At 39.9% G+C, this 144,179-nt stretch overlaps 2 protein-coding genes across 5 annotated transcripts; one reads left to right on the forward strand and one right to left on the reverse strand.

The window, feature by feature from the left end:
• The first annotated feature begins 5,043 nt into the window (after nt 1-5,043).
• On the forward strand, nt 5,044-9,387 carry LOC124787823 (yrdC domain-containing protein, mitochondrial). Its single transcript, XM_047254760.1, has one exon. It carries the CDS (start codon nt 5,321-5,323, stop codon nt 6,152-6,154), a length of 834 nt encoding a protein of 277 aa, XP_047110716.1. The 5' UTR covers nt 5,044-5,320; the 3' UTR covers nt 6,155-9,387.
• Nucleotides 9,388-24,551: 15,164 nt separating this feature from the next.
• On the reverse strand, nt 24,552-110,422 carry LOC124802336. 4 transcript variants are annotated; one of them, XM_047263144.1, is made up of 5 exons: nt 110,286-110,422; nt 109,519-109,690; nt 89,382-89,581; nt 71,021-71,064; nt 24,552-26,129 (listed from the first exon to the last, which is right to left on the reverse strand). In XM_047263144.1, the coding sequence occupies exons 2-5, from the start codon at nt 109,683-109,685 to the stop codon at nt 25,098-25,100; spliced, it is 1,443 nt and encodes a 480-aa protein (XP_047119100.1). In that variant the 5' UTR covers nt 109,686-109,690; nt 110,286-110,422; the 3' UTR covers nt 24,552-25,097. The 4 variants fall into 4 exon arrangements, with proteins under 4 accessions (XP_047119100.1, XP_047119099.1, XP_047119101.1 ...); XM_047263143.1 differs by lacking the exon at nt 110,286-110,422 and adding an exon at nt 110,075-110,204; XM_047263145.1 differs by lacking the exon at nt 110,286-110,422 and adding an exon at nt 109,831-110,066.
• Nucleotides 110,423-144,179: the final 33,757 nt, after the last annotated feature.

A 144,179-nucleotide genomic window follows, 5' to 3' on the forward strand; every position in this document is an offset into this window, starting at 1 on the left:
TTTCTGAAATGGCAGTTGATGAGATCATATCTGAAGAGACAGCTATCAACCCACACTTTCAGCATGAGGTAGGACTAGCAATTACCAGAATTCTGAAGTGTGGATCTTGTAAACCTAGAGTTGCTCTAGGAAAACAAGTAAGATGTGACACGTGTCCCAGATCAAAGATGAGAAAATAAAAGGTTGCTGTATTAGTTATAGCATACAAATATGCAGTGAATAACAAGTTTGAAATGACTGTTCGCCGGCTGGGGTGGCCGAGCGGTTCTAGGCCCTACAGTCTGGAACCATGCGACCACTACGGTCGCAGGTTCGAATCCCGCCTTGGGCATGGATGTGTGTGATGTCCTTAGGTTAGTTAGGTTTACGTAGTTCTAAGTTCTAGGGGACTGATGACCTCAGAAGTTAAATCCCATAGTGCTCAGAGCCATTTGAACCAACCATTTTTTGACTGTGTTCAAAGCTAATTCCTGGTTTAAGTAATTCACATTATTTCATTGCTGTTTGCTGCTGTCATCCATTAATACCTGAATGTCAACAACTACTTTGTTACTTTAAAACCTTCAACATATTCACTGTGGCTGACACAAAGGTCAATAAGAGCTACTAACATCGTGCTTTAAGTGTCATCCGCAGTGAATGTGCAAAACAAGAACATTTTTGCAATTTAATTGAAAGTCCTAATTCAGCTTCCTTTTTCAGGCATGTTTATTTTTAAATATTAAAACTGATGAGAGTTTCATTACTAGACCACTATTTTTGAAATCTGGATGACATCATCCCAGCACTGCAACAAAATGTGCACCATACACAACAGGTTCAATGCAGTCTCTCCTCTCCACAAATTTGCACCTCAGATGTGTTGTATGTCACATAATACTACAGTTAATTTTCCATATATCTGAGCAAAACCAGTTCTTGTGTGTCTACGTTTATCTCATCTAGACATTGCACCTTTCCCTTAAATTTAGTGTGCTTTACAATAAAATTTGTATGAAAAGTTTTCCGTGTAAATTACCTATTCTACACCTACACCTACAGCTAATGCTTGTGTAACCCAGTGTGCCATTTAGGTGGGTTTACTTGTGTGTCAATATAATTGTCAGGTTCAGTATGAAAGGGTTTCTTGAAATATATTCCCACATAAATTTTTTAGTATCTATTCTCATTTGCAAAATATATTACGCACTGTCAGTGCCATTTCAATGCAAAAATTTTAAATCATGCTGGGGAATATACCAATAACACAGTTCCAGCACACCTCAGAAATTTGATTTTAGTTGCTTCAACCAATGAGAATCACGGACCAAGTCTTGCACTGCCCTATTTTGTGTATTAACCCGTTGGCTGGCAAGAAGGTGCTGGTGGTCGCAGCAGACTGCTCTGCTGGGGCCAACAGTGACATGGTAACAACCAGGTATCAGCAATTTAACACTTTAATCTTGCTGAGGAAAAATATTTACTTATATTTGATATTCCTTGCCATTTCCAGACTATTTTTGGGTCTGCAGTATTTTTATTTAAATGTCTTACAAACCAAACGATTAAATGACTACAAAATTATTCATGAATTCATTTTTAGATACATATTTAACTGTGTAAAGGATAATTCCTGAAACAGTAATTAGCATTCTAGCTGTTCTTTTTAGCCACGACTGTACAGATTCATATACTTCACACTCAAAGTTCCTAAATGCCTGCTTAACACATTGACTATCATGCTGCTCACAGCAGAGCAGGACACTTAATGCTTTATGCCTGACCTGGTGGTGAAACATCCATTACTAATCATGTCAGGGTCAAGAAATGCATAAGTTAATCTCTCTGGGAGTACTATAATCCAAAAATGTAAAATTATAACTAAAAAGGCCATTTCCAATTATGTCTACCAAGCAAATTATGCTTTCAGTCAGTGATTTCTTTTGCCATAAATGACTAGTGAACACACATGCCTGAGGAAGGTAAATGTTCATACTTTGCCTCTGAGAAGAAGCAAAGCCATTAGAAACAGCTATGTCCTTAGTCCAATTTATGTTGAAATTATCACTTGGGTATTTTAATTAAATTTGGTCTACTATAAGCAACATGGTAAAGGAATCAAAAGAAACATACACACACACACACTGAATTAATTTCTTTATTAACAACGCTCGGATTTCCACATCACCATAGAGGTACCAAGCTTGATGCGTTACTCGTTTTTTTTACATGGCGAGTTTCCCCAGTAGGCCTATAAACCATGAAACAGACAAAAAGCTACTTCTCGCTGTCTTCTCTTCTTTGGATTTTCACTTCAGAAACTGAAACATCCATTACAAAAACAGATTACATCACTCACAAATCTGGATTCAGTCACTGCAATTCATATCTATTTTACTGTAAAAAATACTGACTATGATGAACGATGTAATTTTGAACATTCAAAAGTTTTCAAATGTGCAGGTTACTGACGTTAGAGATCACGAAAAAGTTACGATGATTGCAACTTAAATACCGAAGCCATTTGTTATGAGAATACGCCGTTACCACAAATAATCCACATAGATGCATTGAAAGAAACTTTACTGGGTTACGATCTATGGCTAAGGAATGACGTCATTGTTCAAAGCCGACGCGTTGTATCCCCTGTTGCACTAGACCCGGAAATACAGAAGCGTCCGATCTTACCCGTCGGCTTTGACCCATGACGTCACAAATACCGCGGAAACGACTATAAACAATTCCAATATGGCGGATATAAAAACATCGCATACGTATTGTAAACACTGAAATACACAAGTTTCACAAAAAGCCTAATGACTGTAACGGGACAAGCGTGGGAAATTAGGGGTTTTTGGGTGCGGAGAAACTAAATATACAGAAATGTAGCCACCGACCGCCATTCAAAACCACGCAAAACAACGAAATAAATCAACATCACAAAACTGACCAAATACCAAAAAACACATTCCTATCCATAATCGGACACTTCCCTTAACCTATATAGCTCAACAGAACCTACCGATCACATCCCCCAATAGAAAACTAAGAAACGAAAGCTTCCCTTACACCTACATACATCGGCACTTATGCAGTTTAGCAGGTACGGAAAAAATTTTTCATTTTTTTTCAAAATTTGATCATCATGTGTCGTTATGCGGTGGGGGGAGTCTGCAGTGCCCCCCCATCCCCCCACAGGCTTCATTAGTGTCAAATCAATATTTTCGAATCATAGGCGGCCGCTGCCGCGGCCGCATTCCAAAAAAAAAACTCCCAACCTAACCTCAAGTGGGCTACGCTACAGATCAATATGTTCATCAAATTGCTTCATATTACGTATACATGTTCATTAGTGTCAAATCAATATTTTCGAATCATAGGCGGCCGCTGCCGCGGCCGCATTCCAAAAAAAAACTCCCAACCTAACCTCGTATTCAGGGCTACGCTACAGATCAATGTGTAGGTCCCTTACGTCACGGGTCAAAGCCGACGCGTGAGATCGGATGTTTCCAACCTATACCCAATACACAAAACATACATAAATAACCAAAAAAAAAAAACGGAACTTACCTCAAAAAAGTTCCAGCTCCACAAACTAGATTGGCCACCACAATCACACACAAATGCACACACGCACGCACGCACACACGCACACACACACACACACACACACACACACACACACACACACATACAAAAACACACACACACACACCAACGAAAAAATACTGAACTAAAATAAAAACCCAACCCACCCAAACGTCAACCCCCTCCCCCACAACTCCAAAATACAACACACAAACACTATACAACAAAATAAACCACCCACCCACCTACCCAGCCCACCCTAACTAACCACTTTCGGTCTATACATTTTACCCACAGCCCTTAAAAAAACCCGAAGAATGCAATAGCCCTCTGGGACACTCTTCCGCCAACAGTACTCATCTAAATGAGACTGAAGGTTGGAAGAGCGCCTCTTCCCCCTCCCAAGAACTGACTTAACCGCTCCCCACATCCCCTCAATTGTGTTAGTGCAAGCCCCAGTATCATAATTCTTAAACTCTAGACTGTGGTTCACTACTAAATGATTAAATCCCCTCTCACCCAACCCCCTATATGAAGAAAACGCATCTGAAACTACTGTGGACCCCGGCTCTACATACTCCTCAGTTAACCCCACTAATTCAGGCTTCGACCTCCCCTCCACAACCCTAAAAACACATTCAGTACCCCCACCCCCCTGAACAACAGCCCCCCACACCCAAAGACCAGCCACAGACTTCCCCCTCCCATACTTCCTTTTACCAAACTGCGACTCATCCACCTCCACAAGCACCCCATGCCCACCCAACTTACCCCTGTACTTAATAAATTCGGAACACACCTCACGACAAATGGAATACCAGTCTAAAACAGTCCTCTCACTCACACCAGTCTCAAACGCGCAAAAACTCTGCCCGCAACTATAACAAAAATAATACGTAATAAGCACAATCTCACGCATGGCCAATCTAGACTTCTCGAACCAGGTACCACGCCTTACAGAACGCCATACGCCATCTTTCCGGCAACACCACATGTATCCGTCCCTGGTCCGAGAGTCCGGAACTTTAACCAATTTCATAGGTTCACGGCACACACCGCACTTCACGACCTCGGCAATTAAGCCAAATAGCTGAAGAAATTTAATCAGCTCTAAAGCTGTCTCCCCCATCATCGCCCTCAACCGAACACTGTTAAGGCGGTCTTTCATATCCATTCCTGAACAAAAAACCACAACCAAATACACTCAATAACAAACTCACCCGACGTACAGCAATGAGCATTAAATTAACCATTAACTCACTAATAGAAATTCCGCTTCAAATCCAACACCTGAGCAACAGAAAACTGACCCCACCACACGAAACAAACGAAACAAACGAAAACCATGAACACACCACCAGAGACCACGACAAACAAAAACAAGACATCTACAAACACGCCACAATCGCAAATCAAACTCCGCGCCGTAATGACGTCACACACCACAACACGCTTACGTCACGGGTCAAAGCCGACGGGTAAGATCGGACGCTTCTGTTGACCCGCGATGTTTTATAATGATGCATGTGCAAGTTTTCTTTGTCCGTCGAAGCAGCAGCTAACTACATAGCATCCAGTGATCATTGATTGCGTCATATGATCATATATATGAGCATCTTTGCCAGTGTGTACATCGCGTTTGTTTGTGGAACGAAGGGTACCATGTGATACGTTGATCGTGTGATAGTGACACTTGCACATTTGTGGATGTGTTTACGTGGAAGACACACGAATTATGTGTGTACATTGATAAATGGCCATGCCTAAAGCAATGATTAAGATAACTGTGTTTGTAACGACAATTTGTCTCCGGCACTGTAACAGCAAAATCCATTACGAAACGGTGGAGTTACTTCATAAAATGGCTCTGCAATCCATTAACCGTGATAATAAGGCTCTTGGCAGTGTTCGTAAGTCTTTTGTGGACAATGGGCTTTATAATAGAGTGACGATAAACCATAAAAAATTGGAAGCCTATGCTGAGCAAGCAGTCCGTCTATTAATGCAAGACTGTGTGATAGCGGTACCTACTGACACAGTTTACGGTCTAGCAGGTGCTGTTCAGAGTGAAGATGCTGTTGAAAAACTGTACAAAATAAAAGGTCGGGATGCAGCGAAACCAATTGCGATCTGTGTTAGTTCTATCAGCGAAATGGAAAAGTGGGCAGACACAAGCACTCTTCCTCCTGCCCTCTTACAGTGTATTCTTCCAGGACCTTTTACAATCGTCCTCAAAAGATCAAAAACTTTAAATGCTAAATTTAATCCTGGAATCCCGAACGTCGGTATACGCATTCCACAAGACAGATTTATAGTTGAAGTTGTTAAAAAGTTCGGAGAACCTATTGCTCTTACTAGTGCAAATAGCAGTGGAGAACAGAGTGCAATTGAAGTAGAAGAATTCTCTCACCTGTGGCAATATGTAGATGCAGTTTTTGATGCTGGCAAAATTCCACAAGAAATCCGCACTGGCTCTACAGTTGTAGATTTAAGTGAACATGGTAGTTTTAAAATAATCAGAGCAGGTGTATCTTGTGATGCCCTGAGGCATAAGCTATTTCAGTTTAAATTATTGGAACGTAATTAAAACTTTTAGCCGCTGAGAGAAGCAGCTTGCAAGTGCTAAGTGCATTGCAGAAGTATTTATTGTACAAGGTGCAAAAATGGAAACTATTGGATATTTCTGCCTTTGTGGTGACTTATTTAAGAAACCAAGTGGCATACTTCAATAACTGTGATTCTTCAATTTTTCTAATGTCGAAGTGTATGAATTGGCTTACCTTTTTGATGATAGTGTTATCTACAAGTTTTTGGATGTTGTATCATGAAGTACTGCAGTGATTTTTCTCCAACTGTTAAAATATCTACTGCATTTAAAATGAAATGATGTGAATAACATATCGGTTTCTGTTTATTTCCAGTTTTTTTTACACTCCATAATGATTTGGCATTTGTGAATTTAGGAGATGATGTAATTTTAAGTTTAGTTCCATAAGAAATATACGTGTGATACAGTTCATATAAATGTGTAAACCCATTTTTCTTTGATTTCATTCATAAGCATGTAATATTTGAGACTGTAATCTGAAAGCTACTGCCTGCATTTCCATTTTTGTATTTATAGTGGCTTAAATACCAGTCACCCATCAATTCTTTCAATAGGTGGGGCTGGCACATATTGCTTAACACTGATTATGGAGCGTTCCATGATGATTCAATCTAACGTAAAAGTATTTCCTCATCCCTTATCTGGTTCCCCTACAAAGAAAGGAAAACACCAAATTTTTTCTCTCAATTTTCATCTTCAGGCAATTCAGAATGTAGAAGTTCTGGACTGGCACAAAATGAGACTTACTGTCGCTCTGAAAATAAATTACATTTTTTCTTTATCATTCAGTCTGTGTAAAATTTGGTTGTTATAAGCTCTAAATGATAAGTATTGTAAACAAAATTACCTTATACCTCTAAGTAAACTTACGAAGGCCATAAAAAATATATAGGCCTACTATCTGTTCGTGTGTATCAATTTGTAAACAAACATGGCTTAGTTTGCAATTTGTGTCACCTGAATGGAAGGGATTAACCCCATAATTCTCTTTCCCAAATAATCCCCAAGGCATGGGCTACCAATGGGAAAACTGAATATTTATATGAGGTTCAGCTGTTACGTATTTACTCCAATGAAAGTCGATTTCCTTGTGGCTGTGGTTTCCCCCCCTTGCTTTGATGTACGTTTAATTGACTTCGAGACAATACAGTCTATCTTCAATTGCCTGCAGAACACAACGCACTCGTGATCACCTGATTTACATTCATTTTGCATCTGAAGATATTAATTAAAATTTATCAGCATTCAAAATAATTACAGAAAACAGTAGCTGTGGGATTTGCAAAAAATATTGTCAGTTCTATAAAATTCTATTTTCAGGATATCGAAGTGTAATGCATGTAATTATATATAGACATTCTATGATGGTTGTTAAATAAACATTGCCCCACAATTTTTCTCAGGTCATATTTGTTCTTAAGTGTTGGAATTTAGTGACAATATCAACAATGTCTTCTACATGTACTATTTTTTGACACAGTCTCCATTACATTCTGTGGCCTTATGCCAGCATTGCATAAGAGCATGTATTCCCCATTGGAGAAAGCCTTGTCCCATGCTCATTGCCATGTATTCACTGCATGAATCTAGCTCACCTCGTCTTCAAAGTTGTCCCACATTGAAAATCCGTAAGTGGAAATTCAGATGAAAACGTTTTTCCTTCAATCTTGTGATGTGTTGTCAGCATTCATGGAAACCATCTTGAGCATGCATTTGAATGCCCAAGCATCTCAAATCATTGTATACTTGTTTCCAATGCTCACAATAGCTGAAAAGTCAATTTTGATGCATCGGTCTGCATGAATAAGGGCATACGCATTATTCACTACCAGGGAGCAAAGGTTGTTCCAGAACATTCTGAATGAGGCAGATGATGGAGCTCAGTATCTGCACTTTCAGATACTTAACTCTATCCATCATCCGACAGTACTCACATCAAATGCATCATTACCATATACTGCACACAAATGTTTATGGGCATCCACCATGGTTTCTTTTTGCACAGCCAGGAACTCAATTACTGCACATTGCTTGAAATGACTGTCTTGCATAGATGCCAATTTGATGCTTCATTGTGTTTCTTCCATCTGTTGGAATTGTTTGAGGCTTTGCACACATGCAAGTGAAACATCAAATTTGAAGGTGCTAGAAGGATATTTTCCTATATACATGGGTGTAAAAATAAAAACGAACATTATTTGTTGAACGATCCTTGTAATTGAAATTTCCAATCAAAATGCCACAGTGTGTCATATACCACTGTACTTATTAGAGAGAGATGGGGGAGACTTAATTTTGGAACTGTACTGCTTAGAACCAGTGGAAATGTGTACATAGGGATCTCCTATATTGTACAAGTGTTAGATGAGTGCATGGAGGCTACCATTTACAGTAGATTCATTGTAATGGTACCATATGAGCTGATGTCATAACCCATAGAATGTTAAGTTTACCCTTCGATTCATTTAGTGCTCAAGGTGAATTTAACTCATATGTTTGAGGCACTATAGACTTCATAGAAACTGTGACCAGATATACTGCTTCAAGTTAAATACATCATTTATGACCCCCCCCTCTCTCTCTCTCTCTCTCTCTCTCTCTCTCTCTCTCTCTCTGTGTGTGTGTGTACTTCAAAAATTTTGGCTTAATTGCTTCACAAACAGCTTTAATTGTTAATTTCATTACTAGATAGCCACTTGCGCTTACATTCATCAGAATAACGTACATACATACACTTTTCCACTGGTTCTAAGCAGTAGCATTCCATACTCAGCCATTACTCCCCCTTCCTATCTTTCATAAGACTGGTGGTATATAAGAATGTACTGCACTATTTTGATTGGCTTTCATTTAGAACCCCTCTTAATAATTCTGTAAACTCTTAGATGCATTTGTTTGTTATACTTTGAGATATATATAGATATCACATAAATAAGATTTTATAGAACGGGCAGTGCTTTATGCAAAACTCAAAGCTATTTTATTTGAATAATGTGTCACATTTTGTGTATATGTATGTTCCTAGACACTCTGCTAGCCCATAAGTAGGATTTTATGCAACTGACAACTTTATACAAATCCATATCTGTACTACAAAATGGATATGATGTGGATCATCAGGTGTGTGTAATATGTGTTGCATAGGTACCCGAAAATGCAATAACTGTCTTGAAATTGAATGTAAATACAGGAAATAAAAAGTGTGTCTATAAGGAAATACTTTCATAGCATTAAATTGGAAATTACAGGTCAGTTTTTTCCCTGTAATATCAAAATTTCTTTAATGTTCAAATATTCAGAAAAATAATTATTTAGAGCCTTTTTGTATTTTAAGTGTTATCATTGTTAATGAAAGCAATTTTGTGTGGAAACCAAAGAAATAGTGTTAACATAAGGTGTATAGTTCGAGTGAAAACCTTCAAATAAGTGTATGTCAGTAGACACACACTGAGGTGACAAATGTCATGGAATAGCAATTTGCAAGTATACAGGTGGCAGTAGTATCACTTACACAAGGTATAAAAGGGCAGTGCATTGCCAGAGCTGTCCTTTGTACTCAGGTGATCCATGTGAAAAGGTTTCCAAAGTGACTATGGTCGCACAGCATGAATTAGCAGACTTGAAACTGGAATGGTAGTTGGAGGTAGACACATGGGACATTCCATTTCGGAAGTTGGTAGGGAATTCAATATTCCGAGATCCACAGCGTCACGAGTGTGCAAAGAATATCAAATTTCAGGCATTACCTCTCACCATAGACAATGCAGTGCCGGATGGCCTTCATTTACCAACCAGCAGCAGCAGTATTTGTGTAGAGTTGTCAGTCTAACAGACCAGCAACAGTGCATTAATAACTGCAGAAATCAATGTGGCATGTATGACAAACGCATCTGTTAGGACAGTGCGTCAAAATTTGGTGTTCGTGGGCTAAGGCAGCAGACAACCGGTGCAAGTGTATTTGCTAACAGCATGACATTGCTGACAGCGCATCTCCTGGGCTCGTGACCATATTGGTTCGATCCTAGATGACTGGAAAACTGTAGCCTGTTCAGATGAGTCCCGATTTCAATTGATAAGAGCTGATGGTAGGGTTCGAGTGTGGTGCAGACCACACAAAGCGATGGACCCAGGTTGTCAACAAGGCACTGTGCATGGTAGTGGTGGTCCATAATGGTGTGGGCTGTGCTTAAATGGAATGTTCTGGGTCCTCTGGTCTAGCTGAGCAGATCATTGAGTGGACATAGCCACGTTCAGCCATTCATGGCCTTCATGTCATGGACCCCAATTGCATGCGATTTGTTTCAAGAATGTTCTGGACAATTCAAGCGAACAATTTGGCCACCCAGACAACCCTAAATTAATTCTATCAGACATTTATGGGACATAATTGTGCACAAAATCCTGCACGGTGACGCTTTGGCAATTATGAACGACTGTAGAGGCAGTACGGCTCGGTACTGTGCAGGTGACTTCCAACGGCTTGTGAGTCCATGCCATACCAAGTTGCTGCACTATGCCAAGCAAAAGGTGGTGCTACAGATTAGCAGGTATCCCATGACTTGTCACCTTAGTGTATTTTCTGATCTATGGACTTTATTTCAGAAGTAAACAACTTACCTTTGAAATTACAGGCACTTAATGAGAACTGTTAAAAGGGATACAAAAAATTTAAACTCTGAAAATTAGGGGTAAATGTAAATGTGGAAGTGCCAGAAAATAATACGTTAGAAAATAATGTAGAAGAAAAGATTGTTGATATGGACATTCTACTTGATAAGATGAGGCCCCCCCGTCTGCCACCGCAATCTGCCAATCATGAAGTTATTCTAGTCAGAGTATAGTAATGGATTTTTATCAGCATATTGAACACTCGAGACTTATGCTAGGTGTAAATCATATGGTACTCACAGAGAAACAACAGAAGGAAAGAAAATAGCCTAACTGATTTTGTGGTTTGCATGAAACATACTTAAATTTTAAAATTGAGTACCCTGAAGCTAAAGTAATTTTTTCTAAATTTTGTTCACTCTGTTCCAAATTGTGTATAGTAACAGGTGCTAATGGTACCAACAAAGTACAATATGTGATCAAAAGTATCAGGACACCTGGCTGTAAATGATGTACAAGTTCATGGCGCCCACCATCGGTAATGCTGAAATTCGGTAATGCCCATCCTTAGTCTTGATGACAGCTTCCAATCTCCCAGGCATATGTTCAATCGGGTGCTGGAATGTTTCTTGGGGAATGCCAGCCCATTCTTCACGGAGTGCTGCACTGGGGAGAGGTATCGATGTCGTTTGGTGAGGCTTGATGTGAAGTCGGAGTTCCAAACATCCCAAAGATGTTCTATAGGATAAGTCAGGGCTCTGTGCAGGCCAGTTCATTACAGGGATGTTGTTGTTGTGTAACCACTCTGCAACAGGCCGTGATTATGAACAGGTGTTCCATTGTGTTGAAAAATACAATCGCCATCCCTGAATTGTTCAATAGTGGGAAGCAAGAAGGTGCTTAAAACATCAGTGTAGGCCCGTGCTGTGATAGTGCCACACAAAATAACAAGGGTTTTACTGTTGGCACTACACGCGCAGGCAAGTGACGTTCACCGGGCATTCGCCATACACATACCCTGCCATCGGAACACCACACTGCGTACCGTGATTCATCACTCCACACAACGTTTTTCCACTGTTCAATCGTCCAATGTTTACACTCCTTATACCAAGCGAGGCGTCATTCAGTATTTACCCGCGTGATGTGTGGCTTATGAGCAGCCGCTCAACCATGAAATCCAAGCTTTCTCACTTCCCCCCTAATTGTCATAGTACTTGCAGCGGATCCTGATGCAGTGTGGAATTCCTGTGTGACGGTCTGGATAGATGTCTGCCTATTACACATTACGACCCTCTTCAACTGTAGGCGGTCTTATCAGTCAACAAGTGAGGTCAGCCTGTATGCTTTTGTACAGTACTTGTCCCTTCACATTTCCACTTCACTATCACATCAGAAACAGTTGACCTAGGGATGTTTAAGAGTGTGGAAATCTTGCTTACTGAAACAGTTGACATAGGGATGCTTAGAAGTGTGGAAATCTCGCTTACAGGCGTATGACACAAGTGACACCCAACCACCTGACCACTTTCGAAGTCCGTGAGTTCTGCAGTGCACCCCATTCTGCTCTCGCAAGACGTCTGAACACTGAGGTTGCTGATAGGGAGTACCTAGCAGTAGGTGGCAGTACAATGCACCTAATATGAAAAATGTATGTTTTTGCGGGTGTCCAGATACTTTTGATCACACAGCAGTGTCTGTCTCAGAACAATTTATGAGAACAGGATTTTAGTATTAATGATTGCCATTTAAAGAAAACTATAAATTTCAGACATGTTGCTATGTGAAAGCTCAACCCATGCATTTATACTGCAACACGTTTTTGTAGGAAAGTTCTGGTAAAATGTAAATACTTTAGGAGTAAAGGAGACGTACTGAAAAGCAGAAGTGCCGAGTCATTGGCAGGTACACACAAAAAAAGGAAGAAAACTTGCTAGCTTTCAGAGTAATCCTCCTCCAAGTTTAGCTTGAAACCTAGCAAGTTTTCTTCTTTTCTGTGTGTGCCTGTGACAACTCAGCGCTTCTGCTTTTCAGTTAATGGCCTTCTAACTCCTAAAGTATATATTGCAATATTTTAATGAATATGCTCAAAAACTTATAATTTTGTTAGGGAGAAAGTATTTGAAAAGTGTGATGAAGATGAAACCACTGAATTTGCTCAGTGGCTTTCAACGGAGAGAACACAAATGTTTTGCACAATTGCTGACTTTATTGAGAGTCTTTCATCTAAATTGGAAAAATATGTTCCACACTCTTTAAGTTGCAAGGTCTCAGTCAAAATATAGTAACGCACTTAAAAGGCTTACCTGATGTAAACATTGCCACAGTATCGATGGGACTCTCCTGGATGAAATTCACATACCACTGAAAACTGCTTCTTGCACTTGCCCTCAAAAACACAGAGGGTGAAAGACTAGTTCATCTTTTTGTACCATGAGTAATGATATCTGTATGGTCTACATAATTCAAAATTTGTGACAGATTTCATGAATGAAATTCGCGTATAGCATTTGTTGCTGGGAGCCCCCTTCTGGGGAGTTTGGCCATTTGGTGCAAGTTTTATCTTATGTTGCTTTGATAACCTGCATGTCCAAAAAAAAAAAAATTGCTATTGTGATGGCTGTGCAAGCCAATACAAAAATAAATTAATATTATAAATTTGTGTCTACATCAAAAAGATTCTAAGGTTAGTGTTAGTTGTGGTTATTCTTTGCAACTAGCAGTGGAGAAACAGTGTGGTGGCATGGGAGAGACAGTTGAAAAAAAAAGGTTCAAATGGCTCTGAGCACTATGGGACTTAACTGCTGAGGTCATCAGTCCCCTAGAACTTAGAACTACTTAAACCTAACTAACCTAAGGACATCACATACATCCATGCCCACGGCAGGATTTGAACCTGCGACCATAGCAGTCGCACGGTTCCAGACTGAAGCGCCTAGAACCGCTTGGCCACACCGAAAAAAGTTTTACAAAGACCTCTACAAAGTCAAATATCATCTGCATCAGACTTGTTTCAGTTTTGTAAAGTTATCATCATCAAAGTTAATTTCTATCTTATTTTTGCAAAATCTATATGACAGACACATTCAGACCTTGCGGAAAATTTTGCAGTACTTCAAACACTGCTAGGTTCCAGTAGTTTCCCGAAGCGTAAGCCATTAATTGATTAGGAAAGTTAGTAGCAAGTAATATGAGTAGTAATGTGGAAATCAACTGTAAATACAATTTAAGAACTAAATTGAAATTCTTTGTGAGAGTTGAATCCCAACTAGATATGTAGCTTGTAAAGATTCCAAGTTGTGGAACATCATTAATATCGCTGAAGTACATACAAAAAAAAAATTGTGTTAATGTTCAGTGTATGCAGACTTCAGGATCATTACCGTCTTTCAATTGGCCCAAACAAGAGGATATTTGCCTAGTGACAGTTCTTCACATGGTTGCCATTATTCAAGCTTAGTCATAAAACACACCTGTTGCGATTCATTCCTTGATTTTTAAACACACTACTATTTGTTGAAAGGATAACAATACTGATTATTAAAAAATCTAAAAAGTTAATTTTACATTTATTTGAACACTATTAGACCTTGTAAAATGACCGAGTCAAAACTGATCAAAGATTCTCATAACTAGATAAATACCTTGAGGTACAAAAACTCGCTAATTTTATTTTCTCAAGTGATAGCCCATGGTTGAAGGATTATTTTGGAAACAAATTTGGGGGATATCTTTCCCTATAAATGACATGCAATGTAATGTTGAGTGACATTTTCTACAAAATGAAACAAGAAAAATTTAAACTCAGAATTTTTCTCTCTTGGTGAGTTTACTTATGTAATTTTTGTACAATCCTTGCATTTAAGAATATGTAACCCTCGAATTCATATAGTCATACACACAGTGTTTCAAATATCCTATCATGAAGGAAACCAGGATATAGAATGAGTCACATAATAACATGCTGAAGTAACTACCCTAGGCTGTTTCTGTGAAGTACGTTAACAACAAATCATGACTGGTACTAACCTATTCACTCATATAATTGAGGGATTACTTTGAGAGTGCTGTATTTCAGAACTGTCCTGTAAAACCTTGCATCTGCTTTGCATTTAAAGCAATGCAAAAACACATCTGCACTGAAAGAAAGGCTATAATTTTCCATGAACATTATGACAACCAAACAAATGTATGTTTTACAGCAATTGCTAAAGCTGTAGTATTTTTCCCCTGTCACCAGCCACATAATGTTGCAATTGGTTTAACAAGTGATTTTTGGGAAAAAAACCACTGCAATTATTACCCACCCACTTTACTCCCAACTTAAAATTGAAAGGACAAAGATTTGACACAACAGAGGAAATTCATGTGGAATTGCAAGTGGTGCTTAACACACCAAATTTAAGAATTTCAGAAAGCATTCGGTTCATGGCAGACATGCTTGGTTTGGTGTATGAGAGACTACTTTGAAAGTGATGAAGATGAATAAAATTCTTGTATGATTTAATTGTATTTAGTGTTAAGACGACACGAAGTTTTTAGTAGCACCTTGTACATACAAAAACACATTCCTCAAAGTATTATTGCACTTCACATTACAGCTGTTTTAAAGTACACAATAAATATTTGGATATCACATCATCAACATCAATATATTTGTGCATTCTTGGGAGAACATGTTGTGTTGCTTGTCCAAGTTCCTGTGTACGTTCCCTAATGAGGGTAACAGCGTCTATAATGTGTCCAACTAGTTCATCCCATATGTTCAACCTTTCATTTGTGCACCTTAGATCCCATCCAAACCCAGAATCAAAAATCTAATAGCATGAGGTCTGCCAATCTTGGTGGGCAGTTAATTACACTACCACAACCAAACTCCAGCAATTAGAGTAAGTGTGGTTGAGATGTATGTTTCCTGACTTGTGTGATAAAAAGTGGAGACACTACATCGTGCTGGAAGTACATTGCAGACTGTAGAGTCAAAGGAATGTCCTCAAGGTGTTCAACAAATGAATTTTTCAAAAAATGCCAGTAATTCTGTCTCGCCATTCGCTCTTATAAAATGACCTAACCTATCAATATGTTACCAATCATGCCACATCTGAATGCTGATCAAAAAATTAACTTGGAAACTGGTTTCCACTGTAACATGTAGATTTTCCTGCAACAATCGATTATTATTACATGTGTTGTTGATTCATTTCATGTAAACATAGCACCATCAGTAAAAAGTGTTAATGGAAGCAAATGATGTCTGTTATTTAGCCAATGACAAAAGTCCTGCGACACTTTTGCTACTGTTAGATTGTGGGCACATCATGTGACGTGGGTACATGTTTTCCACATGTGATGTTTATACTTGTGTTCGTGGGACAGTGATACCCACAGAAAGTTGCCATGTTTTGGTAGTAGAACAATGCTGCACCATTTCAACAATGTGTTGCTGTTCCTGCACACACTGTGAACTACATTTTCAGGAGTAAAGTGGGAACTTGGAAGCATACCTGTTCTTCTTGGGAAGGCTACTTGCCCAACAACAAGTACAATGTGCTGAAAACGCTGGTAAACTCTCTACGATCAGGAATTCAACATGTTGGAAACTGCCAACAGTGTCAAAAAGTGCCAGTGGTAGTCTTCGATACCAGCAGGAGAACTACCACCGTAGAAACCATATCTGCGTATTAATTAGTACAGTACAAGTACAAAGACCGTTAACCAATGCTTCTCTCTAATACATTCTCAATACCTCATACTAATTCACTAACAACACAGCATGGACAACTGCACACTGAACGGACTAAATTAATGACAGGAAGACATCTTGAGCAAACAGCTGAAAGCAATGAGGTATGTTGGGCTAAAATAAAATATCAGAGGCAGGGTGGGTAACACATATCTGGCACACCACTAGCCCAAAGATAAATGTAAATTACATGTGTTTCTGAAACCATTCAGAATAGGCCACATGCCCATTTGAATGTTTTTGCTGCATTTGAATGCTGAATGAAGTCCCTGAGTATTCACCATTTCTCCTGGAACATCCTGTATACAATACAAACAGCAAGGGTCTCAACAAACTTCCCTACGGCACTCCTGAAGTTATTTCTACACCTGTTGCCAACATAACCACGTCCTCTACCATGTGGAATACATAATTTATGATATAACATATGTAAAGAATCCTGTTGGTTTCTATAAAACTTGGTGAATGTGCTCTTGAACAATTTTTCCTTTTTGAAAAACTGGAAAGTTTATGGCAGTATACATTACTTCAAGTACCATGAGGGTTGTTAAAAATTTATATGATTTTTATTTATAAAATCAGTCTTTATTCAGATACAACTGTTTGCCTCTAGCCACCTTCAAAGCAGTTCCCTTCAGCTTCTATACATTTCTCTCTCACTGCAGCTCCTGCTGAAAGCATCCCTGGAAAGCCTCTTTTTAGTATGGTGCACATCTGTTCCATCAAATTTTCCATAAAGTCTTCTCTATTCTGAAATCTGGTCCTTTTCAGAGTCTTTTTCAGTACAAGGAAAAGCCGGAAATCACTCAGTGCTAGGTCAGGGGAATAGGGAGACTGGCAAACCATAACGATGTCGTGTTTGGCCAAAAATTTCTGAATTAACTGAGAATGATGAGCGGGTGTATTGTCATGAGGAAGGTACCAACTGACTGCTGGCCCCATGTCCGGCCATTTGTGACTCAATGCTTCAAGAAAGCAATGCAGAACCTCTTGATGGTACTTCTTAGTGACATTAGTATCTTCTGGGGTGTACCCATAAATCTAGAACTCATCACTGGTGATAACTGTGTTAAAAAGCTGGGATTATTGTTCACAGTATCCAGCTTGCCCTGTGCGATCTCCGAGCAAAGTTGCTTCTGCTCACCTGTCGGCAGCTGTGGCACAAATTTTGCTGAAAGCCTCTTGGGGTGCAACTGTTCCTTTAAAATGGAATGAATGGATCCACCACTAATTTTAACCTCATCTGCAAGTTCTCTGGTTATAATTTGTCCATCCTGCATCACCAGGGTCCTTACACGATCAACAACCACCTCACTTGTGGTTGATGAGAACCTACCTGAAAGTGCCTCACTCTTCACTGATGAGTGGCGATCTTTGTAGCAGTTGCACCACTCCTTTATCTGTAGTTTAACACAAAATTTGATGCAATAACGTTATTCCACTCATTTTTTTCCACAATACAACGCACACACTCCAATCCCCTTGTTCGTAAAAAAAGGCAGATACTTTTTGAACAGCTCTTGTACATACCACGTTGAATTAAAATGTCTACCATGTAAATGTGACTACTATACTACAAACTTTATAAACACTTACTATACTTTGGAACATTAGGGAGGCGGGGAAGAGAAAAGCAGCCAGGCTGCCTAGGTAACATTCCAGAACTCAAAACTGTTAAGTGTGTTTTCAAAATCAGATCCCCTCTTTGAACAGCATGTAACAACTTTTTGTAAGCGAAAAATTTTTTCTTCAGCAAAATGAGCACTTTTCAGAGTCAAATGAGTCAAAATTAGTTTCACTGCAGAGTAAATGTCACTTATTTACACTTGGTATTGTAACCACAAACATTATCATTGTTCGTTAATTCCAATAGATCAATGTGACTGTGTAGCAATAGCTAAAATCAATAGCTAAAGGTGTAAATGAGTGCCACAGTTTTGTTTAAATTTCTAACAGAGAAACTACCATAAATTATTATTTAATTAATTATTAGATAGAGGAAACAAATTAGCAAGGTAATTTTTCCCCCGTCACTAAATCGTGCATTCACACCAAGTGGAACAAGTTAGTGAACCTAGTTCTTTCAGAGTCGCCAGCACAGCTCTGCTGTCAGCGCATCTAAGAGCAATGCAGAGCACCTAGGCTTGATTCCCAATACTGCCAGGAATCTCGCATAGAGAACTGAAACATAGTGCAACCACCCTTGTCAGTCCAATTGAGGAGTTATTTGAATGAGTAGCAGTTCCCATGTCATCAGCAATGGCTTGGAAAGCAGTATATTGATCAACTACTCCTCCATGCCACATCCAATGATTACCATATGCCAGGCCTCGCCGAACAGTGATCTGTTAGCTCTCTGCCTGTGCTACTGCCTACTGCTCCAAGTGCAGCAGCTGGTGAGGCTGAAGAGCAAGGAGTGACAGGAAAAGGAAGGCTAGAGCCAAACGCCAGTCAGTTCGCCAACAGTACTACTTGCATTAAATTAGATTTATGTTCTGCTTTAGGAGTACTACAGCGCCCATGCACTTGACCAAAAAAGAAAAGGGGAATAAGCCACTCATTCAATGCCGAAAGGGAATTGCCTTACTTTTCATATTGTTTATAAAGGCCAAGCAAAGAGATTAACATGCCATCGCACTATTATGAGATAGAATGTCGTAACACCAACCCCAAAGGTGATACGATGCACTTGTTTTCTGACAAACGACAGTGAATGGAGGCGGTAGTAAGGAAAGTGACCATTAAGGAATAAAACTTAGTTAATTGTATGTAGAGTCATGAAATATCTTTTACTGTTGACATCACAAATTATTTGAATACTCTAAGTGTCTTAAAGCAAGGGAAGAATCATTTGGTAAGAAGATGTGGCGGAGAAGACTGATGCTATCAAACAAAAATTAATCCTGAGGAAAAATCATCTCAAGTTCATGACCTGAAACATTTACCATAACTCAAGGCAGTCTTTTGGGGACCAGACATGATTGAATACATTTCAGTAATTGAAACATTTCATCCAAAGTTCTCAAAGAAGCTGCATGACTGAAGATGGATTTCGATTTGCGTGTCAGATCATTTTCACTTTTTACTGTTAATGTACCTCATTACTTTCGATTTGACGTGAAAGACAAACTCAGCTCAATGACCTGTTTGTCCAATCCAGGAATTTACAAGACTTTTATAAAATGTTGCCACAAGAGCAATATCCCCAACTGCACAGCCAAGCCGCTTAAGTTAGTTCAATGTTTGGTCCAACAATGTGTTAACTTTTTTCTTTTTGTCTTTCTTCCTTGCGAAAAAGACGAAGTCCCACTAATGTTTGGGTTTAACAGATTACAATATCCCATAAGTCCAACCCCTCGTCCAAGTCGTGGGAGATGGGCAACGGCACAAAGTAGGGGACTGCCTATAGGGGTGATGTACAGCGGGAACTTCGTGTGCCCCAGGACCGCTACGGTAGCTGAGAAGGCCCTATGGGAACCCTGAAACGTGACGGCTAACGGGGCTCTGGTGAAGTTGCGATAGGCCTAGCAAGCCAGTAGTGGATAAATCAACTGCTTTTAAAAAGGGGACATGCCTCGGATCACGGAACAGATTTAAAGGAAACCGACCAAGCAATGGAAAAGGATTACGAGATGGTTTACGAATGGGCACCTTAAACGTAAGGACTCTAACTGGGAAGTTAGAAGAAATTGTAGAAATGATGGAAAGGAGGAAATTGGACATCTTGGGACTTGCTGAGACTAGGTGGAGAGGAGTTGGTGAAAAACCACTAAGTAAAGGATGTAAACTGTACTGGATAGGGAATGAGAGGGGAAGAAATGGAGTGGCAATAGTGGTCACAGAGGGTCTGCAGGAGGAGGTGGAAGGTATCAATGATCGAATGATAAAAGCCAGAGTACGGGTGAAAGGAAAAAGCATTGAAATCATCCAAGCACATGCCCCACAGGTGGGGTGTACAAAAAAGGAGAAGGAGGAATTTGAAGATGACATGCAAAAGCAGCTAAATGGAGGAAATCAGATTATAATAGGGGACCTCAATGCACATGTTGGCACAGACAGGAAAGGATTCGAGGAGATAATGGGACCAGAGGGCTGGGGGAACCGAAATAGAGAAGGAAAATTGTTGCTGGAATTCTGCAAGAGGAATGGGCTGGCGATCGCAAATTCCTGGCACAAGAAGAGAAGTAGTCACAAAATAACTTGGTACAGTGGGGACTGGTCCCAAACTTCAGTAGTAGGCTATGTACTAGTGGATAGGCAGATGATGAGCAGCCTCACAGATGTTAAGGTCATTCCATCTGAGGCCTTAGACAGTGACCATCGGCTGTTGGTAGCCACCCTGAGAGAGAAAAAAGATAGGAGGGCAACAGATATACAGGAGAAAAGGTTGAAGACATGGATGCTGAAAGAGGATGAACGGAGGACCCAGTACCAGACACTGATCAGGAAGAAGCTACCAAAGGAAGATCAGAGAACAGTGGAAGAAGAATGGGGAGATTTTAAGAGGGCTCTAGTTGAGGCAGCTGAGACTGTGTGCGGAAGAACTAGCACAAAGAGGAGAAGTAGGGAAACCCCATGGTGGAACAACATATGTAAAGAGGCAGTACTTCGAAAGAACAAAGCCTTCAGAGAATGGTTCCAGACCCAAACAGAGGAAGCTAGGGTAAAATATAAGGAAAGCAAGAAAGCGGCACAGACCATAGTAAGGGCAGAGAAGAAGTAGTGGATGGAAAAATGGACAAGAATGTTAGAAGAGGACAGTGAAGGGAACAAAAAAGTACTTTACACCATGGTAAGAAATAAGAGGAACGACAGAAGCGAGTGCCTGAGGATCATGGATAATAATGGAAGAGTTGTGGAGGAAATGCATGAGCTCAAAAAGATTTGGAAGGAGTACTTTGAAGATCTGTTGAATGCCGCCAAGCGGGTAACTAACAGCGATGGAGAGCCTAAGGCAGCAGACGATTATAATAGTGGGGAAATTGATGATCTAACTTGGAATGAAGTGGAAGAAGCCATCAAGTGGATGAAAGGGGGCAAGGCACCAGGTTGGGACGAAGTAACAGTGGATATGATACGAGCAGCAGGAGAAGTAGGAACCCAGTGGCTATATAGAGTGCTGAGGGTGGTGTGGAAGGAGAACAGAATTCCTGAGGATTGGAAGAAAGGAATTATAGTCCCGATCTTCAAGAAAGGGGATAAAAGGAGATGTGAGAACTACAGAGGAATCACCCTGCTATGCCACTGTGGAAAAATCTATGAAAAGATCCTGGAGAAGAGAATAAGAAGCAGTATTGAAAGTAGACTGCAAGAGGAGCAGTACGGTTTCAGATCGGGAAGATCAACAACGGACCTCATATTTGCGGTAAGGCAACTGCAGGAAAGGCACTATGAGTACGGGAAGGACTTAATCATGGGCTTTTTGGATATTGAGAAGGCGTATGACAGTATCTGTAGGGACAAGCTCTGGGATGTGCTGAACGCAAAAGGAATAGATGAAGAGATAACACGAAAAGTCAGAAAAATGTACGAGGGAAGTGAGAGTTGTGTGAAAGTGGGGAGGGAACGTACTGGATGGTTCAAGCTGGAAAATGGGCTGCGACAGGGAAGTGCACTTTCGCCTTTATTGTTTATTATTGTTATGGATGAAATCCTACAGCAAGTATCAGATGCAATTGGAGATCATAAAATGAAAGCAGTGCTTTTTGCCGATGACCTGATGGTATGGGGAAATTGCGAGAAGGAGGTGCAAGAGCAGTTAGATGCATGGGAGGCAACAGCAGCACAATATGGAATGCATTTCTCTGTAAAGAAAAGTGAAATAATCGTCACAACAAGGAAGAAGAATAGGCCAAATGTGGATATAACTTGTGGAGGGGAAAAACTACAAGTGGTAGGGAACTTCAAGTACCTGGGAAGCGTGATTGAAAGTAAGGGGGGAAACGCAATGGAAATAAATGAAAGGTGCAGAAAAGCAGGGCAGTTCTACAAATGCATCAGGGGGCTTATTTGGAGCAAGGAGGTGCCACAGAAATCCAAGGGAATAATATACCGAACCTACTTTGTCCCCATATTGGCATACGGAAGTGAGACATGGGTAATGCACAAAAGCGACAAAAGTAGAATACAGGCTAGTGAAATGAAGTTCCAGAGGAGCAGGTTGGGTGTAACAAGACGAGACAGATTGCAAAATGTGTATGTGTGGGAAAGACTAAAGGAGGAACCAGTACAGGACAGGATAGAAAAATCAAGGCTGCAGTGGTATGGACACATGAAGAGAATGGATGAGGGAAGAATTCCAAAGAGGATGTTTGATCTGCAACTGGTGGGGAAGAGGCCCAGAGGAAGACCAAGAGATAGATGGGTGAAGGGAGTGAAGGAATGTGTGATGAGAAGAGGAGAGAACTGGACGAAGGTGGAAGAGGGGGAATGGTGGAAAGACAGAACACGATGGAGAGGCTTGTGTTCCCGACAGACCCAGCCAGTGGCTGGAAACTGTCCAAGATGACGATGATGAATATCTGTAACTCCACGTGTCTGACTATATCACAAATCATAGTTCCAGAATTATTACAAATTCTAAAATTAAAATGTGTAGTACAAGTTCATAAACATCACACCATAATGTTAAATGCCTGTATGTAATGCTTTTTGTAATTCTGCTCACCGTATTAGCGCTATATAATGTATTTATTTATATCAAGTAATAAAAATAACTGCTTTGGCAGCTAAATTAGACACGAGATAAACACCTGCTTGTAAAAGTGCACCACAATATTCATATCAACTGCACTGTGTTGTAAAATGTCTTCCTAAGATTCCGCCTGTGTAGCCTTCGGCATGTAGCCGTCTTACTCACACTGCTCACAATAGTGCAGTGGTGGGGGAAGGCAAAGAGCTCAGCAGATTCAACTGCACTGATGGATTGCCAGTCTGCTCCATGAGTGTATATGTTGGCCAGGCCTGCCATATTCAGGAACGACACTGCAGACAACCACAGCACATGGCCTTCAGAGCCTTATCATGGGGTTACCTTTTTTAGTTATTCACAAGCTGGTGATGTTCTACGTAAGTTAAAGAGTGTAATCACCACTCACAAGTTATGCCTTAAGCCTGTTCTTACTGCTGCCCATTAGGCAGTACAAAGGGCAACCTGATGGTGGAACATATGATCAGTATGTCCCCATACCCTTCAGTCATTATTGCCCGTAAATGAATGGTAATGGTGCTTGTCTACACAACAACATTAAATAAATGTGATTCAGAATGACATATTGTGAATGGTTTTTGTAAATGGGTAATGTACCATGTTCATCCCCCCCCTCCACCCCACCCCCATTGAGTTTTTCATTTTCTTCACTCCTAAATGAAGGGCGCAGCTTATATTTGGACCAATGATGTGTTATCACCCTTCTCCCAAGAAACTAAAACCACTGTTTTTTCAGGTGGAAACACACAGATTCTTGTTCCTGGGGAAGAAATATACGACAGCCTCTGCGCAGTAATAAAAAAGTGACTGGTGGTTTCTGGCAATCAAATGTTCAACACAGGGAATTTTATCACTTGTATCATTCACAGATAAGTCAACATATGTTTTGAATTAAAAAGTGGAATTGATGTTTAAAAAAAGAATCTCAGCATGTTGGTAAATATGACAGGAGAAAATCTATAGCACAAGTCTACAGATTATATGGAACTTCTCTTCTGTTTAAACATATTAAGTGCAATTAATTACTAACATCAGATTAATGCAGAGTGGAAACCAACAATTCTGACGCAGTGCTTTCTCAAACATCAATAATAGATCAGAAGCGAAAAATAATATGATGGGTGTGCTCAACATAACTTCTTAATTATGTTTGTGGGACATACTGCTGAATGTCACGTCTCCCGAATTCTGGTGAATATATTACACAATATCGAAACATAAAAATATGCAATATATTATTTTCAAATGGTCAGTTATAAGACAAATTGAAATAGTATTTTAATATATTCATTTTTTGCAGTAACATTCACTGAATATTTACAAAATATAATCAATTTATTTATTAAAGAAAACAGTCAATATCACAATGAGAGCAAACCTGTAATGACAAGATTAAGATGAAGTCTTAACTGCACAACAGTGCCTTGGGCTCACTGCTCTTTCTGGAAACATATCAAGCAAAAATTGTGCAGTTGTCATCAAGAATCAAACACTTGTACTTGTCTTAAGTGTCCACAACAATCAATAATACAAACACAGGGAACCACAGTGGTGAACATCCACAAAAGGAATGTGAAGTTTACTTGGTAAACAATTGTATACCCGCTGTTGCTGCCAATATATAATTGTACACACACACACACACACACACACACACACAGCTTCACTCGCCTTGAACATAACTTCATTTCATTTCTTCTGTTTATAATAAATAAACAAAACATTTCAATCAATAACATTACTAAATTAAAACAAGAACTGATCAAGTAACTTTTTTTATATTGGGACACTAATGAACACAATGGCCAATAAGCTATCAACAATTGATAAAATGTGTCTGACATCAACTCAACTCATTCCACCTAGAACTGAACATCTTGTCCTGAAGAAACGTGTGAAGAAACCATTTCATTCCACATGACTTCCACCATCTCCACTGTCCCATCATCTGCAACAGTCAGAACCTGCTTTGGCATATTTGATGTGTCATGCACTTCATCACCCTTCCCCACTTCCACTACCTGCACATATACAGCATTATTATCGTCATTCATATTCTGCACTAGCAATGTCTGTTCAACGGCAGAATTTTGTTCGGACATGTTCATAACACATATGGCTGTAGGAGCTGAATTTCCACCATTTCCATTTTGCATATGTTCCCCAGGCACAGAAATTCCATGATTCTGTGTTAAACTTGCAGCGTCCATTCGTAAACTATCACCACCATTCATTGCCACAGTGTTGAGAGTTGTCTCAATTCTTTGCATCTCTGAGACATTACCAACAGAGATCTGTGATGAACCATCTGGCGCATGAGGAATATCTTGCAATGTTTGCTGTACAGAATCCAGTTTATGGGCTGACAGCTGGGGTGTACCAGAGGCAGCAGAAGTGACAACTGCTTCTGCTGCTGCTGCAGCAGCAGCACTTCTAGCAGTTATATATTCATTTATTTCAGCAGCTATCATTTGAACTGTTTCTGCATCTGAATCTGATGGACGATTCATATTGTCAGAAAATGGCTTTGTTGCCTGTCTGGAAAAGTTGCTGCTACTTGCTGATACAGGCCTAGAATTCTGTACAACAACTGATGTACCAGAAGTGCTGCTTTGTGGCATTTCCGTCCTTTTCTTGAGAGAACAATTATTTGAACACGACCCTGCTTTGATTTCACCGCCACAGAACTCACAAAGATCTGGCTGCTTCTTCTTCACATGTTGTCGAATGTGATTTATCATAAAAGAATTTAAGTTTGTGGTATATTTGCACTTGTCACACTGCATCCAAATATCTTTTTTAGGGTCATTCTTCATTCTTTTGCCTGTTAAAGCATCTATAGAATTCTCACGTTCACTTTCTAGTTCAGCTAGAGCTGCTTTTCTTTTGCGTGACTGAAAAATATAAAAAAAAACATTATTAGCACACAATCATAACATCTACAGCTTTCAAACAAATGCCTGCATTGCTTCAGACTAGGACAAGACACAAATCCTCTCCACTAATTTTGACTGGAACTGGTGACAAATGCTATAGTATTAATGTCTCGGCTACATTCTATGTACTAGATGTTCTTGGCACATTAATATTAGTTCAAAAGTAAACACAACTTACATCAAAGAAATGTCCATACGTTAACTGGACCATTAAAATAAAAGGAGGAAGAACACTAAAAAACATTGAACACTGGAAACTGTGAGAGGGATGTTTGGTGATCTTAATCAAAATGAGAAATCTGTTACTTACCACACAATAGGATGTATAACAGCTAGAGCCTTAACCATTCCTTTTATGAATATGTATAGACTTTTACAAATAATTTTGCAGGAACTCATGGCTGCAAATTCTACTCTTCAATATTTTTAAAAATTGTTACTGAATGCCACAATTTTATTAATGATATATGATTTGAGAGCAACCCAGAAATGTGCCAATTCATAGCCATGTACCGAGTGAGAAGAGGACAGTGTTAAAAGAGCTAACAGGTATTTGGTATACTGCTGGTGTTGTACAAAGAGAAGTCGCAACAGCAGAAAATTTTAGTGAAATGCAGGAAAGACTGCTGAGGATCATACGATTACAAAATGAAAGTAAAATCACTGGAAACAGGTACTTCCATAAAATACCTAAGAGCATGAGTATTAAGCAATTTGAAGTTGAGTAACCACATAAAATTAATCATGAGTATGGCAGATGCCAGACAGTTTCACTGGAAAAATCCAAAGAAATTTAATTCATCACCAAAGAAACTAGCTTACAAACACTTGTTTGGCCAATACAATAATACTGCTAGTCAGTATGAGATCCATACCAGATAGGACTGATAGAGGAAATAGAGGAGATCCACAGGTGGACAGTCCGTCCTGGAACCCTTGTGGTGAAACCCTTTGGTTTCACCACAAGCTGGGAAGAATCTGAAAATGTAAAAGTAGGAGCAGAGGGACCATTGTTCCTGTCTGACAAAACAGCTGCTGAAGAGCAGCTACCCACTCTGATCGGGGGCTCACCTCGTGGGCACTACCCAGCCGAGGCAAGGGCTGCCAGGCAAGGCGGTTTTGGCGAGAGTTCTGATGCACCAAAAAGGCGACCAGCTTAGGTACCAGAAGTGTATTGCCTCTGTTGTCAGGGTATTCAGCCAGATCAATACTGGCTTCCCTTGCTGGTGACCCAAGTTGGGAGGGAATAGAGGGTTGGGGGCAGAGAAACCCATGCCAGGGACGCTAGGAGGGGATTTCTTTCCCTAATAGTTCACACTACATAAGCAATTTAGAAAGGGAGGTCAAACCCCAAGGTGGATAAAAAAGGGAGAGTGGAAACATGAGACTCAAGACCGAAGAGGAATGTATTTCGCCTTTTTCTTGCTCTAAGGTATCATCAGTGGGATCTGCAACGATACAGTTATGTTATTTTTAGATTATCAAACAGTTCACATCACAACTTTATGCGTAAATAAGTAATTACTTATGGTTTGCTGTGATCTGCATTTCCTCTCATCTAGCCTGGAGGTCACACTACCACTTTATTACCGACACATAAGCACAATTTTGTATTCCAAACTTATTCACACTGTTCACCATGTTTCTCCTCCTTTTTTGTGGTGCCCTATTATTCTTTTGCCACTCGATATAGCTATTTCTTCGGACACTGTGCTTTTAACAACATAAATACTATAACTTCATTACACATTTCATCCTCTTTGGTTTGTTTACCTACATCTTGCCAACCTAACGAAGTATATGTTCAAAACCAACTTCTATTCATGATTTTTGTATCGCTATCGCGTGCGCACGTGTTTTTTTGTGTGTGTGTGTGTGTGTGTGTGTGTGTGTGTGTGTGTGTGTGTGTGTGTGTGTGTGAGAGAGAGAGAGAGAGAGAGAGAGAGAGAGAGAGAGAGCTGATGAGTGTGTGCGTGGGCAAGGGGTTTGAGTGCAGTGTGTCACATATGAATGCACTAGCTGTTAATGACTGACTGAAAGCTTTGGTGACGGCTGATTTGACCTTTCGTTTCAATGCTCTGTGGAGGGGTTCATGGATAAGTGAGTGTAAAGATGTTTGTGGCAAAGCAAGCTGGGACATTTTTTACTTCCCCTCTTGTTGTGCCATCTGCCTCCTTAAAATTCATTTTTTCGTGTCTGACTAATTACCATTAACATATGTGAGTATAATTCGTATTTTCATAAAAGAGAAAGGTTGGCCCTCGGGTTTAAAGAATGTAACGCCAGATCTAATTTTGTGCTTAGTTTTATGTTGTTGTTGTTGTTGTTGTCTTCAGTCCTGAGACTGGTTTGATGCAGCTTCCATGCTACTCTATCCTGTGCAAGCTTCTTCATCTCCCAGTACTTACTGCAACCTACATCCTTCTGAATCTGCTTAATGTATTCATCTCTTGGTCTCCCTCTACAATTTTTACCCTCCACACTGCCCTCCAATGCTAAATTTGTGATCCCTTGATGCCGCAGAGCATGTCCTACCAACCGGTCCCTTCTTCTAGTCAAGTTGTGCCACAAACTTCTCTTCTCACCAATCCTCTTCAACACCTCCTAATTAGTTATGTGATCTACCCATCTAATCTTCAGCATCCTTCTGTAGCACCACATTTCGAAAGCTTCTATTCTCTTCTTGTCCAAACTATTTATCGTCCATGTTTCGCTTCCATGCATGGCTACACTCCATACAAATACTTTCAGAAACGACTTACTGACACTTAAATCTATACTCGATGTTAACAAATTTCTCTTCTTCAGAAATGCTTTCCTTCCCATTGCCAGTCTACATTTTATATCCTCTATACTTTGACCATCATCAGTTATTTTGCTCCCCAAATAGCAAAACTCCCTCACTACTTTAAGTGTCTCATTTCCTAATCTAATTCCCTCAGCATCATCCGACTTAATTCAACTACATTCCATTATCCTCGTTTTGCTTTTGTTGATGTTCATCTTATATCCTCCTTTCAAGACACTATCCATTCCATTCAACTGATCTTCCAAGTCCTTTGCTGTCTCTGACAGAATTACAATGTCATTGGTGAACCTCAAAGTTTTTATTTCTTCTCCATGGATTTTAATACCTACTCCGAATTTTTGTTTTGTTTCCTTCACTGCTTGCTCAATATACAGATTGAATAACATTGGGGAGAGGCTACAACCCTGTCTCACTCCCTTCCCAACCACTGCTTCCCTTTCATGCCCCTCAACTCTTGTAACTGCCATTTGGTTTCTATACAGATGTTTATGTATGTGATTGATTTTCTAATTTATATCGACTATTCCTGGTTAGTATCTTTTGTTATAGGGTGAAATCAGTAATTGTTTCGTAACTTAAAGTCTACTGTTGACTTTTATACTAATACAAATTCTGTACTAATTATAAACATTTGGAAGTACAACTAATAGTGTTCTTAAAAGAATCTATTTGGCTCTATCCGAAAACATGTTAGCAAAGACAGCCATTAATTAACTACAAAATAATTAACAGTTTTGTCAAAAGTATTGTTTACGTAATGATATCTGTTAATTTCATCGTTTGAACAAATAATTCGGCCTAACCCTTGTAGTAGAAGAAACTGTCAAAAAGAACGAATTTTTCGATGTATTCAGTCGATTTAATGAGTTAAGTTTTAAACGTAATTTCTGTAAATTAAACATCAAACAATGTGTAATTTCAGAACCTATTATTGTAAAGATATATAAGGGCCTGGTTCTTGGTCACGAGACAGTAGTCCACGGCCAAGTTTCAGACAAGAACCTGTGTTGATTAGAACAACAACAATGCATCAAATTAACTGTGAAATAAGTGTAACACAATTAGGCCATGTGTTAAAACAATGGCATTGCGCGTTCCGTACATACCTTTCTGTTCTTCAAGAACTGTGAACTTTGTGGTTAGGTTTTTACTGCTCGTAGATGTTCAATAGTAAACTATTGTAGCAGTATGTGGAGGTTTGTCTGCAAACTATTAATGAGACTTATGGAAAGTTAAAACAATAGTGTACTGGCCATATATAACTGTGTAGTATTGCGGGGTTGTGAACAGTGAAAGTAAACTACTGTGGAACGCAACTCTGCATCTGTCGGCTACATTATTTAAAGTAGTCAGTGTTGCACTTCCACGCCCCATTTTTCAGCCAGTATCACCATCACAACACAGTATGTCAACACCGAGGACAACAAACAAAGAAATAAATTAGGGTGAACTGCCACATGTTGAGTGACATTATGATCATATTAAAACAAAACTGTATCGTTATAGATCCCACTGGTAATGCCTTAGAGCAAGGAAAAGGCAAAACGCGTCTGGGAAAAGTAAATTAGGTTGCAGCTTGAGAAGGTGGTTTTATTTACAAAACTAGTATTTCTGTGCTTGCTGCGGAGGATGACCACACAAACAAACTTGTTATTCGTGCCACGCCAGGCATTTCCATGTGGTCTATACCAGAAATTCAGAAGACTTCATCTGAACATTCATAAAACTATACAACACATAAAATTAAACATATGCAAATGTAATGATCTTGTACCTAAATAAATCAAAAACAGTTCACCCAGTATCCAAAAAGCATTGTATGTTGCTCAGAAAATGCGGTTAAAATACGAAATCAGACCCCTATACTCCAAAAAACAAGCACTAAATTATGAGTTACATAAGACACATTTAAAACTTGCATACACCATTAATAATATGACAGTTTTCTCTCATCTGGTCAACAAGGTCAAAAAGCATACAAAAACTGCTGTACAAAGAATTAAAGCAGTTCATAGAAAAAAGATCAATCAACTCAAAAAAACTCCAGTCACAACACAATACCTTTACAAGCAACCAAGAAAAACTAACACAAAAATTCTACCCAAGATTAGTGAACCTTACAGACGTGCAACTGAACAGTAAAGAAAGACAGCTGTTGGAGAAAGGATTAAAATACAATGTAAATTCAGAAATAGATGAATGTTGCATAGAAAATCTAGTTATAGAAGCAGAAAGTGTTTTGACTAGGGAAGATAGGAATAAAAACACCCATGTCAACACTGGAATAAAAAACAACCCGTAATATAATAAACAGTATAAAAACACAAAAACTACAAAAACACAGAATCTACAACACTCCGAAAACTTTGGAGGAAACTTCAAAATGGAAATGTTATCATTCCAAAAGCAGACAAAGGGAACACAGTTGTACTGACAGACAAAAAAAAAATATATTGAAAAAACACAAACATTCATCTCACAAAATAACATTACAAAAATAAAATCAGACCCAATAAACAGATTCCAGACAAAAGTAAAACACACACTGAAAAATATAACATGAGGAAAAGGAAGTCGACACGGATTAATCCCACTGCACCTGTCCTCTGAAACCAACCGAAGATCCACAAACCGAATACTGGATTTCAGGAAATCCCCACTTACAAGCTTGCGGGATACATATTAAAACTGCTGTATGAAAAATTCAACGTACAGGAAGACAGACCATTAAAAACACTACACAGCTCATACAACAAATAAAAGATATAAAAATCCCAGACACAGCAACAATCCTCTCATTTAATATAGAAAACATTTATTCCAACATAAAAGACGTACAATAGAGATCATAGATAAGAACCTGAAAACTTGCAGTCAACTCCTGAATGAACAGATTAAAGAAATACTCTCACAAATAAAGCTCATAACAAAACAAAATTACTTCCAATTCAATAATGAATTTTATTTACAAGAAGATGAATTACCAATGTGGTCCCCCGTTTCAGGAGCTTAGCAAATATTTTTGTAAACCACAGTGAACAAGTCATTTTCACAAAAATAGTAGCAAAAGAGTACAATAAATTATATTGGTTCAGGTATATGGATTACATCCTTTGCTTAATAGACAAACCACAAACAAAGACTGAAAAACTACATGCTGGCATCAACAAGGTACATAAAAATGTAAAATTTACAGTTGAAAGAGAACACAATAATCAAATTAACTCTCCGGATATAACAATCAAAAAACAAAATAATAAGCATATGTTTGAAATTTACTATATTCTCACAGCAACGGACATTATCATTTCCAAATCTTCGACCCACCCATACTCACAACAGCAAGCAGCACTTCGACACATGCTCCACAGACTCAACACAGTGCCACTCACCAAAGAAAACTATCAAAAGGAACTAGACATAATGATGCAGATAGCACAAAACAATGGTTACAATAGTAACATTCTCACAAAGCTAAAGAACAAAACTAAAAGTAAAATAAAGGCAGAAAGCAACAAACCACAGACAACACCACAACAGAACCAAACACAAACTTGCTGTCCCACAGCAACTACGCAGAACAATCAGCAAAATATGAAAGAAAACACAAAATGGTAGACAATGACATTACAAACACAAACTCACACATAAAAACCACCAACATTTCCAAAAGATAATGAATTTTATTTACAAGAAATATAGCATACACAGCAGATAATTCTATACGAAAATACACCCCAAAACTGACAAAAAACAGACATACAGCAGAAAGCAGGTATATATCAACTACAGTGTAACACTTACGAAGGCTGATACACAGGACAAACATGTATAACTTTTGAAGTCAGATACACATGAGAGCCTGGAAATATGGGACAAACCACTCCACATTTGCAGAACATATAACAGAACATTACCACAAGCCAACCATTAGAGAAAAATACATGAAAATAATTAGAATCAACACCATCTAACCCTGCAAGAAAATTACCACATACAGAAAACCAAAGCAGAAAGGAAAACCCTGTTCAATGATCAAGTACACATGCCAAACAATTCATTGTTTACACTAATAGATAAAATAATAGAACGATGCTCCTGAAGAGGATTAATATAATAATATCACCCAACACCTTTACACTCACTCCACGAACTCCTCCACAGAGCATTGAAACGAAAGGTCAAATCAGCCGTCACCAAAGCATTCAGTCAGTCATTAACAGCTAGTACATTCATATTTGACACACTGCACTCAAACCCCTTCCCCACGCACACACTCCTCAGCTCTTTCCCTCTCTCTCTCTCTCTCTCTCTCTCTCTCTCTCTCTCTCTCTCTCTCTCTCTCTCACACACACACACACACACACACACACACACACACACACACACACACACACAAAATACAAACATCAAAACATCATGAATAGAAGCTGGTCTTGAACATATACTTTGTTATGGTGGCAACATGTAGGTAAACAAACCAAAGAGAAGGAAACACATAATGAAATTACAATATTTACGTTGTTAAAATCATAGTGTTCGAATAAGTAGCTAAATCAAATGGCAAAATAATAATAGCACACCACAAAAAAAGGATGAGAAACCTGGGGAACTGTGGGAAAAAATTCGGAATACAAAATTGTGCTCATGTATTGGTAATAAAGCGGTAGTGTAACCTCAAGACCAGAGGAAAGGAAACAGATCACAGCAAACTTAAGCAATTACTTATTTACATAAAAATTCACAGTGTAAACTGTTTGATAATTAAAAATAACGAAACTGTATCATTATCGATCCACTCATGAGGCCTTACAGCTAGGAAAAGGCGAAACGCGTCTGGGAAAAATAAGTTAAGTTGCAGCGAGAAAAGGTGGTTTTATTTACAAAACGAGTATTTCTGTGCTTGCTGCAGAAGTGGTCACATAGACAAACTTGTTACTTTTTGTCTTATATAGGTGTTGCCAACCCCAGCGCCATATTCTGCCTGTTTACACATCTCTGTATTTCAATACGCATGCCTACACCAGTTTCTTTGGTGCTTCAGGGTATTAAGACATCAGAGAATAACTTCCATGGTACTATATGATGCCGAAAAGGGCGAAAACTGTAGGGAATACTGAGACTAGAATAAATCTCAAAAATAACTTGAGGCTGTAGGATGCAAGTGTTATTCTTAGATGAACAGTTTGACACAAGTGAGAAATTAATGGAGGGCCACAAACCATTCAGAAGACTGAGGACTGCCTCCCACCAACCACCCCCACCCCCCAAAGAAAGGGGGCGAGGGGGTAGTACACTTCGGAAATTGGAAAGCATGACTGGCTCCACAGTTAACACACCATGGTAGTTCCTCATATGGTGTGTTTTCATGAAGTGGGTGACCACAGTCTCCACAAACTGGATTGTCTGTACAAAGGGAAGACGTGACCAAACTGTTGGCTTTTACAACACATAGGAGGGTAGGAAATAACAACAGTAGACCAAGATTTTAACATTACCATGAAAAGAATTCCCCTCAAAACTGAAGATTTAAGTTCCATTGTCAACCCTATTGTCTGGCAATCCTTGACATACACAGTGTACAAAGTGGACCTCTCCTTTCTCCATGTTTTTTTGTAATCCCTCACCTATTTGCTGTAGTAAGTCACGATCAAAAATTGAACCTGTGAAATGTTCACAATCTTGTGGAGTGTTACAGCACCAGGTACATCACAAAGTATCTCACAAGACAGTAATGCTTGGGATTGGGTAGGGCTGATGTTTTAATTAAGACAAAACCACTTCGTAGTTTACTGAGGGGACAGATCTAACCAAATACATTTTTAATATTAAGTAAAACGAAAGCTTAGTAGATAGAGAGTACCCTCCCATCAGTTTGGGCACAAACCAGGGACTGAGAGGGACACACCTGTGCAGTTGGTTTGATTTTATTTCCTCCCATGACACAGTCAAGCAGAAAATGTTCTTGGGGTTATAATGATTTGCACTGAAGGATTCAGGTCCATTTGAAGAGTTTGCCAGAACCTCATTGTTTCTTTTTGCTGTGCAAGGTATCCACTATGATATCGCCTACTCCGGTTGGGGACTCTCCCCATGGGACTATTGAGCAAGAGCACTCATCATCTTCACCACTACATCCAACTCAGTAATGTGGAAATTTGTCATTTACAGAAGAAAAATAGCCCATGCAGATTTGTCCCTGACTACGCACAGAAAACATTAACTTTCGGCATATCTCATTCATGCACTAGAATTTCACGAAGATTTACAGTGCCTCACACTTACAATGTGGCGATTAACCTTTTCAGATATAGAAGGTTGCTTTGTAACTGAATACCAGCTTGGAGGTGAACTGTTCATCCTCAAGTGCTTCCTGCACTGTGAGGCAAAACTGAAGGCACCAGCCATAATTTTTCGGTTCTAATTGCTGTACGAGCTGTAGATAGTACCATATGATGTGTAACTGCTGTCGCAAGGTCCTTGCTGTACTATTCCAAGCTCGTAGCTTGCATGAACCCCTGATTTTCTTTTCTCTCTCACTCTCTCTTTTTGACTGCATATGAAACTTGCTCTTACACTCTTCACAGTTGCATCTAACATTCTTGGTAGACAAGTCCTTTTTGTTTACAGGTACAACTAATGTCCCTAAACTGTCGATACCAATGCATAGCGCTATGTTTACAAGACCGCTCTTTTCCATAATTCCTTCTAAATACACATTGCACTGTTGCAACAGATAAACATCTCGCATATTCAATCACACAAAAGCTGTTTTCTTGCTTTGTTGCCATTTTATCTATGCACTGCACTCTTAACGCCAACTGGTGGGAATAATGCAAACACTGGTAGTTTACAGTTCTATTCAGGCATGAATCATATTTGTACATGTAATACTTTGGAAAATTTAGAACTGCGAAAATAAATATAATTGGTAGTAGCCCTGTAGTCAGAGATGAACTTTAAATGACAGGAAAGAAAGAAGTACGGCAATGTCTTTGAGCCCCATGCTTGCCACGCATGTACTCACAAAGGAGTTAAGAGCATCTAGGGAGGAAGAGCGGGGTGTGGGTGGGGAGCGGCGTACAAAAAAATTGTGACTCGAAAAGCCTGAAAATGTGTAAGACAGTATTATGAGAAGGACCAAGAAATCATTCACGTATGACAAGGTACAATTTTAAAACACATTTCATTATTATTACTTACCATCATTACATTATTACATGTGCCATGTAAATGGGAGCAAAAAAAGTGTGAAAATGTTTCAACGCTGAAATGCCCAAGTCTACTGTTTTGGAAAGTAGACAGAAGCTAATTGCAGCCCTGAAGCCCAAATTTATTCCTATTGCCAACCCCAACAAAACAATGCAGATTTTCATCCCGAAGTTATATACTGTACTTTGTGTACATTTTAACACACTCAGATAAAATTTCTGAACCAAATTTGATTTGTAAGGGGTAGTTTACAATATTATTTCTAACATACTTGTTCATTTCTTGTTCTGATACATATATTTTGAACCAAAAAATAACCTCTAATTACAGGCAAATACACAACACACATGCCAGGATTCTATTATAGAATCAGATCCCAGAAACAAAACAAAATACAGAAAATATTCTTGAAGTGAAGTGCCAGATTTACAAAAGAAGATTGCAGTGCATCTAGCATGAATGTGATTATAATAGAGGGAAACATTCCACGTAGGAAAAATATATATCTAAAAACAAAGATGATGTGACTTACCAAATGAAAGTGCTGGCAGGTCGACAGACACACAAACAAACACAAACATACACACAAAATTCAAGCTTTCACAACAAATTGTTGCCTCATCAGGAAAGAGGGAAGGAGAGGGAAAGACGAAAGGATGTGGGTTTTAAGGGAGAGGGTAAGGAGTCATTCCAATCCCGGGAGCGGAAAGGCTTACCTTAGGGGGAAAAAAGGACGGGTATACACTCGCGCACACACACACATATCCATCCACACATATACAGACACTAGCAGACATATTTAAATGGTCTTTAAATATGTCTGCTAGTGTCTGTATATATGTGTGTGTGTGCGCGCGAGTGTATACCCGTCCTTTTTTCCCCCTAAGGTAAGTCTTTCCACTCCCGGGATTGGAATGACTCCTTACCCTCTCCCTTAAAACACACATCCTTTCGTCTTTCCCTCTCCTTCCCTCTTTCCTGATGAGGCAACAATTTGTTGCGAAAGCTTGAATTTTGTGCGTATGTTTGTGTTTGTTTGTGTGTCTGTCGACCTGCCAGCACTTTCATTTGGTAAGTCACATCATCTTTGTTTTTAGATATATAGCATGAATGTGAAATAGAAGTACACTACATGCCTGTAGAACATGAAATAAGAATGACAATGCTGAAAACGCCAACAGCCTTGCCACAGTAGTAGCACCACATTTCCCATCAGATCACTGAAGTTAAGCACTGTCAGGCTTGGCTAGCACTTGGATGGGTCACCATCCAGTCTGCTGAGCACTTTCGACAAGCGGGGTACACTCAACCCTTGTGAGGCAAATTTAGGAGCTACTTGATTGAGAAGTAACAACTCTAGCCACGAAAGCTGACAACAGCTGGGAGACCGGTGTGCTAACCACACACCCATCCAGATCAGCATCCAGTGACGCATAAAGGCTGAGGATGACACTGCTGTTGGTCAGAACGGTTAGGGTCTTCTGAGTCCTGTTCAGATGGAGTTCAGTTCAGTTTAATACTGAAAACAGGTAGAGAACTTGACCAAAAAGAAATGAAAAGAAAATCAGGCTTTCAAACTGAGACTTTTGCCAATTTATCCCAATTATGAGTGTGTTTTATGTAAATATATTCAGTAAAGACACCTTCATTACACTGTGGCTCCTGTTAACTGTATTTTCCGACTGTACTGAAATTTCTTTGTAGACTCTTCTAACAAACACAGTACCATCTGCTTTTAAATTCCTCATCCAATGCACTGATGTCTATGTCGTATTGAACTAGTCAAATGTTGCAGCTATAATAATGTTGTGTGATATAACTTAAATCCTAAACTCAAACATCTTAGCATTTTGCATATCAACAAACATTACCAGATGCAAAAAAAGGCGGAAAGTGGGAAAATTCCCAGATCTGACCTGAGACCGAATCTGATATCCTCTGGACTCTATTGCAGGATGCAACTACTGAGCCACCACCCGATACTGACAGATTTACATATGTTTTGCTACCACATTTCTTCATCAATGTGCATGCAATTACCACAGCACTTTTATTATAGTTAAAAATTTAATACACACTGTGTAGTTATTGCTACTCAAGCCTAGAGAACATTTTTGTAACTGGTGTTCAGTTGGTATTGGCTGCTGTCAAACTCAATGTTCTTAACCCTCTATTGCAGAGCTTGTTTTTAGGAAACCAATTTGATGGAAAAAATATCTAAGGTAGTGTCTGACAAACAAAATACTATATAGCATGTTAAACATAGACTTTTTAATTTAACTTGTATGTATTCAGTATTTGATGTTTGTTGCCATATGGCAACATCATGCTTATATCACAGAATACTTACAATATTTGTATTTACTTACATGAATAAACTGATTGAAGAATGGCAACATCATGCTTATATCACAGAATACTTACAATATTTGTATTTACTTACATGAATAAACTGATTGAAGAAAGATACAAAGGGTGAATCACCTAAAACATGCACCACAAATATTTCGATAACAGAAGGCACCACTGATGTGGATTTCACAGATTGGAATGGTAGGCACGGACCCGCTCATGCAGCCCATAAACAGTGTTTCAAATTTGTATTTATTTTAAGAAGGTACAAATATTTTAATGGAAAATGCCTATTAACAGTACCACAACAAAAGTAGACTAAATTAGAATGTCAGTGGTGTTTTTTATAGGAACCTAGTGCACAGTTTCCGAGATATCGTAATTTGTTCCATGTTTTCATACAAATGAACGTGAATTTCACGTAGTGTGTATATGCAGCTAATTTTAGGATTTTAGTGTCAATAGGCATCGTCCCATTTAAAAAAAATTAGCTTTTGTATAAAACTGCCCTTTTGACAATGTCTCAAAAATCTTTGTATTGGCTGCAAATACGCACACCCTTGCCTACAATTCAACTGTGTGAAAGCTGCATATATATATATAGTGCCTTTCATGTCTGAAATATTAGCAGCGTACGTGTTAGGGCGATTCATCCCGTAGAAACATGCTCCTAAACAAAATCCTGAATATTTTAATGCGAAAGAACAGTTTATTATTTTTCAAGCATTTCTGTTGTATTCTTGAACAATTTGATACCTCATGTCATCACTGAGAGTGGAATTCCAAGAAATAGTTCTTATTTACAATGAAACATAAATGCACCTTGCATTTCACATTCTTCACTCTCATTATTCCCTTTCTTAATGGAAGTTACTTCCATATCCTTAATAGGCAAGAGTCTTTTGTCATCCAGTCACATGAGTTTTTCAGGCAATACTGCAGTTGGTCCCTCCTTTTACTCTGCAGTACAGGCGCTCTCAATTGAATTACTTCTAGGTCTTCCTTGCTTTCTTGTCTCGTTTTTCCACTGGAACAACAACTTGTATTGAACTCAACTAATATAGGTGTGCTTTTCCAATGCATTCCAGTTGATAGAGCAAGTCAGCTAATACAAGTCTGCTTTTCCAAGGAATTCCACTTGATAGTGCATCTCTTGTGTAAAGAAAGCAAGCATTCACTACCATCAGATCAATCAAACATTACTTCAGACAGTTGGATCGAACAGTACCTACTTAGACTGTAGATTACTCTTTCTGTTAGTTCCATTTGCAGATCAGAATTACAGACTCAGCTGTCAAAGAATATTTTACAATTTTTGTGCTCTGGCATCACACTAGTAAGTCTTATACCAATTATTTCCAGTGGTTCCTGCTAGAAATATGTTTGTTTTGGTTACTCCTGCCAGTATACAGTTCAAAGTTGTAGACTAAGCCATTCACATCATGCAGTACAAACATTTTGTAGCCTCATCTTGGCTATTTTGGACTGTACCATTTCACTGAATGATGCCCTTTGAATAATATAATCTTTTCATCTGGAGTGATTTTTTCTGGCTCCAGAAGAACTTTAACGCTTAGTGTAACAAATAAGGTTTCTAATTTTCTACATCATTTCATATCCTGACTCACCTTTGGGCATTATTCTTGTATTACCAGCAAAATGTATGTTACATTTTATTTGTTGAATGTGATTTACACTCTTTCCATCAGCTACAATGGAAACTCTAGTTTCAGAATAGGGTATTTGACTGCTTTCTGCAAATTGTCTTAAATAATTTATGCTCTAACATGCCTTCTCTCCTCTTGAATTTCAGTATTCTTGTATTAAAAAGGAAATGCAATTCAAATATTTTGAACAACCAATAAACAGCTCTGTTCGAGTCGTGTGATGCTTGTGATGTTACTGGGCAGCTTGCAGCTTGCTGCTGCTACTGTCATAATACTAATTCTCTCAGTGATGTCTTGTTTTGGAATTTACGTTTCGGAAAATGAGTTACAAATGGTGTGTAGCACCATACTGTACAAATACATCTACAAAAACTCCTGAAAAGTTGTTTTCGAGTTTTCCAGATAATGAGAAGATACATAAAATGTTTTGCACTATACTGGCAAATTGCCACCAGGTAAATGCACAAGTGATAACTTAATTTAAAATGTGTTGTACTGTGAAGTTAATGTTAACAGATTCCTGAGATATCCGAGATATTCTTCCCCACTGTTCAACGAAAAATAGTGCCATTCAGCAAAAGTAAACTCCAAGTGAAAATTGTCTTTTTACATAACTACATCTCAATTATTTGGTAGCTCAGTTGGTAGAGCAGTAAACTGTGAAATTTTATTAAGTCAGTGTACATAGGTCACTGGTTCAAATCTAACCCAATGGAACACTGTAAATTATTTGTGAAACAACTTGACTACTCTCTCATATGAAAACCAAATGACAATTACAAAATTTCACGTCAATCGGAAACAGAACATTATTGTGTTTTCCTTGCCGTTTACATGCACTACACTTACAATTGCTGCTCACACACGTCACACTTAAAAAATATTTTCTAGTTAATATGACCAAACACTTTTTACTTCATTTGAAACAATGTTTTTATCTTCATACTGTCTAGGTAGGGTCCTTATTGTTTAAACTTTAGCAGTTTCATCAACTTTAGCAGTTTCATCATCTTACATCTGCTTCAGACACTAAATAATGTTTTTCCTACAAAGGATTTATGTCTCAGCACAGCACAAAAGCATTTTAGGCGGAAGTATCAGTAACATTATAGAAGATGGTCATTGGGTAGCAGTTGGTTTTTCTCTTGCATGTCTGGACGCCAATAAGCTGATCCAATGTGTCTACTGCTCCCTTATTTGCATTGTAGTCCAATATTATTTTTGGTTTCTTGTCTTCTCTATTGCTTATTTCCTCACTGCAGTGCATTGTGCTTATCAGGACAAAATTTTTGTTCTCCCTTGGAATGTAAGATACAACCAAGGTATCCTTAGTAAAAAAAAAAAAAGAACTTTGAAGTGTGAACATATCTTTGGTTCTTTAAAATTTCTTGGGCATTCAGCCAGGTGGCAGTATCCAACAGGTGCAATATTTCGGCAAGCCACTTACTGCCATCTTCAGCCATTCCTGAAGTCTGATTGATCTCTGATGGATTCTGACTTCATTATACCTTTCCTGCAGCATCTGAACTCACTGCACCAGAATATAAAGTTCACAATGGAGGTAGAAGAAAACAACCAGCTTCCATTTCTAGATGTGCTCGTCAAATGAAGACCAGATGGTACACTGGGACACAGTGTCTACTGTAAGCAGACACATACAGATGTGTACCTGCATGCCTACAGCTGTCATGCTCCTTCACAGCGAAAGGGTGTCCTGAGCACACGGTTGCACAGACCACATGAAATCTTAGACAACAGCCTAAAAGCTGAATTGTAGCACCTATAGGCTGTATTCTGCGTGAACAGTTACAACAACCACCAGATAAAATGCGCCTTAAGACAGAAGAAGCCAAGCCCGCAGCCTTCCAAGGACAAATCGGTTGCCATGGAGTTTATAACGTACGCTGGGAACACTTCGGCAAATACTCCTAAAATACCACGTCAAGTGCATGTTTTGGCCTCCATCCAAAATGGACACATTATTAGGGTCAGTCAAGGATGACTTAGGACTCCATAAACTGGGAGTTTAGTGCATTTCTTACCAGTGTGGGAAAGTGTATGTAGACCAGACAATCCGGACAGAACAGGAGAGATGCAATGAACATAAACGCCACACAGACAACGCAAAGCCGACCAAGTCCGCTGTGGCACAGCACTGCATCTCACATGGACATGACATGAACTACAATGGCACAAACGTGTTACAGCTATCAAACATCTTCTGGGGCTGCATCCTCAAAGAGGCAGTGGAGAACCAGCTGCATGACAAGCTAATAAATAAAGACAGTGGTTTCCCATTAAGCAAGGCCTGGTATCCAGCCTTGAGTGTGATTAAAGCGCAATGACAGTCTACAAGGTTAGGTTAGGTTAGGTTAGTGTTTAACGTCCCGTCGACAACGAGGTCATTAGAGACGGAGCGCAAGCTCGGGTTAGGGAAGGATTGGGAAGGAAATCGGCCGTGCCCTTTCAAAGGAACCATCCCGGAATTTGCCTGAAACGATTTAGGGAAATCACGGAAAACCTAAATCAGGATGGCTGGAGACGGGATTGAACCGTCGTCCTCCCGAATGCGAGTCCAGTGGGGTACCACTGCGCCACCTCGCTCGGTAGTCTACAAGGAAATCCACCCCCAACAGGACACCTGAAGAAGAAGATGCATTGTCACCAGGTGGCAGAGTTCCACACACAGCCATGGCCGAGGAAGGCCTGTGGTCCATGATCTGTCCTGAGAGCCCATGCTTCCCCCACCACCAGCCGCAAACCACACAGAAGCACCCAAGACAGAGGCTGCAGGAAGGGGGGTAAAGAATATATGTGAAGTTGTCATCCATCAGAGATCAATCAGACTCCAGGAATACCTGAAGATGGCAAGAAGTCGGCTTGTTGAAATAACGCACCTGTTGGATGACACCACCCAACTGAATACCCAAGAAATTTTCAAGATTTCCGTACACTGGGAAAACCTCAGATTACACGTATCTTTGGTTGATATATGATTAGGGAGTTGAGGCTTATTTTTCTCATCATCCCCAGCATTGTACGATATCTTCTGAGAAGTCCTTAGCCTAACGCATATGATGTGAAAAAACTGTCACATGTGACATTTTGTCTTTTTCGCTCATGTGTCTGATCCATGACAACCCTCATACCTTGATTTTTCTTAGGTGCTTGTCCAAGTAATTTTCCTGTGTAATTTTGTCTCTTCAAAACATAAGAAGCAGCACTACCACACAATGTCCATTTTTTACCCATGTTTTGAGGATCTGCTAAATATATCTTGTCAGAATGGACAATGTCCTCAGAAAGCCACCAGTTGTTCATCTGCAGATACATTTGTGCCAGGATTATAAACTTTTGAAAATATTTCCACTCATGTATCCCACAGAACTCTTACAGGTGTCAACCTGTCATTTACTCTTCGTGCTCTATGGTCAGACTTGTCATCTAAATGTGTGAGATGAACAGAACAGTTTCAGTTTCAGTGGCATTACAAGAGGAAAGATGGTTCTACCTGTTTCTGGATCCCACAGATTCTTTGTTGATTCACCATATTATTCATACACACCAGCCAGCAATAACAGGCTAATATTGGCTTCTAGTGTAATTTAATCTAATGCTTCCCAGCTATCCCCATAAACTATACCCAGAATATTAGCTACTTCCACCACAATACTTTGAATATTATCATTCATCATTACACAAAAAGACAATTTTATATCACTCACTCTGGCGACAGTGCATCTTGTCGGACCAGGAGTGAGTTTCATGATGTTTGCATTAGATGCTCTTCCAGTCTGCAAAAACGGTTCTAAGCTTCATGTCTATTTTTGTCTTTAGTCTGAATCAGTTGAACAGCTTGCACGTTGTCATTTGAGGTATCAATATCTGAAATGTCTTGAGAAACATGTGAAGAATGTGTGTTGTCCATCACTGGTGCGATTTTCTTCTTCAGAAATATTCTGCTTGTTGTCAGATACTTTTACTAATGCTTCCAATTGCTCATCGGAAAGAATTCATTTCACCATCATAGCCACACAGAAATTACTATGACAGATACACGAACTGTCTCTGTACACAACAGCTGATAAAATGTAAAGTGCTACAATGATCTGAAAGTCATCAGAGACTTGTATTGTTGCATAACTTCGGACGTTTCAACAATGAAGAATAAGATATTTACTTTGTCATAAAAAATTGTTGTGCATATACCTCAGGCATTTTGAAACAAAACTTGACTGACATTTATCCATTCTGTGAATTATTAAGCCCTTGAGTCATACTGACCCGAGGAACACCAGTGTAACACATTAAGTTTTAGCAAGGGTGATAAATACATATATTTTCTCTGACCCAAAGATATCAGCAGAGATCTGACAGAAAAGTGGGGAACTAGCTGCCTCAATCACCACTCCGTCTCCCCCATGAAAAATTCTGGCATGTGAACATAGAGGGACAGTGACTGTGGAAGAGAGAGGACATAGTGCCGGTGTTGGCGGGGGGGAGGGGGGGGGGGGTTAAGCAGTGATTGGTTGATGCTAAATATGAAGCTTAACCAAGAAGAGAGACTGGGTAAAAGGATTTAGAAAGTTTTGGGTTAAAAGAGCATAAATACATTCACAGGGCAAAACTTTTGGGGCAGAAGACAGAAGAATGAGGATTAAGGCAGCTGGTTCCCCACTTTCCTGTCAGATTCTTTTAAAGAGGAACATATTCACACATTTTGTACTCCGACACATGCATTTTGGCCCTGACTAAAATATCCTTTCGCACTACGTGCATGAGAAAGTTTGTCAATGTACCACTTCATATCACTCTTTCCAGCATTTCTTCCTACTGAACCCAAGTTTAGATTTTCCTCAGGCTTTCCTGCCATATGGCAACAAACTGAAAATAGTGATTCTTGATTTATCATTCATTTAAAAGGACGGAGAAACATGATTTTTGCTACCATTAAGCATCGTTTTACATACCTTAAAAACTTAATTTCTTCAGGTATGATCCAAGTTGCTGAAATAATTCACTCTTAAAGAGCCCCCCCCCCCCCCTTTTCCTGCACATGAACATTGTATCACACTAATCCATTGTACAAACATGCAATCACTTTGTAGGCAGCATGTGTGTGGGCAAACCACTACAATTGGTCACTGATCACATGGCAATCCACTTGATCGGATTTAGTGCGTGGCAATACAGTTGGCTTGCTGTGACTCGTGTATTTAATTATTAAGGGTGGTTGTGTAGCTTAGTTGTGTTTCATTTTATCCAGGTTGAGTAAGAACTCTGCGTTATGATGTATAGTTATTCAGGGACCATGAACCAGTCTCTTAAGTGAAAAGTTTAGGCTGGAGTTGCCATTTACAATAAGAAGTAATATGAAATGCACCCTCTGATCTTGCAGTAATTAGCACTTTGAAGCTTTTTCGGTAGAATTAGAATTGATGGGAAATTCACAGTAATCAACACAAAACATTGGCAGCATCTGACAATTTTGTACAGTTATTTATGAAACAACTATGTGCATTATTAAAGTTTTAACTTCTAAACAGAATGACGTACTGTAATATTACGTGGACATTTTAATTTTATTGTTCAGAACAAATTTGTTATACAGCTATACTCCAAGCCCCTTGTAATTTCATATTTTATTGTTCAGAACAAATTTGTTATATAGCTATACTCAAGCCCCTTGTAATTTCATATTTTACTGTTCAGAACAAATTTGTTATATAGCTATACTCAAGCCCCTTGTAATTTCATATATAACTCTTCCTCATACAATCTATCACAAGTGTTACGGCAATCAGCAGTGCTGTTATTGGCAACATTTCTATACACACACAAAGAGTACAAAACAAGCTGTGCAAATACTTGCAATCAAACTATAAGGTTAATGAATAAAAAAGGAATTCAGGGCTAATAAATGAGAAACGAATTGTATTAGTGCTCTGGGAAGCTGTATGAAAGTCACTTGGCACCAATGAAAATTTTAGTGTATTCTATAAAGTGACACAGACTTCTAAAAATAAAAAAATAAATAAAAAGGTTTAAAATATTACAATTTCTATTCTATCTATTTTTTGCAAAAGCTCATGGGGCTACACACAGTAGTTCATTTTCCATAGCAAAATTTCTCGACGTAGTGCCACTTGTAATACTAGTTGAAATTGCTTGAAAAATCAATTGTGTGTGGTGGTGTCAAAGCAAGTAACCAATTGCAGCAATTATCACTTGCAAAAGATCACTGCATCTACTGCTTACGCATGCATTTACATACAATCGAGCATCAGCAAAGATTATTGATTAACTACAGTTTCCTACAACATTCTGAAAGTAAACACAGTCTATCTTGTGCAGCCAGACTGTGTGTTGCCAAATGGCAACAACATGCAATGGAGGGTTAACGTTTCATTGCAAATGTTTTGGATTTACCTTTCATACCCTGTCATTAATGCCCTAAAATATTCACATTAATACAAGCAATCCCCAAGGATTGTAAGATCAATTATTACCTGTACACATTACTTAAATCGTCAATCATTTCCTTAATCCAGCTTTACAGACCAGGAGGGGGAGGAAGAGGAGGATTGTGCTACAGCAGTGTGAGAGAGGAATATTAACATGTTTATCCAACATTTTTTGTTTTAGTAAGAACTTCTTTATTGTTTATTTCCCTTTAACTCATATTTGCAACAACAAAAGAATTGCTTTGTAATATTACTATGTTCTGAACTGAGGAGCGTAGATTAACTTGGCTTGTTTTTAAAATTTAGTCACCAATCAAATGCCCTCCTTCATGGCAATATAACCAAGACTGACATTTATAGAACACACATCTTTAAGTTCAGCCGGATCTGAAGTAATTTTCTGTATTAGTTGAAAGTTAACTGTCTTATACAATAGGCCCCAAGTCATTTAACCTCTCAGACACACCAAGTTACCATATGCCATCTGAACTACAGTGAGTGGGACTTTGGCACTGTGTGCCAAAGAATGGCCGCAGGAAATGGATGATCCTTGCATTTAAGTGCACAGCCTTGCACATGAAAGGGGACCTACTCTCAATATTCCAAGAGTCCACATTCCAACATAATATTAGAAACATACAATATCATCCAATTTGTGTAACAAATAAAGACACCAAGGGCAAAATTAGATAAACCTGATTCCTGGTTGCATTCAGGGCAACATTGGCAATCTTTGTTCCCACATTATTCAAGACTGGAACAGGGAAGATGCGGAGGCTTGGGTAGCACAGTTGGTAGAGCACTTGCCCGCGAAAGGCACAGGTCCCGAGTTCAAGTCTTGGTCCGGCACAGAGTTTTAATCTGCCAGGAAGTTTCACATCAGTGCACACTCCACTGTAGAGTGGAAATTTCATTCAAGAATGATAATGATTTACAGTCATCTTCTGAGGAGGAATATTAAGATATAACACCACCACCCTGCACTGAAGCTGCAGCTGCAATTGCTGTTCTCAAGAGATATGCGCCACTTCTGATGTCTCCACAGCATTTCAGGCTGCTCTGGATTTGGTATTCCTCAGACAGTAATAGACCAACAGTCCGACAAACAACAAGTAATTTATCAATGAAAACAATCAATTTCTGAAGAAAAAATCTACACCAAGTGGCAAAGGAGAGAACACACACACACACACACACACACACACACACACACACACACACACACACAGTTAAGAAAATTTCCACATTTTTGGAGCCAGTGGCTCTTTCTTCTGGCGCATGATCTGAAGAGTAACAAAGAGGGATGAAGAAAAAGGACTGGCTAAGTTTAAGAAATGGAGAGTTTTGAAGGGTAGCCCAGAACACTGGGTCATGGCAGACTTGCCAGATGGGATGAGAAGGAAAGACTGATAAAGGATTAAAAAATAATCATTAAACTTAAAACACAGAGTTATCTCATTATTTTGAAAGAAACTTAAAATCCGAGTGCACTCAGGGCAACTTAAGAGCATACCTTTGAAAAAATAAAACCCTGCTTATATTCGTTTCAGTACTGATAGTTAAAAGTTGGCTGCTTGGGAGCACCCAGTATTACTTTTGTTGACTGGCTGTCATGTATTGGTTCAGCTGGTTGCCATTAGATGTCATCTTTACTGTGTGCAACTCTGGATGTGCACTTTCAGAATCTCTCCTGGATTATTGTTTACGAAACGCTTTCTAAGAAGGATGGTATAGAGATCCTAAGCTTGACTTTGAAATTAACAACTCAGAAAATGAAGAAGACTGTGAAGTTACTTCATTAGAGACTAAACGTAATGACAGTATGTAAGATGAGCAATGTGGTCATCAGTGGGACAAGATAAACACATCCACTGTGCTCCAGCCAGCTCCTCCAAGATGTTCATAGGAAACCATTGTGAAATACTTGGTTAGACTTCACAGCTAGACAGAAACTAGAAAGTCATCCAAGTTTCGGGATATTTTAGTCAAAAGTCCACTACACGAGAATACTCAAGTTTTTATTACTGGAAAGCTTCAAAATTTTGTAACTCATTATTTTGGACTTAAAAGCTATCTATATGTAATGACATTCATTATATGTTTTTCATTAATAACAAAAAAACATTATTTTTTGGAACATAATTTGGAGGGAGAAAAATCATTAACCCATTAACACCTCACATTTCCATAGGGTAACGGTACACTTTTTTTTTAACATATTATGTGCTGGTGCCAGATATGATCTTACAGTATTTAGTAATCTGAGTAAATAATGACCAGTACATCTTAGTTTGAACAATGCTGAAAAGATGAGGATTCAGCAGGTGAGAACTAGCGTGCGTAAATGTTATTTCCCATACACGTCACAATTTTGCAATTAATATTTTATACCACTTAGCAGTGTTAAATGTATCATTAGAGGCTACTTGCTAATTTATCATCTAGGCTTTTAAGGGCTAGTGTAGAAGTCGAACTTCCCAATAACGAAAGAACGGGTATTGATTATGACACAGTCACTTCATTGTCAGGATCTTCAAACTCTTGTCAGATCCAGCTTCACATTCTATTCTACCTTCAACCAATGACAGTACTATACCAATCCCTTCATTGTCAAAGATAGCAAAATGGAGCAATGAAAGAGAAGGAGGTCCTTCACAGGGGGTACACAGAGCAGATGTTGACACTGAACACTATACTTCATTTCCTGAAGCTGATTATTCTAACTACAAAAGTATGTCTGCTTTCGAGATTTTGATAGGTTTACAGCAAAGAGATAATTGAGCATTTAGTTGATGAAACACGACATTATGCATTATCTATTAACTGTCCACATCCAGATATAACAGCTGACAGCATTAAATGCTTCATTAGGATTTTGTTTGTTAATGTACACAATATTCTGCAATCTGAAAGGGATTACTGGGATAGTGATGATGATGCCATTAAGGACTGAGTTCACCCATTAGGATCAGACAGACATAACTGCATTTTTGCCACTTTTGAGTTGTTAGTACCATAAGGTACACGGAAACAAGACCTACATTACAATCAGAGAAGCATAACTATCTTATGTAGTTTCCGTTTTAGTTGCCAAAGTATCTACATTTTACGAGAAATGGTAAGGACCAGACACATGGAATAGCTGATCCGTTTTTAGACCACAGGACACAGCATTAATTTGTGAAACGGAACAGCTCTTAAGTTTCTCTGATCCTAACAGAACTGTTAGAAGTTGCTTTTTCCCCTACTTCTCTTTAGACTCATTGTTGCCGTCTCTCTGTGACAACAATGGATTGTGACTTCCTAGCAAGGAAGATAAATATTGTTTCAGTTGTGAATGTGTTTACAAGAAAGTAGGAGCACTATGGAGCCCAGACGAAGAAGGATGGTGAAAATGTGCCTGAAGACAGATGATGATCCTTCTTCCTACGAACTGGACAACACTACAGATACTGGTGAGTAGCCAACCAGTTACCAGACATTATAGCAATTCCAGTTAATTTTCTTTTCCCTTCCTCTGAAAACCTGTCATGTTACTGTTACAGACAGCAGTGTTGGGCATGGAATGTCCCTTGTAAAGAATGTCACAAAAACTGCTGAGGATGCAACTACTGCACAAGAAAATCATCACAATCAGGATGGGGAAATTGCCGATGACAATGCTGGTACTGAGAATAATAACAAAACATGAAAACGAAAAAGAGTAGCAGTTAAAGAGGAATGGAAAAGAAATCAAAGAAAAATCAATTGACAGCATGGTAGGGCATATATTTCTACGAAGAATTCTGAAGTTCCTGCAACAAAATATGAAGCCAAAAGATTGCTCTAAATGTCAACAACAGTTTACTGAGCAAGACAGACAAAATATCCATAGAGCCTACTGGGATCTTGGATCAGTTGAGCTACGACGGCAGTATCTAAATAAGCTAGTGGGAGAAGAAGACAAACAAAGTGTGAGGACAAAATCAGGTAACTCACCAAAGAAGAGGACCAACGAATTCTTTCTAATAAAGGGATATGATAATATTCAAGTGCGTAAGCAATTTTTTCTCAAGACATCTGACATTTCCAAAACCTTTGTAAGAAATACTATTGAAAAAGAGATGCGTGTCCTGTAATTAAGAAAGGGCAAAGAGGATGTCATGAGCCAGGTATAAAGAGACCAGAAGAAAGTAAAGTAAAGATGCTATAGTTTTCCTACCCTTCTTTCTCATTACAAGAGGAAAGAATGTACAGTAGATTATTTACCTGCCGATATGAGTATTAAGATGATGTGTGAGTTATATCGAGAACAATGCTATGAGGAAGGAAAGACAGTCCAGAAATTATGCCTCTACAGGAAGATATTGACAAATGATTTTAATCTGAAATTCCACAGGCCATGAATATATATGTGTGATAAGTGTTTAAAGTTTTCACACATTTCGGCTGAGGAACTGGAAGACAGAGATTTTAAAAGGGAACAGGAAGAGCATTTGAAAAGGAACAAAATTACAAGGGCATTTAAGAACATTAAGAAAGAAAGTGCTAGCTGAATTTGACTTACAAGCTGTGCTTTACTGCTTAAAGTGAATGCAGTATTCTATAAAAGAATGACCTCCGTCTACAATCTACAGTTCTTAATGTAGGAGAAAACAAAATCGATTGTCACATGTGGGTCGAGACAACAGCAAAAAGAGGATCCATACGGGTGACTTCATGTCAGTGGGATTTTTTTGAAAATTCATGCAACAGGAAAACCGATAACCTTGTTTTCTGATACATGTGGGGGCCAGAACAGGAATGCCAATACACTGGACATTCCAACTATCGAGTAATGCTTTTTTGAGCCTGGACATTCACAAATGGAAAGTAGACTCAGTGCATGCGAGCATCGAAAGAAAAGGTAAACAAGTGGATGTTTTTGATCCCATTGGCTGGTACACAATTGTAAGAATGACCAACAGGTACAGAGTAAAAGAAATGGATAACACTCAAATTTTAAGATTTCAATCAGCTTCAGAAGAAAATAATTCGGAATAGGAAAACAGCTGAGAATGGAGAAACTGTGAAATGGCTTAAGATTGTTTGGATGCAATATAGGAAAGATCAGCCTGACATGACGTTTTTCAAGTATTCGTACGATGATCGTGACTTTCAAGGCTTGCACATCAAGAAAAGACCCGGCCTACAAAATTCTTCGAATTCAGGACCTGAAGACAATATTCTGCACCTACCACGTGACAGTCCTGTCTGCGTAAGTAAAGAAAAGAAAAGATATTATAGATTTATTTAATAAGTGTATAACACATCCTAGGCATCACACATTGTATCAAGGACTCAATGCAGCTAACAATTCAGAAAATGAGGAAAACATGGAAGAATCATGGGAATATATTTCATGTTTGTCTGTTTGTTTGTCTCCTTTATTACTCTTGCTAGTTCATCACCTTAGCTATTTCATGTAAACCACTAATTTTGGCTCATTTAAATGTGTGCGTTGTATTATTTTTCAAACAATACTCCACAGACAGAAAAACAGGTGTGAGGAAGCAATGTGTTTCGTTAAAATGATTTTTCCTATGTTTGTTATGTGAAGATTTAAAAACAAGAATATTATTTCTGTTACCTGTAAATTATTTCTATGTTACTGCATACAAATAATGGAAAGTGAAAATAATAATGACTTTTATTCTCTTGCTTGTAGTACTCATTGAATAGCACTGACACACATTCCCATAGCTTATTCTGTGTAATCTGTATTTATAAAGACATTACTAACACAACTGCAGTAATCTTTAATATGATAATATTGCTTAAAGTTGCATATTATTTGTTTGACATTCATATGTTATACAGCAGAAGCCATTAAGTTAAGGATCGGACAAACATAACTACGTGTATAATTTCATAAAATATTTCATTAGTGTCCACATAGTGACTAGAATATGTAACATCTAGTAGAAAACAACAGTCAATAAAGTATACTCTTTCTTTGCCATAGAAAGGTTTGTGAAAAACTATTAGAAAATATTCAGTTTTTTTGGACAAAATCTTCAAATCGAATTATCTCAAAACAGTTTTTGGAGTTACATTTCTTTGATCCTAAATGGGCGTGTTGTGTAACTCCATGAGGCAAGATAGATTTCTACAAATCTGTCTATTTTTGCACTGTGCTGATGACACCAACACTGACCCTAATGATAAGGCTTGGAAAATCCGTCCAGTTATTGAAATGCTAAAGAACCTGTGTACAGGTAATTCTGTACCTGAAGAGCATTTGGAATATGACAAATTCATGGTTGAATATTTTGGCCACCATGGTTGCAAGCAATATATTCGGGGTAAACCAATACAATTTATGTACAAAATATGGAGCCTCAACACCAAGAATGGCTGTTTAGTACCTTGTCATCCCTCCCCTTCCCCCTCCCTGCCCCAGGCTCCTCCTCGCCCCCACAACCCAAATTGCTTCTCTCATCATGCGCTACTGCTCAAAGTCTAGCCCTGGCAGCCAGAGACTAGTCATCTGTGTGTGAGCTGCATCTGCGAGTGTGTGCATGTATATTTTTTAATTCCGATAAACGCCCCTTTGCACGGAAGCTTACTTGTCTGACAGTCTTTTTCTTGTGCCTATCTGCGACTCATAACCTCCACTTTATGGCGAGTAGCGATCTGTCCTTTTCATAATACTGTCAAGAACACATTAATATTGACAGGCTCCTGTTTCACTGCAGTATTTACTAAACGTTTTTGACATGGTTTTGCAGCCCTAATACATTGTTTAAGAAGTCATTGTCCACTTCTGGTTATAAAAGCTTTATTGCAACGTGCTATCTGCCACTTTCAGGTGTTATATCAAGTGAGTACCTTGTGATGCATTGCTCATACACATGCCAGACAGCATTGTCTAACTGCATAGTCTGCCATTAGGCTTGACACATGCTGGCTGAAGGTTTTCAGCTTGTGGCAACTGAAGTGTCCTGTGAGTACAGAAGTGTGGGAAGCACAACAAAAAGGTGAAGTGTGTGCCTTCTACACTTGCCTCTCCAGCTGCCACTTTTTGAATCATTAGTCTTCTGACTGGTTGATGTGGCCCACCATAAATTCCTCTCTACCGCAATCTCTTCTTCGCAGGGTATCATTTGCATCGTACAGCCTCAATTATTTGTTGGCTGTAGCTTTTACACTCTGCTTCCTTCTTTAGATCCTTGGAGGTTATTCCCTGGTGTCTTTAAGACAAATTTCTGATCATCCTGTCCTCCTCCTTGTCAGACTCCCTTCACCTATTCTGAATAGAATTCATTCCTTACTTTTATCAGTCCACCTAATTTTCATCATTCTTCTGCAGAAATACATCTAAAATGGTTTTAGAGTCTCTTCTGTTATGGTTTTCCTACTGACCATGATTCACTACTATACAAAGCTGTGCGCCAAACAGACATTCTCAGAAATTTCTTCCTCACGTTAAGGCCTATGTTTGATACCAGTGGACTTCACTTGGCCAGCAAAGGCATCTTTGTGTGTGCTAATGTGATTTTACGTTCTCCTTGCTTGATCTGTTGTGGGTTATTTTGCTTCCAAGGTTACAGAATTCTTTAACTTTATCTACTTTGTGATCACCAATTTTAATGTTTAAGTTTCTTCCTCATCTCATTTCTGTTAAGTTCTGATTACCTTTTTAATTTTTCTGGTTTACTCACAAACCATATTCTATACTCATTAGAATGTATATTCCATTCAACTGTCCTGCAATTCTTCTTCACTTTCCCTGAGGATAGTAATGTCATAAGCGAATCTTATCACTGATATCCTTTCACCTATTCTTGAACTTTTATTTTATTTCCTTCACTGCTTCTTCAGTGTAAAGATTGGACAGTAGGGGCAGAGGACTGCATCCCTGTCTTACACTCTTTTTAATCTGAGCACTTCATTCTTGGTCTTCCACTCTTGTTCCCTCTTGGTTCTTGCACATGTTGTATATCACCTGTCTTTCCCTGTAACTTACTTCTATTTTTCTCAGAATTCTGAACATCTTACACCATTTTAAATTAACAATCATTTTTTCCACGTTGACAAATCCTATGAATGTGTCTTGATTTTTCTTCAGTGTTGCTTCCATTATCAAGCACACTGTCAGAACTGCATCTCTGGTGTCTTTACCTTTCCTAAAGCCACAATGATCTGAACCTCTAAAAAATCCTCAATGTTCTTTTCTATTCTTATGTATATTATTATTGTCAGCAACTTGGGATGCATGAATTGTTAAGTTGATAGGGCAATAGTTCTCACACTTATCTACCCTTACTATCTTCGGAATTGTGTGGATGGTACAGTGTCAGTCTCATAGATTCTACACACCAACTTTAATAGTAATTTGGTTGCAATTTTCCCCAATGATTTTAGGATGGAATGTTATTTATTCCTGCTGCCTTATTTCATCTTAATTCTTCCAAAGCACTGACTAATAGGGGATTCCCTGTATCTTCCACATCAACTACAATTCCTTCTTCTATCACATCATCAGACAAATCCTCCCCCTCACAGAAGGCTTTGGTGTACTCTTTCCACCTGTCTTCCCCCTCTACTATGATCAACAGTGGAATTCCTATTGCACTCTTAATGTTACACCCTTGCTTTTCATTTTACCAAAGGTTGTTCTGATTTTTGTATGTGCCGAGTCAGTCCTCCCGATGACCATTTCTTTTTCAATTTCTTCACATCTTTCTTGTAGTCATTCCATCTTGGCTTAATTCCCAACAGATTTATGCTGCTGTATTCCTGTCTTTTCATGAATATTTTTGTATCTCCTTCTTTCATTGTTCAACTGAGGTATTTGTTTGGTTACTCAAGGTGTCTTCACTGTTACCTTCTTTGTGCTTATGTTTGTCTGTTCACCATCTGTAGTTTCCCTTTTTAGAAATGTCCTCTCCTCTTCAACTGCCTACTCTAGTAGGCATTCATCAATTTTCTGTGTTAGTATGTTGCTGACTGCAACAGCCACTTCCACCACCACCACCACCACCACCACCACCACCACCACCATGTAGAATAGTTCTTTAACAAATGAATACATTGATGAACAACACTTTCTCTCAGTGTATCTGTTTATTTACAACACAAATTTTGTGATGAATGTTAATAACTTTGAGATTCTTTGACAATAAAATCAAATTAAAAAATATATTTCACATTTTCTGGGACTTTCAATTGCAGTGCTCAAATTTATGACCCACTACTAAGTATTTAGGTTTAACATAATTGTTAATTTAATTCCCTTCTCTACAGATGGATATTGTAAACGGTGCTTAACTAATGAGCTTTGTCCCTTCTTGCACATTCAGCAAATCAGTTCCAATTGTCAGTTAACTTCAAACAAGTATCATCATTCCTCAGTACTTCAGTATCCCACTTTCATCCACACTGATGCGTCTGGACGATTCTCTTGAATTTCAGTCTACTCTTCATCATTGTTAAATTGTGATGTGGATCTATATTGGAGCATGGGCAAGCAATGTTAGTGTTGCTTTACTATTGAATCTGATGAGAACAACCAAATCACTGAATAGTTCACTGTAGCTCACATGCCCTACTTTTGTATTCATAATGAATGCTACTCCTCTATAGCATTTTCTGCTGCTGTTGATATTACCCTACATTCACCTGAGCAGAAATCCTTATATTCTTTCCATTTCACTTCACTGACTCCCACTACATCTAGATCGAGCCTTTGCATTTCCTTTTTCAGATTTTCTAGCTTTCCTACTACTTTCAAACTTCTGAGGTTCCATACTCAGATTCATAGAATCCTTTGTTATTCTACCTTTTTCTAATGGTCACCTCTCCCTTGGAAGTCCCCTCCTCCAGACCAAAATGAGGGACTAAGCTGATGGAAAGATCATCTTGTCACTTTTTCAATAACAGGCTCCATGCCCTATGGATACCCATTATGTGCCTCTAATGCAATGGTTTCTATTTCCTTCTGCATCCTCATGCCACAGATCATTGCTCATTCTTCCACCTTTTAATGGCTGATTCCCACTCAAAGAGCAACACACTCCCTGAACCTCTGTCCTCTCCTCTGTCCTTTTTATCAAGGCTGATGGAAGAACAAGGGTGACTTCTTATACTGTAAGTCTTTGGCTGCTGAAGAATTTTATTCAATATTTAAGCAGTTGGGGGGTTAACTCAGGACCCTGGATGTTCTGATTGCTAGTCTAAGAGCTTTCCCTAGACCATGTGTTAAATCCTAGAAGTTTCAAACAGAACGTTCTGCGTGAGTAACAATATGCAACAATATGATTTTGGCTGAAAAATAAAGTGCCAATTATACACCCAGATATTCTCGATAATACTTGTTCAGTAAAAGTGAAGAGAACTTGGAGAAAACACGAAAGTTAGTGTGTAACTTCTTTATTGGCACTGTGTGAAGAGGCTAAAGCAGTAACAGCAAATTGATAAATTGCCATACAATATAGCAAGTTTTCGGAAATTACCCAAGATACAGTGTCCACCCGCACGTTAGCCAAAAATTTATTTCTGTTTGCAAAAACATCAAAACTCGCCACATGTATTGTCTAAAATCACAAGACGCAAATGTGTGTACCTCTGAAAAAATCCTTAACAATTTTGCCATTTTCACTAAGCGGCTTCAGACGACAAATTGCTGCATGCTAATTGATGGACGGTATTATCAAAAGGCTGAAAGGTGGGCTTTTTGAAAATCCTAGATTTGCATCGTTTTACTGAAACTTTATGGTGACTAATAACACAGAGCTTGGATAATATCAGGTATCACTGTTAGCAACTCATATGCTTCAAAGGACTGTAGCTGGTGGGGTGCGGAAACTATTAGAACTGACTCGCTGAATGAGCAAGAATGGAGCTTATAGGTTAATTACTTATTAATTAAGCACTCTTAACAATATCCACATGGAAGAGAAGAGAATTAATAGTTTTGTTAAATCTAAATATTTATTATTGGGCAACAGATTTGAGCATTGCAATTGAAAGTCCCACCAAATGTGAAATATATTCTGTAATTTGATGTTACTGGCAAAAAATCTCAAAGCTGTTAACACTAATCACAAAATTTGTGCCATAAACAAGCAGATATGAAGAACAGTTGTACATCAATGCTGTCATTTGTTTAGAAATTATTCTACATGATAATGACAGACATGGATGAGCACTGGAAGTCAGCAACATACTAACACAGGAAATTGACACAAAATTCACGAAAACAGACATTTAACAATGTTTCAATTGCAAACAACGTTTCATACATCTATCAGAATGTTTCACACAAGAATGTTACTAAACACAAGAAAGGGCAACCATTCCACCAAAGCCCTCCTCCTGCACCCCTAGCTCTCAATGGCTACATAAAAGTGACCATTTGTCTTCCAACACCCCCCCCCCCCTCTCCAAATGCAAGCTATCACATGCATGCTCTTAACCACAAGCTATGTGTTCACTGCATTCCAAAATACTCTTCTGAGGACCTCAAAACTCAACAGATGATTGCTTTTCTGGGCTATCTTTCTTTTTTTTATGATGCAGAAACTTAAGTCCAAACTTAATCATGACTGTTGTCAAAGTATTGGTTCCTATGCAAAAACAGAGCCAAGACAGCAGTCACCTGTCCAATAACAAAAAGCAGTTCAAATTCTGACAACTAGGAAAGTTATGGATAAGTTAAACAGGAACCTTGATTGTGGACTGCATGGAATGCAGGATAATTATTCTGAAGTCAAACGTGGAACATAAGCAAATCTGAGAAGGGCCATTCAAAATAAGCAATGTGGTCTCTTACCTACCAGTTTCTTATTTTCGCACAACAAATGCTTAATCACAAACACAAGAATTAACGCATCAGTTCTAACAGGAAATTTTAGGACATATGTCCCACAGTCCCGACTGGGCGCCAAGTAATTTTCATTTCAAAACGCACTCAAAGAAGTGGCTTCGATTCCAACTTTTTGACTCTGACAAAGAACTTCAAGATACTGTCACAGGCTTGCTGCAATCTCAGAGGGAATTTGTACACTCATTGTGAAATAATTATAAACACTTAAATGTGAATGGTGATTATGTAGAGAAATAATATAATACAGCAGTTTCAAGATTTTTCTAATAAATCTGCTTTAACCATTTCATGATTTTATTTATAGGCTAATGGAGCTTACCGTCAGGAAAAATCATTTAACCAATTTAACCATGGTTTCTCCCCCAAATTCGTCATTCGAAAAATACAGGATCATCTTATATTTGCAGATCAAAACTATCACAGCTAAAGTTAACATTTTTATATTGCTTAATAAGTATATAGGGCATGTGTTTACATTTACAGATGAAGCTTTACCTGTTCAGATCACATGCAGATTTATTATGAAGAACTCCGAACACATGGGCTACGCAAACGATAATCGTTTTGGAAAAGGATCACGATTTCCTAATACACCAAAATGCTTGATACAATACCAATGTTGCTTGAACAGTCGCTTCACATTTGAGTTGCACAGCGCTAGTGCAAGACATGCGCAAGAAACCATGAACTAACCACTACAACAACGTATTTCTCTGGTTAAAATTGGACAATTCTGTGAAACACAGGAGGAAATAGCTATAAATTCTAACATCTTACAAATTATTGTTGTATTTGAACAGATTTGCAATGAAAGTTCTCAAACATATATGGGTCCATGTACAAACATTACAGTAATGCTGCTTTTTAAGTAAGCCAACGTTCAAAAGCGGCCTTCAAAAAATAGTACTTGATTCTGAACCCAGATCAATATTTTATTTGATTACAAGAGACCGTAATAATTTACTAAGTGGATTGCAAATGAGAAAGTTGCTGTTCACTTATTAGACTACCAAATAAAAAGACTGCCAGCTTTTAATCAGCTTTAGAACATGATAGCGACATTCAGCTGAAACAAGATGGAAAAGTAATCCAGTATGCAATACGTAATGAAATACCGTATTTACTCGAATCTAAGCCGCACTCAAATCTAAGCCGCACCTGAAAAATGAGACTTGAAGTCAAGGAAAAAAAATTTTCCCGAATCTAAGCCGCACCTGAAATTTGAGACTCGAAATTCAAGAGGAGAGAAAAGTTTTAGGCCGCACCTCCAAATCGAAACAAAGTTGGTCCATTGTAATACGAGACACAATTTAGGTCGATGAATGACGATACAACTAGCTACAGTAGTTTGGTTCGAGTTGTAAGCTTAGCAGTTTAGCTTTACCAGGTAGCCAGCCATTGCTATGCGTCAGGGGCTCCATCCGTATTTATACGGGTACCCTTCCTTTTTCAGGTGCTTCGTTTGGTTTGAATTGATTGCTTATTTTTCTTTGATCTGATAGGTGTCTTTCTCTGTTATAGGTGTTTGCGTCACTCTAAGCTAAAAATGTATTATTGTACTGTGTCATGCATTGTTTGTCTCATTCTGTTAATGAGTTTTTACCATGGTTTTTACGGCCTGTCGACGCTCGCCGCATGGCTTGCTGTTGTGCGCGCTACCGCAGCTTTTTTAAAAAAAAGAAAAAAAAAAGAGGGATCGTCTTATTAGCGAAACAATGGCCAGAGACTGCTATTTGTTGTTACTTACACTGTTGCTTTCTTTGATAAAGATCAACAAGAACCAAATAATAGACTGCGTATGATAGAAGTTGTTCTGAACAAGAGTTTAGCGAAAATTTTTCTCCGTTTGAAAATCTTTGCAGACGCCTCTTTAGTAAATTACATTCTGCACAGAAATTAGAGTCATCGTAGATTTAAAAACTAGTCAATTGCCGTGCTTCATTTCTGACTGTATCACTATTAGGCATAAGAATAATACGAATATAAACATGACATGATATGTATATTCTTCCGTGTTTGCTGTTGTCTCACTCTAGTTTCGTAGTTTATTAGGCAGACAGGATTTAAATGAGATTGCAGCAAACACGAAAGAATACATGGCAAAATGTTTATATTCGTATTATTCTAATGGTGAAGAGAATACTGCATGTGATTCACAATTTGTAAAATTACTGTTAGCGACGATCTCTTCTCACAGGTAGTCAGGTACGAAAAAATTCAGAACGTAGCGTTGGCCATATTGATAAACATCCAAAACAGTCTTTCCAGTCGGATTTTCGTAGTACATTGGTGAAATGCTGCTACATTCGAAGATGAACAATACGTAATTTGTATTTACTTCGTTGTATAATGTATGAAAAATGCAGTGGTCGACACTCGGGGCAGAGAAAACGTTCGTCTTCCACCTCTTTTTTTAAAATTTATTTACTGATGCAGAGGTTTTGGCGCCAATATTTATCTTTGTGCCTGCAAAGTATGCCTGTATAGCGCTACATATGTTCGAATTTAATTGATGAAAGGAGAAAATATAAAAATGCAGTAAGTGAAACAGGCAAAAAGGAATACAAACGTCTCAAAAATGATATCGACAGGAAGTGCAAAATGGCTAAGCAGGGATGGCTAGAGGACAAATGTAAGGATGTAGAGGCCTATCTCACTAGGGGTAAGATAGATACCGCCTACAGGAAAATTAAAGAGACCTTTGGAGATAAGAGAACGACTTGTACGAATATCAAGAGCTCAGATGGAAACCCAGTTCTAAGCAAAGAAGGGAAAGCAGAAAGGTGGAAGGAGTATATAGAGGGTCTATACAAGGACGATGTACTTGAGGACAATATTACGGAAATGGAAGAGAATGTAGATGAAGATGAAATGGGAGATACGATACTGCGTGAAGAGTTTGACAGAGCACTGAAAGACCAGAGTCGAAACAAGGCCCCCGGAGTAGACAATATTCCATTGGAACTACTGACGGCCGTGGGAGAGCCAGTCCTGACAAAACTCTACCATCTGGTGAGCAAGATGTATGAAACAGGCGAAATACCCTCAGACTTCAAGAAGAATATAATAATTCCAATCCCAAAGAAAGCAGGTGTTGAAAGATGTGAAAATTACCGAACTATCAGCTTAATAAGTCACAGCTGCAAAATACTAACACAAATTCTTTACAGACGAATGGAAAAACTAGTAGAAGCCAACCTCGGGGAAGATCAGTTTGGATTCCGTAGAAACACTGGAACACGTGAGGCAATACTGACAATACGACTTATCTTAGAAGAAAGATTAAGGAAAGGCAAACCTACATTTCTAGCATTTGTAGACTTAGAGAAAGCTTTTGACAATGTTGACTGGAATACTCTCTTTCAAATTCTAAAGGTGGCAGGGGTAAAATACAGGGAGCGAAAGGCTATTTACAATTTGTACAGAAACCAGGTGGCAGTTATAAGAGTCGAGGGACATGAAAGGGAAGCAGTGGTTGGGAAGGGAGTAAGACAGGGTTGTAACCTCTCCCCAATGTTGTTCAATCTGTATATTGAGCAAGCAGTAAAGGAAACAAAAGAAAAATTCGGGGTAGGTATTAAAATTCATGGAGAAGAAATAAAAACTTTGAGGTTCGCCGATGACATTGTAATTCTGTCAGAGACAGCAAAGGACTTGGAAGAACAGTTGAATGGAATGGACAGTGTCTTGAAAGGAGGATATAAGATGAACATCAACAAAAGCAAAACAAGGATAATGGAATGTAGTCTAATTAAGTCTGGTGATGCTGAGGGAATTAGATTAGGAAATGAGGCACTTAAAGTAGTAAAGGAGTTTTGCTATTTGGGGAGCAAAATAACTAATGATGGTCGAAGTAGAGAGGATATAAAATGTAGGCTGGCAATGGCAAGGAAAGCGTTTCTGAAGAAGAGAAATTTGTTAACATCCAGTATTGATTTAAGTGTCAGGAAGTATTTGAAAGTATTCATATGGAGTGTAGCCATGTATGGAAGTGAAACATGGACGATAAATAGTTTGGACAAGAAGAGAATAGAAGCTTTCGAAATGTGGTGCTACAGAAGAATGCTGAAGATTAGATGGGTAGATCACATAACTAATGAGGAAGTATTGAATAGGATTGGGGAGAAGAGAAGTTTGTGGCACAACTTGACCAGAAGAAGGGATCGGTTGGTAGGACATGTTCTGAGGCATCAAGGGATCACCAATTTAGTATTGGAGGGCAGCGTGGAGGGTAAAAATCGTAGAGGGAGACCAAGAGATGAATACACTAAGCAGATTCAGAAGGATGTAGGCTGCAGTAGGTACTGGGAGATGAAAAAGCTTGCACAGGATAGAGTAGCATGGAGAGCTGCATCAAACCAGTCTCAGGACTGAAGACCACAACAACAACAACAACAACACATGTTCGACGGCAGAAGTTAGTTGTGGCGGCACCTACCAACATTTTTGAGAACTTCCGCTTTCGTTGCACTCGATTCTAAGCCGCAGGCGGTTTTTTGGATCACAAAAACCATAAAAAAAGTGCGGCTTAGATTCGAGTAAATACAGTAAATCATATTAAACTGTAGTAGTTGTTGCGAGAATAAATTACAGCTGCAAGACCAGTCATGAAGATAGTACCAACAGATGTCAGTAGATGGCAGGACGAACGAAGTTCGAGAATTGGACCGAATCGTGGTTGCGATCTTTTATTCATGTGTTAGTTGCTGTTGTTACAAATGACTTGCGCACTAGAAGGTATTGCAGTTTTTATCTCATAGTTGCTCCAGCACAGCACTATGGAAATGTTGGAGGGGGAACAATGGTACTATCTTGGCTGAGAACTAGAAGAATGCAGGGATGAGAATAGTGAGAGGGCAGCAAATAATGTCATAATTTTTTTTTTTTTTTTTTTGGAATCTGCCAAGTTTTAACTGCAGTTTGCCTGAATCCATCTGTAGTTGCAATTGAAATAACTTCAAACTGGACAAATACTGAAGGAGAAGTCTGGATACAGGCCAGTGGTGTACTTATTTATTTTGTGCTGCAATGTTGTTGATGCTCACTGGCACATGATGGGGACAAAAGGGGGTATGTCAGTTGCTGGTCCTACAAAGCCAATAAGAGAGCTGCGGCCAGACAATATATTTGGAAGCAAGAGACATTGTAACATTCTCACGTCAGTATAGAAGTGGAGCCCGAAATGTATTCGGATAAAAACAGCTGTGTTCTCAGGTCCCATGGTAACTACAGTCTCAGAAATCTCAATGTTGTTGTTGTTGTTGTTGTTGTTGTCTTCAGTCCTGAGACTGGTTTGATGCAGCTCTCCATGCTGATCTATCCTGTGTAAGCTCCTTCATCTCCCAGTACCTACCGCAACCTACATCCTTCTGAATCTGCTTAATGTATCCATCTCTTGGTCTCCCTCTACGATTTTTACCTTCCACACTGCCCTCCAATGCTAAATTTGTGATCCCTTGATGCCTCAGGACATGTCCTACCAACCGATCCCTTCTTTAGTCAAGTTGTGCCACAAACTTCTCTTCTCCCCAATCCTATTCAATACCTCCTCATTAGTTATGTGATCTACCCACCTAATCTTCAACATTCTTCTGTAGCACCACATTTCAAAAGCTTCTATTCTCTTCTTGTCCAAACTATTTATTGCCCATGTTTCACTTCCATACATGTCTACACTCCATACAAATACTTTCAGAAACGACTTTCTGACACTTAAATCAATACTGGATGTTAACAAATTTCTCTTCTTCAGAAACGCTTTCCTTGCCATTGCCAGCCTACATTTTATATCCTCTCTACTTCGACCATCATCAGTTATTTTGCTCCCCAAATAGCAAAACTCCTTTACTACTTTAAGTGCCTCATATCCTAATCTAATTCCCTCAGCATCACCCAACTTAATTCGACTACATTCCATTATCCTCGTTTTGCTTTTGTTGATGTTCATCTTATATCTTCCTTTCAAGACACTGTCCATTCCGTTCAACTGCTATTCCAGGTCCTTTGCTGTCTCTGACAGAATTACAATGTCATCGGTGAACCTCAAAGTTTTTATTTCTTCTCCCTGGATTTTAATACCTACTCTAAATTTTTCTTTTCTTTCCTTTACTGCTTGCTCAATATACAGATTGAATAACATTGGGGAGAGGCTACAACCCTGTCTCACTCCCTTCCCAACCACTGCTTCCGTTTCATGCCCCCCGGCTCTTGTAACTGCCATCTGGTTTCTGTACAAATTGTAAATAGCCTTTCGCTCCCTGTATTTTACCCCTGCCACCTTTAGAATTTGAAACATTGTCAAAAGCTTTCTCTAAGTCTACAAATGCTAGAAATGTAGGTTTACCTTTCCATAATCTTCCTTCTAAGATAAGTCTTAAGGTCAGTATTGCCTCACGTGTTCCAACATTTCTACGGAATCCAAACTGATCTTTCCCGAGGTCGGCTTCTGCCAGTTTTTCCATTCGTCTGTAAATAATTCGCGTTAGTATTTTGCAGCTGTGACTTATTAAACTGATAGTTCGATAATTTTCACATCTGTCAACACCTGCTTTCTTTGGGATTGGAATTATTATATTCTTCTTGAAGTCTGAGGGTATTTCGCCTGTCTCGTACATCTTGCTCACCAGATGGTAGAGTTTTGTCAGGACTGGCTCTCCCAAGGCCGTCAGTAGTTCTAATGGAATGTTGTCTACTCCCAGGGCCTTGTTTCGACTCAGGTCTTTCATTGTTCTGTCAAACTCTTCACGCAGTATCATATCTCCCATTTTATCTTCATCTACATCCTCTTCCATTTCCATAATATTGTCCTCAGGTACATCGCCCTTGTATAGACCCTCTATATACTCCTTCCACCTTTCTGCTTTCCCCTCTTTGCTTAGAACTGGGTTTCCATCTGAGTTCTTGATATTCATACAAGTGGCTCTCTTTCCTCCAAGGGTCTCTTTAATTTTCCTGTAGGCGGTATCTATCTTACCCCTAGTGAGATAAGCCTCTACATCCTTACATTTGTCCTCTAGCCATGCCTGCTTAGCCATTTTGCACTTCTTGTCGATCTCATTTTTGAGACGTTTGCAATCCTTTTTGCCTGCTTCATTTACTGCATTTTTATATTTTCTCTTGTCATCAATTAAATTCAATATTTCTTCTGTTACCCAAGGATTTCTACTAGCCCTCGTCTTTTTACCTACTTGATCCTCTCCCGCCTTCAGAGCTACCCATTCGTCTTCTATAGGGAGTTTGGGCAGAGATGCCTCTGTACTTCCGCCTCGACTGACATCTCTGCCCAAACTCTTTGCCTTTACAAATGTCTGCTTGTGTCTGTGTATGTGCGGATGGATCTGTGTGTGTGTGCGCGCGCGAGTGTGTACCTGCCTTTTTTTCCCCTAAGGTAAGTCTTTCCACTCCTGGGATTGGAATGACTCCTTACCCTCTCCCTTAAAACCCACATCCTTTTGTCTTTCCCTCTCCTTCCCTCTTTCCTGATGAAGCAACCGTTTGTTGCGAAAGCTTGAAATTTTGTGTGTGTGTGTGTGTGTTTTTTTATTGTGCCTATCTACCAGCGCTTTCCCGTTTGGTAAGTCATGGAATCTTTGTTTTTAATATATGTTAAAAATAAATTTTTCTCAGAAAGCTTCTTGGAAACAAGGGGATAGCCTCATAATCAGTGGAGCCTTATACTTGGGTAAACATGTTAATTTCCAAAAAGAAACAAGGGGAGTTGCAATAAGGTATGTAAACGAACGACTGATGTGGATAGATTTGACAGTGTCTAGCAAGAAAATTAGGATTGTGTCAGTATATTCGCATTGTATCAAGATAAGATGGATAGTTTTTATGACGCACTCAGTGATGTAGTTGTTAGAGTAAAGGACAAGGACAGTGTTCTGCTCATGGGTGATTTTAATGCCAGGATTGGAAATCGAACAGAAGGGTATGAAAAGGTTACGGGTGAATTTGGAGAGGATATGGAGCCCAACAGGAATGGGAAACAACTCTTGGATTTCTGTGCCAGTATGGGCTTAGTAATCACAAACTCCTTTTTTAAACATAAGAACATTCACCAGTATACTTGGGAAGGCAAGGGAACCAGATCTGTCATTGACTATATAATAACAGATCAGGAATTCAGGAAGGCTGTGAGGGACACACGTGTATTCAGGGGATTCTTTGATGACACTGATCATTATTTAATCTGCAGTGAAATTGGGATTGTGAGGCCGAAAGTGCAGGAGGTCAGGTCCATATGTAGGAGGATAAGAGTGGAGAAACTTCAGGATAAGGAAATCAGGCACAAGTACATAACAGCGATCTCAGAAAGGTACCAGTTAGTTGAATGTAGTCAATTACAGTCATTGGAAAAGGAATGGACAAGGTACAGGGACACAGTACTAGAAGTGGCTAAAGAATGTCTTGGAACAGTAGTGTGTAAAAGTAGGATGAAGCAAACAGTTTGGTGGAATGACACAGTCAAGGCAGCCTGTAAAAGGAAAAAGAAGGCATATCAAAAATGGCTACATACTAGAACTCAGGTAGACAGAGAAAGTTATGTTGAAGAAAGAAACAAAGCCAAACAGATAATTGCAGCACCCAAGAAGAAATCTTGGGAAGACTTTGGAAACAGGTTGGAGACTATGGGTCAAGCTGCTGGAAAACCATTCTGGAGTGTAATTAGTAGTCTCCGAAAGGGAGGTAAGAAGGAAATGACAAGTATTTTGGACAGGTCAGGAAAACTGCTGGTGAATCCTGTGGATGCCTTGGGCAGATGGAGGGAATATTTTGAAGAGTTGCTCAATGTAGATGAAAATACGATCAGTAATGTTTCAGATTTCGAGGTAGAATGGGATAGGAATGATGATGGAAATAGGATCACATTTGAGGAAGTGGAGAAAATGGTCAATAGATTGCAGTGCAATAAAGCAGCTGGGGTGGATGACATTAAGCCGGAACTCATCAAATACAGTGGAATGTCAGGTCTTAAATGGCTACACAGGATAATTGAAATGGCCTGGGAGTCGGGACAGGTTCCATCAGACTGGACAAAAGCAGTAATCACACCAATCTTTAAACATGGAAACAGAAAAGATTGTAACAACTACAGAGGTATCTCTTTAATCAGCGTTGTGGGTAAAATCTTCTCAGGTATTGTTGAAAGGAAAGTGCGAGTATTAGTTGAGGACCAATTGGATGAAAATCAGTGTGGGTTTAGGCCTCTTAGAGGTTGTCAGGCCCAGATCTTTAAATTACGGCAAATAATGGAGAAGTGTTATGAGTGGAACAGGGAATTGTATCAATGCTTTATAGATCTAGAAAAGGCATATGACCGGGTTCCTAGGAGGAAGTTATTGTCTGTTCTACGAGATTATGGAATAGGAGGCAAACTTTTACAAGCAATTGAAGGTCTTTACATGGATAGTCAGGCAGCAGTTAGAGTTGACGGTAAATTGAGTTCATGGTTCAGAGTAGTTTCAGGGGTAAGACAAGGCTGCAACCTGTCTCCACTGTTGTTCATATTATTTATGGATCATATGTTGAAAACAATAGACTGGCTGGGTGAGATTAAGATATGTGAACACAAAATAAGCAGTCTTGAATATGCGGATGACTTAGTTGTGATGGCAGATTCGATTGAAAGTTTGCAAAGTAATATTTCAGAGCTAGGTCAGAAATGTAAGGACTATGGTATGAAGATTAGCATCTCCAAAACGAAAGTAATGTCAGTGGGAAAGAAATATAAACGGATTGAGTGCCAAATAGGAGGAACAAAGTTAGAACAGGTGGACAGTTTCAAGTACTTAGGACGCATATTCTCACAGGATGGCAACATAGTGAAAGAACTGGAAGCGAGGTGTAGCAAAGCTAACGCAGTGAGCGCTCAGCTACGACCTACTAAGTTATCTGTGCACCGTTCAATCTTTCGACCAACTTTGTTGTATGGGAGCGAAAGCTGGGTGGATTCAGGTTACCTTATCAACAAGGTTGAGGTTATGGATATGAAAGTAGCTAGGGTGATTGCAGGTACTAGTAGATGGGAACAATGGCAGGAGGGTGTCCACAATGAGGAAATCAAAGAAAAACTGGGAATGAACTCTATAGATGTAGCAGTCAGGGCGAACAGGCTTAGATGGTGGGGTCATGTTACACGCATGGGAGAAGCAAGGTTACCCAAGAGACTCATGGGTTCAGCAGTAGAGGGTAGGAGGAGTCTAGGCAGACCAAGGAGAAGGTACCTGGATTCGGTTAAGAATGATTTTGAAGTAATAGGTTTAACATCAGAAGAGGCACCAATGTTAGCACTGAATAGGGGATCGTGGAGGAATTTTATAAGGGGGCTATGCTCCAGACTGAAAGCTGAAAGGCATAATCAGTCTTAAATGATGATGATGATGATGATGATGAACAAGGGGAGATGAGAGAGTTGAAAAGGAAGAGGAACATCACAAGAGTCCTGCAAGCGATATTGAAATTAAGTAATATTGCTTAACACTTTCAACACTGGCATGTGCTGTTGGTGGCTCACACTAGATCCTCCCATAGGGCAGCGGGCAGCGTGTACCACCAGTGGCTCAAGCTTCCCATCATACGGTGTGTGCCATTGGTGGCTCGCACTCAACTACCAATTCTGCTAGAGACCATGCAGAATATGGTGGCTGCCATGCAGTGACAAACTTTCATCTGAAGCACTGGGCAAGCTCATTTATTTGTTCAGAAGGGAATATCAATATTGTTTGCCTGCTTTTGGCCGGGTGGCGTCTCACTGCGATGACAGAAACGAGGCACACATCCTGCAAACTTTCTCAAAAGATTTTACAGAAACTATCCAGTAAAAAAGAAATCTTTTTGCCTTAATTACAGCTTTATTATGTCAGTTCCATGGTGATGTGCCCATCATTTCGTTAATGGTCATAGTTATTGTGATATTTGCAAATAAGTAAGACAGAGCACAAAAATCGAAAAGGTTCGCAATGAAAAATAGGGGTCACTTTGATTTTGAATTTTGGTGCATATTACATAATATGTTGCTGCATATGAAATGTAGGTAACATACTGAATTTTTATTTAGACTGGGTGGAGATCTCTGTCTGTCACCAGTTTCAAGAAATTTGATCTCACATAGCACACTGATTTGCAATTGTGCGCACCAGCAATAAAGCCAGAATGAAATATCCATAACATTGTTCATATTCCATAAACAGTTTGAGATACTGAAACAAGATTTTGGCAAATGGCGGCCTGCAAAGAGGACAGTATTTTTTCCATATGGTTATTATGCAAAACTTCATTATCTACATCATTAACTACATACCTTTTGATGAACAAACGTAATTTTTAAGACTGAAATACGAAATAGTGTGGGTTTTGGAACAACATAAGTGAAGAAATTACATGTTTATTCTTGTACAGATGATGCACTTTTTCATAAGCTACTGACCATACTTGTCCTCAGTTCCTCACTTAACAAAATACTGTTTCAGAATTCTTTCAAAATTGTGTCTGCACACTGTGTCAATGAGGTGACATCGTGTAAACTCTGCTGTGTATTGACAAAAAGAAGCAAATTTTTATATGGCAACAAGAGCAATGTAGGTTTATGTAGGTTTTAATCAAAATTGGCCCCTCATGATGCTTATCTGAAAGTTGTAAGTTGTTAACAAGTCTCGCAAAACTGAATTGCTGCTTTCGTTGCATCTTCTGCAGAATTCTTTTTACATAGTAACCAATATAGAGGTGACAGCTAATTTTTTTTTTTAATGGTCACCATGCATGTGTGTGTATGGAGGGGCTCCACTTAATAGTTACAAAAAATGTGGAGCACAGGCTTCAGTTTAGAACTTCCCCTCCAGTGCTTGGCATTTCCCCTACAGTGTGTTGACCACCTGCCCACCACCCCCGGTCCTATCACTCTCCCTATGGTTGCTCTGCCGAATGCACATCTACCAGTCATGATATTCTGCACATACTCTACCAGCAATACAACAATGTTTGATGTATTATTTATTAGACAGGTGCAACAAACAGCTGTTAATACAATTCTGTGTGAGAGAACTTTATGAAAAAAAAAAATGAGAAAGAACAATGTGTTATCAATCTAGCATAACATTATTTTATGTAATCTATTGCCTTTAAAGAAATGGGCATACGCCACTTTCAAAACACAAAAGTCAACATATTACAAAGTAGCCTAGGGCATTTGAATGAATACAACCACCGTCCAATAGCAAGAAACTGGAAAAGCAGTGCCGGCAGATGAGGGGAACCAAGAATACAGCTAGAAATCCAATTCTCAGTGCCGGAGTGAACAATTTTCTAGAACACTACACCGTGCCAAGGACATGATTCTTAAAAACAAACCCTTCAAAACACACACACACTTGCCAATTATGCTCAAGAAAAATGAAGTACTAGCAGGACAATACTGGAAGTAAAAATCACACAAAATTTATCTGTTGATAATTCAATGACCCTAAATGTTTTGCAAATTTGATTACTGATGTACATACCATAAAATTTTCTGTAGTTGGGGCTGTTTTCCTCGAAGATGAGGCTGTATGAAAAACAAAATTAAAGATTGTTAGTAAATTTGGTTGCTTATGACACTTGATAATTAAACAACTCAAAGAAATATAACTGCATAGGCTTCCGTGGCCAGAATCAGTTGACACAAACCTTTTTTTGAGAATCGTACCATGTCATAATCAAATCAGTAGACCCAGAAGAAGGCCACTGTAACCATGGCCGAAATGTGCGTTCTCCAATATATTTTTTTATATTATGACACAGTATAATACTCAGAAAACGTTTATGTTAACTCAATGACAATTAGTAAATTCTTAACCTAACTGAAGTATTTTTAATTATACTGTCAGTCCATGTTTTCTGTTCTAGTTTCATTAACCCTGACTATACCAAGATGGCAGGGGTGGGAAGGTACCTAATACTTTTTAATTATATCTTCTACCAGATTCAATAACTGTTTTAACTTCATCCAGTTAAACTTAATCTAACTATTTCAGTAATAGTAGTAAGTATGACTTTTCACAACAAATAGAACAGTCTATATTTCCAGATACTGGATCCAACTTACTTATCTTTAAAACTTTAAAAGGTTTGTTGTTATCAAAGGGTAAAAAAAAAACCTTAATTTTATTTATTTAAATTCTTTTGTGGTGTTCATAAAATAACCACCCCTGCACTGAATAGTAAAATATAATCAGTGGGCTTAATTTAAAGTTATTTGTTCGCTGTCTTGAAATACAATGCACCAGCCAAAATGAAGCCCCACAGTGCATGCTCTTCTCAAACACCAGATGAGTTGATTAACGTTCATAAACAGCTGGAATCGCCCTGACTACTGTCAAACAATTGGCAGCTGTTGTGAGTTGGTGTGTTGGAAGAGCTCTCCAGAGGTCGTTCTTGGGTCATTCTGGCAAATGGCAGTAAAGATTCAGAAGGCCAGTCTTGCAAGTGGAGTTTCAACAAACCTCACGATTTGCAGCATTGTCCCCACAACAGATCATGGTGCTTTCATTCTGAGTCAAGTAGAAGGACTGGATCAGAGACTTCCAAAGTTCTGTGACAAGCTAGGCTGTGACTTCCTGGACTTGCGCCATTGGGGGTTGAGAACTGTATAGTTCCCCTACATAGGTCAGTTGTCCACTACACATCAGAGGCTGCTACTTAGGTAGCTGACTGTGTGAGGTTTTTTAGATTAGGTGACTCTCCATCCAATCCAAATAAAGATAGCTATAGGAAACAAAGAAGTATCAGTGTAAGATTGAAAGAGATGCCTCCCACAGTTGAAGAGTATTAAAATCCTAATGGTGAACTGCCAAAGCAAACGCAACAAAATGTCAAAGAGTTTGAAGCGCTGATGAAAAGCAGTGGAGCTCATATAATACTACATATAGAAAGCTGGTTGAAAGCTGAAATTGATAGCAGTAAGATTTTTGGGGAAAATTTAAGCGTACATCGAAAGAATAGGCAAATGGGGGGTCAACAGAAGTGTCAGATTCCACCCGTCTCCATGACGTATGGGTGTTGTGGTGTGTGACATCACATTACAGCGTGGAGTTTATGAGTTGGTTGTGTTTGCAGATGTCGTCTTGTTGTGTTTGATGGCAACCCCCCCCCCCACCCCTTCCTGTGTGTGTGTGTGTGTGTGTGTGTGTGTGTGTGTGTGTGTGTGTGTTTGGGATGGCCGACCTACTTTGCAGCGCCAAAATTTGTTGGTTGTAAGTTATTTTTTTTTTTTTGTCTATTTTTCTCAAGTTGTAATGTTTTGTGTATTTATTGTGTATTATATACGTAGCAATGTTTGACTTTTGACTTTTTGAGGTGTTGTGCTTTTGGTTTCGGTTTTCATAGTTGTAGTTGTTAGATTTTTTTCATATCAATAGTTATGGTTGACCAAGGGAAGTGTCCAATTCCTGTAAATTTTTGTAATTATTGTTTTTGGTTCATCGTTTTGTGTTTTTTGGGATTGCATGGTTTTTTTTTTTTTTTTTTTTTTTTTTTTTTTTTTTTTTTTTTTTTTTTTTTTTTTGCTTGGCCCCTCCCTAAAACCCACAATTTCCCATGGTTGGAGGGAGACGTTATTGTCTTATACATATTTTCGTGTTTGTTGCCATGTGTATGTAGTGATATCATAGGCACCATATTGGACACACTTAGAATAGTCATTTCTGCCATATTGATGAAGTCATGGATCAAAGCAGATGGGTGGAATCTGACACTTCCATAATCCCCACAAATGGGAAATGGAGGTGGTGTATTTGTTGCAGTAGACAAGAAACTCAAATCCACAAAGATAGAAATTGAAGCTGAATGTGAGATTGGGCAAGACTCAGTACCGAGTGGGGAGGGGCATAAAAATCCTCCTATCGCCTACCAGACTCATCTGACGTAACTGAAAACTGTAGAGAAAACCTCAGTTCACTTGTGGGTAAGTTCCCCAATCATACTGTAATCATGCTTGGAGACTTTAATCATCCAACAATTAATTAGGAAAATTACAATTTGTTTAGTGGTGGGCGTGATAAAGACATCCTGTGAAATTTTGCTAAATGCTTTCTCAGGAAACTACCAAGAACAGATAGTTAGGAACCCCACTCATGAAGGACCCCTGACCCATCAGAGGATGGGCACATTGAAACTAGTATCAGTGACCATGACACAGTTATGGCAACAATGATAACTAAAATACAGAAGGACAACTAAACGAAGCAGCAAGATATATATGTGTTAAGTAAATTGTATGAAAAATCAGTAGTGTCATATCTCAATGAGGAACTTGAAACTTTCAGCACAGGGCGGGGGCATGTAGAGGATATCTGGCTATAATTTAAAGTAACAGTTGACCATGCACTGGATGTATATTACCCTGTGGAATAGTTCTTAAAGGAAGGGAACCTCTGTGGTAAACAGCCACTGTAAAGGGACTTCAAAAGAAACAGAGATCACTGAATAATAGGTGTAAAACAAAGCGTTGGGCTGTAGATAGAGGGATGTTGAATGAAACATGTTTGGCTGACAAGAGAGCAATGAGTAGGGACAGGAAAAATTCTTTTAAACGATAACACGACGAATAACGCAAATCTGGTGGTTTTTAAGGAAATATCGCAAATACAGCTGTTTTTACAGAGGTAACACGAATTCTGCGGTTTTTAAGGAAGTAACGCAAAATTGGAGTTTTTCAACAAAATTTCTCTGTGTCCTCGTAAGAAGTGTCATAAATCTAGTGACGTTTCATGTTGAAATGTTCAATGTTCAACTGTCACACTACCTTTTGCAGTCGTGACGTAACTAGTGGCCTTTCAACTATCAACTTTTGCGTAAAAAAATTTGCAAATTTGTGGTAAGTTCTTATGGGACCAAACTGCTTAGGTCATTGGTTCGTAACCTTACACACTACTTAATCCAAATTAAACTAACTTTTGCTATGGACAACATACACACCCATGCCTGGAGGACTCGAACCTCAGACAGGGGGAGCCGTGCAGATTGTGGCAAGATGCCTCATACCGCGCGGCTCAACTTTTGCGAGCACGTACGAACAACCACTGTGTTTTTTGATTATTTATTTCTTTTGCAGTGCATGTGCCGCAGTGTGCCGTTTCAAAGCAATGGCGCAATGAAAATTTATCACAAACACATCTCCAATGTTTATTAAATGTGGTTAATAATGCAGCAACGATATAAAGCTTGAAGAAAAGTGATCATTGAGACGAGACAGTAGCCGAATGAGTAAGCCATGACGTAACGGATAGTTTCGTGGTTTACGATATGAATGGATGTAAGTTTGAGTTCCACTGCATGCAAATATACACTCCTGGAAATGGAAAAAAGAACATATTGACACCGGTGTGTCAGACCCACCATACTTGCTCCGGACACTGCGAGAGGGCTGTACAAGCAATGATCACACGCACGGCACAGCGGACACACCAGGAACCGCGGTGTTGGCCGTCGAATGGCGCTAGCTGCGCAGCATTTGTGCACCGCCGCCGTCAGTGTCAGCCAGTTTGCCGTGGCATACAGAGCTCCATCGCAGTCTTTAACACTGGTAGCATGCCGCGACAGCGTGGACGTGAACCGTATGTGCAGTTGACGGACTTTGAGCGAGGGCGTATAGTGGGCATGCAGGAGGCCGGGTGGACGTACCGCCGAATTGCTCAACACGTGGGGCGTGAGGTCTCCACAGTACATCGATGTTGTCGCCAGTGGGCGGCGGAAGGTACACGTGCCCGTCGACCTGGGACCGGACCGCAGCGACGCACGGATGCACGCCAAGACCGTAGGATCCTACGCAGTGCCGTAGGGGACCGCACCGCCACTTCCCAGCAAATTAGGGACACCGTTGCTCCTGGGGTATCGGCGAGGACCATTCGCAACCGTCTCCATGAAGCTGGGCTACGGTACCGCACACCGTTAGGCCGTCTTCCGCTCACGCCCCAACATCGTGAAGCCCGCCTCCAGTGGTGTCGTGACAGGCGTGAATGGAGGGACGAATGGAGACGTGTCGTCTTCAGCGATAAGAGTCGCTTCTGCCTTGGTGCCAATGATGGTCGTATGCGTGTTTGGCGCCGTGCAGGTGAGCGCCACAATCAGGACTGCATACGACCGAGGCACACAGGGCCAACACCCGGCATCATGGTGTGGGGAGCGATCTGCTACACTGGCCGTACACCACTGGTGATCATCGAGGGGACACTGAATAGTGCACGGTACATCCAAACCGTCATCGAACCCATCGTTCTACCATTCCTAGACCGGCAAGGGAACTTGCTGTTCCAACAGGACAATGCACGTCCGCATGTATCCCGTGCCACCCAACGTGCTCTAGAAGGTGTAAGTCAACTACCCTGGCCAGCAGGATCTCCGGATCTGTCCCCCATTGAGCATGTTTGGGACTGGATGAAGCGTCGTCTCACGCGGTCTGCACGTCCAGCACGAACGCTGGTCCAACTGAGGCGCCAGGTGGAAATGGCATGGCAAGCCGTTCCACAGGACCACATCCAGCATCTCTACGATCGTCTCCATGGGAGAATAGCAGCCTGCATTGCTGCGAAAGGTGGATATACACTGTACTAGTGCCGACCTTGTGCATGCTCTGTTGCCTGTGTCTATGTGCCTGTGGTTCTGTCAGTGTGATCATGTGATGTATCTGACCCCAGGAATGTGTCAATAAAGTTTCCCCTTCCTGGGACAATGAATTCACGGTGTTCTTATTTCTATTTCCAGGAGTGTATATATATTTTCCATTGTAGCATTGTTGACACAGTCTAGGTCTTTGGTTATGAATGTAATGCAAGTATATGGAAGGAGGGTGAGTGCGAACACTACCAACACCATCATAATCATTGAGGTTACAACTCTACGACTTTTCACAGTAAAAGTACAGGAAAAAATCTGAAAGTGTAATACAAGCATGTTCTGCAATAAATGATGCATTTCCATCTGATTAGAGATCGAAGAATGAAATAAATATTTGGGTGTTTATTTCCAAATATGTGATGAGTTCCGAATGGCTGGCGAGGCAGATATCTTACAGGACAGCGTTCATTTCTAGGACGGAAACGAGCAGCTATAAAATTCATCTTTTTGGATTTCCAGCACGCTGGATTAATAACAGGACAGCAACTTGAGTTAATCAGTTTGATGCAGAAAACAGCCAAAGTTGCAAAATTCAGTTACTTTTGTTGAATTGATAATCAGTTTCACATATCAGAACCCTTTCTCAAATCACCCAAACAAAGAAAAAGGTGTACTCCGTGATAGTACGCAAACCACGTTAAAATTGTGCACGATTGTGCTTAAGCCATTAGTCAAGTTTTCAGAGACCATTCATTGGCAGGACAACTGTTTTACGCATGCTCGCTGCCAACCCTTATGAATGAGTGCGTATTTTCCTGCGTGTATTAATTTACAAAAATTTTAATTAATATCCATACAATGGATTTCAAATTTCATTGAAATAAGGTTCATTTAAGCAGCTTGCTGCGCATGCGCAGAGCTGAAATCGCATATAAGCAGCGCCTACTCCTGCTTCTGGCTACTTGGGAGTGTGGGTGTTTGGTGTATAAACAGTGAGAGAAAGCAGCCAGCATCTACCCGGAAAAATTTTTCTGAAGTGCCAAGCTGGCAGATTCGTGGATGCGCATAGCTGTTTGAGTTAGAGTGGGGGTACACTTCACTTGACTCATGTTTTGCTTGTGGCACGTTTTTCAATCGTTTCGAAGCTATTGCAGTTCCCACGTTCGGATATTTCCGTTACACTTCATTGTTAATACTGAGGTAAGCATGTCAGATGTTTTGCCTGTTTTCATCCCTTTGTCCAGATCTTGGTAAAAACAGCTGAAAATGCAGTACGTAAATAAGTCTTACTACCAGTTGTATATATATGTGTGTGTGTGTGTGTGTGTGTGTGTGTGTGTAGGGGGGGGGGGGGGGGGGGAACCTACGTTAAAAGAAAGTATTTTTCTACTGAAGACTGATGGAAAATGGAATTTAAAACTCAAAACTTGTACTGAAACATATCATAAACTTTGTTTCCAAGCTACATCTGACTGAACATTAAAAAAAAAAAAAAAATTAATTTTTTCTTATTTTTAACCAAAGTTAAATACCTTTTGCAAACATTTATAAGAATTTTGTTACTTAGGAATACTTAAAAAAATAACCTTCAAGTTTTTTTGGTGATATTCGTACAGAAAAATCTCCTGGGTATGCAGCCAAGACATTTTATTTATTAAGAATAGCATTGCAAAGGCAGAGATTTTTCTTTAAATTAAAAGATTTTCTTCTAAGTTTCATTATTGCAATTCCATAAGAAATTTCAACCATTTAACATGAATATTTAAGTCGATGAGAAAAATTATCGTGTGTTGACTGCAAACCTGAAAAAAGGAAAGTTCTATATATTTTTTAATCTGCTGGATACACCATTGATAAATTATTTTTTTCCCAGTATTTAAAATACATGTATCACTCCACACCATTGCAGCCAAGCGCAGCAACAGTATATACAAATTTTAAAAATTTATATAATAGTCTCTGTTGCACATACTTTAATGGTGACACGTTTCACGCTCCTAGCAGATCTTCATATCATTCTTGAGCCGCGGAGACCAGCTTCTGTGGTCTCCACGGCTCAAGAACAATATGAAGAAGTGGGAAACATGTCATCAATAAAATATCTGCATCATACTGTTATTTTCATTCTTACTTTGGTGTTTCTTTTTAAATAATTATTTGTGTCAAAAATTTTTCTTAAAATAATTTCTCTCTACACGTCTCTTGTTTGGCCCTCCCTATCTTAGGAATAGTTCCATTTTCAACATAACATTGAAAAATGGTTAAATACGACAAAACTAGATAAGTGATAATAGAAAAAGCTTGCCAGAAAATAACACCGACAAATAACGCCGAAAAGTGCAAAAAATAACTCCGATTTTGGCCATAAAATAACACCGATTTTTTCCTGTCCCTAGCAATGAGATATGCCTTCAACAACTACTGTAGTAGAATATTGTCAAGCGATCTTTCACAGACCCCAAAGACATTCTGGCCACGTGTAAAGGCTGTTAATGACACCAAAGTTAGTATCCAATCACTACTAAATGAGACAGCAACTGAAATTGAGGGTAGCAAAGCAAAAGCTGAAATGCTTAACTCTGTTTTCAAATGTTCCTTTACAAAAGAAAACCCAGGAGACATGCCCCAACGTCATCCTCGTATCACTGAAAAGATGAATGAAATAAGTATTAGTGTCAGTGGTGCTGAGAAACAGCTGAGATCATTAAAATTGAACAAGCTCCAAGTCCCAATGGAATCACTGTCAGATTCTATAATGAATTTGCAGCTAGGTTAGTCCCTCTTCAAACTATAATCTATTGTCGAGCCCCCGAACGAAAAGCCATGTCCTGTTCTTGCAAAAAGGCACAGGTCACACACGTCTACAAGAAGGGTAACATTCAATATCCTTGCCATCGATTTGTTTTACAACCTTAGAACATAGTCTGAGCTCAAACATAATGAGCTATCTTGAACAGAATGACCCCCTCAATGCCAACCAGAGCGGATTTCGAAAATATCATTCCTGTGAAACCCAACTCGCACTTTTCTCGCATGACATAGTGAAAGCTTCGGATCATGGCAACCAGTTAGATGCAGTATTTCTTGATTTCCGAAAAGCATTTGACTCAGTACCACACCTACACTTATTGTCAGAAGTACAATCACATGGGGTATCAAGTGAAATTTGTGACTGGATTGAGTACTTGTTGGTAGGGAGGACAAAGCATGTTATCTTGGATGGAGAGACATCGTCAGATGTAGAAGTAACTTTTGGGACTCTTTCCATTCAGGTTGTATATTAATGGCCTTGCAGACAATATTAATAGTAAAATCAGGCATTTTCAATCAGATCTTGATAAGATTTGAGTGTGGTGCAGGATTGGCAACTTGCTCTAAATGTTCAGAAAAGTAAAATTGTGCACTTCACAAAATGAAAAAACATAGTACCCTGTGACTATAATATCAATGAGTCACTGTTGGAATCGGCAAACTCATGCAAACAGCTGGGTTTAACACTTTATAACCATATAGTTTCAGTCGAGGGTAAAGCAGGTGGTAGACTTCGGTTTATTGGTAGAATAGTGGGGAAGAGCAATCAGTCTACAAAAGCGATTTCTTACAAATCACTCTTGCAGCCAGTTCTAGAATATTGCTCAAGTGTGTGGGACCCATACCAGATAGGATACAGAGGATACTTAATGTATAAGGGAAGGGTAGCAAGATTTGTCAGAGGTTTGTTTAATCTGTGGGAGAGAGTAATAGAGATACTGAAGTAACTGTATAGGCAGACTCTTGAAGACAGGTGTACACTACCCTGAGAAAATCTGTAAACAAATTTTCAAGAACCAGCTTTAAATGATTATTCTACGGATATACTACAACCACCTACGTATCCTCACATAAGGATTGTGAGGATAAGATTAGAATAATTACTGCATGCACGGAGGCATTCAAACATCATCCTTCCCACAGTCCATACATGAATGAAACAGGAAGAAACCCTAATAAATGGGGCAATGGGAAATACCTTCTGCCACACACCTCACAGTGCTTTCCAGAACGTAGATGTAGACATGGATCAACACATGAATGTGGCTCCAGCACATGATCGGTGCCAAAATTGGACCACTTCTTCATAACAAAAGAAACAAAAAGACAGCAAATGTGAAAGTGGGATGAAGACAGCAACGTTTAGTCACTGTACCGCATTGACATTAGTTAATACTCTCATTATGTGGGCCAGAGGGGGGTTTTAGTACGGTGATATTACTGCTTCAAGAAAAATTCTAAATGCAGTGCAAAAGAAGTCAGCTCCTCTCAGAAGCTTATCAACATCACAGACTATTTTAAGAAATAAACAGCCTACAGTACTTCTGCACAGAATATGGATAAACTTTCAAACAAAGAATACAAGGTTGAAAATATCTCTAATTATTTGTGCCTCTTCTCTCCTACATTACCACAAAGAATCAGGAGTGCAGCATATTATTTTTCTGTGTGTCTACTGAGAATATCTATATAGCTTGATTATCTCATTGTCAATCTTGATCACATTCAGGCCAATTGCATTCAGATTAAATTATTTGACTTATTTAGCTGCACAGTTTATAGGCGTATTTGCATGTCCATGTTGTGGAATTTACATTAACAAGGCATGTGAGTTACTGAATTTGTTTGTACTATGTCAACTTCATCCTAGGTATTTATCGAATTCATAAATCATAATGCGAGCTGGAAAAATTAGATTTAAGTGGTGTTATGAAATACAACAACTGTGTCACAAGGTCCCCACCAGAACACCATAGATAAACACTTGTTTACATTCTGCCATCAAGTTAGTTTTTAAGTCAAGAATGATTGCCCACACATGAGAAGACACTTATGTCTTGCTACTTCATAGAACTGCCAATTCTGTAACGATGGGGGTAAAGAGAAGGAAGAGTAGGGTTTAATATCCCATCAAAAGCGAAGTCTTCAGAAACTGAGCAAAAGTGCAGGGGTAGGGGGCATAGTGGGTAGTACATTGTCATCGTCTTCTTCTTCTTCTTCTTCGTCTTCAGTCTGAAGACCGATTTGATGCAGCACTCAACACGAGTCTATCCTGTGCAAGCCTCTTCACCTCTGAATAAATACTCCAACCTATCTCCATTTGAATCTGCTTATTATACTGTTCTCTTGGTCTCCCTCTACAACTTTTAGCACTCACACTTCCCTCAAAAAAAAAAAAAAAAAAAAAACTGGTGATTCTTTGATGTCTCAAAATGTGTCCTGTCACCTGATCTCTTTTCTATTTAAATCATGCCATAAATTTCTTTCTTCCGCCATAATATTCAGTACTTCATCCTGAATTACGTGCCCTGCCCATCTAATCTTAAACATTCCTCTGAAGCAACAGATTTCAAAAGCTTCTATTTTCTTCTTCTCTCATTTCATTTCCACACAAGGCTACACTCCAGACTACTACTTTCATTAAAAAACTTCATAACATTTAAATTTATGTGAATGTTAACAAATTTCTCTCATTCGGATATGTTTTCCTTGCTACCAAAATGGCTCTGAGCACTATGGGACGTAACATCTGAGGTAATCAGTCCCCTAGAACTTAGAACTACTTAAACCTAACTAACCTAAGGACATCACACACATCAATGCCCGAGGCAGGATTAGAACCTGTGACCATAGCGGTTGCGCGGTTCCAGACTGAAGCCCCTAGAACTGCTCAGCCACAGCGGCCGGCTTTCCTTGCTACAGCTAGTATTCATTTTATATCCTCTCTCCTTTGACTATCATCAGTCATTTTACTCCCTGAGCAGCAAAACTCACCTACTACTTTCAGTGTTCCATTTCCGTATATAATTCCCTGTCCACTGCCTGTTTAATTCGATCCCATTTCATTACCCTTCTTTTGATTTTGTTGTTGTTCATCTTACATGCTCCTTTCAAGCCACTGTTCATTCCATTTAACTGTTCTTCCACATCATTTGCTGTCTTTAAAAATTATTATGTCATTGGTAAACCTCGAAGTTTTTATTTCTTCTTCCTGAATTTCAATTCCTTCCCCAAATTTCTCTTTGGTTTCTTCTCTCACTCACAGACACAGGTTGATTTAAGAAAATAACAATAATAAATCCTGTGAGAGGTCCTAGTTTCATACATCTTGATGGAAATTTTGGAACCATCATTAACAACAACAAAAAAATCACAGAATCTGTTCAATTCATGAGGTTACTCATCACATTATAGAAAAGTTCTGTACCAGGAAAGAAGCTGCAACCAGACATATTCTGGATTTCAAAATCTGATGAAAACTGCACTACAAAAGGTTTGCCATCTCTGAAGAGACATAAAGCAAACCCAGATTCCAAATAATTAAAATTTCAGTCTGTAATTTTTACCAGTTGGTCTACTCCCACGAAAGAAAGGATTATGTAAAAGGGTATTAGACAATGAATGGTCTCGTCTGCCACAACTCCTTCATGGGTCTTACTTCAAAGACACCCGCACACCCGCACTGCCATTATAACCATCATACCCTTCTGGAAATAAGCCCACTAAAAGAGCAAAAACTGAAGACCTGATGAAAATCTAAACATACATTCCTCAAGAGTACAAGGATTTAAGATTTCCACTTGGGCAACTGAATGTGAAAATAACACTGAATAAAAACATTGAAAACATTTAATGTAATTGTTAACATACTGATGTTGTATTATTTATTAATTATTAGAATTTGAAACAAACTATGGCTGTTAAAATTTTTTGTATGCATTACCAAAAGCCTTAAATTAAAAAAATAAATAAAATAAAATAAAAAAGCAAAGTTCAGCTAATTCTGATCTTAACTCTTTGATTTAGGTTGTACTTTTTTTAAAAGAAGTTTATAGTTCAATAAAATATAGCATTATTACTTAAGGTAAATATCTGTTTTATATCAAATTCTAACTTACCAAACACACAAAACCATCAAAATGCATATTTACCAGGTGGTTATAATTAAAGTGCAGCTACTCACGGAGGTCCAGTGTGGGCTGTAATTATTGTATAGCAGTGAAACTTGGTACATATGGTAAGTGTTAATGGGAAACCAATTTAAGCTGGAAAAAAATTAGTTCCAGTTTTGGCCACCACATACAGATTTGGCACTATGAATGCAAAAAAGACATACAGAAAACATTTTTCCATATGCAAGTGATTGAACAAGGGACGTCACAGAAAAGGTCAAACATATGAGAAAATCATAGTATTGATTTTATTATTAGCTGCCACTTGCACTATTTGTTCAATATGAGCACCAGAAACAATGACCAATGCTGCAACTCTGAAATGATGTGATCAACAGTTGATCACAGCAGTTCCAGCAGAATCTGAGCAATGTGTTGTTGTATACTGGCCTTCACATCAGTCAGAGACCGAATATGTCCCTGGTAAATATGTTCTTTTAGATATCCCCAAAGCCAAAAGGCACATGGATTCATGTTAGATGATCCTGCCAGTCAAGCATCAGCAACACGTCTGGAGACAACATGTTCGTGGAAGGTTACATCAAGCAGATCTTTCACTGAGTGAGCAACATGGGGTGTCACCCAGCACGAAAACAGTGGTTTTCACACATTTGTGCTCTTGCAAAACATGCTATACAGACATCACAATCGGCCTGACAAGCCATCTGAGTGTACTGTCTTAAAAGAAGAATGGACTAGGAATAAAGATGCTAGTTATTCTAAACCACACAGTCACACAGGGCATGTGTGTGGCACTTCTTGCACAACATGTGATTTAACAGTAGCCCAAATTCATCAGTTTTGTGTATTCACTATAACCTGCCATGTAAAATGTGCCTCGTAATTCAATAGAATATTGCCTGGCCATGTCATCAACTTTGATCCATGCCAGAGACCGAACAGCAAGTTCAGAAAGTTGCTGTAGATCATGAGGTTTCAGTTACTGCAGCATCTGGATCTTGTACTTTTTTCTAATTACCAGTCTTCTGACTGGTTTGATGCCCCCCTCCCACAAAGTCCTCTCCTGTGCCAAATGTTCATCTCAGAGTAGCGTCTGCATGCGATGTCCTTCGCAATTATTTGCAGGATGTATTGCAATATCGGTGTTGTTCTATCTTTTTAAGCTCTACAGCTCCCTCTAGTACCATGGAAGTCATTCCCTGATGCTGTAACAGAGGTCCCACCATCATGCCCCTTCTTCTTGGCAGTGTTTTCCATACATTCCTTTCCTTGCCGATTCTGCAGAGAAGCTCCTCATTCTCTACCTTATCAGTCTGCCCCAATAGCTGAGAGGTCAGCATGACGGATTGCCGTCCTACGGGCCCGGGTTCGATTCACAGCTGGGTTGGGGATTTTCTCCGCTCAGGGACTGGGTGTCGTGATGTCTTCATCATCATTTCATCCCCATCCGGAGCGCAGGTCGCCCAATGTGGCATCAAATGTAATAAAACCTGCACTAAGGCGGCCAGACCTGCCCCACAAGGGGCCTCCTGGCCAATGACTCTAAACGCTCATTTCCATTTTTCTCTACCTTATCAGTCCAGATAATTTTCAACACTCTTCTGTAGCACCACATCTCAAATGCTTCAATTCTATTCTTTCCCAGTTTTCCTACAGTTTGTTTTAACACCATACAACGCTGTGCTCCAAATGTACATCCTCAGAAGTTTCTTCCTGGAATTAAGGTCTATGTTTGATACCAGTAGACTCCTCTTGGCCAGGAATGCCTTTGTGCCATTGCTAGTTTGTCTGCTTTTTATGTCATCTTTGCTCTGTCCGTCATGGGTTATTTTGCTGCCTAGATACTGGAATTCCTTAACTTTTTCTATTTCATGATCACTAATACTGAAGTTAAGTTTCTTGCTGTTCTCATTTCTACTACTTTTTGTTACTTTCATCTTTCTTCAATTTACTCTCAATCAATATTCTATACCCATTAAACTGTTCATTCCATTCAACATAGCCTGTAATTTTTCTTCACTTGCACTGAAGATAGCAATGTCGTGAGTGAATCTTACCACTAATACCCTTCACCCTGAATTTTAATCCCTCTCTTCTCTCTCTCTCTGTTCTTTCCATCATTGCTTCTTTGTTGTATAAACTGAACAATAGGGGCGAAAGACTACATAGCTGTCTTACATCCTTTTTAATATGAGTACTTGTTCTTGGTCTTGCACTCCTATTGTCCTCTTAGTTCTTGCACATATTGTATATTACCTGTTTTTCCCTATAGCTTACCCCTACTTTTCCTCCGAATTTCAAACACATCTTGCACCATTTGACACTGTCGAACACTTTGTCCAGCTCGACAAATCCTATGAATGTGTCTTGATTTCTCTTTAGTCTTGTTTCCATCATCAAACACAACATCATCAGAATTGCCTCTCTGGTGCTTTACCTTTCCTAATGCCAAACTGATTGTCATCTACCCAATTCTCAGTTTTTTTTCCATTCTTCTGTATATTATTCTTGTCAGCAACTCGGGTGAATGAGCTGTTAAGCTGATTGTGCAAAAATTCTCACACTTGTTGGCACTGAAATCTTCAGAACTGGTGGTACATTGCCAGTCTCATACATTCTACATAAACGTGAAGAGTCGTTTCGTTGTCACTTCCTCCAGTAATTTTAAGAGTTGTAGTGAAATGTTATTTATCCCTTCTGCCTTATTTCATTTTAAGTCTTCCTATGCTCTTTTAAATTCTGATTCTAATACTGGATCCCATTTCTTCTCCTATTGTCATCAGAGAAGACCACCTCTTCATAGAGGCCTTCAATGTAGTTTTTCCACCTATCTGCTCTCTCCTCTGCATTTGACAGTGGAATTAATATTACACCCTTGCTTTTAATTTCACTGAAGGTTGTTTTGATTTTTCTACACACTGAGTCAGTCCTTTCGACAATCATTTCTTTGTCAATGCCTTTTTTATTTTAGAGACGTCCATTCCTCTTCAGCTGAACTGCCTAAAGACGTATTAATTATGACTGTATCTATAGCCTCACAGAATTTCAATTGCACCTCTTCATTCCTCAGTACTTCCATATCCCACTTCTTTGCACACTGATTATTTCTGACCAGTCTCTTACGCTTCGGGCTACTCTTCATCATTACTAAATTGTGTATCTGCTTCTGGATACACCTTCCAATCCAATAACTGATTTCAAAATCTCTTTCCCATATCACACGGTCTTTTCCAAGTATACCACCACCTCTTGTGATTTTTGAACAGAGTACTCACTATTACTAGCTGAAATTTATTACAGTACACAATTAACCTTTCTCCTCTCTCATTCCTTGTCCAAAGCCCACATTCTCCCGTAACCCTTCCTTCTACTTCTTCCTCCCAATCACCCACGACTATTAGATTTTCATCTCCCTTTACGAACTGAATTACCCGTTCGGTATCCTCATATACTTACTCTCTCTTCATCCGCTGCTTGTGACATCGGCTTGTATATCTGAACTACTGTTGTCGGAGTCCGTTTGTTATCAACTCTGATGAGAAGAACCATGTCACTGAACTTTTTTACATTAACACATTCTGTGCCCTACTTTTCAATTCATAATGAATCCTACTCCCACTATACCATTTTCTGCTGCTGTTGATATTACTCTATACACCTCATATCAGAAATCCTTGTCTTCATTTCATTTCACTTCATTGCTCCCAGCTATACTTAGATTAAACCTTAGCATTTCCCTTTTCAGATTTTCTAGCTCTCCTACCATGTTCAAGCTTCTGACATTCCATGCTCCGACCCTTTGAATGTTATCCTTTTGTTGGTTATTTAATCTTTTCCTCATGGTCACCTCCCCCTTGGCAGTCCCCTTGATCAATCCTGATTCTTCCGCCTTTTAGGGGCAGTTTCCCACCCCAAGGGCAAGAGAGGGCACTGTACCACTGTCCGCTCCTCCACCCTCTTTGACAAGGTCACTGGCAGAATGAGGGTGACTTCTTATGCTGGAAGTCTTCAGCCCCCACTGCTGATCAGATACCCATTTACAATAGACCGCAAAACTTTTCATACTATTGGCTGTGGGATAGACAATTCTCAGGAGTGCACAGACACTAGTTCTACCCATGGCATGTACTGCAGTGTTAGTTACAGCAACAGCAACCTCTTCAGTAACTTCCACCAGGATAGGAAGCCTTCCTCTTCCAGGTGCCACACCAGGCTTACCCATGTTTTTGAATTTCATTATCATTTTCTTTAATCCATTTTATGACATTAGGCCTCTCCTCAGACCCTTCAGTTGATGATACTCTTTCAAAGCAGTGCTGTAATTGTTTCCGTTCACATAAAATAGTTTCACTAACAGGACGCTGTCCGTCTTCTAAATAGCCACATTGTTCAATCGCATTACAGGTTATCAAATGACAGGGCAGGTGTCATATCATACAAACAGTGTACAGCACCAGATTTGCACACGGTGGCTAAATTTTTTTTTTTTTTTCCAGTAAATATTGGTTTCATGTTAACACATTAGAATATCCACAAGTTTTACTGTCATATGATAATTATGGCCCAAGTGGATTTCTGTGAGTAGTTGCACTTCAATAATAACTACCCAGAATTTCTTATCTTAGTCGTGGCACTGTTTTTAGTGTTCCCCGAAAAATTAAATCAGTATGATATATGCCCCTTCAAAAAAGTCAATTAATACAAAAAAATATAAGAAAGAGAGGACGAAAATGTTAACAAAGTTTAAGTCTACGAGGGTGTCTAGATATACAGATGTATTAGAGAGCAGGTTCCCATATGTGAAATTTGGGAAACTAGTTTCAGGTGGGTCCCCTGCAGTGTGGCAGAAATTCAGGTCCCTTAAATCATGCTGTAGACAATACTCCAGAAATGTAAAGCTTGCCCATAACTGGTCATTTGCTCTATGCCCATTCAACCACTCAGATAGTTTAGTGGTGACTGTTCCTACATAAAATGCTGTGTGCTGGGCACAAGTTAGTTGACAAATGAAATGTGTGGTTTTTTTTACAAGTTGTTCTTCCTTTTGATACCTCAATACTTACCTGTGGTGGAGTTGGAGCCTGGCGCAGACTGCAGTGGTTGATTAAATGGGGCAGATTTTACTTTTGACAACAATTATACGGGTTGGAACACTGAGGAACGGAAAATGATTTGGATTTGTCATATGGTTAGACTACGACATTATGGAGGTTAGGAGGGCAATGGAAATGGATGGGTGATATGGGGAGGATATGAGGAGGTGAGGATCTTACTTCAGAGCTTAACATGAGAAAGTAAGCCTTGTCAGAGTATTGCATTGAGGCATTCAATACCTGGGTGGTCCTGGGTGCTTCTGAGCTTTCTGGAAATGAAGTGGCAGGAGGATAAAGTTCAGAAGACTTGCCCGCAAATAAGATCTGTGGGGTAGCTGTAGGAAAGGAAAGCCTGGGAAAGGTTGTTGGAGTAGGTGTTTGAGTGATTCAATGGTGGAACAGATATGTTTGCTGAGGATGCCAACAATGTAGAGAACGAAGTGTTTGATGTGGAAGGTATGGCAACTATTGTTTATTGGTCAGTTTAATGAGACTGAGGTTAGGGGGTGGCCTTCACCAATGTCAAAGTCAATGAAGGTCACTTTGGATTTGGACAAGGACTAGGTAAATTTGAGTTGCAAAAATGATTTAAGTTGACTTAGAAAGTGGAATTGTTCTTCTACATCTGAATATAAACAGTTACTTTGCAATTCCCATTTTGGCAGATTGCGCACAAAAACCATTACTGAAGATTTCTCTGTCTCTCTAAATATGTAGAAACTAACATTTCTCTACCGTTTCACTCTCAAATAACATGTGAACAAAATGAACACCTAAATCATCTGCAATGTTTCCTGGGAACTTTTTTTGCTAGTGACTGTTCGATATATCTGCCACACTAGTTCTGACAGCCTGAATTTTATCCTAATCTGCAAAACAAACAAGGACTTCCCGAATGCTAGTGCAATTAGAATAAATATGTTTACTGCATCATCCCAGACCAGCTTCCCCAGACCAGGCTCCTGCAAAATTCAAATGCATGATAAGAGGCATTCGTCATAGTCGCTGATGCAACTGATCACTGGAGCCTCTCCACATAAGTATACACAAATACTGTGTTTTCTTCTTAAAATTTTGTAATCCTAAACCCTTGAGCAACAACAAGAAAATGACAGGACTGTTCATTATCATGTTTTCTAAAGCTGCAGTTTTACATTTTGTTAATTGAATAGGGGGTCCATATTTAGATTATGCTTTCAAATGACCACCATATTTATTGATTAAGTACGTACCTGACGATACTTGAGGCAACGGTACCCCTGATGTCTTATTGTTCAGCAATTCTCCCTCTTCTAAAGCATATTTCTTCTCCAAAAATCGAAGTACAACATTACGAACAGATCCCATCTCAGTTTCCAAACGATCCAGAGTATTCATGAGGTTTGCGCAACTACGGCAAATGACATCATCCTCAGATATTACTACCATGTACCTGTAAAAACAGACTGTAAACATTTCACATTTGGGAGATTCTGTAGACAGTATTCTAGGTTTCGATCAAGAGGTCAGCTTTGTCTTTGTACGACATGTTTCACTCTTACATTCATTACAAAATTTGAACACCAACAATCTGTGCAGGGGAAAGGGGGGGGGAGAGGGGGAGGGGGGAGGGGGGAGAGAGAGAGAGAGAGAGAGAGAGAGAGAGAGAGAGAGAGAGAGAGAGAGAGAGAGAGAGAGAGGGGGGGGGGGGGGGGGGGTAGGGGGTATCAAGACAACAACTCACTTCAACAACTGCTATATTGTTAGCTCTCAACTTGGCTGATTGAACAGAGAAACTACACAATGTAACAATCATTCAATGGATTAAATAAGTTGAAATAAGCCCAGCAGCTTAAATAAGGCACGATGTATGATTTCTTTCTGGTTATCAACTGCTTGCCTATAAAAGACAGAATTATGAGAATAGAACAATACTGCTGACCATAAATAACACCTGTCATTTTTTCCCATCCTCCCAACTGTGCAACAGAAAACTCACTATTCTATCAAAATCAAATGCCTTGTGAAAATTCATATTAATAAAACTATTTCAAAACTATTCTATATTCTACAATACTAACTGCATTTTTTCTATCTGCACGAAAACTGCTGAACATATCCCAAACATTGCAATGTCAGTTAGATTTCCAACTGGACTTCACTATACTGCAACAACATAGACAGTGCTACTACTGGAGAAATCAATACTCTAAAACAATTGAACATATTTCTGACACACCACAATAAAACTGGATTGAAAAAAAAGCTTCACATTCATTACATCTACAGAAGTTTTTTTAAAAAAAAACAACTGTAATAAAGAGTATTTCCCGTCGACAGAGAATCATGAAATTTTGCAAGAAACAAGGTTCCACAGTACAAGTCATAGAAAACAATTCGAAAATTGTTAATTTGTAAATACATGGTATGAAAAATATATTTTCTTTTGTTGTTTGGTATCTGACACCGAACTTTAAATTAAAACAATAAGCAGCTCTGCATTCAGGCTGACTGAATCGCAATGGTAAAAGTCAAACATCAGGCAAGGAATGACTTTATTGCTCATATAACACGTTTCAGAATTTATCCACCATCAGATATTCGGGAGTGATTACTGCACATAAATATGGCGTTTCAAATTGTATGTGAAATAAATATTCACAAACTACTCTGTGAATGTCTGTTTCACATACAACATGAAAGGTCTTATCTATGTGCAGTAATCGCTCCGAGTCTGCAAATGTTTGCTTCACATACAACTTGAAATGCCATACCTATGTGCAGTAATCACTCCTAGATATCTAATGATGGATAATTTCTGAAACACATCATATGAGCAATAAGATCATTCCGTGCCCGATATTCAACTTTTAGCACTGCAATCCAGTCAGCATGAATGGAGAACTGCTGATATACATAATTAAGTTTGTACAGAACTCTTAAGTGTGCAAGTCCTACTCACACCTGCCCCCCCCCCCATTTTTTTTAATAGTGAGTGGTGCAAAGTACTTTAGGTAACACCACACTTTCACACTTTGCTTTTCCATTTTGTGTAAGTCAGGTGCCAGTCTCTGCACCAAGTCACCTGCATGGTTCCCTGCATTTCAGCAGAATTTTTCAAAATTCCACTTTCCTATAGATAACAGTGTATCAGCTAACTCCCTCAATGATCTTCAAATGTTATCCACTGGATGATTTACATGTATTGTCACTCGTAATATTCCGGCAACATACCCTTGGAGTATGTACAAATTTACTTTTAAACATTGCTCCATTAAGAATGTCATGTTGAGTTCTAAGTGTTAGGAACTACTGAATCCAATTACAAAGCTCATTACATTTCTTCTAAGCTGATGTCTTGTGCACTAAAAGACTGTGTGGAGTTGTATTAACCAACTTTTTCCAGAAGTCAAGGAATGAAGCATCAACACGGTTGCTACAATCTATTGACTTTGTATATCATACTCAACAAATTAAATTCTGTTCAAGATATCTTGTTGTGTTAAAACATGTACCAGGATTCTACAACAAATCAACATCAAGGATATTGGACGGTAGCTTTATAGATCACTTCTACTACCCTTGCTGTAGATGGGTGTGACCTGTGCCCTTTTCCAAGAACTGGGCATGGTTTTTTGTTCACGGGATCTACGGTACATTACAGTTGGAGACGGGCTAATTCTGCCACAAATTTAGTATAGAATCCGACAGGATTCCATCGTGGAGCTTTGTTCAATTTCAATGATTTCAGCTGTTTCCCAACACCACTGACACTAATACTTATTTTATTCATCTTTTCAGTGGCACAGGAATTAAATTGGGGCACTTCTCCTGGGTTTCCCTTCGCAAAGAAACATTTGAAAATGGAGTTAAACATTTCAGCTTTTGCTTTTCTACCCCCAATTTAAGTTCCTGTCTCATTTAGTAGAGATTGGATACAAACTTTGGTGTCATTAACAGCCTTTACATATGGCCAGAATTTTTTGGTGGTCTGTGAAAGATCACTTGACAATATTCTGCTGTAGCCATAGAAGGGCTCTCTTTGTCAGCCAAATGTGTTACATTCATCATCTTTTTATCTATATACTTTGCTTTACACCTATTATTCAGTAATCTCTGTTTCTTTATAAGTTTCTTTACAGTGACTGTATACCATAGAGGTTCCCTCCCATTATGAATTGATCTACGGGGTACATATATATCCAGGGCATGGTCAACTACTCTTTTAAACTAGAGCCAAAAGTCACTCTACATACTCCGCCTGTGCTGAAAGTTTCTAGTCCCTCACTGAGATATGACACTACTGATATTTTTATCTGGTTTACTGAACATATACACCTTTCTGCTTGGTTTAGTTGTCCTTTGTAGTTCGGTAATCACAGTTGCCACAATCATATCTTCGTCACTAATACCAGTTTCAATGTGGACACCTTCAAAAAGGTCAGGTCTATTTGTTACCATTAGAGCCGATATACAGGGTGATCAAAAAGTCAGTACAAATTTGAAAACTTAATAAACCACGGAATAATGTAGATAGAGAGGTAAAAATTGACACACGTGCTTGGAATGACATGGGGTTTTATTAGAACCAAAAAGAAACAAAGTTCACAAAATGTCCGACAGGTGGCGCTGGACAGCAAAACTGCTACCATGACAGGTGAGAAGTACGCCGATATGTTACAGAATCACATCATCCCCAGCCTGGCTGATAAACACCTGCTGGAACGTACGATTTTTATGCAGGATGGCGCTCCACCCCATATTGAGGTGAAAGATCTCTTGCGCGCATCGTTTGGTGATGATTGTGTGTTCAGCCGCCACTTTCGCCATACTTGGCCTCCCAGGTCCCCAGACCTCAGTCCGTGCGATTATTGGCTTTGGGATTACCTGAAGTCGTAAGCGTATCGTGATCGACAGACATCTCTAGGGATACTGAAAGACAACATCCGACGCCAATGCCTCACCATAACTCCGGACGTGCTTTACAGTGCTGTTCACAACATAATTCCTCGACTACAGATATTGTTGAGGAATGATGGTGGGCATATTGAGCATTTCCTGTAAAGATCATCATATTTGCTTTGTCTTACTTTGTTATGCTAATTATTGCTATTCTGATCAGATGAAGCGCCATCTGTCGGACATTTTTTGAACGTTTGAATTTTTTTGGTTCTAATAAAATCCCATGTCATTCCAAGCAGGTGTGTCAATTTGTACCTCTCTATCTACAGTATTCCGTGATTTATTCAGTTTTTAAATTTATACTGACTTTTTGATCACCCGGTATTTCCTTCATGAGTGGGGTTTCTAACTGTCTGTTCTAGGTACTTTTCAGAGAAGGCATTTAGTAATGTTTCAAAGGCTGTCTTACCGCAGCCACACTAACAAAACTTAAATTTTCCCAATTAGTTGTTGGATGACTCCTGTCTCCACTGATGACTGAAGTATGATGGGGGAACTTATATAAAGTGAACTGAGGTTTCATCAAAAGTTTCCGGTTACATCAGGAGACAAGTCTGGCAGGCTATGGAAGGGTCCAGAAATCATTTTATGCCCACCTTGACCCCCCCCCCCCTTTCCATACTGAGTGTTGCCCAAATAATCTAGCATGCAGCTTCAGTTTCTACATCAGTGGATCACAGTTTCTTGTCTGCGACAAAGACACCACCTACAATTTCGATTTGCCTATCCTTCTGATATACACTTAAATTTTCCCCAAATATCTCACTGCTATCAATTTCAGTTTTAACAGCTTCCTGTACCTACTATTATATGAGCCTCCTGCTTTTCGTGAGCACTTCAAATTCTGATATTTTGTTGTGAGTGCTTTGGCTGTTTACCATTAGGAATTTAATACTCTTCACCTGTGAGAGGCACCTCTTTTGATCTTACACTGATACTTCTTGATTTTCAAAAGCTGTCTTTATCTGGATTGGATGGAAAGTCGCCTCATCTAAAAAACACCTTGTGTGCACCCCACATACAAGTCAGCTACCTAAGTAGCAGCCTCTGGTGTGTAGTGCATAGCCGACCTATTCAGGGGAACTCTACAGTTCTCAACCCTACGGCGCAAGTCCAGGAAGTCACAGCCTAGCTTCTCACAGAACTCTGGAAGCCTCTGTTGCACTCCTTCCACTTGACTCAGAACCAAAGGGCCACGATCAGTTCTGGGAACTATGCTGCAAATTGTGAGCTTCAACACCCTGAGTCCTCCCTGGTCCCCATCCACCCTGTGCAGGATGCCTAGTTCTACCACTGACATGCAACTTGCAGTGAAGTGGATGGTTAATGACATATCCTGTACTTTCTGCAGACGAGACAGGACCAAAGGAGGAGTTAGTACTTGAGGTACCTCTGGTATAGGTATCATAGGCACACAACTCTTGGGAGCTCTTCCAACACACTGATTTGTAGCAGCTGCCAATTGTTTATCAGTGGTCAGGGCAATTTTCATCTGCTTACGAACGTCAACCAAATCATCCTGTGTTTGAGAACAGCATTCACCTATTTTTATTTTGGTGTAATTTCAATTAGCTTAAATTTTAGGATTTTATGAATACATTCAACCTGATTCTTTTATCTGCATTGAGCATTGTTGCCTTACAGATTAACTGTTTTGCTGAATCATTCTATACAATGAGTTCAGAATTCCAAGACAAGTTAAAGCCCTGCATTAGGGGAGCTTGAATGAATTAATGGCACTTTTCATACAACAGGATTAATCTGTGATATGGAGGTAAAGGAAGACCAATGAAAATCTTTCAGCTTTGCACGTGTTAACTATTTTGCAAGCCACGAATTATGCACAAAATCTAAATGCTTTACAATAGCAGAAGCAGCAGCAGCCAAATCAACCTAAGCCCAGGTGCACTTTCACCACAAAGCACTATTCTTTCACTACTACGAATTTTTGCAAAGATCATGTTATATCTCTTTTTCAGAAGAGAAACATACAATACACAAACCAACTGATTAGGAAATAGCAGATCTGCTAAAATTTATGATTAAGTCTGACACAAAACTAGGGAAAAACCTGTACCCTTTACACAAACGATAGTGATACTTAAGGCTTGCACTATGTTAGCTTTTCAGACAGCTGACTGTCCTGCTTGGTCGTTGCACCATGTGACTTTCTTTGTTGCCACTGTTACTGTTGCACGACGTATCACTGTATTGGTTGTTACTGCTATTTCTTGTGTGGTCTTAACAATGTCAGAAAGAAGTTTGCTGAATGGAAACATTCCACATCGTTCTCCTGGCCAGAGGATTGGCATATGAGGTCAGTCGAAATGCTTGGTTTGTGAGTTATGTGCCTATTTTCAGACTGAAAAAGTTAATGGTGGCCTACTGCTCTCCATTAACAATGCAATCCATAGAACTGCTGCAGCTCTAAACATAAACAAAAAGATTATTGTGAGGATTGGTAAGGAAATGTTCGAGATATAAAAAGGAAGCTGGCTTAACACTCTTGGCGGAAGACTTATGTCTAAATGGATTAACACAACAGATTGATTTGCCAAGGAAGCAATCTGTCGTCACGTTTAAGAGTATCCTCGCGAAAAGGAGAATCAAATTCAGCAAGGTATTGCAGGTCTTTTTTAATGCAGCTCATACAGTGTTGCAGGATCTAGGATTTTACTATGAGCATTTCTGTGGCCTTAAGCTGTTGATGGAGAGGGAAAGTGTAGCAGAGCCAATTTTTTAAGGCAGAACCGCAGCATGAATATCCAAGTCGTGTGGCCTAGTAATAAGTGTGTCAATGCTGGACATGATGAAAAGCAGGGCTGGATAGGTGAAATAGTAAAGAAACAATGGCAACACCTTCCAGCAAGGGAGATAGACTTATTTTTTGTCATGCAGGCACCTCACAAGATTCTCTCTCAAAAGGTCTCTTGTTATTTAAATCAAAGGAGACAAGAGATCATCATCAAGAAATTAAGAACATTGCGTTTACAAACTGGATCACAGAATCAGTAATTCAGAATCTGGGAAAACCCTCAAAAATTGTTCTACGTAATGCTTCTTACTGTCAGTTGTTGACAAGACATCTATCACGGTAAAGAGAAAGAAGGAATGATTAATTGGCTTCAGCATCGTAACACTGATGTAAGCAGTAACCTTAGAAAGCTAGAGTTTATGGAACTGATCTCTCTCCATAAAACACAGTTCCTCATAAACAAAATCTACGAGCTGACGAAAACATATGGAGACAAAATCTTCAAGCTACCACTTCAACCAAACAGAATTAATACAGACCAAAATTAAAAGTTTACGTTGCCAGGAATAGTAGTAATAATAATAATAATAATAATAATAATAATAATAATAATAACAATTAAATGCCCATTCTGCCAGCTTAAGCACTCTCAAAAGGAAATGTTAGGAACATAATGTCTGAAGACTGAAAGAAGGCCAAAAAACATAAACAGAGCATCAGTGAAGGAGACAATTATTTCATTACATAATAATGGTGACAGTTACCATGATATTTCAAGCACCATTGAAATGACGAGCGATGTCAGCGGATTTTTCCACAGTCACAATAGAAATCAAATACAGGCAGATTCAGCTGCACATTTGAAGTGTGCAATTTGCAATGGAAAGTAGTTACATAAAAAACTATAATTTCTCAAATTTTTACATTTCAATAATAAGGCCTCATCAGCAACTAACATCAAACACACTCCATCTCAGGAATTAAGTTCATACCACATGCAATAACCATTACTGTTTCAAAGTGCTGAAGTAATGTTTTTTGTATTTCTTTTGTTCTTTCTCCCAATACTGATTGCCCTATTTAAGATAAGTCAAAAATTTGGTAACATTGTCAGAAATTGCATTTTCTTAATAATTTGTTGGTGCAAGTAAAACTGAAATGAAAACAGTACAGTTCTTCCAGAACACATTGACGCAAGTTCCATAGTTATAAAGTGAGTAGATTGTGAGTTTTAGCAAGTCAAATGAAATTTAAGATTATGCTGAATTCCATACGGGATGTGCTAACTATGCCCCACACACCCACATGTTCCTGCACAACTGTGAATTATAAAGTAATTTTGCACAGAGTATGGTTTAATTTTGGCCTTGTCATGTCTACAGGATCAATACGTATGGGGGTGTAGTATATTTCTAGATTCGTCACTTGTAAGGTGATTCTTGAAATTTTGTCAGTTAGGCATTCACAGAATAGTTAGCGTCTACCTTCAAACGAATGTCAGTTCAGTTTTTCCACCATCTCCGTGACAATTTCTCATGGGCTAAAAAAAACTTGTGACCATTTGCACTGCCCTTTGTTCAGTATCCTGTTAATCCTACATGGTACAGGTCCCACATATCTGCATAATATTCTAGGATGGGCTGAACTGTTGAGCATTATTTAATATACACGTGAAAGCTTTCTGAAACAATGTTTTATTAATTAATCAGTACATGCATAACAATAACTACACACTCCAGAACACATAATGAAAACCTGGTAATTACAACACGACAGAGTAAACAAAGAAATTATCGATATCAATTTACATATCTTAACATGTCTCTTTAAATTGACATCGACACACAGTATGAATGTACAGTCACTCCTTCACTTATTTTACAAGGCCACAGTTTCTTACACATGTTTCATGTCTGGCATTGCTAAGTGGTCTTGTGAAGCATTGTCTAACATTTCTTCAGAAGGCAGATGTTCAACATTAGTAACACCTGACTCAAAATGCCTTCTCATAAAATGATACTTTATATCTTGATCCAGAGTTGGCCACTAGATTCTTGGCCAGCTGAATGACTTTTATTATCACAATATACTGTAAGTGACTTTATGAGACTGCTTGGATCTACCTCAGACATAAGTTGTCCCAACCACAGTAAATCTTGAACAGTTGATGTCAAGGCCATATATTCAGCATCACAAGTAGAAGTTTTTTGTTTTCTACTAGATTATGAAATTAAAAGAGTTTTGCAATTTTATGCATGAACCAGTAACAGGATGTCTGTCACTGATTTTATTTCCCCAATCTGCGACACTGAAGGCCGTTATTTCTGTTACCATCTCTAGAAAATTCTAGCCTGTAGTCCATGGTTCCTTTTAAATATCTAAGCAATCTTTTTACAACCAATGAATCTTTTTAAAGCAGTGGTTATATCTGCTAAGGAGATTTACAGTGAGATTTGGGATAGATATAGACTTCTTATTGCTTCTTCATATGGTACTTTGGTATCACGACTGCTTCAAAGTGCAAACCAAGTTCAAATGGTGTTGACACCGGCTTGGCTTCACTCGTTCCAAATTTCTCCAGTGAAATACGGAAGTGTCTGATTCCACCCGTCTGCTTTGACCCATGTCACAAATATAGCGGAAACGACCATCCACTACGATTCCAATATGGCGCCTATGACGTCATTACGTAAACGTGACAACAAACACATAAATACATCGAAAAACCAACACACACACACACACACACACACACACACACACACACACACACACACACACACACACACCTCTTCCACAAAAAACCTAATCAAACTAATGGGACAAGCGTAGGAAATTGAGGGTTTTTGGATGGGGACAAACTCAAGGTAAACACTCGCCACTACACCAAACGACAAAAACACTAAAATAACAAGACCCCACAACCTTCCCAAATTCCACTACACACAAAATCCACTGGAATCGAACACTTCCCTTGACCTATATAGGTCAACAGAAACAACCAATACCACACTATAAATCTCAAAACTTTCACCACCACCACCAAACTTAATCCTACCACACACACACAAAAAAAAAAAAAAAAAACACACACCAAGAAAATCAAAATTGCAATCGAACACTTCCCTTGACCTGTTATGGAGGTTTTAATGTGTTGCAGATGGCTGGCTTTTCCTTTTTATTCTCGTGGTTGGCAAGCCACTGTAATCTGCTTTCATGTTTTACTCTTCTGTTTCTAGTGTCTCTCTGTTGTTTTCTTGTCCTCTTTGGTTCCTTTTAGTGTTCATTGCCTTCCCTTCGTTCTTGTGGCTTTTCCTTTATTTCCGTTTTGAGTTATATGTTTCGTCCATTTTATTCTCACACTGGTGGCATTCTTTTATTAGGAACAAGGGACCGATGACCTCGTAGTACTGTTAGGAAATTAGTGGATCATGATAAAGGAAAAATTTGGATCTCCCAGAAATCCTAGGCAATAAAGTTCTGGAGATGGGTCGAGGGAAGCATCCGATTCCACCTGTTGGCGTTGACCCGTGACGTAAGGCTGTTGCGGTGTGCAACGTCTCGACAGTGCGGAGTTTACTTTGTGAGAGTGGCGTGTTTGTAGAAGTCGTTTTGATGTGATCGGTGCTGCTCTCTGGTGGGGTGTTAGGTGATGTTTTTGGTTTAGTTTGCGTGTGTGGCATGTTTAAAGGTGGCATCTTGTTGCAGTCGGTGGTTCTCTCTGGTGGTATGTTTATGGGTAGCTTGTTATGTGGCATATGGGGTTCACTTGCATGGTAGCATTGCAAGTGTGTGGTATCGGTGGTGTTCCTCACGAAGTAGGTGCTGCAGGAGCAACAGGAAGGGAATTGCCCCCACCATCAAGGGTGCAGGTGTAGTCTTCTGGCTCTGAGAGGTGACCTGTGTTGGCAGAGCCGATGGTGCCAGAACTGTTGTAGAGGCGGCATAAGACAATGTCATACACACAGGATGGAAGCGTTCAAATTTTCTCTTAGCCTCAGTCTGTCCAGGGTCTTGTACTCCATGATTTTTCCTTTCTTTCTGGAGAATCCTGCAGTCACGCTAGCAAGGCGAATGGTGCTCTCCGCAGTTGACACAGATGGGGGGCGGTGCACATGGAGTATTGGGATGTGATGGGCATCCACAATCTCGGCATGTGACGCTGGAAGTACAGTGGGAAGATATATGACCAGACTTCCAGCACTTAAAGCACCACATCGGGGGAGGGATATAAGGCTTTACATCACACCGGTAGACCATCACCTTGACCTTCTCGGGCAATGTATCACCCTCAAAGGCCAAGACAAAGGCACCGGTGGCAACCTGATTATCCTTTGGACCCCGGTGGACACGCTGGACGAAATGTACACCTCGCCACTCTAAACTGGCGTGCAGCTCATCATCGGACTGCAAAAGAAAGTCTCTATGAAATATGATACCCTGAACCATATTTAAGCTCTTATGGGGCGTGATGGTTACAGAAACATCCCCCAGCTTGTCACAAGCGAGTAACTCCCGTGACTGGGCAGAGGATGCTGTTTTGATTAAGACTGACCCAAATCTCATTTTGGACAAGCCCTCCACCTCCCAACACTTGTTCTCTAAATGCTCAACAAAAAACTGAGCCTTCATTGTTATGAAAGATTCCCCATCAGCTCTCGAACATACAAGGTACCTGGGCGAATAAGATCTGCTGCCATCCTTAGCCTGACGTTCCTCCCATGGTGTGGCCAGGGAGGGGAATGATTTGGGGTCGTACTTCTGTGCGTTGAATCGAGCTAGTGATTGCTTAGAGACTGCTTGTGTTTCACCGCTTTGTCACGGGTCATCCACCCTGATGCCACCCACTCCAACCAGCGACCCTCCCCACGGGTGCCACCCAGCCGCAGCAAGGGCCACCTGGCAGGATGGCCATTGCCGGGAGGCCCGATGCCCCAGTGGGGTGGGCATCTTAGATTAGATTAATTATTCATTCCATAGACCCATAAAAGAGGGAATCCTCCTGGGTGTGGAACGTGTCAGATAAACACCCCTTGGCGATGCAGAAATCGATACTGCATAGTGCATGGTGGAAAATGCACCCAGGAAGGTGTCCTCGCCCAAGAGATGGAGAATGGGCAGTGTGATAGACGGTGAACGATTTGATAGGTTTGCAGCTGTAGACACAGCTTCAGCCCAATACTCCTTTGGTAGTTAGCATTGAATATCATAGTACGAGCCTTTTCGACCAAAGTTCTATTAGCCCTCTCGACAACACCATGATGATGATAATATGATGGATGATACCCTCAAAAGCCAGAAATCCTTTTCGATCATCACTGACATACTCCTCTCCACTGTCAGACCACAACTTCTTGATATTTCTGCCTGTCAGCTTTTCCACCATGGCTTTGAAGTTTTCAAATATCCTTATTACCTCAGATTTTTTCCTTCAAGAAATGAACAAATTTGAATCTCGAAAAATCATCAATAAATGTGAGGAAATAATGACTTCCACCAATAGATTCTGTCTCCATTTGCCCACACAAATCAGAATGTACTAAGTCTAAGATGTGTTTAGAATACCTTTTGCTAAGTTTGAATGAAAGACGTGACTGTTTTCCCATGATGCACAACTCACAGGGATCCTTGGCCACAATATCTTCATTTAGTTCCGTTGAAACCTTTGACAACTTCACCATACTTCTGCAATTCTTATGTCCTAGCCTGTGATGCCATAAGAATCCACTATCTTTTGTACAGTAGCACTCTTTCATCTCATTTTTATTTAAACAATAGATGCCATTCTTGGCAATGTTCTGGCAATTAGTCCACCTTCTGCATCTTAGATGAGTCCAATTTTACTAACTGAGAGCAAATTTACAGCTGAGTTTGGGATATGAATAACACTGGATGCTTCTACTGTTTAATCACCAGTATAGAAGGTCAGATCAACACTTCCACTAGTCTGTGCTACTAACCCATTATCCCTCATGCTAGTCACCGAACTATTACATGGCTTGACATTATGAAGCTTCTTTTCATCATTAGTAATGTGAGTCAAGGCACAGGACCACATATCCTTTTCGTGAGATTGTTTAACAGCAGCAGCAAGAAAAGCTTTGTTTTGTTGTGTCTGTTTCCTAAATACATATCCGCCATCGTAATTTTTTGACAAGCTTCCTCCTTTTTCGTCCTTGCTAGAACAACATTTAACAATATGATTCAGTTTATTGCACTTGTAGCATTTAATAATATATTTTATAGGCCTCTTCTTATCTGTATATAGAACAGGTTCTTTATTTCCATTTGCACTTTCGCGTTTGACACCTTGTAGCAGTTTAAACGTAGTAGAAAACAGTGGCACACACGTCATGGGAGATTCGAGTGTCACGATCATAGGCTGATAATGATCAGGTAATCCAGCCAGAAGTGAAGTTCCTATCCACTCTTCACTCATGGCAAACCTCATTTCATTTAACTCAAACACGGTTGTTATTCTTCGAACACAGTAGTAGTCTACTGACTTGCATTTATCTAATTTGGTAGTGATTAATGATCTAAATCCCACACTATGTGAGTCCTGAGTCTTCAAACGCCTCTTCCAAGGCCGACCAGGCTTCTGCTGCCATTTGTATGTCCCTTATATGGGAATAATTAATGCTGTCAACAAAAAGTATAACCCACAAATGTGTCTTTTTGTCTCTCTTCTTCCAAGAATCATCCCATTTCATCAGATCTCAAGGAGTGTTTTCAACAACATCCCACAGTTCGTCATGAACCAAATACACCTTCATGGCAAATTTCCATGTTGAGTAATTTCCACGCCTGATCAACTTTTCAACCACTGGAAGTCCAGTTGAGGCTGTTCCACTCATTTGTAGCAATATGAATGATTGGCACAAGCGTGTGTACCTGGGCCCATAACCTTTTGTTCAGTATGAAAGCTTTCCAAAACAATATTTTATTAATTAATCAGTACATCCATAACAACTACACACCCCCAAAACAGAATGAGTAATTATAACACAATGGAGTAAACAAAACAACTGTCGATATAAATTTACATATCTTAACATAAACGAGGCTTACATAAGCCATCTCCTTTATAGACAGACTGCATTTCTCTAGTATTCTAACAATGAATTGAATATTGCCACCTCCTTTACTTATGGATGAATTTCACGTCCCTACAAATAACAACCAGGCATCTATATTAGCTGCCAATTGAGGAGTTATTTGTATGAGACGTAGTAGTTGCACAGTTGCAAAGCCATTAACGGCTGGGAGTCTAATGTGCTGACACTACACCCCTCCATACCATAGCCTAATGACATCATTGGCTGAGGATGATAGGTGGTCAGTCGTTCCCGATTACCCCCTATGTGACCTGCATGGCAGAGCATTTGTATAAGCTGACTGACTCCACTTGTGATTTATTGATACCATAAGCACACAATACCTTTTGTTCTGTTTAATACATTATTCTACAATTCTGAACATTTAAATCAAGTTGCCAATCTTTCCATCAGTCTGAGATCTTATCACGATCTGACGATATCTGTGCAGATGGCATAAACCGTATCACTTCAGGCTGGGTGGTTACCTTCATAATCTCAGATGTTATTGGATGTAGCATATGTTAAAATTCAGGAGGAAGTAAGAAACGCGTAATTTTTTGTTTTCTCCAAAAAAATTCCTGTTCCGAGATACGGGCCTCCAAAGATGACACAGCGAACACAATTTTGAGAATGAAAATTTTGGAATTTAATTTTAAAACTTTATCTCTATAACAGTTCGAGATATATTGTTAGAGTTTTTTATATTTGAAAAATAATTGTTTTATGGTTACAATGGTATCCTTCATTTGGACATATCTGTCAAAAGTTCTTTTGAATTTTTTTATAATTTACGGAAAAAAATTTTTTTGTTCAAAAACGTCAATCCATCAAAGTTAGCTTTTTCCCCCACATTGATTAGTACCACGTAGTACCATATTCTCTGTAAAGGAGAACTTCCACTTTTAAGTTGGACAGGTTTTATTTTAAAAAATCATTTTTTTAACTTTCAAGGGTAATGTATGTCTTCACTGAAGTTGTTTCTTACTAATTTCCTTGTTACAATGTTTATTTCTATTGTCTTTGTTGCAGTTATATCTTATCACACTCTTTGTTGCAGTTACTTCTTTCCATTTTCATTGTTGCCGATCTTTCTTACACTTCGTTGTTGTTTCTTGTCGGTTTCTTCGTCATGATTGTTCACTGCTGGTTTCTGTATTGTAGTTGTTCAGTGCTAAGCCGTTTACTGAAGAGACTTCTAAGAAATCTGAGAGCATCCAGCGAGTTCTGTGTTTTCGTGAAGAATTTGCCAGTTGACACAGTCGCAGAGTGTTTTGTGAAAAAGACTGCTTGAAATGTCTTATGACTGGGGCCACAGGGAGTGAAGTGTGCCGACTATTTACATATCCATAAAAGAGCGCTGGCAGGTCGATAGACACACAAACAAACACAAACATACACACAAAATTCTAGCTTTCGCAACCAACCAACCACACATATGCTATGGATGAATACACTACAGCAAAACTGACCACACTCTTCAAAGTAGAAATTTCATCTTCAGAAGAAATGAACCAAAGCACTCTTGCATCTCTTGCCAGGAATTTTTTATTTTTACAGCTGTTGAATATTGTGTATCCTACAGTGAAAAGGTGCAAGTTTAAACTATTATTCCAGAGACATTTTCAAAGAAATCAATTTTGAAGCACATTCCACTGGTATCGAAGTAGGAGTTAGAGAAATCAAGAAAGGTGAGTTCTGTAAAAGAGTCTTTGGGAAGCTGGATCCTTATTATGGTCATCCTGTAGAAGCAGCCGAAATTCAAATAGTGCAGTCATTTTAGCTGGAAGATTAACTCAACTGTTCCAAAGTGCCACCAAAAAAAGACGCTGTAACTAACAGTTGAAGGTCAAAATGTTGTGAAAGTGAATAGGTATATGACTCACAGTATTAAAGAAATTTTTGCAATTTATAAGAGCAACTATACAACTTCACATATTGGAAGATCAAATTTTTATGCAATACGACCTAAGAGTGTAGTTCCACACCCACCAAGAGATGTCAGTTTATGCGTGTACTGCGTGAATTTTGAACTGTGTGTGGTAACTTTGAAGAACTTACTGGGGCATGACATATGACACCTTGGTTGAGCGTGTGAAGTTATTAGTAGTCTGTGGCATAAAGCGAGAGACTTGTTTGTTTGAAGAATGTAGTGACTGCCCTGTACAGGGAATATGTAGCAGATAACTCTGCAGAAATTACATTGTGACATTGGAGGAAAATAAACTAATTAAGAAAAATGTTGCCTTTGACAGTTTCACTGATGAACTTGGTAAGTGGTCTGTGAAAGCAGTAACACCCTAGCACCTGAAGAAATTGCAACAACAACACATTACAGAAGCAGAAGTGAAAGGGTGTTGTACAGGCTGAAGAACTATGTTTAACGCTTCACTGTGACTTTGCTGGGAACTGGTATGTAATTCTCCCACAAGAAGTACAAGGGTATCATTGGAGTAATGACAGGTTTCAATTTTTACAGGAGTGACACATTTTCAAAACAAGACCACAAGTTTTGCAGTTATAAGTGATGACACAGGATACGACTTAGCACATGCTTTGCTAGCAATGTGCAAAATTCTTCAACTGCAAACAGGGGCAGAGAAGATCATCATTATTTCTGATGGTGCTCCTCGTCATTTTAAAAATCATTACCAGCTGTTTGAATCTAGTTAAGTTGCCTGTGCCAACTGAATGGGTATACAGTGCTACTGGTCATGGGAAGGGTCCTTGTGATGGTGTAGGCAGCCTGCTAAAGCACCATGCTACAAAACAATATTTCTAGGCCAAATACAGCTGTGATTCAGAATAATGAGGATTTTGCAAGAGTCGCGAAATCCACAGCCCTCATTCTTTTGTCCAAAGGGGAAATCGAAGAATTCCGTGAGGACAAAAAAGAATGGTCCAAACAAACTACTCCTGTGAAAGGAATTCAGAAGACACATTTTTAGACTCAAATTGGGAGGCGAACTCATATTGCACACAGTTTAAAAAAGCAAGAAAGAAGAAATTTCTTTCGTTCAGCCAACACCTCAGAAACAGCAGTGTTACATTCAGATTCACAGCATCAGAATGTGTGTGTGTGTGTGTGTGTGTGTGTGTGTGTGTGTGTGTGTGTGTGTGTGTGTGTGTGTGTGACTGGTGGATTGGAAAGATTATAGACACCAGTTACGAGTTAAACGAAATTTTAGAGAACTTTATGCTCCCACATGGACCAGCTGCTGGATACAGCAGTTGCTTAAGGACAGACACAATGCCATCAGTGCTCACTTCCTGTTCATGATGTTTTGAAGATTGTAGTGCTCCAGTTCCTATTTGTTCAACAGGAAGGCATCACTCTATTTCAGAGGGAGATACTGAAGCAATGGAACACATTTTTACTTCACAGACTGGTTAATTTCAGTACAAAACAGAGTGCACAGAAGTTGTATAAATTGAAACCTTAAAGTCTTTGAACCTTTCACGTGCATTTTGGAACCATTTAAAGTGCTTGAAAAATGAGTTTCTTACTCATCTTTCAAAACTAAAATTAGGTTAAATAAGCACAGGTTCTGATTTTTATGGCCTGTTATGTGATAATGTGGTAATAAAACAGGTTTTATGTATGCCAAAAACTTCAATTGTTTATAAAACCTGTTCAATCTAAACGTGAAAGCTCTCCTTTTCAGGAGATGTAGAACTTTATGGTACTAATCAACAGAAAAAAATCAAAACTTTTGTGGATTGGCAGTTTTGGAAAAAAAAAAAATCGTAAATTATAAAAAAGTTCAGAATGAACTTTGACAGGTTAAGTCCAAATGGAAGATTTCTTTATTATCATAAAGCAATGATCTTTGTTCCAGAGATACAGCATTTTAAAAATTTTTCCAAAGTTTGCATCTTCAAAATGGTATGTGCAGTGTCATCTTCGGTGGGCTGTATCTCAGAGCAGAATTTTTTTGGGGGAAAACAAAAAAAAATGTGTGTTCCTCACTTAGTCCTTCATTTTAACATATGCTAAATTCAATAACATCCAAGACTATGAAGGTAAGATCTTTTCCTAGCCTTAGCTAACTGCATCACCTGCAAAAAATCTGAAATTATTTTCTGTGATGTCATCAATATACCGCAGGAACGGCAACAGCCCACTTGAAGTGATTTCTAAATCTTTCTAAATCTGTCGATCACACTCTATTTAACATAACATGCTGTACTCTCCCTACCAGGAAATCCTCAACCCATTCACAAATTTTGCATGATATCCCATAGGATCATACTTTCATTAACAAACATTGTCATAATACTGTGTCAAATGCTCTTCATATGTCAAGGAATACAGCATCTACCTGCCTCCCTTGTTCCATGGCTTGCAGGATGTCATTGGAGAGTTGGTTGTCACATGCTCTATGTTTTCTGAATCCATGTCGGTTGGTTGATTTATTTGGGACCAAACAGTGAGGTCATCGGTCCCATCAAATTAAGGTAGGAAGTCGGCTGTGCCCTTTCAAAGGAACCATCCCGGCATTTATGGGATATTCCATGTAAAGTAGGGCACACTTATAATTTTTAAAAGTTTAAAATTTGATACTTTTTATATTTACGTAACACGAGCCACTTTCATGGAGCCTAATTAAGGTTTTATATTAAGAGGAATGTTAGGGCTAACTTCATCTTGTTCAGCAATTTACTTCTTTGTGTGCATGTGTAACTAATATCACTATTAAAAATTTCCCAATTTCAACCAATACTGTAAAAACAGAAAATTAAATGTGTAACCCAAGTCACATAATCTGAGTTACAGTTATATTTTTCTAAGGTTAAAAGAATGAGATGCCCTTAATAGCAGCAGAAAGACAGAAATTAATAGCAGCAGAAAGAAAGAAAAGGAAGTAGCTAAAGTTAAAGAGTGAAGAAAAATAAGAAGCAGCATCAGAAAGAAGCTAGAAAAAGTCAACAGAAGCAGAAACAAAAGTTTCTGCATTTGAGTCCACATAAACAATGACTTATTAGAAGAAAGAAGAGCTAAAACTGCGGACAGAGTTAGAACATACAGTGTAATGTAAGATGCAACCTACTAAAGCTGGTTTATCACAATATAAGTCATATAGTGCTCTAGGCAAAGCCACGCTCGAGTTGAAGTTGTAGATGTTCATGAGCTCTTCAGTGACTCGCGTGGAAATTCATCAGATGGAAAGTCTGAAAGACACAGTCATTGTAGAAGTCCACAAAATACAGGCCTTGTTTCTGAAACTAGAGACATGGTGACTGGTTTCTACTGTAGTGTCGTCAGTTGCCAGCCACCAGGCAGGGAAGACAGAATAGTGATTTGAGAAAATAATGAGAAAAAGACAGTTTACATTCATAACTTAGTCACGTCCAATTCATGGAAACATACGACGTATTTAAATAGGAGCACCCTGAAATTAAAATTGGGACATCAGAGTTTACAGAATGCTCACATGTTCAATTAAGCAGCAAACTACCTCATAACATATGTGTGTGCACGTATCACAAAAATTTCATATGTGCTATCAGCAGGCTTCATAGGAAACATTGCAATATTCCAGTTTTTACAGCAACAAATTTGCTTAAACCATGATATGCCAGCCACCCAGTGAGCTTTGTTGGTGGAATGAATGTAAAACGTCAAAATAGTAGAGGTTTCAAAGAAGCCGATAAAGCTGATGAACTGGAAATTTTGAATTTATTGTGATATGTTTGGAAGATGGAACAAAACAACTCTAAAATTATTAAAGTCAAAGAAGAAAGCTCTATAGCTGATACAGTGAAATCCAGAATTTCCGTAATTCCTCAGTTTCTTGTTCATTGCTGTACAAAGAGAGCTCAATCTGCATCTTAACATCAGCAAAAGGAAACGGTTCTGAGCCAAGATTCTACAGAGTTTGCAATGCTGCATATTGGTTTTGCTGAAAATTACGTTTCTGTTTATGAACATGAGGTGCAAAGTGTGTATTGAGCACAAGCACATGTTAGTATTTTCACTGTGTCATTCTGGTTCTCATCACACAATTGTTGATGTTTCAGAAGCTTAACACATTCCAAGGATACTGGGATTGTGTACATCGGCAAGGTACTATCAACTATACCTGAAAATTTAGAAGGTAGTTTCAGTCTAGTCAGACCTGCCTCACAATTTAAAAACAAATATATTACTGCCACTGTATCTCAGCTTTAATATTTTCCTTTTCTGTTATACATGAACAAATGTTCACACAGATTTTATTATTAAAAACAAACTAAGTGTTGGATAATATACAGAGGAACATAATAAAGCAGTCAACACAGAGGATAGCCACAGCACACACTGACCCTGACAATTTCTCGTACCAGTCACAACTTCTCAACTGACTCATGCACAATTACAAGTGGTAAATCAGTTCAACATAATTCGTGGTCTGCTAACAAATTGTTACAAAAGCCGTTTGGACATGAACTGCATGACTTATCCTATGTTATAAGCAGTTCTTTCACGCTTATGGAATATGTGCTTTGATATTTTTCACTCTTATAAAACCAACAATACAACGTCAGCCAGGACTGATATAACATCACAACAATTTGCAATTAGTTACAACATACCTTTCACCGACAAGCTGACCCAACTTTTCAATTAATCTTATCCTGGATGTCTGTGTTCTGCAAGTAGCAAGAATATAGTATCTTCCAGTCGCTGCTCCATCGCAAACAAAACATCTCATCCTGTCTTCGTGCCCTGCGATACTCGATTTCTCCGTTGATGCAGCCATTACGCCTACCAAAAGCAAGTTTCATAAGAAGGATGACATCCATGAGTCAGTACATAAGCTAACATCACTTCTTCTACAGAGATACGAGAATGATAAAAAAATTTCTAACTACGGTGAAACTAAACAACCATGGCCAAACAATTACCGAAGACCCACACACTTATTGCCAGAACGAACAATAACAAGGCTGATTCCTGAAAGTTACTTGGCTTAATTCATGCGCGTGCCCCCCCTCTTCAATGGTTAACTGTACAGGTATTTACAGGGATAATTTTGTGTATTGCATTTACAGTCCGCGTATACCAAATTGTGTACGTCGACAACACGCTATTAAAATTTACTTCTTCTGATATTCATTGTAATAAAGGGTCACACACAAGATAACGTACACATTCTATATTAATATTCCCACAATTACTCAAATATTTTAACACTTTAGCTAGACATTGTCACATTAGGTTTTCCAGCAATTTCAACATTCGCGGTATGACGCACTGGTTGCCCTTCCCATGATTTCCCTGTAAATAAAGAAGGCTGTAGGATTGAAATATTCCAAATTAATACACTACTACGAAAATTCAATATCTGTTCAATATTTACCTTTAGCAAACAGAAATAGAATAACAACGGACACTATCAATAATCGCTTATTTTAATTTCAAATCCGCACAAACTTGCAACAAATACAAGTTCATCATCCAAGATGGCAGCACCTGCTAAACAATATGAAATACTAAAATCAACTATCTTTGATTTAAAAAAGAAATGTTCATCACTGGAAACGGCAGAAGTGTGACTGGTTGTAGGAGGTGTTTACTGAGTGCGTGTGCGCATGTTATATTTATCAATGTGGTTATTTATGCGGAAGATTTTCGTCTTCATGTGGTGTAAAAGTATTAAAACTCTATCCAGTTGATTGTGAGAAATAAATAAGATCTTTTTTACGAGACCTCATTCCGAATTGACTTTTAATGTGCCTTACAACTGCCAATGAAAATACTTAAAACAAGTAGCATTCGTTAAGTATCCTCTAAACGATGCTAAAAGTGTCTTCGATGGTGCTATATGTAAGCCTACGCATAGGAAATGAAAAAGTTTACAACACAATAATAATTCGCATGTATAGAACATAGTGAAATAAAAAGTTTCAAAATTTGTCTGTTACTTAAGGTTTCGGGGCCCAATGGAAGGAAGTCGACTCTAGAACTTCGGTTGTGGCTTTACACAGTGTCAGTATGTTCCAACATATTACATGTTCTTTTGTAAGTTAAGATCAAAAACCTATCTTCCGTCATTGCCTACTGTTCTAAACAGCACTGAACAGTGAATACAAAAACTATGGACGTTTACAAGATGCAAGCTACTTCAAAGTTCGATAAAATTCTGGCTGGTGTCACTAACTCCATATTAAATACCCTTAGTCCTTTAATTCCCACAAACCAACCATGTACTTGAAAGGCAGCGAGGGACTTTATAGTCCACGTATGAATATACATGTAACTGTATCGCAGATTGAGAAATATGTTTCAACTTTTTGTAAACGATAGTGCAAGATTTGTTAAAACACGTTTTGATTCAGTCAGATAGTTTCTGCATTTTAATGAAGCTTTCGTGTAACAAATCAGCTGCGTTTAATCTACATATCACTTGAAGCACATACCATTTAGTACGGTACTATAGTAGTGTTGCATGTACTCACCTGACATAAGACTGTTGCCAGGTGCAACCTACTTTCAGGAGAGAGAGAGAGAGATTAGATTTCCTAACATTTTAATTTATATTTGACTTTAACAAATTTCTCATTTCTTGGAAATGCACTTTTTACTGTTGCCAGTCTGCATCTTCTATCCTTTCTACTTCGGCGAATTTGGTTATTTTGGTGCCTAATCTAACTTACTTAGCAGAATCTCACTTGGACTATATTGCTTTTGTTGATGTTAATTGCTATTCTCTTTTCCAGACACTATATGTTCCATTCAGCTGCTATTCAAAGTCCTGTACCATCTCGAATTACAATGTTATTGACAAACTTCAAAGTTTGAATTTCTTTCTCTTGAACTGTAAGTCCTTGGCCAAATATCCCTTCAGTTTACTCTACAGCTTGACCATTGTACAGACTGAGTAACATCAGGGGTAGGGCTACTTCAAAAGAGTGAGACTAGGCAATAAATGTCATACGGCATTGTGAGGAATGACACTTAGATCACTTTGTTGAGTGGATACTGTAGCTCTGAATTCAACAGTATATTTCATCCACAGTTTATTGCTTCTCTAAAAGTGACACACACTCCCCAGTAATATGCATAACAAAATATTGTTTGAAAGTTACAGAAATTAATGAGATTCACTTACGTGGTTGTAAGTTAGTATGGTACAACTATAGGCATAATACAAGCGAAAGAGGAGTGTATATCTGGGGCACTGCCCTATTGTGGGGGTCATACAACGGTCTGCCGCATCTCTCTCGTCAAATGCCTAGATCTCGCCATTCCTCTTTGTCCTCATCTCCTCCACTTCCCTTGCCACGTTTTATATACCACTTAGCCACCCTTTTCATGGTCTTCCTCTCATTCTTCTTCAAGGAAGTTGCCTTGAAAGTGATATCTTTGGCCATCTATGTTCTTTACTTCTTCTGACACACCCCAATCGTCCAGGCTGTCTTTCTTCTATTTTGTCTGCAATACTTTAGTAGGTCTGCATCCTTTTTCTTATTTACTCATTTCTTGTGCAGTCAAGTCAGCAAATTCTTCATGCTCTCTTCACGTGGTCCATTTCCAAAGCTCTAAGTCTCTCTATTTCTTTCTGCGAGTTTCCAACACACACATACACAGCTTTTTATAGGTTCCAAGATGCATTTGTATAACCGCATTTTAACCTTTAAACTCATATTTGAGGTCCAAAGTACAGGATTTAATTTCTGGATAGCTGCTCTCTGCCAGATAGATATTCCATCTCAAAATTCATTTTCAAACCACACTTCTTTATAGTCTTCCAACAATTTTCTAAGCATGTAAGATATATCCTCTTCTTCATTTATTGCAAAGAAATTATCATCAGCATACATTGTGCGTATTTACACTGCTTCCGTACTTCAGTCCCCAAGCACTTTCTACACCAGTGATCCATTACCTTCTACACATACATCTTAAGAGTATGGGCAGCTGACAGTATCCTTCTTTCAGGACTCTAGTTATTATGAAGGCCTTTCTCCTTCTTTCCTCATTTTGACAGATCATTCTGTCAACTTGAGAGGGTTATTATACTTCTTACATACAATTATTGGCAGTTCTCCTGATCACAGGATCTCAAAGAGTGGAATAATGGCCCATGCCATAGACTTTAATGGGTACTGCATCAAACAGCTCTTTGAGTGTTGTTCTTCAGTAACAACTTTGAAATATAAAAATACTGGTGTTCTGACAGACTGTAGATTCCCAACAGGGAACATTTTAAACTTCTACATCTACATGGATACTCCGCAAATCACACTTAAGTGCCTGACAGAGGATTTATCGAACCACCTTCACAATAATTCTCTGTTATTCCGATCTTGAACAACACACGGAAAAAATGAACACCTATATCTTTTTGTGCAAGCTCTGATTGTCCTTATTTTATTACAATGGTTGTTTCTCCCTGTGTAGGTCGGCGTCAACAAAATGTTTCCATATGTGGAGGAGAAAGTTGTTGATTGAAATTGCGTGAGAAGATTCCACCGCAGCAAAAAATGCCTTTGTTTTAGTTATATCCCCCCCAAATCTTGTATCATGTCAGTGACACACTCTCTCCTGTTTTGTGATGATACAAAACATGCTGCTCTTTGTTGAGCTTTCTCAGTTTACTCCATTAATCATATGTCATAAGCATCCCAGACCATGCAGCAGTACTCTAAGAGGACAGACAAGTGTAATGTAGGCAGTCTCGTCAGTAGATCTGTTACAATTTGTAATTGTTCTGCCAGTAAAACACAGCCATTGGTTTGCCTACCCCACAACATTTTGTGTGTGTTCTTTTGAATTTAAGTTGCTTGTAATCATAATTCCTAGGTATTTAGTTGAATTTACAAGATTTAGATTAGACTGACTTATCATGTAACTGAAGTTTAACAGATGGGTCATTCCACGTGAAGTGCCCTAGGGCTCCCAGCTCAGCCATCCTTAACTTTGATGGATTTTGTACAGTATGTAGTTGAGGACCCTACATGAACTTATGCAAAGTTCCACGCTCCTGTAACTTGGTTCAGGCGCTAGAGCCACTTTTGTGAACACCACTTTTACCAAGACTGAAAAGTTGCGAAGACATCTTCAAGTTTGGCATTCCACTGTTCCTAATGCTTCTGGGTATAGTGGTACAACTTTTTGTGTTCTACACACAAATAATGGAAGTAGAGTTCAGAAAGCAATGGATTTGGCATAATCTTAGTTCAAAGTGGGTAACAAATCATGTTGCGAGAAATTTGTCGCATACTTTAATGAGGCATAAGTAGCGGAGAAAGTGCGCTATTGACCCGGTAGTTTGCCAAACTACTGTCTGTCTGGGTGTTTAGTATATCACAAATTTTGGCCTGGCTTGTGTGTTTAATTACTGTGCTACCATCCCGTAACTTTGCTAAAAAACATGAATGCATGAAAATATACCCATGTTCATAGTTGAAATCTCAAAATGGGCACTTACCACATTACATTCATTAACACCATTCAACAGAGCACATTTCATTCTATTAGAAAAACTTATTTTCACTTTAGTGTCTTTTTGGGTAAGGTGCAAAAATTGCACCTAAGCTATTGAATTTTTTTGTAATTGGAGAAAAATCCTTCATAGGTCCATGGTGGCTGTGCCACTACCATCTCAGTGACTGGTAGCTGCATCGCCAAGGGGCCACGCCCGATAGCCATGCAAGGTTAGCCATGGGTGGGTTTCTTTACTGCAGGTTCCCAAGCCACAAAGTGAGTATCTAACAGGTTCCTTAGCCTGAATGTGAGTATGCTTTAAATTTATTGTTGATGTCCAAAACTATTGCTTCCGACAAACTGTATTGCCGCCCCATCATTAAAGCAGCTGGAACTAGTATAACTGCAGTTATCTGTTGTTCTGGAATCTAGCGCATGTCTCTTCTAGCTGGCCAGTGAAATGATTGTGCATCTCCATGAGGATGCATGAAATTAATCAAGGTATCTTTTTCTTCACATGAAAGTTCACAGATATTTCCTATACACCATTTTCCATCATAAATGCAAGCGACATAGTGGCCAGGCTGTAGGTCAGTAATGGCAAGATGTTTAGTAGCAACTTTAGCATATCGATTAACACTTGCTAAAAAGGACAGCGTATCATTTGATACTCTATGAATGTGAAGTCACTTTTCATCAATTAGCACAAAATGGTGATGGTCTCTTGTACCAGACACTGTACATCCATCCTCAAAATGTTTTTCTTGATCAATTTTTGCATCTTCAATAATTTCTTTTTTAGTATAGATAAATTCAGTGCCATACACATGTTTTTGGCAATATTTAAACAGATCAGTTGGTGTTAAGATTTGGTTGTCAATTAGGTACTGCTGCTCTTGCTGCTAAACACTTAACTGTGCCCCCAATTCCGTCACATAATTGCCCATGGCTCTTTCCATTATGCAGTAATGCCAAAATCTTTTTTGTGATGGCAAAGATTTCGGAAGCTCATAAAATTTTGGTACTGTGCAGCAGAACCATCACTAAAATAATGAATATGCTTATTTTCTTTAAAAATGCACTTCAGGGACTTGATAAAGTATGTTAAAAACACATGCACTGTAACTGTGTCATGTCGGAAGCAATCACTGATTATGCAGTAGTTGATGCTTTTTAGGTCTTCATTGTCTTTGTAGTAAATGACAAATGGACGTATTCTAGCGTGACTGTTTTCCCAATGCAATCCTTGAACTGCATCTTGGACAATAAAGGAGTTATTTTCAACGAAATCCATTAATGCAATCAGTTCTCCTGGTTTGAGACCACCTTTAGTGAACTGGAGATGCTTGCTCTGGTGCTTTGCAATGTAATGGTGAGTAAAAAGAGTCAAAAGTTTTGTAACTAATAGTTCAGTGAATTCTTCAGCTGTCATTTCTCTGGTTTCAAATGTATCTCTGTCAGTGTAAGTCCATTGTTTAACTGAATTGTATCCTCATGATCAGTATCTGCAAAAGTGCTTTCCAAATATTCCTGTAGAGTTGCTGTTCCTGGACATACTTCACAGCGGTGAAGCATGCAATCCTTTGTTTCCAAATTACAGACGATTTTGCTCAGTAATATTTTGTAATCTTCTTTTATTGGGCTATATGCCAACATTAGTTTCACATTTTGATGTATTGTGCAGACACAAACTGAATGTGAACCAGCTGTGCCTACAGTCACACACCACTTTGACCTTAATTCACAAAATTTGGAAAATCCAATTTCCGGTCCATTTTTATTGCGGTACACAACAAAGTTTAAGTTTCTAATTCAATCCAAACAGTAATACAGTCTTTTTTTCCTGTACAAATCCGACTAAACTCTTCATCATAAAAATGTTCTATGACCCTTGCCTTCACAGCCCCAGAAAGCTTTTTCTCATATTTACCTTTGGGCTGTGCCAATATTCCCTGTTCAGCTTTTAACTTTCTCACCTTCCTTATCATTCTTTCTGAAACACAAAAGTCTTCCATAGTCTTTTTGATAGACCAGCTTTGGGGAAGTGAGGTCAAAATTTGAATTTTCTCATTATGATTTGATATATGTAATTTGTCTTTCAATTCTTGGATAAGCTGACTGTAATCTGGAAAAGTCAAGCATTGCTTGCTTGTGGATGGTTGCTCCAGTTACTGGGATCAAGTCCTCCCTCTTCTGCAATTTGCTTAATAATTGCACCTTCAACTTGATATATTTTGTGCTTTGCATGTCCTTTTGTATCCCTTGCACCAATTCGTTGAAATTTTAATGGTGATATTGCAACAGCTGTTAAGCTTGTATTCAAATTCTGAGCAACATTAGTCTCATCATCTTCATCTGACTGAGATGTAACTTCTATTTGTGAATATTTCAGTGTATCAAATTCTTTTCTACATGAAGGGCACATTTTTGGCCTGGCCCTTTTTAATAGGTCAGCTGTTTCTAAGTTGACAGAGCGCAAACTTTTTTGTGCAGTATGTTTTTTCTTATCAAATGGGTTGCAGCATGATCTTTGCAAAAATTCAAATCTTTGTAGGAGTAAAGCTTCGTGGTGGAAGCATAGTTGAGCATTTTCGGTAGAGTGTAAACCACTCCGTCAAATAAGTAATTCTTGAATTCTAAGGAAAGTTCCTTTAAAGCTTTTAGTCCTTTTGAGGCACTGTATGTCGTTCAATAGCAATGGGAATCAGTATTTCCAAAACTGCATACATTAACTTGATCATGTTTTTCCATTTTAGCAACAACTTGAAATGCTTCAGGCACTAAAATCAAATTGCCAAGTTCTAAATGAAGAAAAGAAATAAAATTAATAAGCATCCAGCTTCACAATAATTATGTAGCAATCTATAGTACAGTTAAATGATTAGATTTAATAATGAACCTGTCACAAACAGGTTTAAAATCGCCCAATAAACAGGAAAATGAATATTTAAACACTGCAGACATAATCAACAAAATTTATTTCAAATTTAAGGTTCAATTTTTTGCACCTTACCCAAAGAGACACCAAAATTAAAATAGTTTTTGTAATAAAATGAAATGTGCTCTGTTGAATAGTGTTAATGAATGTAATTTGGTAGGTGTCCAATTTGAGATCTCAACTTTGAACATGGGTATATTTCGATGCATTCGTGTTTTTTCGCAAATTTACAGGATAGTAGCACAGTAATTAAGCACACAAGCCAGGCCCAAATTTGTGATATGCTAAACACCCAGACAGACAGTAGTTTGGCAAAAGACCAAGTCCATGGTGCACTTTCTCCACTACTTATGCCCGTTGTATGGGACAAATTTCTTGCGACATGATTTGTTGCCCACTTTGAATGCATGGCTTTCTCAACTCTACATCCATCATTTGTGTGTAGAGCAGAAAAAGTTTTACTACTGTACCCAGAAGCAAGAGTCTTGCTCTTTTACATTAGGAACAGTGGAATGCCAAACTCAAAGATTTCTTCCTGACTTTTCGGTCTCAGTAAAAGTAGTCTTCACAAAAGTGGTTCTAGCGCTTCAACCAAGTTACAGGTGAGCATGAAACTTTGTATGAGTTCAGATACACACTGTACAAAATTCATAAAAATTTAAGATGGGCGAGCTAGGAGCATCTTCTAAATTGGGTCGCTTGACATGGAATGACTCAGATTCCTTTTAGCACTCTTATAGATGACCTCACACTTTTCATTATTTAGACTCAATTGCCAATTTTTGCTCCATACTGATCTTTTCTAGATCGTTTTGGAATTTATTTTGATCTTTTGATAACTTGACAATAAATGACAGCATTATCTGCAAACAGCCTAAGATGGCTGCTCAAAATGTCTCCTAAATTGTTGATATGGAGAGGGAACAGCCGAGGGCATGTAACACTACCTTGGGGAACACCAGAAATCACTTCTGTTTCACTCAATGACTTTCCGTCAAAAGGAGGATCTAGTGCAACACTGATTGATCAGTTATTTTTGGTTCCAGCTGTCTTTTGTTCAACTGGTGTAGGCCACATAATAATATATTTTTTTAAACCATGATGAGAAAATGTCAGCAATAAAGCATGCAGTAATCAGATTTGGGAAAGAAGGAGAAGTACGCTTTCACAGAATCATTATTTTAAGTATGTGGTTTCTGTTGTTTCGGACATGTCCAAAAGAACAGATGCCTTTTTGATCCTGCAGCCACTATGAATCACGACACACACACACACACACACACACACACACACTCTCTCTCTCTCTCTCTCTCTCTCTCTCTCTCTCTCTCTCTCTCTCTCTCTCTCTTTCTCTTTCTCTCTCTGTGTGTGTGTGTGTGTGTGTGTGTGTGTGTGTGTGTCTTTGTCTTTATTCCATTACTTATGGGAATGGTGGGCTCATTATCAAACAAATGGGTTCATTTGAACCAAAGGTATGTTTGTCATGGGGTGACACTGTATTTGTTGAATTTGGTGGTGGTGGTGGTGGTGTGTTCCTATGGGACCAAACTCCAGAGGTCATCAGTCCCTAAGCTTACACACTCTTTAATCTAACTTAACGCTAAGAACAACACACACACACACACACACACACACACACACACACACACACGCCTGAGGGAGTACTCGAATTCACAACGTGAAAGCCGCGCGAACCATGGCAAGGTCCCTCAGACCACGTGCCTGTTTAATTTGCAACTTGGGCTATTTTACTTATTATTCATAATATTCCACCATGGCTGGAAGGTGAATTAATTAAAACTTAAAATTTTCTCCCTTACTGAGGTACAAAACCTCCCCAAAAATCCTTAGTAGACTTAAATTGTATCCTTTATATATTTATTACTCTTCTTGTTAATTGTGATCTTGCAGATGCTGCAATATATTTTATTCTTGTTGAATTTCCTATAAATTGTGCTGTAATCCTGGATTAGTATTTCTATCACTCTCGCGATAACACTTGGAGGATACAGTATTTGTATCTTGGAAAATCTAGATGTATTTGTGATTGTCTGAAAAGTTCTGTTGTTTTAGTTTCTGGAGCAATTCTTGACAATCCACAATTAGCTGTTAATTGTATTAATCTGTATTCTATTGGCTGAATATTGGCTAAATGGTATAGATCACTCCTACTGGTGCTAAGGCTTGTTCTTACAGCTATCCCTAGTATTCTTTTTTCGGTACTACAAAGTTTTGGCGTATGTGTTCTTGGCATATGCCGTATTAGTGCCGCATAATCAGGTGTCGGTCATATGAAACTACAATATGCATAAGTTAATGCATGACATAGCTCCACTGAATTTCCCTTTTATTAATTTGAGTAGTCCTAGTCCTTTCCTTGCCTTCAATATAAGTTCGTTTATAGCTTGTCTATAGGTCAAAGTAGAATCCAATGTTAATCCAAGATACTCACCTTTTCCCTTGTTAATTCAATATATAGATCTTCTGTTTTTTGTAATTTATATGGATTTAGATTTTTGTGGTGGAAGACTATAAGCTGACTTTTCTCTGCATTTGTTCTAATTCTCTTTCTGGATAACCAGGGTTCCAGGATGCTAACACAGTTAGAATTAAATCAATGTAGGCCTTTGGCTTTGGGTGAATGACACCAATAGGCAGTATCATCTGCATATAAAGCAATTTCCTCATTCCACTTTCCAGGGAGTGGGATATCCACAGTGTACAAAGAATACAATATTGATGAAAGTATATCATCATGTTTTACTCCCACTTTCAGAAAAAAGGTGTTGATTTACTATATTTATATGTACAACAGTTGGCTGATCATCCAGACAATTTGATATCAATTTTATTAATTTATGTGGAAATCTCATCTTTGTTAATTTGTAGTGTAGCCCAGAGTGACACACTTTATCATAGGCTCACTCTATATCCAGCATTCGTGCTAAAGCACAATCCCCAAAAATTAGGGCCTGCATAACGTTACTAGTTTTTCTAAATATTGGATCCATTGTTGAGTGCCCTTGACAGAAACTTTCTTGTATTGATGGTATTAGTTGTTTTTTGTCAATGAACTTTTGCATACTGGATCTTAGAACTGCGTAGAATGTTTTGCCAATAACTGACAATAAAGTTATTGGCAATATGACTTGGGGTTGTTTGATGGCTTTCCTGGCTTCAAAATCAATAAGACTTCAGCTGTCTTCCATAGTAAAGGGATTTTTTGTTGTCTTATAACTTCGTTGAATAGATATGTAAGGATTGTATTACTTGAACTGTTGGTGTTTTCTTAGTATATTTCTGGTTATTCCATCGGTACCTGGTGCATTATTTGTTCCATTGTTAATGGCAGTCGTAATTTCTTGCTCAGTTATGTTGGCTAATAATTGTTTGATCTTCATCTAGTTTAGTGTCCTCGTGCATTAGGGGCCTGCATCTCTTCTTTGACTTGTTTCTCGAAATTTGATTCGAAACTTTCATCTTCTGGATGTTGATGGATTTTCTGTAACACATTTTTAAAAATTTCAGCTTTTTTGCTACAATGTTTCCCTCATGCAATAATGGTGGGACTCTCTTTCATTGTATTGCCAGTTTTTTTTCTTTTTTTTTAAGTTTTCCAAAAGAGAGATGAATTCTTGTGGTCCAGTTTACATGTGATCTCAATCCACTTATGCGACCGAAATTGCCTGAGCTGGTTTCTGATCAATGTGTTCACTCTATTCCACTCAGTCCTATAAACTGGGTTGGCTGTTTGTTTATAAAGATTATACATTTTCCATTTGACTTTTTTTTATATTATTCAAAATATATCTGGGAATTCATTGTCTTCCAGGAATAATGTTCATCTGTGGAGAACAGTGATGCATAGCACTATTTATATAATTCACAATTCTGTCATTTTATTCATTTATATCTTCTTTGGTTATCGACTGTTCAAACTCCTGAAGAGACATTACTGATGTTTGTTTAAATCTTAACGAGTCCAGCCTATTGAAGTCGTAAGTAGTTTTTGGAACTTGCTTTAATTCTTAATGTTAGGTGTTGACTTTGACCAGGGAAGTATTAAAAAAGATTTGGAGATGATCACTACCTATACCATCTCCTATCCACATTTCACTACATTGCTTTCTAATTTCATTTGACCATATAACATGGTCATGTATGGTACTACCCATTGGTCCAATAAAAGTAAGTTTATTGTTGTGAGATCTGAAGAGGTAGTTTTCTCATATTAACTCTTCGAGCAAGTTGCCATTCCTATCTGAGATTGTATCACCAAAGACTGTAGATCTGGTATCAAAGTCTCCCATAATTATTACTGGGTCCAATGTTGCTAAATACTTTATGTATTCTGCGTTTATTTGATCTCTTGGGGGATTATATATTAGTACCAAGTGTATAAATTGTTAATTGTTTTGTACTAATCTTTAAATTAATAGATGGGATGTCACTATATTGTTCAGAAGACATAATTCTGATAGCTGGTATTGTTTCGTCTTGAAAAATTGCTATGCATCCAGCATGATTTTGCGAATTTTTGCAGTGACATATAAAATCTTTTAGTGCAATAGGGAGGTCTTCTGCAGTATTTTCTGTGACACCAGAAATTTTTGCTTTTTATTTATCAGCAACATACTCCGTTATGAGTTGTTTGCTTCGATGGCCATTTGCATTAACAAAGCCTATAGATACGTTAGTTTTCCTTAGGAGAGAGCAGACCATTCTCTAGAACTATATGTTGGTCTTTGGAATCCTTGAGTTTGAAATTCTTCTGGTCTTGCTTTGTTTATATAATAATACCAGACTGGATGCCGTGGATTTTTCTATTAAAGAGGATGTTCGCAACTTGATTCATGGCCGTAAGAACCTTTTCCTTTCTATCCGGAAAGAAGTTGACAAGAGCAGTAGTAATTGCACACAATAAAACATCAGTATGTTGAAATATGTCTTCTGGTTTTGTTTTGGGCTCTGGAACTGCTGGGGAATCAACACATTTAATTGCAGCTGCAGTTTCAATGCTTGCAGGCTTGGGGTATTTTGGACATTTTACATTTATTGAGTGGTGATTTCCCTGGCAATTGGCATATACAAATTGCTTTATTTCTGAATTGCATCTACAAGAAAAATTGTCTCCAGAGCATTTACTACATCGGACATTATTTTTACAGTTTTCCATTAGGTGATAAATTCATAACATCTAGTACATCAGTGCAGGATCTGTGTTGTGGAAAGGGGAAGTGGGTTGGTTCAACTTTATGAATTTATCTCAAAAATTTAAGGTGGTTCTTGAGTAAATAATTTGCTGTAGATTTCTCATGTGTAAATACCCGACACATTCTTTGTTCTTTGTTAGTTAATCTAGATTTTGCCCTTACTGCATTCAGTATGCTCAAATTAGAGTTACTTCTTAGAACCTCCACTATTTCTTTGGGATTAATGTCCAGATCAACATTTTTAATGAGTACATATAGGATAGGCAGGTATTTCTTAGTTTTTTCATCTTGATTGCGGGCTTGTTGTAATCTTGATAGTGTAACTTTAGCTTCCACTCGTCAGTTTTATAGGAATTTTTTAAGTCTGGTTAAAATGTCTGGATAGTAACTTATTACTTTTGCAGATCTGTCTGTCTCTGAAAGTTAAAGCTATGGATATAGTTTGACACTCCAAATCTCTTAAATGCAGAGTCAAAGTTCTCTGGTTTTCTTCATTTTCCAAGTAACTTATATACAAGGCAACCTCCCTTCCAGTTGGAGTTATTAAGATATTCTCTTTGTCTATGAACTCTTCAGTTACAAGTAAATACCTTCTTTTTAATTGGGTTTTGTCAAAGTCCATTTTGTTTTCACTTCGGTTTCTTGTGTCTTCCAGTTGGTAGTCTTCTTCGATTCAACTTGTGTAGGCAGATCAGAATTATTTGATATTTCTTGCTTTTTATTTACATTGCATCTTTTTTTTATTTGGTTTGAAAAGCATCGTCTGCCATTGGATAATATGGTGGTTTGGCCAACCCAGGATCTATGGTGTCAGCATTGGCATTTGCCATCTGATTGGTTGTTGGTTCTGAACCGTTTGTCATCATAATTTTAAAACTAAGTCCTGATTCCGTTGTTTGGATACACTCATAAGTTGCAGACCAACAAATTACAATCGGTTATGGAATATGGATCCATGTCCAACAAAACAAAGGAGAAACTGGAGTTAAAATGCACCTGTAGGGGGATCCTAGCCACTGACCTTTGCCTCTGCACCCGTAGGTAACCCCAACATGAACAAGACCCTGGAGCGCGTGCCCCTTAGTCGCGTGCCCCTTAGCTAATGCCCTAGATCTGGCTAATCCAGGATGGACTAGATGGTGGGGTGGAAGCTTAGATGAAAACAGAACATCAACTGCCGGGGCAGCACTACTGAATGGGGTCATCAATTTATAGTAAACATGCTACTAGAGCTGCCACAACAAAGGAATCAAAGACATTAGCTGCCAGTGGGCATTCATTTATATCAATGGAGCAAGTTGAAAATTTATGCCGAACTGGGATTCAGACCTGGGTCTTGTGTTTTGAATATGCTGCAAATTTAATTTAACTAAAATTGTAAGCTTCTTCATCTACATAATACATGCTGCAAGGCTCTGTTTAATGCATAGCAAAGGATACTTTGTGCCAGTATCAGCAATGTTCTGTCCTTTTCTTTCCCTGCATTGAGTGAGGAGATGGGGGGAAGGGCTGTATTTTTCTGCACTTGCCATAATCTCTTTTTATCTTATTTTCATGACCTCTCTGTGACTATGGTGTCAACAGTATTGTCATACAGTCTTCCTCAAATATCTGTTCTGTAAATTAACTTGGTAAGTTCCACGAAAACTACATAGTCTTTCTTCCAGATCTTCCCACTAAAGTTAATTGAGCTTCTCTAACACACTTTCATAGGGAATACACTGACCTGTTAAGGTCTTAGCAGCACATCTCGGAATTTGTTCAACGTGTGCTGTCATGCCTACTTGAAATGATACCAAACACTGGAGCAAGGAGCAATAGAATAGAATTGATCCAAAGGCGTTTTCTACGTGGTTTTCTTTACAAATAACTGATCTTTTCCTGAGCCCTCCCAAGAAATTTAAAACTGGCATTCACTCTTCCTAATTTTATGTATTTGTCCCCTTTCATTTTGCTCCTTTTCTGAAGATTAATTCAATTTTTGTGTGTGTATATGAGAGAGAGAGAGAGAGATAGAGGGGGGGGGGGGAGGGGGGGGTATTACTTTAACCTCTAGACTAACACTTTCCAGCATCAACAGCAACTAACTAGAGGGGTGAAATGGGACTTCACACTATAATGATCTTTGAACAGAAATGAATGTTAAATGGAACAAAATATGTTTAGTAACTGATGAATATACTTTATTTGTTAATGTAACACATTTAAACAATTAATTAAGGCTACAATGATGTGGTTACGAAGTTTTAAAATAATGCCTGTTTTCTCTCTCTCTCTCTCTCTCTCACTCTCTCTCTCTCTCTCTCTCTCTCTCTCTCTCTCTACACACACACAAAAATTGAATTAATCTTCAGAAAATGTTATTCTAGTTAAACTATCCCTAATGAAACAAAACAAATCTTCAGATTTCCAAGTATGTGTCTACTTCATGTTGTCACTGCATGGAACACAAAATTTTCTTCAAATGTTTTGTGCATATACATTTTTGCACATCTCACAGGATATGCTACATTTCGACAAAATTTCTTGGACACCACTGATACCAGCTTCTTTTTCAAAGCTGGACTTGAGCAGGAGGTTCATCATTTTCTCTTCACATAACCCTTGTTCTGGAACAATATTTTTCATTTTGCAATTACCATTATCTTTGTAAGTCCTCTGGGTCATTAAAGTCGTCGTTTGACTTGGGCTACAATTAACTCCTTGCAGAGATTTAGCAGAAAGTTTATCATTCCATGCGTAGTACTTGATGGAAGATGATGATTTTAGTGTCTTCCGTAAGACAGAAGCATTCAAACACCCTATGTCAACGAAGTTGATGTGAAACATAACACCATCTTCTTCTTGTTCCTTTCACAGAACATTCATTGACTGTGTTGTCCATAGTATCAATACCAACTTTGGTGATGTTATAATGCAAAATGATATCTGGTTTGTAGCTTTAAGTATCACCACGTACATTTGTCGGTGCTAAGCATAATCTCACAAAGATTCAAAGGTAACCTCATTATGAAAAGCGGAGACAGACAACATTACTGTATTCGACAACAGGAAATTAGGTGTTTCTTGCTTATTCTTCCTCTTTGTTCCACAAAGAGTCAAATTTCTCTTGTAAAGTCCAAGTGCAAGTGGAAGAGATGTAAAAAAATTATCAGTGGTGGTGCCTTATCCTCCTGTAAGAGAGCCAATTAGATCCAGCACTACTATTTGTCCTTTTTTTTTCTGGAGCATTTCCTTCTTTTCTGTCATACACTTGTAAGCTTAGTGCATAATTTTATTTGGCATCAAACAAGCCCATCCTTTCACCCTGTACTTAAAAGGGTTTTGACTCCATATAAACAGCAAATGGACAATGCCCCCAAAAAGAAGCAAAATGTTCATCTCCTGTAAGATGTGAAAGAGGATTGTAATTAACAAGCAGTGGTTGACAATAGCTCTGATAGCAGCGAATGTATCATTCTTTCTCCTTTCATTTCTTGTAGTGATATCAAATCTTTGATGAATGTAGATAACTACTGGTCCTGAAATAATAAAGTTTGAGACATTGAAGCAAGGAAAATGTCTCTTTTGTATGTACACTGACGGGGGAGGGGGGGGGGGGGGGGGAATGCAAAACCAAAAAATAATTATTGTAGGTAATGAAATTGTAGGATTACATTTTCTAGATAACATGCTCAAGTGATTTAACATTGCAAGCTAACAGGTTAACATTAGTGCGAGATAAGCCATTGCATATGTTAAATGCTGGTACAAGGGTGGTTTCAAAAATTCTCAGAACAGAATAGAAAAAAGTGCTTACATCACTGAAACTTTTTTGTTTTTCAATGTCATCTCCTTGTAGATGAATGCACTTGCTCCAGTGATGGTCCAGTGCCTTGATCCCATGTCGAAAATGAGTTCCCTTCAGATCTGCAAAATAGTTGTCAACTCCAGCTATCAGTTCTTTGTTTAAAGTGAATCTTCGTCCACCAAGATAAATTTCCTGTTTTGGAAAGAGATGGAAGTCTGACGGAGCCATATCAAGTGAATAAGGTGGGTGTGGCAACATCATACTTTAGTTCGTGTAATTTTGCCATGACGAAGGCACTTTTGTGCGGGCATGTGTTATCTTGATGGAAGATGACTTTCTTCCTTTCTAAATCTGACCTTTTTCGCGTACCTTTTGTTGTAATTTGTCCAGGAGGTTAGCGTAGTATTCTCAAGTAATTGTTTGCCTAGTGGGCAGATAATCTACAAACAGAATCCCCTTCGTATACCCGAACACTGATTCCATGACCATTCGGGCCGAAAGAATTGCCTTTGCTTTCTTTGGTGGTGGAGAATCAGCATGTTTCCACTGCTTTGACTGTTATTTTGTAATTGGGGTATAGTAGTGCACCCAAGTTTCATCTGTGGTCACAAATTGGCGCAAAAAATCTTGTTCGTTTCTCCTAATTCTCACGCATTTATCATCCAGCGTCAAGTCATGGCAACCATCTTGCAGATAACTTTTCCTTTGTAATTCATCAGTTAAAATGTGATATACCCTTTCAGATAACATCTGGCAAGCATGAGCAATTTCACGCACTTTTGCAATGATTTCTGGAGTAATGACACCTTAGCCGACCATCGCGCAGATCATAATCTAAGCACTCATCATTAAATTTATATTCATTTGTCCACTTGGCAACAGTTGAATATGAAGGAGCAGAGTCCCCCAGTGTATTCTGGAAATCAGCATGAATGTCCTTTGCTTTCATACCTTCTTTTATGAAGTACTTAATCACTTCATGAATCTCGACCTCTTCTCCCCCCCCCCCCCCCCCTCCCTTACACATACAAATCACTAATCACTACGCGGGAACAACAACAGCTGTCTTCCAAGAGCACTGACATGGCACGTGATTGCAACAGTCCGTTGAATATTACGTGAACAATTAGTTGTGCTAGCGCTGACCTCTCGTGGTGATTCCGAGAACTTTCCAAACACCCCTTGAACATTAATAGCTGATGGAACCGTCAGAATGTTGAATGCAAGTATGCTCACATGCATGCATGTGTTGTGTTGTAAAGGTGCCGGATGTCAGTTTGTGAGATGGAGTCCCATGCCTGTTGCACTTGGTCAATCAATACAGGGCAGTTAATGCTGTTTGGGCAGTTAATGCTGTTTGTGGATGACTGGAATTGTCATCCGAGGATGTGCTCGATTGGAAACAGATCTGGTGATCGAGCAGGCCAAAGTAACATGTTGACACAATGCAGACCCTGTTGGCTTACAACAGTGGTATGTGGGCAAGTGTTATGCTGTTGGGAAACACCCCATGGAATGCTGTTCATGAATGGCAGCACAAGAAGTGAAATCACCAGACTGTCATGCAATATTGCATTCAGGGTGCATGGGAAAAACCATGAGAGTGCCCCTGCTCTCATATGAAATCACACCTCAGACCATAACTCTAGGTGTATGTCCAGTGTGTCTAGCATGCAGACAGTATGGGTGCAGGTCCTCAACCGACCTCCTCCTAACCAACACACAGTCATTATTGGTACAGTGGCAGAATCAGCTTTCATCTGAAAACACAACAGACCTCCACCTTGACACTGGCAGTCATTGGGTATTTTCTTGCAGTGAGTTAATCATCTTCACAATCAACATCTACAAAACATAAACTTAATGAGGCTATAGCTTCAAAGTCCCTTCCTGCTGCATCACGGTTCCTCATGTACTGAAGACAGTCAGTCCTTCGCCAGGGTAAATTGTTTATTATTCAGAAAGCTGTTGTTGCAGTTGCCAGCCCTGTGAAATACTGCTCTCATTTATTGAATGGCACTTTGCTTTTGGAGATGACTTCTGATTTCCAAGCACAACTGCTTGCCTCCTCGTTTCTCCATGGCTACCCTGTTCGTGTCAAGGCCCATAGAACGTTGAATTCTTCCTGTGGTGTTATTTACATTAGGGTGCTCGATAGCCTAACCAAGCCCAAAATCAGGGTATCATTGCCATCTATCGTGTAATTAAAAAGGTAGATTCCTCCTTGGTGCCCATCTGCTCACTTTTTCTCACCTTTGATAGAGTGGTGCTTCCATCCAAGATCAAAGCAGGCTATGAAATTATCACAGTCCGGCTGTACATTCTGAACCTGATGCGCTACTACCAGTGTCATTGTTTCAACCACACTAGAACGTCTTGTCGACACCCAGCCAAATGTGTAACCTGTGCTGCGGGGGGGGGGGGGGGGGGTACACAAGGGCGATTGTCCGCCTCCTTCTCCCCACAGTATCAACTGCAATGGCAGCTGTGCTGCCTCCTCTTGGGATTGTCCCATTCATCTTGATGAGCGGGCTGTCCAAGAGATCCGGGTAAAGGAAAAAGTGCCTTACCCAGTTTGTCGCAAGTTATTGGCTAGTCGCAAACCCTGCATTCTCCCGTCTGGCACCTATAGTTCTCTTCTTGTTATCCCTCACTCCATGAAGGACATGGCCATATAGACATGTGGCCTCCAATTCAGCTCTGAGGTTGTGAAATCACCCAGTGTCAAGGTAGCATTGCAATCCCCCATCCAGCTGTGCAACAAGCCATAAAATTCTCACCTTAAGGGGTGAAGCCACCAGCTAGGCAACTGGTAGGTCAGAAAGGACAGAAGAAGTACTCCTGTGAAGACTTGCTGTGTCCCTCCAGCCAACCGACACCTTAGTCTTCCCCTAACTGGAAAGGCTCGAAGAAGTCCACCAAAGGCAAATGGTCTTCTTCTTCGCCGACTCGAAGTTCCTTTTCGAGGGTGTCGCCACATGATATACCTTAGCCCGCCCACCCTCTGTGTCGTGGTGCGCACCACCAACCTTTTTTCAGCATTGCATGTGCCCTGTAGTAGTGACTCTTCCAAGGCTCTCACTCAGCAGCAGCCGAGGTGACACCCCTACATATCTTCCTCATCTTGACTCTCCTCAAATGGAACGTTCACGGACTTCGGTCCCACAAAGAGGATTTATGGCTGCTTTTAGCATCGCAACACACCCTTGTACTCTGCCTTCAGGAAACGAAATTGTGCCCCCACAAGTGCTTGGAGCTTTCACATTTCTTACCGGTTCGTTTTGACCTTCCCCCTGAGGTCGGCACCCCATCTCATGGGGGCATCATGCTGCTCATACAGGATGACATTCATAGTCAACCCATCTCCCTGACTAACCAATCTTCACGCTGTTGCATTTCGCCTTTTCCTTCTGCACCTGATGTTTTCCCTCTGTACCATTTATATCCATCCATCATTTGATGTCACCATGGCAGACTTCCTTCATATTATTGGGCAGCTACCTCCCCCATTTTTGCTATTTGGTCACTTTAATGTGCTTCATAGCCTTTAGGGTTCTCCCAGGATCTGTCAGAGAGATGCCCTCTTGGCTGACCTTCTTAACCAACTTAACCTCTTCTACCCTAACATTGGAGCACCCACTTTCCTTTCCAACTCCCCACTCACCTATTCCCATTTAGACCTATCCTTCTGGCTGCCCATCATCTTAAGTGGTCCATTCTTTCTGACACCTGCTCGAGCAACCATTTCCCGTGTACTATCCGTTTGCTGGTTCCTACCCCACCTGCGTGCACAGCCAAATGGCACCTTACTAAGACTGACTGGCAGCTTTACTCCTCCCTGGCGACCTTTGAACAACAAGATTTCCCCAGTTTGACCAGGTGGAATATCTCACAAAAGTTATCATTACTGCTGCAGAACATTCCATTCCTCGCACTTCCTTTTTACCACATTGTGTCCCAGTCCTTAGGTGGGCTGAGGAATGCCACAACACAATTTGTCCACGGAAATGTGCTCTCCGCATTTTTAACAGTCATCCTATAAAGACAAACTGCCTTCATTATAAACACATGCGTGCAAAGTGTCGTTGCATTCTTTGGGATAGCAAAAGAGCTAGCTGGATTTCATTCACTAGTTCTTTTAACAGTTCCACCCCTTCCTCTGTTGTGTGGGCCAACTTTCAGTGGTTCTCTGGAACCAAGAGCCGTGCCCCAATTTGTGGCCTGGCAGTAGCAATGTCATTGTGGACATTATCGCTATCTCCAACTCCTTGGGCCGCCATTTTGCGGACATTTTGAGCTCTTCCCACTATCACCCTGCCTTCCTCCATCAGAAATGAGCGGAGGAAGCTTGGGCGTTACCCTTCTCTTCTCCAAATCGTGACTGCTACAATGCCGCCTTTACTATGAGGGAGCTAGAGCAAATGCTCTCAGTTCATCCCGATCCTCTGCCCTGGGGCCAGACGCTGTCCACCCTCAGATGTTGCACCACCTATCTCTTGTGGGAAAGCACTTCCTGCTTAACACGTACAATTGCATCTGGGCAGAGGACACGTTTCCTGGCATGAAGCCACCATCATACCCATGCCTAAGCCCAGTAAGGACAAAAACTTTCCTTCTGGCTACTATCCCATCTCTCTCACCAGCTGTGTTTGCAAGATGATGAAACATATGATTCATGCCCGGCTGGTATGGTGGCTTGAGTCTCGCAATTTACTGACAAATGCACAGTGTGGATTTCGAGCATGGTGTTCTGCAGTTGACCATCTCGTTACCTTATCCACCCATGTCATGAATGGTTTTCTGTGGAAATCCCAGACTGTTTTTTGATTTGGAGAAGGCCTATGACTCCTGCTGGAGAACTTGGCATCCTCGGTACTTTTTAAACATGGGCTTTCATGGCCACCTGCCATGTTCCATCCTAAGCATCATCCTCTTTGCTATCACCATTAAACCTATAATGGCCTGTCACCCACCTCCAGCTCCCATTTTGTTGACGATTTTTCCGTCTACTGCAGTTCTCCATGGACCTGTCTCATTAAGTGGCATCTTCAGCAATGTCTTGATCATCTTTACTCTTAGAGAGTATCGACAATAGTTTTCACTTTTCCACTGACAAGACCATCTTTATGAATTTCTGGTGATGCTATTGGTTTCTCCCACCATCTTTACCCTTCTGTTCGTTAAAACTACGAAATTTCTGGGGCTCATTCTCGATTGGAAACTCACTTGATCGTCCCATGTGTCTTGCCTGGCAGCCTGCTGTACGCAGTTCCTCGATGTCCTATATGTCCTCAATTGTACTTTTTGGGGTGCCAATTGAACCACCCTCCTCCGTTTGTACCAGTCTCTTGTCCGTTCGAAAATTGACTATGAGTGTTTTGTTTATGCATCTGCACATCCATTCCTCTTACGCCATCTCTACACTGTCCACTATCATGGCATCCGTTTGACCACTGGCACCTTTTACACTAGCCTGGTAGAGAATCTGTATTTCGAAGCTGTTAAACTACCACTGTCCTACAGCCGTGACGTTCTCCTCAGCAGGTATGCATGCTGTTTATCTGCCAAGCGTGGCCACCCACCCTATGCCCCCTTCTTCGATGATTCCTTTGATTGCCAGTCCCTTTTACCTTATACCTCGTTGAGTCCACTTTCGGCACTTGCTATGGTGGCTTAACTTCACACTACCTGCAACTTTCCCAGTGGGTGTGAACACTTCACCACCTTGACTTCGTGAAGAGGCCCATGTTAACCTTGGCCTTCATTCACTTCCTAAGGACACTACTCCAGCCTTGGTCTATAGCCTTCAGTTTCTTGACCTTCGCATGGAACTTAGCGCTAGTACCTTTGTATACACTGATAGCTCTCAGACTGACCATGGTGTCGGGTGTGCCTTTGTCATTGGCACCTGTATGTTTCGATACTGGCTTCCGGCACACTGCTCAGTATTTACAGCCAAGCTCTTTGCCCTGTATCAGGCCTCGCAGTACATCTGGCGACACAGCCTTTTCAAATGTGTTCTCTGCTCTGACTCACTTAGCGCCCTTCGAAGTCTGTGTGTGCTGTACACCGCCCGTCTCTTAGTGCAGTGGGTCCAGGAAAATTGTAACTTGTTCACTCTTGGTGGAGCTAATGTCATATGTCTGTGGGTCCCTGGTCAGGTCAGTCTGCCAGGAAACGAGGCTGCTGACGCTGCTGCCAAGGCTGCAGTCCTTGTACCTCAGCCCGCAAGTACCTCTATTCCCTCCGATGATCTCTGCGTTGCCGTCTGTCAGGAGGTGGTGTCCATTTAGCATCACCAATGGTCCTCCCTTCACGGGAATAAGCTACAGCTTATTAAGCCTTTCCTGACGCGCTGGACGACCTCCTCTCGACCCTCCCACCAGGAGGAAATTATTTTAACTTGGCTGCGTATTGGGCAATGCCTTTTCAGCCATCGTCATTTGCTCAGTGGCACTGCCCCACTACTTTGTATGCATTGCACCCAAATTTTAACTGTCTGCCACTACCTGCTGGACTGACATTTTTTACCAATTTATGTTCCATATTGGGTTTGCCATCTGATTTATCAGCCGTTTTAGCTGATGACACGTGGGCTGCCACCCACGTTTTACTTTTTATCCATCTAAGCAATATGGCGAAAGCCATCTAATTTTTAGTTTTGGATCTCCATTTTTGTATGTTTTTTTTAGCCCTTTTTCCACATGCGTTGTTTAGCTGTCTCCTATTCTGCCCATTGGGACTGAGATATAATCATTTCCCTCATCTCTGTGTTTGTGTTCTATAGTTTTGACTTGGGCGTGTATGACCTCAGTTGTTTCTTGTACCCTAAAACAAAACAAAACAGCTGCCATCAGGGATGCCAACAAGCATGTGTCCATGTCTAAACTGATTACAATCAAAATAATGAGGGTATTCAGCAGATGCCACCGAGCATTCCTGTTTCATGTGCACACTGCAGAGTTTGCCAACCTATCTTCAGTACAAAACTTGAGGAGCAATATAATGATGCCTGCAGGAAATGGGAGCTGCTTAGTGTGCTAATCAATGCTGAAACGTCTCCATGACTGGACAGAATTCATAATCAGATGATAAAATATCTTAATGAGTAAATCAAAACATGCATCACACATCCTATAAGTTTTTAACCATATGTGCCACAAGGTACCAAGACAATCCTTATCTCACCAGTTCCACACATTATTGTGCAGCTGTCCCATCAATGTTATAGAAACCATAACAGTACGACAGATACCATAACAGTACAGCAGCATATTTCCGTATGTTGCACTCCATATCATTCAAGTGCAGCGGCCATCATTTTCAGCCCGAAATGTCTCACTTTCCTTTTCTTTCATAACACATAAAATGGCTATTTATCTTTTCCAGCTGTTGCTTTTGGATCTACACATGAAGCACCGATGAGCACACTCCCAGTATAAAGCAGTGCTGTTCTTCAGTGTGCACTAAAATCACTCTGCCATGTAAAACTAAATGTAGTCTCCCAAAGCACCATAGGTCTTCCTTGTAAGAGAAGCTGAACTATTGTCATTAAGCTGTGCAGCTATTAGATGGAGAGTGTCTTTGTGAGAATTGGGAATGGATATCTGTCAGGTATACTACACGTAGTTCAGTGCTTTTCTGCTATTCAGTAGGGGCTGTGCAAGGAAAATCAGAGAATATAAGGGGAACCCTACTTCACCACTTTTGTGAATGTTCTCAGTATCCTTGACTGCAAGATCACATCAAAAGTGCCATCATGTGAAGGAAATAGTGACATTTCTTGTTAACAGACTGACACACAAGCAAACATAAGTATACAGTGGTTTACAAAGACATTGTTCTCAGCAAAGCTAAATATGCAATTTAACAAAATCATAGATAATTATTTCCTGAAATTATAAGAATTCTGTTCTGGATTAAAAGTCTGTACCTTAGATTCCAGGAGGGGGCAACTCCCCACCCCCCACCCTTGTGGGTGTCAATGATTAGAACGAAGACTTCGTTTTAACCATCTCTCATTGTCACAATGAGGTGAATACAGAGTTATAAATACAAAATCAAATAGGTGTAATGCAGTTCTAGGTTTAGTAATGAATAAGAAAATAGGAATGTGGATAAGCCACTATGAAGGGCATAGTGAACACTTTATTGTAGCCAAGGTAGATAAGAAGCCCACATCCACCACAGTAGTAGAAGTTTATATGCCAACTAGCTCCACAGATAATGAAGAGCTTGAAGAATTGTATGATGAGATAAAAGAAATTATTCAAATAGTTAAAGGAGACGAAATTTTAATAGTGTAGTAGCAACTTCTGAAACTGAATGTAACAGCAACACCATATGTAGCGGGAAGAGGTAGAAGGCACCATAGTAAGGCTCATCCGAGGTTTCCAAGTGATTTATTGTTTCCAGCTACAGTGCCGCGTTCCCCTCGGTCTGCATCACCAAGTCCCGCAATGCTGAGGGCACCACTTCGCTGACTGCAAATGGCTTGGCGTAGAATGGCTGCCTCAGCGAACCATGCACACACTGCTGTGTGTTGACCTTGTACAGCTGCGATGTCAGGATGCACTGGCAGTCGACTCAGTGGTCTTTGCCCCTGCCGCCTCAGCACCGCTCGCCAGGAGCCGCAGGTCTCCTGCTGCACACTTCTTCGCCGTTGTGGTTCAGATCGCGGGCAACAACAAGCGCCTGCGATCCGATGTCTGAATATGCAGCCCTCACCTTGGGATGCCTGCGGCATGTGTTGGGAGCCACCGAGACTGCCCACAGTAGTGAGCCGTGGCATGGCCTGCTGCTGGCTGGCTGCTGACACCATGTTGCCCTCAGAGGGTCGAACCAGCAACCCGCCATGGACTGGAACGCTGGCGCCCCATCTGCTGCTGCATATAGCCAGTGCTGTGACATGCCCTGCCATCCAGGAGAGCTGTCACACTTCAATGCTTTGTTAGTGAACCAGCACCTATTTATATGTGGCTGTGTGCCTCTGTTTCCTTGAACGCGCCGCTCCGCGTCACATACTCATAACACTTGAGTTGGCCAATGGGCCCCTTCTGCCTGTGACTTGCACCATGCAAACCACTGCGTGTACTTTTTCTGGCGGTTCTGCGGCCCTATGGCGTCTATTTTACTTGGACAGATGTATGAGGCATGTACAGAAAGTAAGTACCGTTTTGGAAAAAACTCGTAAATACATTTTTTTCATGCCAAACCAAAAATTGATTTTTTGCAAGAAAGAGCATTTCTGTAAGTGTTTTTCTACAATGTAGGCACCATTGTTCAGACATTTTTCTTAGCGGGTAACCAACGTTTCTATGCCATCGTCATAGGAAGAACTGGCAACTTCAAATTCAAGAACAAGTGGTAGTCAGAAGGTGTGAGATTGGGGCAATTCCAAATAAAATTTGTGGGTTACTCAGTCAAGGCCTTGTGCTGCCTACATGACATTATCTCTGAGGAGGAAGTTCGGGTCGGTTACACCAAACAACACTCCCATTTTGCAGTAGTTCGTTTATTCACCTAAACACATCAAAGTCTTACAAAGAAGTGGACATGGCGGAAGAGAGCAAAGATAATCTTGGCTTAGCGTTCAAAGACGATGCTCGGAGTCTAGTGACAAATGTATATTGATTGATGCTGGTGTCGACCTCATCGGCGCCACATAGCCGCCCCCCCCCCCCCCCCCCCCTTATGGAGTACTGTTGAGAGGCCAGGGAGGGGGTGACAAGGCAGGGGTGCTCCGCGGGAGACGGACCACGGTCAGCTCGACAGCGTCGTCGGGGAGTTGTGTAGGTAGATGTCGTGAAGGAAGGTTCGGCCACTGAACCTGGAAGTCATTGAAGTGCGCTGGGCGTCGTACTGGTCGTGTGGTGACAGGGAGGCCAGCGGTTTGCAGGTGGAACGGAGCGACGAGTACGATGTCTCTGGTGGGTGTGGCGAACACACGAAGCTTGTCCAGGTCGACGTCGGGCGAGCGGGGAACACATTTCACCAGGTTGTGTCATGAGCACCCGATGAAGGGAAACACATGACGAACAGTGTATCATCGCGTAGTATTATAAAGATGTCATGGATTATGTCTGGGGGGACAGGCACAAACACCTCGAGCGAGGGCACATTCAAGATGGGGGGGCCATGAGAAACCTCGACAGGGCAAGGCAGGCGACGGGGGAGAGGTCGAAGGGACCGACGAAGGGCTGGGCGGCGAGGGCGTGATTGTAGGTAAGCTCAACATGGGGAGCATGTGACCACTCGACCGAGTGCATGAGAGCGGAGTAGAAGGCCGAGGTCGGAGAAGAGCTCGACGACTGGAGCTGGAAGTCACTTGACCGAGTGTGTAAGTCCGATGTGGAGGGAGTGGTCGGAGCGTCGTGAGCCACGGCAGTGATTGGCGTGGTCGTGGCCTGAAGGGGGTAGAAGCAGGCTCGACATGAGCAGGCTTAAGTCTATTGAGAGAGACTGTAACAACTGAATCTTTTATCTGGATGTCATAGGTGTTGGCTGAGCGCCGGAGAACTCGGTACGGGCTGGTATATGGAGATTGGAGGGGAGCATGGTTGGTGTCATCTCAGAGCATGATGCATTCGCAATTGTCCAGAGATTTCGGAACGTGAACCTTAGGGCGGGAGTGGCTGGCAGGCAGAGGGATATGGAGGGTGATGAAGTGCCGTCTGACGCCCTTCACGAAGGAAGGTAAGTCAGACTGAGGGAGAGAAGCGGAAGGGCTCACAAGTTCGCCAGGGAGAACAATGTTCTGGCCGTATACGAACTCGGCTATTGTGCCTTTGAGGTCTTCCTTATAGATCGCACAAGTGCCGAGTAGCACAAGGGGAAGGGCCTCCGTCCATAGAGTGTCATGGCATCGAAGAGCCACCTTGAAAGTGCGGTGCCAGTGCTCAACTAGGCCGTTACTTTGCAGATGATATGCTGTGGTTTGGATGCGCCAGATGCCGCAGATGTTACAAATATCGTTGAACAGGGCCGACTCAAATTGTCTGCCCTGGTCAGTCGTGATGATAGCTGGACATCCGAAACACGATACCCATGACTCGACGAAAGCTCGAGCAACAGTTTCTGCCGTAATATTGGGGAGGGGGACACCCTTGACCCAGCGAGTTTTTCGGTTGATAGACGAGAGAACATAACAAAAGTTGTTAGAGGGGGGGGGGGGGGGGGAGAGGGCCGACAATGTCAATACGAATATGCTGGAAACGCCCAGCAGGGTTTGAAATGGCTCCCGGGGGGGGGGGGGGGTGAAATGTGCTTGTGTACTTTGCAGCATTGGCATGCGACGCAGGAGTGTGCCCATTGCTGGCACTCCTTGTTGACATTTCTCCACATAAAGTGCTCCGCAATGAGGCGAGCGGACACACGAACACCGGGGTGGGCTAAATTCTGCAGTGCGTTGAAGACAGCTCGACGGAGCCTTGTTGGGATGAGGGGGCGTAACTTGCCCATACTGTCATCTCACCAGAAATGCCAGGGAAGGTGGTGCAGACGAAGTGTAGTGAAGAGGTTGAGTCTGAAATCAGGTTTTGTGTGTCCTCGTCGGCAGGTTGGAAGTTAGGCAGTTCAGAGAGGTCTAACAGCGAATGAACGGCGTCGACTTGTGAAAGGAAATCAGCAACTATATTGTCAGCACCCTTTATGTGTCTGACATCGGTGGTGAACTGAGATATGAAGTCCATGTATCTGAAGCGGTGAGGAGGCGGGTCAGCTGGTGGATTTGTAATGGCCGCAGCCAGGGGTTTGTGGTCTGTTAAAACAGAGAAAGGGCGTCCCTCAACGTCAGTCTTAAAATGCTTGATCACTTCGTAGACCGCGAGCAACTCCCTGTCAAACGCGGAATATTTCTGTTGTGCATTGGTGAGCTTGCGCGAGAAGAACTGCAGAGGTGAAGTCTGGCCGTCGATTGGCTAAGGACAGCGTCGATGGCAGTATCGCTCGCGTCTGTAGTGATGAAAAGTTGTGCATTAGGATGAGGATGCGCGATGGTGCAGGCGTCAGCAAGAAGATTTTTGAGGGCAGTGAAAGAGTCAGTCATAGCAGGGGTCTATGGAACGGGCCGAGATCCAGAAGTGTGGGTGCCTGCCAAGGCGTCCGTCAGTGGAGCCTGAATCTCCGCAGCCCGAGGTAGATGTCGGCGATAATAATTAAGGAAAGCGCCGGGGCTCTTTGAATGATGCAGGTCTGGGTAGGTTTAGTATTGTTTGTACTTTCTCAGGGGGTGATGAAATGCCGTCGGCAGAGACCCGAAAACCAAGAAAAATGACAGCGGGTTGATGTAGCTGCAATTTGTCCTGGTTGGTCTCGATGCCTGCTGCCGCGAGAGTGTTCATAACAGTTTTCACATGTCGAATGTTGTCCTCGACGGAGGAGTTGAACACAAGAATGTCATCAAGATATGCAAAGCAGAATTTTAGGTCGAATAGCACTTCGTTGATGAAGCGTTGCCAGGTCAGGGTTGCATTTTTCAGACCGAAGGGCATGAATCAGAACTGAAATAACCCGATCGGGGTGGTGATTGCTGTCTTCTCGATGTCTTCAGGTGCCATGGAGATCTGGTGGTAGGCTTGTTTGCAATCAATGATAGAGAACGTGGTCGCATCTGCGAGGGAACTGGTAAAGTCGGCAATGTTGGGTATGGGGTAGGTGTCCATAATTGTTCGTGCGTTTAGTCGACGGCAGTCTCCGCACATACACCAGGACCCGTCTTTCTTGGGTGTCATATGTATGGGCATAGACCAGCTACTGGCAAAGGGTTCAATGACACTGGAGCTTAGTAGTTCAGAAATCTGTTTTTTAAGTTCGGAGAGGCACTCGGGACGAAGTCGACGTAGTGTACTGGAGATTGGGAGACCTGGCGTGAGGCGAAGTTTGTGAACCGTGCCATTGGTGACGACGGAAATGTTGCCGGCGGTGCAGGAGGCGGTTTGTTTACAATGTGGGGCAGGTGAGGCGTGGTCGTGGTGTTCGGAGCCACTCGTCGGATCCGAGCCGGCCCGAAGCAGTGGCACCAAAGTCAGGTGAGCTCGGTATAGCTCGTGAGCTGTTAGTGAGTCCATTGTCCGAGGGTACGGCCTGTGGCAGCACGGTCGTGGGCGAAGTGCACTGTTTGTGTTATCAGTGGCGGTCACACAGCGGCGCACAGGAGCTGAAGTTGCATAGTTTGAGGTGCTGTCCACGAGGGGCAGGGTAGGAGCCGTCAGTTCGGGAACACATGACACTCATCGCGCATGCGCACTTGTGTCCGGCCAAGTGTCAAACGCTGCCGTGTTAGGAGGGTGTGACCCTGTGGAGCTGTCAGTACATGTTATGGCAGTCTTGATAGCACAGTTGTGAGGGGTAGCGGGAGGTAAACACGCGGATGCTCGATTGCTGGGATTGCAAGCAGATTCAGCGCACTTACTGACCTTGCTTTGTCCTTGCTGCAGTGTCTGTAATTCCTTTGCTGCATCGGAGAGCTGGAACTGTGTTTTGTGGAGCCAGAGGGAGAGCTCGAAGTTTTCCTTGCATAGCAAGCGACGTGTTCGAGCTTGACAAGGCATTTATACGTGGTTAGCTTGACAAGGCATTTATGTGTGGTTTCTTGTAACGTCGTCGACGGAGACAAGCATGTACGGATGAGATGAGCCCGGACCGATGTGTCACGTGGGGGGTTGGTCGACGGAGCACAGGAGAAGTGAGTCTTGGCCAGATGGTGAAACACGGTGTTTCGCACTAGGCCTGGTGAAAGTTTGTGGTGTCGCAAGAAGTCAATGCCTAGTATAAGTTCGTCAATTTCGCACGCTAAAAAAGTTCACTCGAGTTTGCAGTTTGCGGAGAGTGAGACGACGTGTGAAGTTGAACCCAAGCATTGTAGTTTAGTTAAATTCACGGCTTGAAGTGAAGTATGATGAGGGCGGAAGTTCGACGACGCTAAGGACATGGGCAGCAGTGAAACATAGGTGCCTGTGTCCACTAGGAAAAGGTATCCCGACGAAATGTCTTTAATGTAAAGTCGTCCACAATTATCCAGTCATTCCCTGACAGAATGGAGCACTGCAGGGTTCCTGTCATGTTGTGCGCAGTAGGCAGGACCCGAACCTACCTGCGATTGGCGTTTGGGAAGTAGCAAGGTGGTCTGCAGTTCCGTGCCGCCTCACCAAACCGTGTGTGGAAGTAACAGTACGGGTAGTGCAGTTGCATTTCCTGCGGAAAGTTAGTTGCCAGTGGCAGTGGCCGCAGCAGGTTTGGTTGCAAGAGGGGCGTGACCGCGGGAAGAGCTGGAGACATCCCAGTTGCTTGTTTACTGCTTCCTGGAGTGAGTGGAATGGTCGGCACAGTACAGCCCTGGCCGCAGGGTGATGAGCCTGAACCTGAGACTTGTCAGGTTGGCAGTGGCTGGCGAAGTGGAGCAGTGATGCACTGTGTAGCTTGTTAGCAATCGTCTTTCTTTGCTCGACAGGTTCAGGAGGCCTTTGTGCTAGAGCAAAGCAGATGTGAGGAGGTAGTTTATCTGGCCAAATGGCGAGGAGATCTGTGTCAGAGAATAGATCGGCGCTGACCAGGGCACGTAGCTGTCTCCAGAGCTGGGAAGGTTTGTCGCTGCCTAGTTGCTCGATGTGGAGCACTTGTCGTATTGCTGCCTCAGTTGAGCGTGACGTAGGACTGTCTCTTTGGCTAGAGTGTACCGGGTAGATGAGTCCGGGGCATCGACCAGGTCAGCAATCAAGTCCTCCTGGTTGTGCAGTTGGGTGATGAGGCACAGAAATCCGGTTGACTCGTCGAGTTTGTAATGGTCGACCACTTCCTCTGCAATTTTGAACCAGGTTGTAGCTCTGTTGGGATTAAACGGCGGCAGCATTGGTAAGTGTTGTAGAATGTTCGGAAGAACAGGTTGAGTTGAGTTCGTCGGGGCACTGCCTGAAACGAGCTGTTGTTGCTGTAGTATTCCAGGAGAGTGTGCCTCCAGGGGATGTGGCAACGATGGCTTTTCAGGAGGCAGCGTGAAGATGACACGTTGTGGTTGAGCGCGATCTGCCGCAACGTGGAAGGCCATCGTGGGTGAGAGACCATAATGTGTCGATTGCAGTTGCAGAAGCTCAACAAGTTGCGGGTGTGTTCGAATTGACGCGTCGCGGAAGACCGACGCGGATGAGGCACTGAGAAGTGCCTAGAATGGTAGCGGAAGCTTGACTGGAGCCGGCATGTGGGCAACAGGTGAGAAAAAGTTCAAAGTTTGAGAACGCGTGTTAGTCCGTGGAAAGCTCGACATATGATCAGAGCCGGCGCCACATGTGTTACAGGGCGGCTGCGGAGGTGGAAGGTGCGGGCTGTCCAGAAGCACAGTGTGGGAAATGATGTCGAACGTGGGACGGAATGTGTGAAAGTTCACTGTTCATTGCCACTCCACTCAAAACGGTGTGCAGATAAAGTGAATGTCATGGCGCAAAACACTGAGGCGTAGCAATTGGATGGAGGTGGAGGTCTGGCACAGATAACAAGTTATTGTTCCTATACTAAAATGTAGACTTTCACGGCCGAAAATGTCGTGTCCATTATGATTATCTGGGCTGTTATGCTGTTGTAGGTTGATGAATTTTGTCGCGGACACAGCAAATTGAGACAAAATTCATCAACCGACCACGGCATAACAGCCCGGATAATCATAATGGACATGTTATTGTTCCTGTTGCAGGCCGAGGTATCAAAGTAGGAAGGCAAGTGCTGATGCTGAACCGAGGCGCGGGCGTGGTCAGATGCTGAGTAGGTTGACCTGTGAACGAAGCAGTTCCGGTCACGTGGCAGGTATCCGCGTGGTACTTTACGGATTGTGGCATGGCAAATCGTTGTCCTGGCGGTGGTAGGTTGTCCAACGAAGCATCTGCAGAAATCGGCATTGGTGCCGCACTGCACGGAGATCCGTAAGAGGTAACTGCACAGTCGATGAGAGAGGGCACATGTGGTGGGAACAAAGGCGTTTGATAGCCGGAGTCATGCATACTCCTAACTTCACTTATTGTTGCAGGCTCGAAAACGTCCAGCGAAATCGGCGTAATCGTCGAGTAAGAGGCATCGTGTTGCAGTCCTGGCGGATGTACATCACGCGCAACACGATGCATGTCGATCACAAAATCCGGCGTTAGGCATTGGGCCGAAGTCATTGTTCGAATGCTGTGTCAATGTAATACAAGCGAAAATAACCGACATGGAGGTCGCGGACACAGTAAAATGGCGAAAACGGAAGACGTTACAACTCAGGGTCACCAGTGAGGAGGAAATTCGGGTCGGTTACACCAAACAACACTCCCATTTTGCAGTAGTTCGTTTATTCACCTAAACACATCAAAGGCTTACAAAGAACTGGACATGGCAGAAGAGAGCAAAGATAATCTTAGCTTAGCGTCCAAAGACGATGCTCGGAGTCTAGAGACAAACGTATATCGATACTGGTGTCGACCTCATCGGCGCCACATCTCCATTTTTCTAGTGTCATTCAAAACCTTATTCAACAATCTGATTGGGAGCAGTTTGATCACCTGCTGTACAGTCCCAGTCTCGCACCTTCTGACTACCACTTGTCCTTGAACTTGAAGCATGATTTTGGAGGAAGATGCTTTGACAGCGATGATGACACAAAGAAAATGGTGTTCAGCAGTGACTGTTATCACTGTCAACATTTTTCTATGAAGAGGGCATAGAAAATTTGACTTCCTGCTATGACATAGGTCTGAACTGTGGTGGTGACTATGTAGAAAAATGCTTTTTCTTGTAAAAATAAATTTTAGTTTGAAAAAATGTATTTGTTTTTTTTCCAAAATGGTACTTATCCTCTGGATATACCTCCTAGAAGTAACTCAGGTGCCAAATGGAACTATGTTAGGACCCTTGCTGTTCATTTTGTATATTAATGACCTTGTAGACAATGTTAACAATAACCTCAGACTTTTTGTAGATGATGAAATTACTAGTAATGAAGTACTGTCTGAAAAGAGCAGCACAATATGCAGTCAAATTTTGATAAAATTTGTAGTGGTCCAAAGGTTGTCAACTTGCTTTAAATGTTCAGAAAAGTAAAATTGTACACTTTACAAAGTGAAAAAATGTAATGTTGTATGACAACAGTATCAGTGAGTCACAGTCATAATGAGTTAACCGATACAAATACCTAGGCATAAAAATATATAGGAAGGTGAAATGGAACAATCACATAGTCTTAGTAGCAGGTAAAGTTTGTGACAGACTCCAGTTCATTGGTAAAATACTAAGGAAATGCAATTAGCCCACAAGGGATATTGCATATAAACCACTCATGCAGTCCACCCTAGAATATTGCTCAAATGTGTAGATCTGTACCAAATAGGACTTAGAGGGGATATTGAATGGATATAAACAAGGGCAGCACATATGGTCAACAGGTTTGTTTGACATGTGAGGGTGTGTCCTGAAGATGTTGAAAGAACTGAACTGGCTGGTGCTTGAATATAGTTTGCATCTATACCAGAAAAGCCTACATAAAAAGTTTCTGAAACCAACATTAGCCCTTGAAGTACTGTGGTTCCTGCCTGAAACCACCATTTTATTATTATTATTATTATTATTATTATTATTATTATTTCCTTTATCAGACGATATGTCTGCTTAAAAATGGAAAGTGACGCGGACCTTGATCAACCGTGACTTCCTTTTAACTGTACGGTATGTGTTACATTGCATTTAGGAACTTTTAGGTAATTGAACATGTATCAATAATTACAGATTTCTGTAGTTGTATTTATACGTTTGGATGTAGCTGTATTGCGTTGATGTACTGGTGGATATTGTGTGGTGTGACTCCTGTAGTTGATAGTATAATTGGTATAATGTCAACTTTATCGTGGTGCCACATGTCCTTGATTT

Source organism: Schistocerca piceifrons, chromosome 1 (assembly GCF_021461385.2).
Source record: "Schistocerca piceifrons isolate TAMUIC-IGC-003096 chromosome 1, iqSchPice1.1, whole genome shotgun sequence".
Taxonomy (NCBI): domain Eukaryota; kingdom Metazoa; phylum Arthropoda; class Insecta; order Orthoptera; family Acrididae; genus Schistocerca; species Schistocerca piceifrons.

Coding starts and splice junctions, on each gene's coding strand:
- LOC124787823 (XM_047254760.1), top strand. CDS start 5,321: ATGGCCATGCCTAAAGCAATGATTAAGATAACTGTGTTTGTAACGACA.
- LOC124802336 (XM_047263143.1), bottom strand. Junction 89,582..109,518: donor GGTCAGCTTGTCGGTGAAAG/GTATGTTGTAAC, acceptor CTGTTTTTACAG/GTACATGGTAGTAATATCTG. Junction 71,065..89,381: donor GTTGCCTCAAGTATCGTCAG/GTACGTACTTAA, acceptor TTTTTCATACAG/CCTCATCTTCGAGGAAAACA.